The 121,896-nt window shown below is 37.7% G+C and overlaps 1 protein-coding gene across 1 annotated transcript; it reads left to right on the plus strand.

Annotated features, from left to right (window-relative positions):
- The first annotated feature begins 25,245 nt into the window (after nucleotides 1-25,245).
- On the plus strand, nucleotides 25,246-120,316 carry MDFIC2 (MyoD family inhibitor domain containing 2). The gene is made up of 4 exons (XM_068559145.1): nucleotides 25,246-25,333; nucleotides 77,008-77,046; nucleotides 107,740-107,961; nucleotides 120,057-120,316. Exons 1-4 carry the CDS (start codon nucleotides 25,246-25,248, stop codon nucleotides 120,314-120,316), a joined length of 609 nt encoding a protein of 202 aa, XP_068415246.1.
- The last annotated feature ends 1,580 nt before the right edge of the window (nucleotides 120,317-121,896 follow it).

Below are 121,896 nucleotides of genomic sequence, written 5' to 3' on the forward strand. Positions count from 1 at the left end.
CTTCTATCATGGGCTAATATCTCAAGGCATTGTCTTCCCAAGAGGTCATGTCATCATTAATAATACTGCATGTAAATCCACATTTTAAATTGTCTACTTGATAATTCTGAATTTTTTGGTCTAATTCATATTGAATATGTGTATTATTGTTTATTATTATTCATGCCTTACAGTGAGGCTGACAAAGAGCTTGTACCCCAAAAAGCAGAAGGATGCTTACATAACGATACTACCGTCAGGTACTGTGGCTTAGAGATCTCTCGATGTCGCTTTTTATAGTTTAGAAAAAACGAAATTATATAATCTATAAATCTACTTAACAAAACTCCAATATCCTTCAGTAGCTCAAAATATTCTGAAAGCAAGTGAACCAGTGAGGGTGCCTCGTCTATAGACGCCCCCGTGTACAATTCCCACCTTGAGTGATAGCTGACCATCAGATAAATGATCCAGTGCGAAAGCCATTGACAGTTGATATATAAAATATTAGTTATGTTTAATTTCTCATTGATATACAATTTCTAATAGTTTATTCATGTGCTCTACTGGGTTATCCTGCCCACATCCCTCCGTTGGGATACCACTACTATGGAAACTGAAAACTGTTAAAGATGTTTAACAGGATTGAGACATAAAAAAGAAGGGGGGTGGGGCGGGGGAGTGAAGTGCACTATTTAGCAGCAATGTGCAGGATAGTTTGGAAGGATGAAAGAAGAAACAAGCAGACCAGTGAGAAAACCAATTTAGACTGCAGGCTCTATATAAAAGTTTGACAAATAAAAGAAAGTCAACCTCAGTATCCATCAACAGATGAATGGATAAAGAAGATGTGACACATATATACAATGGAATATTACTCCGCCATAAAAAGAAACAAAATTGAGTTATTTGCAGTAAGGTGGATGGACCTAGAGACTGTCATACAGAGTGAAGTAAGTCAGAAAAAGAAACACAAATACCGTATGCTAACACATATATATGGAATCTAGAAAAAAAAGAAAGGCTCTGAAGAACCTAGAGGCAGGACAGGACCAAAGATGCAGATGTAGAGAATGGACTTGAGGACACAGGGAGGGGGAAGGGTAAGCTGGGACGAAGTGAGAAAGTGGCATGGACATACAGACACTACCATATGTAAAACAGATAGCTAGGTTACAGCTATCTGTTTTACAGATAGCTATCTGTAAAACAGATAGCTAGGGAAACAGCTGCATAGCACAGGGAGATCAGCTCGGTGCTTTTTGACCACCTAGAGGGGTGGGATAGGGAGGGTGGGAGGCAGATGCAAGAGGAAGGGGATATGGGGATATATGTGTACACATAGCTGATTCACTTTGTTATACAGCAGAAACTAACACACCGTTGTAAAGCAATTATACTCCAATAAAGATGTTAAAAAAAAAAGTCAAGACCCAGATGGCGTCCATCTATCCCCCAGTCATCCCACATAGTATTTCTTGCCTAGTATCAGGATGACTGTGGCTATTCCGGGAGGACATCAACATAAGTTTTTGTGTGGGCATATACACTGTTGTCATTTCTCTTGGGTAGACACCCAGGAGTGGAATTGCTGGGTTATCGGGTAACTCAATGTTAGCATTTTGAGGAACTTCTAAACTGCTTTCCAAAGTGAAATTTCCAAATTTCACCAAAGTTCTTGGTGAAAATGAAAAATGCGTCTTTTATGTTTACTTAAAAACTGAAGGAACATTTTGGCCAACCCAATAGATATGACAACTTCCAGTGAGAAAAACAATGGAAGTTTCCACTTGTAAGTCTTTTTAATAAAAACTAGGTTTCTACTTACAGGTCTTTTTTAATATAGTTTCTCATGATTCAGGTATTTTACATAATTTTATTTTATTTGTTTTTTATTGTAATTATTTTTAAATTTAATTTTTAAAGAGAAGAATACCTTTCCTAGAAATCTCACGCACATCTCAGAGGCAGGATTGGGTCCCATGACTTCGCTCTAGGCCCAGTGGGAATGTTGAGTACAGGTGGACCTCGTTTTACCATTCTTCACTTTACCACGCTCTGCAGATACTGCATTTTTTTTTCTTTACAGGTTGAAGGTTTGTGACAACCCTGCATCGAGCAAGTCTGTCAGTGCAATTTTTCCAGCAGCATTTGTTCACTTTGTGTCTCTGGGTCACATGTTGGTGACTTTTTCATATTGCAGACTTTTTCATGATTATTATACTTGTTATGGTGATCTGTAATCAGTGATCTTTGACGTTACTCTGATGACTCTCTGAAAGCTCAGATGACGGTTAGCATTTTTTACCAATAAAATATGTTTTAAGGTATGTACAATACATTGTTTTTTTGACATAAGGTTATTGCACACTTAGTAGGCTAGAGTATGCTGTAAACATAACTTTTATATGAACTGGGCAACCAAAAAATTCATGTGACTCGCTTTCATGTGATATTGGCTTTACTGGAGTCGTCTAGAACCAAACATGAAATATCTCCAAGGAATGCCTATGTATGGCATTTCAGTCTCCAAAGTGGGAAACAGGCTCTGTGTACAAGGAAGGAGTGGGAACTATTGGCTGAGCAGTGTCTGAAGCACAGTGACATGAGAAAAGAAATTCCCAAAGGATAGAGTATAGAGAAATTTGTGACCTAGGAGGATAGCCTGAGTGAGGATGACACAGGAAGAAAAATGACTCCCAGTTTCTGAGGCTGAGCAGTCAAGGAAAGATAAACGCATGGATACAATAGAGAACACAGAAGGACCCACCATATCCAAGAATACTATTGCTCATCATAGCAACAACTAGGAACTTACACAGTGCCAAGCACTGTGCTAAAACCCTCGTGGTCTCATTTAATTCTCACTCGAATCCTTGTGATGAAATATTTTATGTAACTTCTTCCCAGAGAAGGCAATGAGCTCAGTTTGGAGGATTCTAGATCTGAGATGATACCCGGACACCCAAGAGGAACATGAAGACAGCAGCTGTGTCACGCTTGTCACCAGGATGAGGACTGCAGGGCAGTGCCTAGGAGTCATTCAGAAGAAGCTTAACCTAGGGAAGGCCAGCTAGCCTGTAGTGCTAAGGAGGGAAATAGAGTCATTTCAGCACCATGGAGACCTTCTACAAGAGTCAGACTATTCATGAGAGAGTTTTAGTGAAGAGAAAACAAAACACCAATCTGAAGTGAGCTTCTGGTCAAAGTCCTTCCCTCCCCAAACACATCTTTTCTCTTTTGAGCGCTGTGTGTTTTGAATTAAAGAAAGCCATCCTAAAATGTCTGTTTAGTTGACTTACATCATTGTGTCCTTCATTTGGAATATTTGTACAGAGAAGAGAAAGCGACTCTCTGAAAAGGTTCACACTGACCTAAACAAAGGAGCTTTGCATTTCTAGATCATTCCTAAGATCTATCAATACTGAATTCACAAGTGCCACACTTCCCTTTGTCTGCACAGACAGTAGTGAAATAGTAATTTAATTGTGAAGTTACTGTACCAAATCTCATGAGATTTTCCCAAAGTCTCATACTAATACCATTTTGTTCCATTAACTTTTATAATCTCCTGGCACTTGATAAATTCTACATTGTGCCATTATCTGAATATGACAGTCTTCTGTGAGTAGAAGCAAATGGAACTTTATTCCGCTAAGTCTTCAATAACAGTAAAGATAAAGGGCAGGGATGCAAATTATCTGACAATTTTTTAGAAACAAAAACAAGGGCGCTTTATTCTACCATTTATATATACAAGCTGCTTAGAAAAGTTTAAGTAAGTGAATTTTATATTTTAAAATAGTTAAAGGCACTTCTCCGGCAAGATGTGTGTGTGCAGACTTTGTTGTTTTACTTTCATCAACAGCACCTTGAATTTTCTACCTTATCTATCATAAAGTCCAGTAAGGCGTCAAGGGCTATGTGGAATGCTTAAGTCTAAAATAGATTGAATAAATTGGATTTGTGGGTGAGGTAAAATCTAGGGTCTGATAGCAGGTGGCCCCAAGTCTCATTCTGATAAGAAGGAAACAGAAAACACACATTTCTCTCCCTGGAGTACCACAATGAGATAAGCTGCACATAAGCTCTAGCCGTCCACAATATTAGATCACCCATCCACCAGGACCAATTACTTCACGGGACGAAGTTTTGATTGGGCCAAGTAGGAGGGTTCACAGTAGCAGAAAATCATGCAATGGAGAGAAAAAAAATATAGAAGAGCAATGGAAATAAACATAATGCTATAGAAGCTATTCCCAACATGTAGGATGAGATATCCTACGTACATTTAAACAATCTTCAGAGTTCATGCTTTGAAGTATCTGTGCTTTGTCTAAGAGGAAAAAAGCTTCAGTTTGGGGATCTTAATTTTCCCAAGTTTCATATCCCCATAGGATAGTTATGCATATTGTTATCAATAGAAATAGAACTAAATTAAGATATGTAAATTTTTAACGCAGCCTAATCTAAAAGGAATTGTTTTATTTTCACTTTCAAGGGTATGAAATCATATATAATGAATTGCCTGTAATTCATTTTCTATCACTCCAATCATTCAGATTCTATACAATAAATGTCTTTTTATAGAATTTTCGATACAAATTTAAATGATTTAATGTTTAAATCATAATGTTTAATTATCATAATGTTTAATTTAATGTAATGTACATTACAAATTTTAATGTATTTGGAATGTTTTATTGAGATGTGAGAAAATTACAGCATTAAATCAACCACTCACTATAATCTACTATTATTTTTATATTTAATTAAAAACCCAAAACATCCTTCATTTATAATTGACCTAGTTTTAAACAAGCAGTACTGACTCAAATAGCGTAGTATCAGTCATAATTATCAAGTACAGCACATAAACAACTGTTTTTAAATGGTATGAAAATATTATACATGAAATAATGATTGCATTAATAAATAAACAAATGGTGTAATACAGAAAAACAATGAATACTGGGTTTTTCCCCTCCTTTGATTATTTTCTGGTATTCTCTCTTACCTATAAGAGACCTTAGGAAATCTAAATGCTGTACTCAATGGTATTATATAAAGACAAATATAGATATACCACGAAGATAAAGATAGCTTGTCTGAATATGCTATTTAATGTTAATTGTTCATTTCACTTTTCATGTACATCAGATTACTGATAAGTTCTCAAAGTTCTATAACTAATTATAGAAAAAGGCATGTGGGTTTTGAAAGATTTAGATTAGTTCATCATTAAGATTTTAAAATGATTTGACTTTTTAAAATATAAAAACACATTTATACATGTTAATATTATTAGTTATTCCTTGGATCACTTTTTAAGTTTCTCTTAAAGTTTATATATTCTTTCTGAATGAGGGTTATGATCAGTTATTATTAAGAAATTTATATAGTTATTTACAGGTTACTCATTCTGTTTCAACAGAGTTAGCAGTCCTTTTTCACCTTGGAATCAAGTATTATAGCTGTCTTCTTATGTAAACTTAGACTATGTTTTTCCTGAATTTTTAAAATGTAAATATCTAGTAACTTTATATTGCATATAAAATTATTTCAGGTTCCACCAATACTTCATAGCTGTATGAAGTATATCTAGGTGTTTTTTGATAATTTACAAAATACAAAGATGAAAGTCTCTACTCAAAATATGTCTTGTTATTCAATTAAACCTTTTATTCCAATGAATTTTTGAGAACCTTCAAGTAAGCAAATAACCTTACTTGTTCCTTCAAAATTTTAAATAAAGTAAAATCTTTAGGATTCTTTCAATCATGTGATTTTCCTTTTATGTCAGATAATACATCTACAAATGAGTTTTATGAAACATGCTAAATTTCATATTATCATTTTTTTTCTCATAGACAGTGTTTTCTAGTTTCGCCAGCATATCAGAATCACTCGAAAATTTGTCATTAAAACAGAAAACTTTTCGCATGGAAGTTACATTTTCAGTGATATAAGCCCATGGCTTTTTTCTATGATGTAATACTTCAACAATAATTTTGCACAAACCTTTACCGAGATTCAGTGTGTAGAATCAAGTTACTACCAGTTGATTAATACAGCCAGACATAAATTGAGTTAGAAATCTCAAGTACTCCCAATTCAATAGTCTTTAGAAAAATTGAGCAAAATAACAATAAAACAGCGTAACCATTAACTTGCTCACAAATAGCATTTTTAGAATTTTTTGAATGAAAAAAATAAAGGCAAATGTTAATAGAGCCTTTAAAATTTAATAACTTATCAAAGATATAAGGTTAATCCTTCACTTTTATTAAGCTACTGAAAAGCTTAAGGACTTTTATAAGTCTTTTTCTTCTTTAATTCTAATTACTTCAGAAAGTTTACTGCTATTATTATTAAAGTAAGATGAATGACTATGATTGAATATATGAAGTAATTGATTATGTAAAATTTTGTGTGTGTTGCCTAAAATTTGCACTGGACCTTTACTGTCTAAAATATAACTAAGAACGTAATTTCTTAAAATTTTTCTTGTAACAAAACATCATTAGTAAGTGTGATCCCTGTTTAAAATGATAAAAACATTAATAGCTTAGTTGTCAAAAATATTTCTTGGACACACGATTTCAATTGAGACAGTCCCACCTCCTTCCAAATGCCAAAAAACACTATTCCCTAGCTATAGACTGGGACTTAGCCTAGTGAAACAAATACAAAGAAATTTTTTAGAGCAGGTTTAGGTTCACATTAAAACTGAGGAGGGGACTTCCTTGGTGGTGCAGTGGTTGGGAATCCACCAATGCAGGGGACACGGGTTCAATCCCTGGTCCGGGAAGATCCCACACGCTGCAGAGCAACTAAGCCCATGCACCACAACTACTGAGCCTGCGCTCTAGAGCCTGCGAGCCACAACTACTGAGGCCACATGCCCCAACTGCTGAAGCCCGCGCCCTCTGGGGCCTGCATGTCACAACTACTGAGCCCGCGTGCTGCTACTGAAGCCCGCGTGCCTAGAGCCCATGCTCCACAACAAGAGAGGCCACCGCAATGAGAAGCCCGCACACCACAACGAAGAGTAGCCCCTGCTCACCGCAACTGGAGAAAGCCCACGTGCGGGAACGAAGACCCAACGCAGCCAAAAAATTAAATTAAAAAAAAATATATATATATATGTGTGTGTGTGTGTGTATATATATATATATAAAAGTGAGGAGAACGTACAGATATTTCCTATATAATCTCTGCCCCCATACATGCATAGCCTTCCTTATTACCAACATCCCACTCCAGAGTGGTATATCTGTTGCAAATGATGAACCTACACTGACACATAATCATCCAAAATCTGTAGTTTACATTAGGGTTCACTCTCAGTGTTGTACATTCTATGACTTTGGACAAATATATAAGAACATGTATTTATCATTATAGTATAATACAGAGTACTTTCACTGACCTAAAAATCCTCTGTGGTCTACCTGTTGATGTTTCCCACCCCATCCCCTTACAACTGCTGATCTTTTTACTGTCTCTATAGTTTTGCCTTTTCAAGAATGTCATATAGTTGGAATCATACAACATATAGCCTTTTCATATTGGCTTAAAGTACATTATTGCAAGCTCTATAGTCTGGCTATACCATGGCTGTGTTTCTTTGAGATCTCACAAGCTTAATTCCCTACTCCATGAAGTAAGGATGTCAATAGTATATATCTTTAAGTTTTGGAAAAGTATTAGATGAGGAAAAGCACATAAAATGCTTAGCACATTGCTGCTTTGCATATTTGTAATGATGGTCTGCCAGTCTTGAATTCTCTCAGCTTTTTATGCCTGAAAAAACTCTTTATATCACCTTTATTTTTGAAAGAGATTTTTGCTAGGAATAGAATTTGAGGTTGAATTTTCCCCTCTCAATATTTAAAAAAGTTGCACCACTGTTTTTCCTCTTGCATTATTTTAGATGAGATGCCTGTTGTCTGCTGTCATTTATCTATTGTACCCTATTTGTCATGTGTCTTTTCTCCCAGACACTTTTTTTTTTTTTGAAGATTTATTGATTTATTGATTGATTGATTGCTATGTTGGGTCTTCGTTTCTGTGCGAGGGCTTTCTCTAGCTGCGGCAAGTGGGGGCCACTCCTCATCGCGGTGCGCGGGCCTCTCACCATCGCGGCCTCTCTCGTTGCGGAGCACAGGCTCCAGACGCGCAGGCTCAGCAGTTGTGGCTCACGGGCCTAGTTGCTCCACGGCATGTGGGATCCTCCCAGACCAGGGCTCGAACCCACGTCCCCCGCATTAGCAGGCAGACTCTCAACCACTGCGCCACCAGGGAAGCCCCCTCTCCCAGACACTTTTAAGATTTTTCTCTTAACACTAGTTTTAAGTAATTTGATGTGCTTTGGTGTACTTTTCTTTCTGTTTCTTGTGCTTGAAATTCACTGAACTTCTTCAGAGTATGGGTTTATACTTTTCATCAAATTTGGAAATTCAATTTCCAAAAAATTGGATTTCTAGCCATATTTCTTCAAATATATATTTTCGTCTGTCTCCCTACTTTTTCAACTTTTTCTGAGCCTCAGTTCTACATAAATTATACTGATTAAATTGTTCCACAACTCAAATGATGCTCTGTTGTTTTTTCCCCAGTTATTTTTTTCTCTGTGTTTTATTTTTGATAATATCTATTGCTATGTCTTCAGGGTCATTCACCTTTTCTTCTTCAGCGTTTAATATACTTTTAATCCCATTCAGTATAATATTTTTCATCTCTAAAAGTTCAAATTGGTTCTTTTTTTAGACCTTCCCTGTCTCTTTTTATGTGCATGCTTTCCTCTACCTTTTAGAACAAAAGAGTATAGATTTACTAGCTGTCTTGATGTTCTTGTCTACTAATTCTATTATTTGTGGCAATTCTGGGTCTATTTCTAATGACTGATTTTTTCCTATTTATTATCAATTGTCTTTTCTTGCTCCTTTGTGTGCCTGATAATTTTTTATTGGATGTCAGACATTGTCTTTTACATTGTTGAGTGCTGGAGGATTCTCTATTCCTAGAAATATTTTTCATTTTTGTTCTCGGACACAACTAAGTTATTTGGAAACAACTTGATTCTCTTTTGGCTTGCCTCTACACTTTGTTATGCTGAAGATTTACTCGACGCTCAGTGTTTTAGGTCTTTTTACTCTGGCTGGTGGGAACATAAACTCTTTGTGGCCCTGTGTGAGCTCCAGGTATTGTTCTGCCTGTTTCTTTCTGATAATTCTTCCTGGACTCTGATGGTTTTCTCACAGGTAGGCGCTGAGCCATATTTAGCTGAATTCTTGACAGGAATCGTTCACTCTGTGTGTAGCTCTCTTCTCCCCAGGACTCTACCATAGGCATTCTATCCGTTTTGGCTTTCTTCATCTCTGAACTCTGTCTCCTAAACTCTGAGAGACTTCCAGGCTCTGTTTAGGTTTCCTCACCCTGCAATGAACTTTTAAAATCCTTCTAAGAAGCAAGCTAGGACAATCATTTGGCTCATCTTGTTTGTTTTCCTTCTGTCAAGGATCACTGTCCTGCACTTCCTGTTGTTCAGTGTCTAATTGTTGTTCCTTATGTTTGTCTACATTTTTTTTCAGCTGTTTAAAGTGGAAGGGTAAATCTGGTTCTTCTTATTCCATTACGGCTAGAAGCAGAAGTCCTTTATAATATACTTGATGGGGTAATACTAGTATTAGTGGTAATCATCATCATCAGATATGTACAATGATGCCAAAAATTAGTAAAACAGCTTTCATCCTAACTGTCTTGCCATCATGACATAAACTACATGTACATGAAATACACATTTATGGGGTAACTGAATAATGAGAATAAAGGAAAGATAATATATATCAAATGGAAAAAATGTTCAAAATTTGATAAGACATGGAGGAAGAAGGAATGGAAGGATAAAAACTCTGGTACAACTGTTTAGACCTTCCAAGTGTCTCCTCAGAACATGAGAGACAACAACTGCACTGAACTTCGTGCCTAAGTGCCATGAACGTCTGTACTGTCAAATAAAAAGGAAGTTTCTTGCCCCACAAGGAGAAAGAGAAGTTTACATAACAATAACAATAGCCAACAACATTTATATAGTATTTACTAAGTTCTAGTAATTGTTCTAAGCACTTAACATTTAATAATCATTTAACCCACAAGGACACTGTGAGATAGATACTGTTATTAATCCTCAGTTAAAAGATGAGGAAGAGTGCAAAACAGAGTGGTTGAATAACTTACCCGAAGTCAGATAACTAATAAGTGGCACAGCTGGGATGTGAAACTCATCATTTGGGGGCTATATTAAGAATCCCACTAATTTGCAAATGTTCCACTCTGAGGGTAGATAAGAAACACAGAATGACAGAAAAAAACAACAGAAGGTATGGAAGGGAGGGAGGGAGATGGAAAAGAAGAAAGAGGGAGGGAGGAGAGAGAGCACACATTAGAAATAAGATTAGAAATTCAGAGAATTCAGAAATGCTCTGCAACTGTACTGATCCCAAGAATATCAGGGTTGTGCTGAAATCAAATCAATTTTGCTAGGATACGGAGAAAGTTACCAGGAAAGTAACAGCGAAAAGGTGATATACAAAAAGAAAAAAGAAAAAAAATGTGCTACAATCAACTGGAATGTAAATAGGTGAGGGAAAACAATTCAACAGAAGGGAAGATCTCTATATAGACCTAGAAGAAAGTAAACCAAAGTGATTGATCCCATAATTTAGGCCTATCCAGGCTATGACAAAGCAGCAATGGTAGCCTGGTCTTTTTGTGGAGACAGGACCTGAAAGCTAGAGTAGATGGTTACATGCTCTTGGTGGACCTTCCGTTATTTTTGCTAAAGTTATATGCTCACCATTCACTCATCCACCCCGTCCTCTAGAGTCTGACTACTCAAAAGTATGGTTTGTAGAGCAGCAGCGTGTCCATTACCTGGGACCTTGCTAGAAATACAGAATCTCAGGTCTATTCCAGACCTCCTGAATCAAAAATTACATTTCAACAGGATGCCCAGGTGATTCTGTAGGCATAAGAAATGTTGGGGCCTGGAGAGAAAGGGGTCACAAGACAGGCAAGGTCTCTTTCCACCCCTTTCATCACTGTATTCCCAGAGCCTAGTTCAGGTCTACACATAATAAATGCTCATCACACTTTTTTTAATGAATACATTATGGCTATTATTAGTAACACTTCAGGTCTGAAAACCAGCCTTGTTTTCTGCCTTGACTACCTCAACTCAGTGAGATGAACGTGTTAACTACTACACTATGGAAACACGATTATCTCAGTTCCTAGTGAGCTCTTCCCTGCTAAAATCCTACAGCTACTGAATGCGCATCTCAGCTGGCACTAATTAACATCATGCCATGTTTTAGTCTCTATCTTTCCGTATGTATGTGTCACTGTACATGTGACATCCCTCCAACTAGAGCGAAACCTCCCTGATGGCAGGGATTACATGTACTTCCCTTAGATTACATATCCTTCCCTTAAATTACATATCCTTCCCTTAAATAACTGGTTATATTGAAAGCTATCTAGAACATACATACTCATGTAGGACAGCCTATAAGGCAAACTAAAAATACCTGTACACTGTAGGGTATAGTAATAAAGTATAAGTTTAAATACTAAGCTGACCTGGGGTCAATTCTGACTTCCACTAGTTCTCAGCATTAAACGCAATAGATATTTAAGCCTTCTGAGCCTCAGGTTTTATCTTTAGGGTGGAGATAATGGCACATTTCAGAGTGCAGAGCTTCCTTAGATACATACGGCTAGTGCTATAACTCATCAGCTACTCCTATTCTTCTACCTTTGGAGCTCTTAGTCCAAGATATAAAATAATAATGCATAAAGGGACTATTACACCAATAACCAAGCAAGAACATGAAATATTTTTGTTTTGGTCATGTGTAGGCAAGAAGGAAAAATCAGAAACTGCCACTTTGTCTCATTACCTATTTTTCATAGAGAGTTTAACAGTTCAGACAAGACTTCCTTTACTTTGACAGAGACATGATTTACAATCTGATACACCTACCAGTTCTCTCCAAGTACTGGCTGTTTGTTTTTATAAACATGTATTTACAAAGGTTAAAGGTTGATGTCGTGCAGGTGCAATATCAGCCACTCACAAACGATTTCTTGGAAAGGGAGTATTGTGAATAGAAGGATAAAGAGAGAGAGTAGAGTTTGAAATGAGCAAATTGCAAAGGAAGGAAGTGTCTCAAAATTTCTCTCCATATAAGAGGACTACATTACGATTCTAATAAAATATTGTAATATATTTTTCCCCTCTCACAGCATCAATTAGTTAGAGACGCTTTGTAGTTGATGATTTCCTCTTTTGAAATGTAAATGAACACTTGAAAGTTGAGTCTTATTCAATCTTCCTGCAATAACTTTTATCAGCTAATCAGCTAGGTGTGGATCTCCACACCTAGTTGAGATACGCACATAGTGAAATCACTGAAATAGGAAAGGAAATAGACCCAGATGAAGTACTTTCCATGTATCTCAACAGAGAGGCAACTCATTTTGGGGAGGTCATTTCTTTATTGTGCGGGATCCTCCTTGCATAACAGGATGTTCAGTACCCAAGGTTCCTGTCCTTGATATGCCAGCGATGTTCCCTAGTCATTACGGCCACCCAAAGGACTCCTTTTGAGAACCACTGCTTGCTTCACCGAGAGAAAACAAGTGCATCAAAAACTAACCTTGTCTATTTTACAGTTTTGCCTTCCTGGCCTTGCAGCAACTAGTGTGCCATGGAAATGTCTCATCTACATGTAAACAGCTGAGCTAAGATACAAATGAAGTGTGTGGTCTGCTCTGAGCCTGACTTTCCTCCGTTTCACTCAAGGCTAACCTGGTCCCAGCTTTCAATATTCGATGCCTTCTGTTCATTATCTCATTGCCTTTTTTGCCATTCACATATTCATCTTCTAACTCAACACTAAGAGGGAAAAAGAATGGAGAGAGGAGAAGAAGTATTCCCTCTATGACCTCTTTTCGTTGTCATGGTGCAGTGCACTGTGCCTTTCCTACACCAGCATGCATTTTCTGCCACCAGCCTTTCTCCTGTGGTTCAAGATCTCCTGAAAAGGGCTGGAAGGAGTTACACTGCATATCAGCAAGCATTGTTCTTCGTTGCATTCTTTTTTTTTTTTTTTTTTTTAATTAATTATTTATTTATTTATTTATTTTTGGCTGTGTTGGGTCTTCGTTTCTGTCCGAGGGCTTTCTCTAGTTGTGGCAAGCGGGGGCCACTCTTCATCGCGGTGCGCAGGCCTCTCACTATCGTGGCCTCTTTTGTTGCGGAGCACAGGCTCCAGATGCAAAGGCTCAGTAGTTGTGGCTCACGGGCCTAGTTGCTCCGCGGCATATAGGATCTTCCCAGACCAGGGCTCGAACCCGTGTCCCCTGCATTAGCAGGCAGATTCTCAACCACTGCGCCACCAGGGAAGCCCTCGTTGCATTCTTATGATCACATCCCCTGGATGCATTTAATTTTGACTGCCTAAGTGGGATTTTAAGTTACATTAATTCTGTTCTTAGATAGCACTTAGAAATGATGAGAGTCAAATGTTAAATGACTGAGCTTATCAGAATGTATTCCAATATTTCTCAAAGTGTGTTTCGTAACCACTGGTTGCAGGGTTATGTTAACAGGAGCTACTTGGAAAATGATTCCATGGTCAAATAAGTTTGGAGAAGGATGGACTGAACAAATTACTTTAGTGCGTGGATTTACAGAGCCTTTACTGTGTGAAGGTGGTAGGATCTCAGTACAGTGGTGAGGAATGAGTTCAGGGTTTTTCAAACGTATTTGGCTACGAAGTCAATTTTCCCACCTATTACTGGAGCAATAAACGAGAAACAAGTGATTCTAGTCTTTAAGCCACTTAAGCTATGGGAATACAGACTTTCAGAGCTGCTGATTCGGCCCCTAGGCAGTGCACTACGGGACTATAGCAGTTGGCGTCCTTTACATGGTGCAATGTGAATGGAGCACTTTTATCAGTCAGAGTTCAATCAGAGAAGCTGAACCACTAGGAGGTTTATATAGTAAGGGATCTGTTACAGGGATTTGATCTTACACAACTTGCAAAGTCAATCAGTCTCTATAAAGTTGTTGTTTTGCTTCTGATGCTGGAGTTTCAAGTGGGTGGAGCAGGTTATCAGGAAGACAAGAAGGTATGTAAAGCAGAGGATAAAAAGGATAAACTGACACCCATGAGCTTGTGCTGGAAGCCATGAGTTTGGATTGGAAACTGCGTTGGTTGTCACTACCTCCAACTCTGAGGAAGTAGATACCCTGCAGAGAAGCTGGATAAATTCCATCTAATTTGTGGAAGGAGAATTTCCCCTTTTATTATCTGTACCCTACTCCTTTCCCTTTTTCAATCATTCCTTTTTTTTAATCTCTGTCCACTAAAACTTTCTCATCTCTTCTCCAAGAAAACTCATTTTTTCCCCCTTAGAACTTGTAGAACATTAACAATTGTGTATTCTTAGATCACTGTGGCTTACCTATGTAGGTCCTGTGTGGTTTTAACTTTATTAAGTTCATAATTTAGGGATATACTGCTATTCTTTTCCAATTAGTCTCAACAGCTCTTCAAAGAATTATTTTATCTCAGATAACATCAAATAAAACAGCTTACAACTTTTTATTTGCTTTATAGTTCTTTAAAGGATACAAAGACATCATTTGTGAATAGCTGATCAAATGTTAGAATTTCTCTTTGAATCCAAAAGCCCTATTAAACTGGGATTGTATTTGAAGTTCAATTTATTTAAATGTCCTGCTTTAAGACTGACCCATGAGAGGCGGTCTGGAGAAAAGACTGATCAAGATAACATATTTTTTTTCTTTCTCTCCAGGGATTAAAAAAAAAAAAACAGTATTCCTCACTAATGTAGGTAGAAAACCAAGTACTGTATGAAAGAAATCACGGTTGTCCATCCTACTTGGCAAAGGAGATCTTGGAACTAAAGAAGCCAAGACACGGCCAAGAAGATGACAAAGAACTTGACAATGACGAGATTCAAATAGGAGGGAAATAACTACATGTAGTCAAGAAATGTCTCTCCCCCAAAGAGACAGACATTTCCAGATGTTAACATTTCAAGAGTACATTTGAATGACATAATGTACTGATTACAGAGGACTTTGTTTTAAGCATTATCATACCACCACCAATAATATCCACTAGTTTACATAATTATTTAAAATAATTATTAAGAATTTAGCAAAAGGTACTATAATGTAAGAATCCAATAAATCAATCCCTTCTCATTAATAAATAATTTTTAAGTAATTTCTAATACAAACTCAGTAAGCAACATTCTATATGGCTGTAATGGCTAGCATCCAAATATTTCAAAATATCTAGGTTTCCAGTGAGAAAGCAAAGTTGCTATTTCTCCAATTTATTTTTTAAATAAATTGCACTAAATGTTCTAACTGTATGAAAAGTTCAATTATCTTTTAAAAAAACAATAGTGCACCTTTCTGGGAAGACAATATGCCTCTTCATTTCTACAATACAATTTTGAGAGGTTAAGGGGCAGTATCTGGTCTTATTGTCTTGAATTTTATAAGCCACCTTTTTCCTCTTTAGAAGGTTTTCTAGGAGATAGTAGTTCAACAAAGACCTCACAGTAGTCAGATATAAAGATGAGACAGTTGTAAACTCCACTTGGATGTCAACTAGTCTCTTAAAAGTAAAGTTGTATATTCTAGGGTGAAATTAATTTGCAAGCTAATGAACGCTATTTTTAAAACTGTATTTTCTAATCACAATTTTATTTATTGGGGGGGTTCTTCTCATTTTCCCCTTAAAATTTTTTAATTTGATAAATACTAAAACCAAACAAAAAGTAAAACCACAGACTTGTATTGATACGTAAGTGTTTACAACAGTTTTATTTGTAATAGCTGTAACAGGAAACTACTCAAACACCCATCAACAGGTGAATAGATAAACAAATTGTGGTATGCCCATACAATGGAATGCAATAAAAGTGCACTACTGACACAACAATATAGATGAATCTCAAGACCACTGTGCTGAATTTAAAAATCTAGCAAAACAAACCAAAAAAAAACCAAACAAACCATAGTATATGATTCCATTTAGATTTAATTCTAGAAAATGCAAAACTAATCTATAGAGAATAACAAAAAGAGGATTTGTATTTGTCTGAGAATGGGGGTGGAGAGAAGGTTGGATTACCAAGGGATGAGGAGACTTTTGGAGTGATGGGGATGCTTGTTATCTTGATTACAGTGATTGTATGGGTTCATACACATGTCAAATCTGACCAAACCACATGCTTTAAATATGTGTCACTTTTTGTGTTTCAACTATACCTCAATGGAGTTGAAAAATAATTCACTCATAATAAACATAATTTCTAAGTCTTTACTGAGTGTTTACTGTATGTTCAGGCTCTTTTCCAAGCTCTTTACATTCACTAATATTTAACCACCACCCCCAACAACTTCAAAGTAGATACCATAATTATTATATCTCCTTTAAAGATGAAGAAACTGGAACAAATAAGTTGTCCACTTTGCTCTCCTGATTGCCCAATTTTTCCACTTTCTCACAACCCAAACAGGCCATCCTGTGTTAAACCCTAATGATTGGATCCCAATTCCAAATTTTGGGAGAGAGGATATTGGATTGGCCAGCTTGAACCACCTATTTCTGATACCACCTGTTATGGCCAAGGAATAGGGTGCTGGACCCACCTCTGTGAGTGATGGTGGTCATTATCTAAGAAGGAAGCCATTCTAAATAGACTCCTAAAAAGCACTTCTAAATGTTGCCTACATTGGTGAACTCATCTTTAGAGATCTCAGGAGAGTGGTGGGAATGGAAGTATAGAGCAAGGCTATGTCTTCAGATCAACAAAACATATGGTGTTTTTATTTCTCTTTAACTGATATTAACTTAGCATTTGTGCCAACATTCCTACTGATGGTTGAAAACAAACTTACAAATTCAAGCTAATTCAATCTCTTCCAGCTTCAAAGAGAGGCTTTCAGGCTATATACAATCCCCCCTTAACTTCCCCTGGGATAGCAAATCTAATACATGATAATCCTCTGTCATTGCTGGTTTTCACTTAGAGAGAACACTTCCTGATAGCCTTTGGGGATCATCTCTTTCCCCACAATTTCTTCTCCCCAAATCCATAACCCTTCCATTGCCACTAGCTTGGATTGTCTACTATGCAGCACCCACGAATGGCATCTCTTATTGGGACCAAGAGCCTTGTTTCTGCTTACTGGCCCTCAGCACTTCTCTCAAACTTGGACGAAGTTTGGAATTCTCCCCAGGTGTTCTCAGAATACACTGTATTATGGAAGTACTCAAATCTTTTCACCTAGTCTTTCCATCTGCTATTGATATTTAGATGTCATGTTGGATGCAAAGATGTCTCTCTAAGTCTTGAAAACTACTAAGGTACTTCTAGGAAACTGGGCAAAGAACTATTCTGCCCTAGTAATACCCAGATTATCCAGGGATCCTACTGTCCCAATCTTTCAAGAATTAACTAAAACAATAATGCACCAAATTCCTATTTAACGAACATCCAGCATCTAAACCACCGTCACACATCCCCTTCAAATTCCCTTCCTACTCACTTGTCAAAATTTAATTCGGTGGGGTGATTAGCTCAAACACTACTTTGAAGCAATTTTTTAGTCTTACCTAACATATGATTTATGGTTTAAATGTGATCTCAGTTCTTTGGTACTTCTCATAAAAAGGACTTGCTTTCAAAACTACTGATTCTTCTATGAACTTAAAATAAAATGAAATTTGAATCTCAAAAAGGAGCCACCCTTTGTTCTAGACTCATCTGCCCCACACCAGGGGATGTTGAAACCTGTCTCTGATGTCTGATTGACTGGAAGGATAGGGATAAAGGAATGTGCAAAATTTCTTTAACTTTTGGTCTCAATGGAATAAATGATACTGGACTTGCATGTCTTCATTTATAGTTATAAAACCTGACAAAATAAATGAAGAAGCTATTTTTAAGCATCAGACAACAAGCAGAACAGTAGTATAATTCTTGAGAGTAGGTAAAAACAAAAGACGAGCTACATATTTGCTCTAGCTCTTGACTTGGTAACCTTTTCCCTACCAAAGTGCAAGTACTGAATAGATGGGGCCAAAGTAGAGTAGCAAAGTTGTTGAAGTGAAGAGGCAGAGACCGGAGTTTGGGCTATTGAAGTGACTAGAATGTTCAGTGCAGGGTTCTGGAGAAGAGGGAGCTGCACGAAGTAGGTAAGGGGCAGAGTTCACCCTAGCATTCCTGGCTAGGGGCTGGGTTGTGCATGCATAGGATGAGACTTGAAGTATCTTGCAAAAATTAGCTTCTGTGGGACTGAGCAATGAATGCATGTATGAGGGTTAATACAGTGTTAGAGCACACTCTGGTCCAACTAGACTAGAGATATCTCACTGAGCACCTGGGAATTTAACTGAGCCCTGAAAAAGGACATGCCTCAGCCATAATAACCAGATATTTTAGCCTGAACTACTTCGTAAGACTAAGAAAAAAACTGAAATTGGGGCTTCCCTGGTGGCGCAGTGGTTGAGAGTCTGCCTGCTAATGCAGGGAACACGGGTTCGAGCCCTGGTCTGGGAAGATCCCACATGCCGCGGAGCGGCTAGGCCCGTGAGCCACAACTACTGAGCCTGCGCGTCTGGAGCCTGTGCTCCGCAACAAGAGAGGCCGCCATAGTGAGAGACCCGCGCACCGCGATGAAGAGTGGCCCCCGCTCACCGCAACTAGAGAAAGCCCTCGCACAGAAACGATGACCCAACACAGCCATAAATAAATATAAATAAAAATAAATTTAAAAAAAAAAAAACTGAAATTGACTCAACCCTAATAAAACATAAAACCAAGCCCGACAGGATCCAAAGGATATACCAGTAGTTTAACTGTTTGCTAAAACAAAATTCATTACCCTTTAAAAGAATGCAGTGTTGTCCAGAATCTCCATAATGTATCATCCAAAATATTTAATATACAATAAAAGATTATTAGCCATTTGAATAACCAAGAAAGCAAGCAGTCAATAGAAGATCCAAATGTTGGGGTTACCAAATGCTGACTTTAAGCTAGCTATAATAATATGATCAAGAAATTAAAGGAAAAAATGGTGATAATAAATGAGCATTATCAGCAAAAAAGTAGGAACTATTAGAAAGAACCAAATGTAATGTGAATTCTAGAACTGAAAGTATGTTTAAAATGAAAAATATACAAGATTGCTTTAGTAGTAGTAGATTGGGGAGTACAGAAGAAAAGGCTAGTGACATCAAAAGCAATTCTACAAAGATTATTCAATCTGAAGAAGAGAGACAAGAGGCTGGGGAAAAAAATAAGTAGAGCCTCTGTGACCTTTGTGAAAATATTAAGTGGTCTAACACATGTGTAATTGGAATGCTGTTGGAAGAGAAGACAGAGAAGGGAAGAGAAAAGATATTTGAAGAAATCATGGCCCCAAATGCCTTGAACTTGGAGAAAAACATCAACTTGCAGAATCTAGAATCTCAGCAAAATTTAAGCAGAAAAAACTTTGTTTAAAAACTACTTCTAAACACATCATAGACAAGCTGCTGAAAACCAAAGATTAAAAAAAAATTAAAGTGATCAGAGAGGGGAAAAGGCATGTTAGATATAGGGGTACAATAACAGGAAGGATGTCAAAATTAAAATGAAGGAAGGAAGGGAGGGAGAGATGGAGGGAGGGAGGGAGGGAGGGAAGAAGGGAGGAAAGGAGGAGGGAAGGAGGGAAGGAAACTAGCAAACAAGAATTCTACACTCAGGGTAAATATCCTTTACTAAGGAGAATGAACTCAAGACATTTTTAGATAAACAAAAGCTGAAAGAGTTTGTCACCAGCAGACCTGAACTTCAATAAATGGTAAAGAAAATTCTTTAGGCTGAAGAGGAATGAAATCAAATGAAAATTCAGGTCTACTAGAAGGAATTGAAGAAAACCAGAAATGGCAACTGTGTGGGTAAACATTTTTTAAAATATCTATTTTTTCTTTTCCTAATTTATTTAAAAGACAGTTGACTATTTAAATACACACACTCACACACACATGCACACACATACACACAGGAACACTGCCCATCAGATTATAACATTTGTAAATGTACAGCATATAAAAATAATAGTACAAAGGGGAGAGTGTGTTAATTGCATTATATAGTTATAAAGTTACTACTTTTAACATGAAGTGGAACAATATTTACACGGGACAGTAGTAAATTAAAGGATTTATACTGTAATCCTGAGGAAACAAAAATCTTCATAACCCACTAGCAAGTGTCATTCACATGTTTATTCTTGTATCTTTTCTCAGTGCCAACCAAGGTCTATGTCAGTAACAGAAACTCTGTAAGGCATAAAAATAATTTGGTCAAGGTGAACAGCTTTTTTAATGGTTTGGCATGAAACACGGATAAAATTTAATGCATTTTATATCCCTGAGTGTTATTTCTTAAACCTAAACTTTTGATGAGATCTAACATCTAATAAATCCTTGAATTGGTATGCCTTGTGGTGTTAGCTGTAACTTTCCGCTGGGAGAGCCTGTGTTACAAATAAGGAATTTTCTTCTTGTTTTATCTGTCTTTACCACTGATACTTTAGACCAATGTTTATTTACTCCATGTGTATTTTTGTATCAAGGTCACATAATCTCAAAGAGAATTTTAAAATGTAAAACGTGATGGCATACATTGGTCATTAGAACGGCTACTGAAAACTTTTTCATTAACTATACTAAATAATATAGGATTCCATTCTGTAGCAGAAAACATACTTTCGAAGGGTAAGCACTCATCCTATACCGTTTCCATCTGGACCCAATCCACCAATCCTTCAGAAAGATGTACTCTACAAGAGTCCTCAAATCCAATAATCTAAGTTGGTGACTTCTCTACACACTGATTAATATCATTTTGCGCATTATACATATAATGTCACTGTTATACAAACAATGGCAAGGGACAATGCAATGATTTTGAAGACAATCACAAAAGACTAATATGATAGCACATAATTATTTGTTAAAGAAGGCTCTAGCTTCACACATTCAATTTTATTTTAAAAGAAACAAGAAGATGAAACATATGACGATCTTGCAGGGATTTTTTTTTTTTTTTTTTTGGCAAAGATAGCTTTATGCTGGATAGTGTGCCCTTAAAGATTCTATTTCTGGATCGGATTTTGATTAGGAACTAGAAATACTGCTGCATGAGTCAAAATAAAGGGAATGGAATTATTACTGCTGCATGAGTCAAAATAAAGGGAAATGGATAATTCAAATTATCTGCTTTTAGAAAAGAAAACAAAAAAAGAATTTAACAAGAAAACTTGAGCCTGGAGACCACATTCCTGGGTCTGAATTATTTAGATCATTATTTGAAATGAGCACAACAAACATAATTTGGACAGGGGATGCTTTCAATAACATGTTTATTCTCCTTGGAGCTTAGTCAGACCAGTCTGACCTCTGAGGCTGGCCAGTCACTTTTGGGCTTCATTTTGGACCATCTATCTCCAAGTCTGCTCTATCTGGGACCCACTGGACTTAACTCCTTTTTCCTTCCTATCATCCACTGTGGTTTATCTTATTCATCCCAAGGCCCAGTCTAGCTCAAGAGACTAAAACCCAGTCCAAATCAGACTCCATCACCCATATGGAGAATTCTGTGACCCAAGTACACCTCTAGGTGGGTGAATGAATGATTTAAAGGTTGGCATCAGTATGGAATACCCTTAATGCAATGTCCAACCAACAGGGACACTAGTGATACACAACTGGTTCAGGATAAAATACTTGATGCTTGCTTTTATCATCTTTCCTGATGAAGTAGATGAAAAAAATCAAATACCATGCTTATTAATGTCTACAGTTCTCATTTTAAATGACTGCTAAAACAAAGAGAGGACAGGAATTTAAAATGAGTTGTCTAACTTCAAAAAATGGCGTCTTCAAAATGAAAAAAAAAAAATTCCATATAGAAAATTCAAATAACGTCACCCACTCTTGAAGACAAAAGCCAATTCAAAGAGCAAAAGTGAAATCAAAGGGCAGTGAAAGTCTAAGCAGAGAAAAATGATAAAATAGAACAACAGAAAAATTTTAACTGTTAGGACATGTTTAAAATATATCAGTCAAAACTGGATAATATTTCCAAATTAGAAATGAATTTTATCTTCATAAAAATTCCCTCCTCAGAACTATTCTTCCAAAGGATTTTAAAGTTTGCAATTTACTTAACAAATACAAATAAATGTATCACAGTTATTGCAAAAGTAAAACAAGTAGAAAAATATGTATAAAACAAGTGGAAAAACATGTATAAATCAAGAAAAATCAAAGCATAAATCAAGAAAAATCAAAGCATAAACCACGATCAAGAGTAAACCATAACCTCCAAAGTAAGAAATGTGGACAGGATTTGAGTTATAGGTTGCTCTGGGGACAGATAATTAGAAACTAGCTTAGTTGAACATAAATAAAATATGGAAACATAATTACAGAATCCAAGGAGAGGCTTCATCATCACACACTCAAGGTAGGAATGGATTCTCTGCCTTAGAAATTGCAAGGAAGAAGAGGTTATACAATTTGTAGACTTACAGAGATCTAAAACCATTTGGAATGTTAAAAAAAATAGTTTCTGTTGAGGAATAACGTGGATAATCACATGGTCTATGATTAAAATACAACTGGAAATAAACTAGGAGGAATAGCATGATCAGCAGTGTTTCGGCTCACTCATTCTCGCCTGAACACTTGACTATTTCTTCTCATCTGGACAGTGTTTGCATCTTAGGTTTCTTTAGCTCCGATGATGTCTCTTATCGTTTTAAGATCACTGTGATTGTCATTTACCAAACATCTTTCTGACCCCACGAATACATAAAATTTAGATAACTTGCTTTTCCAAAGGACAACGCCCAAACTATTAAGGGCATTAGATTAAGTCTCCAATTTATGATGAAGGGACATAAAGTGCTATAACTAGAGAAAAGAGACAACCTAAAGAAACATCGTAATCAGGTGTTTCCTGTGACTTTGGGACAAGGAAAACACCACTGGTTTTTGATATGCTGGTTTTGTTTATCCAACCATTGTTCATCTAGAGATGATCCTGTCGTACACTGAGCAAGATGCATAAGACTTAGAGACAGAGGTCGAGCCCTGGGGGGTTGGGGTGGAGGTGGTTCTAACCTTGTCAGGAAGATAAGACAGGTTTACACAAGACCACAATGGAGATGATGATGCCACAAGTCCCAAGGGGGATCAGAGAAGGGAATGATCATTTCTAGACATCAAGAAGGCTTCAAGATGGGGGTGGAGGTGGGATTTTGAGGCAACATTCTGAAATGTTCATAACAAAAGCAGGTGAGTTCAAGGAACAGCAGTATTGCATTAGCTTAAAGGGAAAGAAAGGATAGGCACCTCTGAGAAATCTTAAAACTTTAAGCCACAGTTTGAAAATGATGTTATCGATTCTGACCAGTCAAGGTCTTCCTTGGCTATTTAAGGAATCCGAAATTTATCTTTTGCTCCCAGTTTTATTGTTTTTAAAAACCACGTTGATCAGTCAATTTTCACGTGAAACTGGGAGCAAAGTAGAAGAAGAAATGAAGTTGGGAAAAGAGGTGAAATGGATACAAGTCGATCAGATAACAGACAGTTTCCAGGTAAAGACACTGGAGGAGGCAAACCACTTTGGGTTAAAAAATAAAGATTATTTTTTATGATGAAAAGAGGGGATATGTGTATACGTATAGCTGATTCACTTGGCTGTACAGCAGAAACTAACACAACATCGTAAAGCAACCGTACTCCAATAAAAATAAAAATTAAAAAAAACCCAACAACAACATTTAGGAACGTTGGACTATTTATTATCACGCATTCCGAAGGGTTATGCTCACTGCTGTTAACCTCCTGTTGAAAACAGTACTATCTTTGCCTAAGAATCTAATGACAAATTCTCTTTGGAATGTGATTCCAAATTCTTTTGGGAATACCTGCAGACTCTCAAAAGAACGTGAAATGTTTTCTTGTTGTCTGTAAGACGTTAGAAAAACTTGCCTTTAGAAACAGCAGCTGCAGGGTGAACTTCTAGAAAATAAACCCTGAGAGGTTTCTCTTCCTTTTCTTTTAACCCAAATAGCCTACGTATATTTTTCAATCTCTTCTTTCTACATCCTTAATATTAACTGTAAGTGATGAATGGCGGGTGTGGAAAGAAGGAGACTGGAGAAACTCCGTCCATTTGAAAAGAGTTCATTCTTTTCACCCTATTTTGCAGAGTGTCATTTTAAATAAGTGCTGGCCTGGAGAAGCTTTTTATTGTTTTGAACCACAGGCTTTACATTACCTTAAAAAAAAAACCCTCTCAGCCGCAAGTTGGATGCTTCTGGCAGCAATACCAATCTAGCACCACCCAGGGAGGGAGCGTATTTGCTTCTTCGCTCACTTCTGGCAGGGCAGAGGAATGCTGGACATCGAGAGACGAGAAGGGAGGCTGCCCAGAGCATCGGCACGCTGCTCCCCCGTCCCACGCCTTGGGCCTCCTCCCTTAGGAATAAACAGGTAAGTACATCGAGGTGCTGATGCAAGTGGGGCGTCCTAGCTCACTGCGACCAAGCCATGGAGGAAGTCAAGTGCAATGTACTGAGAATGCCTAATAGGTCTCAACACCTTCAGGAAGCTCAGCGTGGCCTGGCTGAGGTCATAAGGTTCTCATTCTACCCAGCACGTTGCTGAAAAGTCCTTTGGTGTTTATTAGTCTTTCTAGCTTTGCACATCACTTTGCAGCATGCTTTTCTCTAGGCTATTAAGAAATGCATTAAAACAGCCACTGAATGTTTGGGTTTTGACAAATTTGGGGCTACTTGTTCATCTGTTTTTCTTTCGTATTCAGAAATCAGAGCTTAACAGAGCTTACAAATTTTGACTGCTGAAAAGTAAAATATCATCTAAAGTATCGTTCTCAATGTCAGTGTTGTAAAATACTACACATGGATAAAATGTAAGACTTAACATTAGACAGGGAGCTGAAAAACTACAGAGATAAAATGTTCCTATAATATGATAGTCGTCTCTAAATATAAGGCTCCATGTTATAAATTTGGGTTCTTAATGAATTTTTTATATAACCAATTCTGTTTCCACTTAGATGTCAGAAACTGAGCTGGAAAAGATAAAAGTCAGAACAGCTGAGCATTTTGAAAATGACAAAAATAACATTTCTTGGTTGAAGGAAGGTAAGTCCTCTTGCTGTTGATTTTCTATCAATGTGAGAATTGTGCTTTTGCTTATAAGCAAAAAAGAGTGTGGAAGAAAGAAGAAAAATGTCCCAGCATTTCAAATGACATTAATACTTCTGATTTTCTTTCTTTCTTTCTTTCTTTTTTTTTTTTGGCCTAAGTAGTAGTTTGAGGGTGTTCAGTATTGAAATGTTTTTTGTATTCCTTAGACTGCAGAGGTCACTCAGATGATTTTATGGGTAAGAGGATATACATTTTCAATTCAGATACATGCTACCTGTGAGGTTCTTGTTGTGCTGGAGAATTTTCTCCCTGGTAGCCAGGAAGATGAAATAATTTGAGGACAAGTATTTTTTAAATAATAATCACAGAAAGGAGTGCAGGCTGTAGGAAGTCATGTCTACAAATAGAATTGCCATTCACTGCAATTACAGAAGCCACCTTCCCCCGGGAGAGCAGTGTCAGCTACAAGCACGACGTGCGTTAAGATGCTTGCTTGAAATACACACACAAATCGATATGTCCTCCTAGGAGAAGTACAAATATGTGCACTTTTGAAAATACGTATCAACTCATGATTATTTACTAGAAGGTTTGGTTTCATAATCTTTTCTTTTTATGAACATCTTTAATGTCTTTAATCTTTTTATGAACATCTTTAAAAGGAAACCAACTTGATATTCTATCTAAATAGATAAGTTGTGTCTTTTACCTCATTTCCTGAATCTATTCCGTTGTTAAAAGACGGCTCTTAAGTAGTTGCCATGCCTCAAAATTGTTTTCTAAGGTCACAGGAGACTTTAATATATATGTCAAGTAAGTTCTACAACACCAGTAATAATAATAATAATCATGACATCAAACACGGTGACAATGTGCATTAGTGATTATGCTGAATCATCACAACAACCGTAGGAAGCATTAATCGCTCCTAATATTCAGGTAAGAAAATAGAGTCTCAAAGAGTTTAAGTAAATTGCCTAAAATTACAAAATTAGGAAGTAACAGAGCGGGGATTTGATCCCAGACTGTGTGACTCCATAGCATATAAATTGAACTACCACCTTACACAGTGTTTCATAGAAAAGATGTTTAAGTTACTTGTCAGGACATGATCTGTGCTCAGAAAGTTTTCCTAAAGTGTTTAAATCAACACCTCCACCTTCACACGTACTCTTCCATCCACTCTTATTCTTAATCCTGCTTTCCCCCCATCCTCATTTTTTAACTGTTCACTTTTTTAAAAAAAGATTATCCTTCTGCCCCAGGGCCCCATAATCAAATTTAATAGCTGGAACTCATCTCCAGTGAAGACTTTATTTCAGGATAAAAGTGGGTACAGACATGTATTCTCAGAATCATTCCCTTCAAAAAGCCACAGAGCTAAGAAATTCTCTAACCTTTAAAAAAATATATAGAAGTAAAAAAACTGAACTCAGGCCAAAGATCCCTCTGTGTTTTTCTTGCGAAGACCAAGCCCACAACGACAGAGAAGTTCTTCTGTGACTTATAGTGACGTTTATCTTATTTCTTTTGCTTCATTTGCCCATGCTATAGATGTCTCATAGAGAAATAATGACAAAAATTGATATACCGGTCATTTGCTTCCTGAAGAATTTCCATTTCAAAAAATTGTCTCCATTAAGTACAATTTAGGACTAAATTCTTATAATCTACAAAATCTAACTTCCTAGGTGATTATTCTTATAATCTACAAAATCTAACTTCCTAACTTCTTATAATCTACAAAATCTAACACCCTAAATGGGTGTTTTAGCCCATTTGGACACTTCACTTAAGCTACACTCAAATTACGTTTACTGTATCATAAAAGGGATTCGAGCCAGATGCAAGATGACAACATCTTAATTGGGAATTACCAGGATGAGTTAGTTTTTGAACATAAACGTCTTTTTTTTTTTTTTTTTTTAATGTTAAGAAAAAGGATCTATGTTGGCTTTTTTTTTCTTTTTAAAGCAAACTGGTGCAATGGAAAGAGCAGAGGATTTAAAGTCAGGCAGGTGAAGGTTTAAAATTTCACCTCGGCTGTTTACTAGCTGTTTGGCTGTGCCATGTTGCTTAACCTCTCTGAGCTTCAGATTCCTTAGCCAAGGACTATAACACCTACTTTGTGAAATTACGGGGGAGAGATCTCATTACTTTTGTGTCTTTTTTTCCTCTTTAAAGCATGATTCAAAATAATATAATGTTTTTTTGAGATCCTGGTTCACACTTTGAACAATCTGCACTAGTACCAGCGCTGTATATTTTAATAGCTTTGTCAACAGAAAGGACCTCTATAAAGATGCAAAGAGGCAGTTTATTTGGGATCTTCGAATTGCAATTTAGGGAATCACAGATTCCGGAGGAACCCAGAATACTGTCTCAACAGAGGAAAACGGGCAGGGGGTTTTATGGAATAAAGGAGGAAGTTCATGCAGGCTTACATAAGTTGTTTACCAAAGATTTGGACTGGAGGGTAAATTTGTTCCATATATACAACTGGGTTATCAAGCACATCTCATCCCTTACTAGGGAAAGGTAGGGTTTACTTAGTCCAAAAAAAAGTCCAGTTCTCAGCATTATTGTTTCCTTTTGGCAATTCAGCAACTATTCAGCAGCTTTATTTTTGAGTGTTCAGCCAAAGTTCAGCATGGACAGCAAACATGGAGGTCTTTCTTGACACTTCAGTCATTCCCGCCATTGTTTCTCTCACAGCATTTTATACAAATTCCTTCCCGTGGTCCCTACAACCATTTGGTGTGCAGTAGTATTGTCCCATTTTACAGATTAAAAGACCAAGGCTCAGAGAAACTAGGTCTTGCTCAAACTCACAGAGCTGTTAAGTGGCAAACTGAATCTTGAACCCAAATCTTCCAAATTCTGTTCTTTGCCTTAAACCTCTTTGTCACAATGCCTTCTCCAACAGTTATCAGTATTTGAAATTTATCAAACCCCTTCCCCCTTAAAAAAGAAAAAGAAATATAGTCATCCCTCGGTATCTGCAGGAGGATTGGTTCCAGGACCTTTTGCAGATACCAAAAACCAAGGATGCTCAAGTCTCTTACACAAAATGGCATGGTAGAGTCAGCCCTCTGTATCCACAGTTGCAGACACAGATAGGGAGGACTGACTGAAGAGACTTGAAAGTAGTTCAAAAGTTTTTTTCATGAATTACAAAAGGAATTGCTTCTCCCATCACAGTGCCTCTTGCCTCCCTCTGCAATTCCAGCTGAATACTGGCCACGTTTAAAACATAGGGAATCACAGCACTGCCCTATTAGGGTTGCAGCAAGCACTCACTGGCATAATCTACATAAAGCACTGAGCACAGCACCTGACCTCATAGTGAGCATGGGACCAACAGGAGTTAGCACCATCACTGCCAACCTGAGTACTGATACTCTAACTTCTCATCTTCAAACATTCAGTCAATTTATCCAATTCAAGTCAACATTTATTAACAGCGGTATCACTGGAGACAAGGCATGAGCATAACAGAGAACAATTTTAAAAAATGAAAGAAGGAAAGAAACACAGTCCTGCACTCAAGAATTTTATCTAATTGTCCTGCTTTCCCCTGAAGAGGTTCTTATTTGCCTTCTACTTTCTCTCCTACGGACCATGGGCCTGATGGCCTTGGCAATGGTGTCAAAGAGCTGCTTAAAGCAACATCCAGAGCTTTTATTAACAATTAGGGTAAATAGTGCTTAAGAAACACATCAATAAACCTGAAAATGCACTTGGAGTCAAGTTAACTGAATCCTATTTTACCTTCTATCAAACTACCTGGCAATCTTGTACCATTATTCGTCATCTTGCCTTTAAATTCTTGACTTCTCAAATTTTAGATTGATCAGATTCCTGGGTCCTAACTTAAGGAATTCAGGAGGATACAGGTGGAGCCCAGAAATAAATGCTTAAGAGCAAGTAACATGAAGTAACATGTTCAGGGACCATACTTGGGGAAACCCTGTTTTAAGACAATCAGAGAAACAAAATATGATTGTGAAATATGCACCAGGCAAGATGAACTGTACTGTGTAACTGTGGACCAAAGTGGTCTAGAAAGGCCAGTCTTGAAGGTGGTGATCCTCTATTTGCACAGGTGAAGAGGAGTAATGCTGGGAGCAAATCACAGGCTGCATGATGCCCGCTTTGGCGCTAGGGAAATGGGCATTTGGGCTAGTTACCTGTGTATGGATTAACACAAAACAAGGAGGACAGAAAGACTGAGTTCCAACTATAGGTCAAGTAGCTGGACATGGGTTCTAAGTTGTCACTGCAGGTCTGAGGTCAGGGACTAATATACTGAAGCGTCATTTAAATCTGTAACTGGAGTGCAAAGTGGGATGGGGCAGGCAGAGGAAACATTAAGGCAAGGGGGATGTTGGTGGCTAAGACAGCAATGCATTCAGTAGCCCTGAAGTGAGGACAACACGACCAGCATAAAAGTCATAACAAGGAGAAGAAGAAAATAGGCCCAAACGTGAAAAACGTTACAAAGGAAAAATTGATATAACATAGAAAGTGGGGGGGAAATTACAGGTGGAATAAGATGGCATGTAATACCCCATTAAACCAGGGAGCATTCTGGGCAAGCATTTCAGTGCTTGCTTCTTACACTATTTGACAGGGAAGAGAAACAGCAGAATGAAGGGATGGAAGCCTTTAAATTGTTGCCATTTGCAGTTTAAAATCACAGCATCACCAGTGTTTGAACGGCACACAATTTCTTAGAGTGTCTCCTGATTTTTCAGGAGAAAGTGGATTTCTATATGAAATCTCCTGATTTCTGAAGGTTAAGTAATAACAATTAACAACAACAAACAACAATTACAAGAAAGGGCCATGCAGAACAAATGAAACCAGGTTCTGTGAGTCTATTTCAGCCCAGGGGCTACCAGTGTGTAACTTCTGTTCTAAGAGCTTGTATCTCTTTAACAAAATCTAGTACAATTTCCTAAAAACTGATTTTCCATAAATATATATATATATATACACACAAAGTCAAAACAATGGTTTGACCTAAAAAATGCGAAGTTAAGAAGATCGAAATAAAACTGTCCTTCAGAAGACTAGCTCTCTGTAACGGTTTTAGTGAAGCAGTCTCTTTATGAGTGTAATAAATAGAGGGAAGAATAAAATTATCCCAAGTTACAAGTGTGCCCTCAATGTACAAAGCACAGTTTTATAATCTTCTAACCTGATGCTGACTCGGTCCCATACCTGCTACATTGGGTGGAGCCCCAGAGGGAAAATTCATATTATAGAAAATACTTGATTTTTTAAAAATGGCCGGGGGATGGGGGCAGGGAGAGGGCAATGAATAAGCTTTCTCTCACTTTCCAAAAATGCCAGGAAGAAAAGAGCCTGGGAGATGAGAATTCTGTAGTAACTCTGAACAAACTATAGATCCTTTTCTATAAGCAGTCACATGGTGACTACAGTCTTCGGTGATTTCAAAATTACTATTTAGAGACATTTTAAAGGAAACTCCCCTAAACTTTATTTAGTATTGATGTAGAGGAGTCAAGTCACCAATGAGTTGGCGTCTTGAATACAGTGGTTATTATTTAATCAAAATTCAGGAGTATTAGAGACTAATATTCCAAGATACTGGAAAACATCCGAGAGGTCCAAAAAGCCATGTTACACAAATTTCCTTCTCAATATAATGCAAAACCTCAAATCCATACCACAAAAATCCCAGCTCATTCTTGATTAAGGTTTGTTTGCAAATGAGATAGAGAAAGTATAAATCTTACATTTATTGACATTCATAAATTCACTCAACTTCCCTTAATTCTAAGTGAAGACAGTTCACTTCATTTGCTCAAAAAATAATTTCAGATCATGAGCATTAAGACAATTCCAAAATGCATACTTTATACAATTCCACAAGCATTTGATGAGGCTCTTCTTGAACTCACAGATAACATATTAGGCGAAGAAATAAAGATGTCAAAAAAATGAAAACGCCACAGGTTTTGCCCTCAAGGAACTCATGTATTTCAGTGCTTTATTATAATGACTAAATATTAATCCATGCTAATTCGCTCATTCAGATAATTTTCATTTTTAAAAGGGCTACATTTTTGTGTCTAGCTTAAAAACTAAGCCACACTAACGCCTATTTTAAATTGTTAATTTCCACCAATAGCATATCTTGGTTTCCTTTTACTATGTACACACAGGAAACAGAATCATTAGCTCTTGTTTCTGAGGTCTCCATGAACTTGTGAAAACGTGTTACCTAATAACCAAAATACAGGTAAGGAGAAGGTAATAGTCAAATAAAATGTTGTGCTGTTTTTAACCAGAGCTGAAAGGAGAAATTATATGTGAAAATATGTCCTTGCAAGTCATATAAAGAAGTAAAATAAGCACAAGATAATTTCACAGGGTAATTGTTTTGAAGCTTTAAAACAAGATGCTATGATAGAAATTGGTGTGGGGAACTGTCCTTGAGAATCAGTGGTCAGAGAAGTTCTGAAGGAGAGATATTTGAGTGGAGACTTAAATGACAAGAAGAAGCCAGCTGTGCAAAAATCTGGGAAGAGCATTCCAACAGGAAAAAGAGCCTGTTTAAAGATAGTATGGCTCAGAATGGCTGGATGAGAAGGAAGGAAGGAGGAAGAAAGGGAAGGAAGAAAAAAAGGAAATGAGGGAGGGAGGGAGTAAGGAAGGGAAAGGGGAAAAAAAGGGCTCAAGTTGCAAATAATGTAGAACCTTGCTGGTCACAGTCAGGAATTTAGGGGTTTTTCCTTAATTTGAATTAGAAGCCACTGCAGATTCTAAGCAGGGGAATAAAAGGACTCATTTATATTGGATGTGGTAAAGAGTGTACACAGAAATAAAACAGAAGACACTGCAGTTAACCAAGCAAAAGATGGTAAGTGGGATAGGATAAAACTGTGAAGGTAAAAGAGGTAGAATAGGATTCGGGACCTATTTTGGAGGTAGAGCCAACTGAACTGGCTGGTGCCCTGGTGTGGGCCAACAGAAAGAAAGGAGGCAAGGCTGACTCGTGGCTTGAGACACTGCATTATGGCAATGCTGCATGAAGAATAAGAGAAAAACTGGCTGGAGATGGGAGAATCAGAAGATCTGGGTGGGTCAGGTTAAGTGTGAAATGCTGAAGATAATCCCCATGAAGATTATCAATTGGGCAAGAGGATATATGAGATCAGTTCCCACTTTAAGTAATGCTGACAGGGAAAGCTGGCTAGAGATTCTGCTTTAGACTCGAAGATTGAGAAAGCATCTGCTGATGGGAGAGCACAGGAAATGAAATACAATTTCAAGTAGAAATACAATTTCTTTCAAGGCGGGAAAGAACATGTCATGTTCCATGAAGTGAACAAAAACAAGAAGGGCTGGAACATCTTGACCCAAAGGAAGGTTGGCGTTTGATGAGTGTGGGGAGTTTGCCCAGGAACCGAGCCTCAAGCCTTTCAGAGACCTTGATCAGTCAGCATCTTGGATTCCAATAAACTCTCTACCCTGGAAATGCCTACTAGAGATATATTTTATCTTGTCGTAAAATATAACCCACTGCATTTTATTCTCAAAAGAAAATTAGGTAAAGGACTATGAAAGGATAACATACTACTTTCAAGATCTAACAATGATAAAATGAAGCTTTAATAGTTTGTATTAGTTCTCCAGAGAATCAGAACCAATAGGATAGATAGGTAGATAGATAGAAGATAGATGAATGGATGAATAGATAGATAGATAGATAATAAAGGATTTATTATGAGGCACTTGTTTATACAATTATGGAGGCTGAACAGTCCCATGATCTGCTGTCTGGAAGCTGGAGGCTCAGGAAAGCAGGTGGAGTAGTTCCAGGCCAAGCCCCAAGTTCTGAGAGCCAGTGGTGTAAATCCTGGTCCAAGTAACAAGTTCTGAGAACTGGGAGTGCTGATGTCCAAGGGCAGGACATGGATGTCCTAGCTCCAGTGGAGACAGAAAATATGCCCTTCCTCTTTCTTTTTGTTCTATTTATCCCTTAACCCACTCTGGAAAGAGATTTTCTCTAATCAGACTATCAATTCAAGTGCCAATCTGTTCCCTGAAATAACTTCATGTTCACACCCAGAAATAATGTTTTACCAGCTCCCTGGGTATCCCTTAGCCCAGCCAAGTTGATACACAAAATTAATCATCACATAGTTTTTGAGAGGAAAGTAACAGACACTTTTTCTAGTTAAATTAATGAAAAGCGGTATTTATTGGAAGGCTGGGAGTCGGTTTGCAGTCTACAAGGAAAATTCAGGTCCAGGATGGGCAGGAAGTAACCTAGCTCTGGTGATCCAGATAGCAAGATTTAACAATATATTCAGGTCACCATTCCTAAAACATGAGCTCCACACACTTTTTCTGTCCTCTCATCCCCCTGTACTCAAGACTCCAAATCTCAAGGAAGAAAGCTCAACAGATTTGTCCATGAGTCCCCATCCTGGCTAGGCAGGGCAGGAAACCGTGACTGACAGCACCACAAGGCTAGGCATAATGGGGGAGAGATGCTTCTTCAGATGAAATTCAGTATGCTAGCACCAGAATGAAAGGAGAACAGATGCTGTGTAGCTTCCAAATAATGTCTACTCTAAGAGCCAGTACCCACGATTTTCAGTGCTCTGCTCCACAAGGGATAATATTTTCTTAAGAACCTGACATGTGCTGTTGATGGAACACTGAACATTTCAGGAAGTAGAGTATTTACTTGAAATGTATTGGCCTTCTACCGAAGTTCAAATGTCAGAATCATTTTGTTTCTCTGATAACCTTATTTTATGTTGAGAAAGTCCAGTAAAAGATGAGATCTGTGTTCTCATAGGTCAACAAATTAAATTCACACGGCACATCCTACAGCTGACGGTTGAAATTTCTTTCCAACTAAGCCTATAAAGTGGTAAGTTCATTTCTTATAAAGTGATGATGTTGATCCCAATGGAATGGAAGGCGTAGAAGATGCCATGTCAGCCTTGAGACTATGACCAGATGAATTAATCAGTGCAAAGTCCCTGTAAGTTGTTAAAACAGCAGATTGAACGACTCTCTTTCAATGATGATAGGGCAGTACATCAAATCCAGAATGATCTTAGCTCACCATTATTAACTGCAATTTTATGAACTAGGAGTGAAGCCATCTGTAGAAACTGGGAACCAATCTGTCCTGTCTCAACAGGAAAATGAAAGTTGTAGCTAACTAGAAACTTCAAGAGATTTACTCGTTTCAACTGAGATTTTTCAGGAGACTCATTTGCCTCTATGTCACAACAGCTGTTGGTGTGATTCACTTAATCAACATTAGTATAAAGAGCAATCTTACAGGGAGAGAAAAAGTCCCCTATGTTCTATGGCTCAGGAATAAGGACATTCCATTTCTTGTAAATTCCACAAAGAGATACTTTATTTTTATATGATTATGGCCCATTTCTTTCAGCTTAGGAACAGCATTTAGAGGGAATTTACTCTCTAATAAAACGTACCTGTGCTAGGTGTGCACCAGACCGTTAGTAAAAAAAGGAATGTGAAGAGAGCAAATGAAGACATCAGTCTACAGACATAAATCACTTCAAGCATTTTAGCCATTATTTAAGCCTGTCGAAATGTAAATGTGCAGCAAAGACAAAAAGCAAGGGCAATGACAGTAGTTTTGCCAGTGTATAACTTCAAGAAAAAAGAGAAGGGATAACTCCTAGAGGCGTAGTATTAAATAAGACATCAGGCAATTTCTCCCCTTGAGCTGAATTTCCACACTAGTATGGATTTGAAAAGAAACAGCTACCTTGCAGAAGGTAAGAAAGGTGCTTCATGATGTCTAATCTCAAACAACTGACAATAGGAGAGGAAAATCTGCATTTTAGCTCCTTCATTTGCTGATTTTATTTTCTTTCTTTAGAATATTCAGAATTATAGATTGGAAACCAAATTTCTCCCAGAGCTGACAAAAGATATATGTTAACACTAAAACATCCTGAATGTAAATTTCATTAAAATATGTAAAGTTTCTATAAATAAACTCTTCTGAAGAAAAAATTCATCAAAAGTTATATTCCGTCTACATTCAATAAAAAAAAGAAAGATTCCACTCTGTACACGTGTCTTAAAACTAATTTCTTAGACCACTACATGAAAACTCAGACTGATAAGACAAAGTACTCATACCATAAAAGAGGCATTTGTTTTACAAAATAATATACAATTAAGTAAACCAAATCAACGAATGTTTTGATTTCCTGCAACGCAAAGACAACACAAATAATATGTCATGATTCTTGTGCCCAAGGAACTTATAATTCAGTTGGAGAAACAAAATATCAACAACACATCCTGTGTGCCAGAGGATTCAGACAAGAGCAAGCTTTTCAACTTTATATGAAATATAGTACAATGTGCACAACCAATTTGGATGGAACTTTTCAGTATCAATCTCTCACACACCAAACCATACGGGTATACCTAATTCCTTAGATAAAGATTTCTCTTAAGATTAAAACAGAGCTTGTTGGTTTGCTGTATTTTTTAATGGATTTAGCAGATTTCGGCTAAAACAACTGCACTAAAGATTCCCTTGAAAACAGGATTCATTTAAAAATATTAACTTAGATTTCTTACATAGTCTCTTAAGAGAAAAGAACTTTTTGTAAATATTCTTTAATTTATTACCCAGCCTTTTTTCTTAAAAGAAAAAAGAAAAGAAAAACAACTGATGTCCACATTTTAAAATGAGGAAAAATTATAACATGAAGAGATAAAGATACTTAATAAATAGTAAGGGAGTTCACTTTTCCAAGGGAAATTCTAACGTGAATGACTTATTTAGTGAAGAGGGAAAACTGCATTAAGGACTTTTTTTAAAAAAATAACAACACAACTTGGAGGCAAAATATATTCATAGGTCATGAATACACTGGGGTGTCCAATATACTGTTAAACCTCTAAATTCTATAGGCCAACAACCATTAATTAAGAAGCTACCCTCAGGCCTCTGGATTCTAGGACAAATTACCAAGTCTGAGTTCTAAACTCAATTCATCACTTCCTCTCTAATAGAAGAATGTACTCGTTGCTTCAGTTTTACTTAAGGACATCAGTCTTGTCTCGCAGTCCCCTAGCAGCTAGGAGAAATAACTTGTTCTCATCACTTCACAGGTTAACAATGCTAATTGGAAATCGAATTTAATTTGTAAAAACCCTGAACAGGGAAAAGTTACATGGTTAAAAATTATATATATAATTATATATTATATACACATAATATACATAGTTATATATAATACATATGTATATGGAACAAAATATTTTATTCCATCCTCTCTGGCCTTCTAACAATACATTTATTGACTATCTTCTCTTTGTAAGACAATATAGTAGTTTCTTAGGAGAGAATCAGACATAAATAACACTCTAGGTGCCCACAGTCAGTGTATATGTGATATTGCAGAGGCCGGTAGTAGTTAAGGAAACTTCACCATAAGCCAACAGATTTAATAAAGCAGAAATGTTAAGTATTAGATTGCTAATTGCTCAAGGGCATGGGTGTATCCAGCTTACTTACTTCTATATTTGAGCATCCAGATAGCCCCTGGAACAGAGCAGATGCTCAAAAATGATATGAATAAATGAAAGACTACATAAGTAAATTCCAAAGGTGATATGATATTCAGAAGTGATATATGATATATGATATAAGAAAGAACACATCTACAATTCAGAAAAATCGGGGATGTGGCTGGGCTATAAATCATAAGTAGAGTAGGCAGTAGCATTACATACTGATGGAATACTATGGTCTAAAGTGGAGACAGAAAAGTCTGGCGTGTTCAGAGAACAGTAGTTATGTTTTCCTGGGTAAAGGGTATGTGTGTGACAGTAGGAAATAAACATTGGCTCTATCATGAACGACTTTTAATACTAGGCTGAAGAGCATATTTGGAAAGTTCTAGGACAAAGAGAAGCTATCAAATGTATCTGGGCTTGGGGTTGGGAAGGCGGACAGGACCTAAAGATGGCAGAAAACTCTGTGCTTTAGAAAACATTTGTGATTTAAGCATCTTTATTTAAATGGATTAGAAGCATATAAATTGAGGGGAAGGGTAGAAACAGAGTGCTGCATCCACAGATGAGAAAGAATGACTTCTGAACTGGGCTACTGGTTGCCAGGACAATGAGAACAAAGTGGTTGGCACCCAAGAGAGTGCTGGCCCCAACGCCTTGGTCACGGACTACATGTTAGAGGGTAAGAGAGGGAGGAGTTGTCAGAGATTCTAGAAAACCTCAGGGTTGAAAGTGGAATGCCTCTGTGTGTGTGTGTGTGTGTGTGTGTGTGTGTGTGTGTGTGTGTGTGTCCCCTTATGTAAGTAATCTGTTGGTTTCAGAAAAATTAGAAAACGCAAATGGCAAAAAATTACTCCAAATCTTAACACCTAGGGGTAGCCACTGTACATCTTTCCTTATATGTTTTATATGTGTACCAAAGTGTATATACACACACTAGTAAATTTAATGAAACCTGATTAGGCAATATAATTAATAATGTGCTTTTCTTACTCATAAATGAATGTCAATACCTTTTCAGGTTAACAAATACAGATTTACAGCACCATGTCAATGGCTATACACATAGTACTCCACTACTGAAGTCATAAAATATATGTCAACATTTCCTTACTTTCGGATATTTAGGTTGTTTCCAATTTCTTGCTTTGAAATCTCAAAAGAATACACTACAGCATCTATTGCGATTTCCTTTTAAACGGATTAACCAGAAGCACCTTGTGCATCCTCACACCTTATCTTTGGTTGCCAGGGAACCGTATGCAATGTACTGCACATCAGTGCTTCACTTTATGTTCGTAACAGCCATGCTCAGGAAGAAAGTAAAGGTCAGAGAAATTTTAAAAATGAGGTCTGAAGTCACACAGGAAACAGATCACAGAACCAGATCTCAAGCCAGGCATGCTGATCCTAAATCCAGTGCCTGCTCACCATAGACTCTGCTCTGAAATATACTTGAAAGTAGATAACCAATAACCCCTCACCTGCACTCATTATGACAAATAAAATTAAAGGAAACTGAAAAAGTTTGGGGAAGTCTTGTGGATAATGCATCTTTAGACCTCTAATTCATTTAGTTGGATTCTCTAAACACCTGTCTTCAGCAAAGACATGGTGATTTAAGTGGGAAAGAGGACTTAGTTGTGACATTAGGCAAAGATTCAGAAGCCAACTTACCTACAGATTGTAGTGATTAAATAGTTCAGAATGAATTACAACGTTGTAATATTGCTGCATTCATATTTAAGAGATAAAAGTTGGAGTTCAGTTCCCATAATATCCAGTCATTTAAGACACAAGAGAGTTAATCATGTTAATATCTTCCCATTGATGTTGGCTAACTAAACAAAAAATATGGCTGATGGAGGAGGGAAGTGGAAATCTTATTTTGTTTGCTGATCTTTCTGAAACGAGCACTTGAAAATAAAACATATCACATCAAAGTGTGGGGGAAAAATAACTCCAGTGGCAGAATCAACCATGATCAGATTAAGAAACAGCAATATATTTTTGCATGGCTAATAAACAGATCAAAAACCTGCAGACCTAAGGATATTTGGATGCCAAATCTAACTTTAATTTTCAAATATCCTTATCTGGTCTTACCATCTCTCCAGCAAGAAAATTACATTACACATAGCCCTGCTTTCTCATATTCAGCAAGTAGCAGCCCACGGTCAACCCTTAGACGTGACCTTAATTTTCCTTGTTATATTCAGAATTTTAAAAAATTTGTCCCCTTAAATCTTTAAACAGTAGGATTTAGCAAAGAATAAAAGACACCATTCTGTAAAAGCTTGAAGCCAGAAACAAACACAATGTATTGCAGACATGATGGATACTTCATCCATTGTATTTTTCAACCATAAATTAAATTCAATCGTACTTTGGTGATCAGAAGCCTGCTAGTTTACAATAATAATATTTTTAGTTGAAATTATAAATAAAGCTATTTTTTTAGGTAATCAAATGACACTTAACAAATTACCTGAATTCTTACCATCTGCCCCACCAACGGAAAACAACAATAACAAAATGCTTAGGGGAGAATTTTAATTTCTCATTTCACATAATGGAGGAAAGTGAGTCAAATATTTTTCCACCCTCTAAGAAGTTTAATGCAACTCAAAGAATTCTGATTACACAAATACACTTACTGCTCCACAAGGCACCCAGACATACGCAATGAAAAGCATTCTTATTTCTGTCTAACCAATTGAAACTACAGTGATTATATGAAATTGGCGTTAATAATAAGAGAAGCTAACTGAATAACTTGAGGGTTAAACAGAAGTAGAGTCTAATTACAGCCCTCTAGTGGCTCAAATATCTAAACTGTTCATTTTCACCAAGACATCTAGTCTCTGTGGTCTGAAGCAATTTTCTTACAACCTTTATCTAAACTTTGCCTAGCATATTCAAGTAAACAGGTTGGCTCTTTGGTTCTTTTGCTTTGTTTCTGTAAGGACTCATTTTACAATAACCAATTACTCAGAGTCAGACAAAATAATTTGCACAATTATTAAAATTGTCCAATATTAAATTCAACAAGGAGAGAATTGTGCTTAAATGTAAATTTTATTTGTTCTCTTTTTTAAAATAAGCAGAGATCAGAGAGAAATAGGTTTGTATCATTTCAGATTTCCATAAGGAATAATATATACACTAATTAGTCAATCAAAAATCACTGGCAAAACCATAATATACTTGGGGTAGGGGTTGGAGAGGAGGGTATTGGACCAAAGCCTGGCAATAGGCTAGACCAGAGAGGCAGATCATAGCGTACTTACTAACTATGTGAAAGAAGTTACTTGAAGGGCAATGGAAGATATTAAATGGCCTTAAACACAGAGAGACCATTATTAGATTTGCCTTTTTTAAAGACCACTCTGGCAGCAGTGTGGATGGGAGAGGCAGAAAGCAGATAGAAGGGTTCTGCCGTAGCCGAAGTAGAAATTTTTTAAATGACAATATGAATGAGAAGAGAAAATTTGAGGATTCTTTGAAAATTACAATTGTCAGGACTTCCTGGTAACTTGGTTCTGGGGATGAAGGAGACAGACCTCAAAGGTGGAATGCAAGTTGCTGGGTCAATTACCAAGCTCTTTGCTCAGTTGGAAACACAGGAACTGTAGTGTATCCTTCACTTGCTGTGAGTTACATAACTAAATGGGTTTGTTTTTTCTTTAATTACCTTAATTGAAGAAGTATGTCAACTAATGTCCAGGTGTTAGAAGTGTTGGGTTTTAGAAATTGGAGTTGAGTATTTCTTGGACTTCAGTTAGCTAACATGAATTCCATCATATTTTCTGGTGGGCTCTGGGTGCGGAAGTTAATAGGGAGGAAGCAGCATGTTTAGAGTTCTTTCAGTCTCTTAGGGAGACAATAAGCTGACGATCTGGAGAGGGAAAACAAGCATAGGGTTTAAATGAAGCTTCATGGCCTTTTATGTTTTAAATTTCAAGTTGTTTGGGGGCTTATGGGAAAAGGAAATCTAAGGTTCGTAGTAGGTATAAACTACTCATTCATTTTCTCTTCACCTTATTACAAAGTAAAGAAAATGTCTTGATAAACAAGGCTTTCACCCTTTCCGCATCAGTAAAAATACCGCTGCTTGGAATGAAGTTTAAGATGTAAAACAGATCTAGAATTCTGTTGATGTCTTTAACAAGGTGATTCACACATTAAACACAGTCTTAAATGGGGTACACAGAGGCTGGGAGGTTTGCAAATCAAGCTTGTTTCTATTTTTACACATAATTTACCTTTGTTGTTTCCATAAAGATGAAAGAACATAAGGAGCAGGTATGAGAAGCAAAGAGAAAATAAATAGGGGGCATGTGTTTTTTTATCAAACCATACTTAGTTTCATTAAGTAAGGCCCGTATCAACAACAAAAATGCAACAACTGAGATATTCAACAAGAATCAAGAGGTATCATGGATCAAAAATACAGCACTTTAAAATATTTCCATTGCAGTATTTATACCATCGGGAACGATGCTGTCAAGAGCCGAGTCTCTGGAACCACACTGACCTGTATTTAAAATCTGGTTCTACTCCTAATTAAACAGTGATCTTAGTCAAATCACTTAACATCCTTGAGCTTCAGTTTCCAAAGCTATAAATCAAAAATAATAAAGGCTGCATATACAGTGGATTGCCTACCCGAAATCCGTTTTCCCCTTGTTCTTAAGGAACCTCAGTTTTGTTCAGAAACCCACCTATTTCATTACAGCCACGCATTTCCAGGGAGGCTGGCTCCATCAACAGTCCCAGGAGTGAAATGAATTCTGATTGGTTTAACCCAATCATAGTGGTCCCAATTGCCCTTACCGGTAATCGTTTTAGACAAGTTTGTGAAATAATTCAGGACAATGAGACGTGAATCTGCTGGAGACTTCTGGTACAGGTTTTTGTTTTGTTTTATTTTGTATAAGGAAAGGTGAGTCGATTGCTTTATTTATTTGTTTGTTTATTTATTTATTCATTTTTAGTTAGGGTTTAGGTTTTGGGGGATCCTAAGGAAGTTTACAAGAGAAGTTCTTTCCACTTTTGGATGCTGTCGAGTCTTTATGTGACGCCGGAAAGTGGGAAGCCACCTTATGGTCCTAAAGGGAAGTCAGCCTAATAATAAAGTCATGCGTCTGACCTAAATTAACACAGGGGAAAAAAAGGAAACAAAAATCTTATGAGTGTTGTCAAGCAGTTGATTTAATCAACCCTTGAGCCAACCTACCTCTGAAATTGACATGTGAGAAATAAATTACCTTTTTTTTAAGGCAAGTTTTAGTTGGAATTTTCTGTTATTTGCGGCTGAAGGCTACTTTGCAGAATGAATAATAATGAATGAAAAGTACTGAGCACCCAATAATAACTACTGTCATTATTACTTTCACCTTTTTTTCTCATAGTCACTTTTTAGGTCTTTTTCTCCCTTTTCTTGACCCTATGGAAACCATCAGGGAATGTGTGGTTTCTTATTCTTTTCTATATTCCCCTACATACCTACAACAGTGTTTATCAACAGTAAGTGCTTACAAATATTGTCAAAATGAAATAGAATTGAATCAAAGCATTTTCACACATTGTACTGTAGGGTCTATTAATGAACTAGAGTAGACAGATTTCATTAGCAAAAGAGGGTGTATTTTATAAAGAATAGTATGAGAAAAATCAATGTACTTTTTATTCTAAAGAATGATATATTTTTCATTCTTAAGAGAAATATAAATTTCCATGAACCAAGTTTCAAATGCTAGAGCAATACTATTTTGAACAAGTGACATTTCTAAAGCACCGGGAAAAAGAAACTCAGATGAGAAAACTTAAAACATGACAATGTCTTTGTAAAACCAAGCCGTACTCTTAATAAAAATTGATAAATATTAAAAATTCATTCAACTGTTGCCCAGAGTACCATCCTTGATCTTATATTCGTATTCCTGAGTGATAGCTTGTGCTTTTTATGTTTTTATGCTCCGTCTTTCATCAGATAACTCCACTCTTTCTTTCTGGCTCCAAGAGTCTCTTTAGGCCTCGATGTGTAACACAAAAGTAAATAAAGTGACGAAATAGAAAACGGCACAGTTAATTTTACCAATTAGCAAATATAAGCAAGCTCATAAGGAGGCCTTTTTTCCCTCTCTTTTCAGTAAGAGTCAGATATTCATTCATCTCTTTTTCTTTCTTAAGACTTTCTGGATGAATATTAATGTCATAAAAAAAAAAAAATCCTGTTAACTTCTAGTGAAGTCTAGTGTTGTGCTGAAAAGAGAAAATGGGAAGAAAAGGATCAAGCCTACCAAAAAAATCTTATCTGGGGACAAATCCCAAGCTAACACAGTTTTATATCACTGTAACATCCAACTAAAGCAGAAGTGTTTTGTTTTCACTAACCTCTAACTAAACTTTAGAATTCCCTTCAATCATAAAGGCAACATCACAATAATTGCCAACAATCACAATAATTGAACAACAGAAATCATGGACATTTTCACATCACCTTACAATTGTAACTGATATCTCAAAATGTTGTTTATTTTTATCCCATCATTAGTCATTCGATTTCTGTACTTATTGAATTTATGTGATAAAGATGCACATCTATTACTATATCAACAATTTTTAAATATTTTGATAACTATATGTAATTGGTTTCCTTATAATCCTATGGATTTTATTTTTATGCATTTACATGACTCTGAGAAGTGGTTTATAGCCTTCACCGGACTTCCATGGCTCAAAAAAAAATGTTTAGGACCCCTGAACTAAGGAAATGCAAATGAGCAGAACACTTCCAGAAATCTAAAAAGTAAAGGGGGTGGAAGCAGAATCGGCTAAGACTGAACCTCTGCCCCTCCCATCATACAATATGCTACTTATTTCTTCTCAAACAACAAAAATCAAAGTCGATTACACTTTCCACAAACAGCTTTTACTTCTTTCAAAAAGATAAATTCTTAAATTTTCAGAAATCAATTGTGCATTTGTTTCTCCTGCATATGTTTGACAATTTTGAATCAAAAATATTCTAAGCTTATTTTGGAAAAGTTAATTATATCAGACTTATACCCACCAGGGTAATTCTACCTTCAAAAGAAAATTTTTGAACAAAACTTCTATTTTTAAATTACAATTCCAATGTGTAACCAGGGAAAGGAAAGTAATTGTTTTTTACCTGCAAATTATAGATAGATAACACATATATCTATATGTAGATATATATGTAGTATATACATCATCAAATATGTACTTTTAAACGTTTGCACATCATTAAAGAGGACATTTCACAGGCGAAAATACTGGAAATGAATTTTGATTTTGTCAAATTTTAAGGTGATTTAAAAGTGCTATTGCTCAAAGAGAAGAAAATTCATCCCAATACAAGATATTCCTACATAAAAAATACATTAAAATACATAACAGATATGAAAGACTCCTACATACAAAAGAAATCACAAGTTTGTGAACTTTCTTTTCTCAACATTTCTCAAATTAAAGGAGCCAGACAAACATAGCTTGAACTCCATCTCTGCAATTGCTTCCAGATTCACCGTTATTATGGTTGATAGTGATTAACAGTAAAGTGAGAGTAATTGCATTTACAAGGTGTCAGGCACACTAGTTGAAACTGTAGCTATAAAAGGAAACAAGGCAGGCACGGTAACTACACTGAGAGACTCTGGTTTAGTCAGGCAGATATTATATAATGTAAACAATCGGTTAAATACAATTGTTAATATTATGAAGGAAAATCATATTGTGTATTATCTCACTTAATTCTTACAACAACTCTGTGAGATAGGTTATTATTATCTTCGTTTCATGAAAAGAAGCTTAAATTCAGAGACGTGGAGTAACTTTCCCCATGTCAAAAGGGAGCCACAGAGATACAAGTGTAACAGGAGAGGTTGAAACACACAAATTTAATTGTAGAGTAATAGCTCTATATTACAGTGGTGTTTAGCTTTCTGAGGGAAGACAGTGATTATTTATTCAGCTTTGAAACCATCATGTCTTGTATGTGATAGGTAAAACTTAAGTGAATGACAATAAACATAAATCACTGGACAAAATTTAAGAGGTAAAGAATGGGAGAACACAAAGTATTACACTCCTACATTCTGCCAGGAAGCCAAAGACAAGATCTGCCGACTGTACATTTTGGAAGAAGGTTACGTTCACCTTCGGTTAAAAAACAGAAAAAAGGTACTATTCTAGTGAGTGAGGTTTGTAACGGAGCAAGCTATGCATGCGGAGGGACAGGGGTAGGCGGGAAATCTCTGTGCGCCCTCTCAATTTTGTTGTAAACCTAAAACTGCTCTAAAAAATTCTCTTTACATTTTTTTTCCACAATAAACAATGAATAAATAGACAAGGGAAATATTACGTATTATTTAATATCTGATGAGCATCTACTATACGGGTAACAAATACATTGATCTTGAACTCTTTGGTTCTAATCGGCTGTCAGTAACTCCTAGGAGGGCTGTACTGAAGAGCATTCTGAGTCGGGTAAGGGTAGCAACGCTGTGCTGAGTACCGGAGGGGAGAATGACAGGATGCTTGCCAACGATTTGCCATTTCTGGCTACTGATGTTGTGATGCTGTGCTAAGGGAACTGTCCTTCCTCAGGAGAATCTCAGAGTGTAGCGGGAGATAAGCTCAAAGAAAGAGAAAAAGCACAGGACACTGTGACAAGTGCAGGAACAGATCTATGTTCAAGATTCTAGGTCAGTTCAGAGAAGGGAGACAGGAGTTCTGCCTGTAGTTATTAGTAACTTGATTTATTAGTTATAATAACAATAACAGTGTAATATATTGCAAGCTAACAATCTGTCCAGCACTGTACTAATTACTTACATGTCTTAAGTCACCAAATTCTCTCAAAATTCATGTGAGATGGCTGCTATTATTATCCGTAAAAAACTGAGAAACAGTTGAGAAAACTGAACTCTAGATAATATAATTAACTTGCCCAAGATCAACACATGGTAGGTGGGGAACCGGAGTGCAAACCTCACATGGTCCAGAGCCCAAGACATTACCCATTAAAATATGTGAAAACTACTTTTTTTTTTTTTTTTTTTTGCACTGGGTGTGTTTCCTCCAGAGATAAGTAAAATTACTTTAAGAATATTCTTTTCCTTAGTAAGAAGCAAGTAATTTGGAACCACAGTGATTTAAGTTTAACCCACATAACATTGTCAATGAAACTTCAAAAATATGGATCAGCTATACCAATTCATTAACTCTTGATGTTTGTCACTCTTCAAGGAATTCTTTTTTTGTTTGTTTTTGCTTTTGTTTTCACATAGGTTAACAGAGTTTTGCAAGGAAACATACAAAGACTCACATACCGATTCTGATAGTTTACCAACTGGAATTGCAAATTCCAAATACAATTCTATAAAACTGTAGGGCAGGATTACGGAAATAAATCACAGGGATTAACAAGTACAGATATCCTGGCCTTGTCACTTTTCCTGCTGCGTAATGTTCATTAAGCCTGTCTAATGAGATAAAAACTATAAATGAAGCACAACATGACTCTAGCTTTCGTGGAACTTTAACAAGAACAAGGTAACAGTTTTAAGAGTCAGACTCATGAAAACCAGTCTAATCGGGATTTAAATCCAAGTTTTATTCAGGATTTGAAAAAGCCACTAGCCAGTATCACTGCCACCCAAAAACATGTAAAGGCCTTTTGTATGAGGGTAGGAAGGCTACAGATCAGGGATCAGAAGCGGAGTTGTTAATCTTGGAATCATCGTGTAAGATTATTAACAGCACGTATATTAACTACTTGATTTTTGACATTTTACACATTCTTTTAAAAAGATATTATTTACTCACCACCCAGATTGAACAGATGTTAACATATGGCCATCTTTGCCTCAGATCCTTTTTCTTTTTTCTTTTAAAAACTCAGTACCACATACTCTTTAATCTCTCTTACTCTGTATGAAATCAGGATTCTACCTTGAATCCCCCTGGAGATTCAGACATTCAAACCCTAAGTTTTATTATGATCATAGCTACGAAAGGTCTAACCCAAGCATCAATCCCGTGCAAACACCACGGAGTTGGGTGACACAATCATGTCCGTCGTACAGAAGAGGTAACCAGCAATAGGAGAGACTGAGATTTGCTAGCTAGTAAGTGACACATGTGGGATTTGAACTGAGCTCTGACTGTCTTCAAGGTCCCCATTCTTTGCATGTGTCTACAGTTCCCAGGAATAATAATGATATCCATCAGTCTCAACAGTAACCATTCCGTCCCAGCTTCTGCCAAATCTAGGCCTATTTATACTATCGTTATTGAGCATTTACTATGCTCCAGGCACAGTGGATTAAAAACGCAGGCCAACCAAAAAAGAATCAATCAGAGCACTGCTGATTTTACAAGACTTCTGTAAATCTATTCCAGTGTCTTCCTTCCTTGGTAAAGCTGGGATTGACGGGCATCTCCTGCCACAGGATCACTTATGCTCCAAGCCATAGTGCTACTCTCTGCGCCAAGAGAAATGGATTCTATTGCTTGATTATGAATCACCCCAAAAGACACTGGTGGAGAGAATTCGACCGAGGTTCCCAAGCCATGAACCTCAAAAGCTTTGATGATCAGGATATATTCAACTGCTTCTTCCATCTCTTGCTCTATTCTGTCTTGTTACCAGAATTAGTCTTGTCAACAGGCCTGTCCTGAATACCCAATTGTTATAAGACTCGTCTTCTAATTCCCCCTTTCCCTATTTTGTACTGGTGAGACAATGTTGGCAGGTTCATTTATTTTACAAATATTTACTGAACGCCTCCATTTCCCTGACACTATTCTAGGCACTGTGGAAGGAACAAACAAAATAGTCATGATGTTTGTATTTTAGTGGAGAATGGCAGACAATAAGCAAACAAGTATATGGTATTTCTGGTGATAAAACGGTTAAGGAGTAGAAGCAGGTAGGGTATAAATAGAGTAGTCAAGGAAGGACTCTCTGATTAGGTAACACCCCAGCAGGGACCAGAATGAAATGAGGGCAAGAGCCACATTTGTATCTGGAGGAAAAGAATTTCCATCATGGTAAATAACAAGTGCAAAGTCTCTGAGTCAAGAGAATTCTCAACGTGTTCAAGGCCAGTGAAGTAGGATGAGCCAGGCTGAGTGCTAAGAGCTAAGGTCAGAGAGGATCAGAGGTCAGATCATAGCAGCCTTTAAATTTTAGCTCAAAAGGAATGAGTAATCATTAGTATGTATAAGTATCATGATCTGACTTATAAAACTTCGGTTGTCAGGATAGGACGTGGGCATTTCGGAATTTGGTGGGAGAACATAACAGATTCCACGGGGTCGGACACATCTTCTTGAATGGCGTGTCTGTCCAAGAGGGCTTCCACGCAAGCTGGGACTCGCCATGTGTGGTACACAGGGTGTTAAAGTAGGTCAAGGGGCCACACGTGGTGAAATCAACCAAAGTGCTTTATAAAATTGAAGATTCCATGAGGCTAGCTCAGATATGATGAACCAGAATTTCTGTGGCCAGGGCTAAAGAACCTGCATTTCAAACAAGGTACCCTAGTGGCTTACATATACGAGAATTTTGGAAAGCTAATGGGAAAGCTTGGCAGAGAAGATGATTCTTGAACTGAGTTCCAAAAACAAGAAAGAGTTAACTTATGGGGGAAGGGCAGAGAGCAATGGTGGTGAGGATCCCTCAGGGAGAGAAACCATTATGAATAAATACCTAGATACATAAAATATTATCTGACTTTTAGATTCCCACATGCAGTATGACATAACCAAAGCAACTTTTTTTCAACATTTATCCTGTGCCAGGCATATATGTGATCTCATTTTATGACCCCAATCACCATGAAAGGAACTTTAAGGAAAGTGAGAACCAGAGAAACGAACGGACCTATTCAAGATTACTCAGTTAGTGAATGGTAAAGGCAGAATTGAGGCAAATGATGTTTAACTGAAGCATGTGATCTTAGCCATTAGACTGGGGAGAGTCAAATAACAAAGTATGAGAGATAATAGAACAGATCAGGAGGTCCTTGAATGCCTTTGTATAAGCCAAAGTGTTTGCATGTTGTCACAAAATCCATGGGGGGTTGCCTTGAAGAAATTTATGCAAGGGAATGATGTAATCAGATGTGAGTTTTGGCATGTGATTTTTGGCAGCAAGAATACAGGCAAGAAGTAGTGATGGCTGGAATCAAGTTAATGGCAAAGATAATGCCTTCACTCAACTGCTCTAGGAATCAGAGCTTGAGGCAAGGGTAAAGTGCTGATGGCTTACTTGAGAGGGGCATACCTATGGTGGTGAAGGTGAAGAAATAAGGTAAGTGTAGGAGACTGAATAATGACCACCCAAAGATATCAGATCCTAATCCCTGAAACCTTTTAAATGTTACCTTGTAAGGAAAAAAGGATATTTTCAGATGTGATTAAGTTAAGGATATTAACCAGTGGAGATTATCTTGGATTACCTGAGTGGGCCCTAAACTCAATCATAGGTGTCTTTATAAGAGACAGGCAGAGGGAGATGTGACACATGCAGAAGAGAAGGAGGGGATGCAACCACGGAGACAGAGATGGGAGTGAAGCAGCCACAAGTTAAGGGCTACAGTCAGCCACCAGAAGCTGAAAGAGGCAATAAACTGATGCTCCCCTAGAGCCTCCAGACGGAGTGAAACCATGCTGACCCAACTCTGTTGCAGTGAAACTGATTTCAGACTTCTGACCTCAAGAACTAGGAGGGAATAAATTTCTGTGGTTTTAAGCCACCAAGGTTGTAATTCGTTATAGCAGCCCCAAGAAACTAATCCAGTAAGCAAGGAAAGAAAGGATGCAAGGCAATGTGATGTATTACGATGCCTTACTATGCTGGCCACCACTTCACAAACAACCACATCATGTCATAACAGCTGGGTTGCCATGCAGCCCACAGGACTTCTGGAGAAGGTATACAAGGAGAAACAATACTCCAGAGCAGCCCATTAAAGGACAAAGGGTGAGGAATTTACCTGCCTGTGTGCATAATCCAGCCCGTTGACAACAATTTGGAAAAACCCATTCCACACCTCATGGTGTGCATTTCCTGTAAATGAAGAAACAGAAGAGCTGCTTAATGTAAATAGGACTCAGCATGCGGTGCAAGAGACCCATGCAAATCTCAGCCTTCAACTCTGATTCTGTCTGAATTGGGAGCTCAGCAGGCGGTGCCAGTGAAGGTGCCGGCACGGTGCCACATTTGGCAAGAAGAACATTGTCAAGGGAAGCTGAGAATGTGTACAAAATTTGCACGTGACAAGGGGTATAAAGATGAAATTATATATTCGGGGATGTATTGTAGATACAGTCAAGAGGACTTTCTAACTAGTTTGCTATATTGAATCGTAGTTAATCACATGAGCATCTGAGTCGAGGAGATATGGTTTCAAATCTTAGTTCTACCACCTACTCAAATTATTAAGGATAATTTGATCTTTCAAACTCTCAGTTTCTTCCCATCTGTGAAATGGAAAGAATAGTATGCACTATGCAAGGTTCTAATGAAGCAATATGTGTGTCAAGCATTTATCCCAGGGTTTGGCACAAAGCACTTGGTAAATTAAAAAGTGGAATGATACTCGTTGTCATTATTGCACGGAGTGAGGGGTGTTCTTACCCCACCTCCCCCGTGGCCCATGATATTCCGCACACATGCTCAAGTATACTTAGAAAACATATTCCCAAGCCAAGTATATTTTTTCTTGAATTTTCTACACATGCAGCATATAAAGGCATTCACATCTATTAAAATATTGCAACTGACAATATCAAGTACTGACGACAACACAGAGCAACTAGCGTTCTCGTATGCCGCTGACGGATGTACAAACTGGAACTACTTTAGGAAAACTGCTAAGCTTTATTTACCTAAAGCTAAAAATATGCCCATTCTACAACGTAGCAACTCTACTCCTAGGTTTATAACCAGTAGAACTGAGTGTTTACGTCCACCAAAATAATATACAAGAGTGTTCAAAGCAGCTTTATTCAAAACAACCAATCACTTGCAATAGCCTCCAAGTCCCCCAACCATAAAATGGGTAAATAAATTCTGGTGTAGTCCTGCAATGGAACACTACAAGTCAGCAAAAAGAATGAACCACTTGTACACGTAAAAACATGAATGAATCTTACCAAACAGGATGGTGAGCAAATAAAGCTAGGTATAGAAGAATATACATCACATAACCCCATTTATAGGTAGAACAGGCACAAGTAATCTATGGTGACAGAAGTCAGGATAACAGTTACTCTTGGGGGCAAAGGTGCCAACTGGGAGTGGGTCACATGGGAACTGTCTAGGGTGCTGAAAGTGTTCTTTATCTTGATGGACAGTGGTTACATGGGTGTACATAAAAACTTAAAACAATCTGTACACTTAAGATTTGTGTACTTTGTATAAGTTATATCTCAATGAAAATTTAATTTAAAACATTAAGGAGGCCAGTGAAACTAGGCAGCAGGCCCTCAATCATCAACCTCTGATCAAAACCAGTTCTATATTAATCAGATCTGTCTCACCCTTTCATCCCCTATACCTGGCACACAGTAGGAGAACTCAACAAGCATTTATGTAACAAATGATCACATGCCTAGGGCAATAGGCAAGTTCCCACCCACCATTAAGTACATCCCTCTCCGTTCCTCAGGTAAACCACAGACTGTGGTGGCATCAGGCTCTGCAGCTCAGGAGGTGGTGGGACCAATCCCCAAACCTGGCCATACCTTCATTAGAAGAAATAAACCATAAAACCAAGCAGCAGTTTTGCAGTATGACACAGCAGTATTGCTTGCATTAGGCCAATTTTCCACTTACGACAGCAGTAATAGCACTAAAAGCTGATAAAAGCGGTCTGTTCGTTCCGAGATCAGCTCTTATGGCTTATTCTAAATATTATCAAGTGAATCAAGAGCCGCCATTACAGTGTCTAAAAAGCCTTCATACCATGTAAGCAATCTGACAAATAATCGTCAGCGTGCTTGTGTGAGGCCAGGACTGAGGGAAAAAAGTCAAATAACTGATATTCCCATTTACATAAGTCATTCAGGTAATTTTGGTTAGTTTCGGAATAAACAAAATGGATTTCATATGTAAAGTCATATCTTACTTCTTTCAACAATTCCAGTATTTTTAAAAATCTTATTTCCAGGCAGCTGAAGATACGGGCTACTTAAGTTGTTGAAGCCTTCTCAGGCCTTATGAGGACAGAAGGAAAGTTCAATAAAACTGCTGAGGGCTCAGTCAGTCACACTGGCTCAGCCAATATTTCTCGTGTCTCATTTAAAGTAAATTTCAATATTTCTGATTCCACTAAATTTCAGATTTGGTGATTATTCATGCATGCTATGCTCAAAATGACTTGCTTCGAAGGAGTTTCTTAAGAAAAAAATAAATAAGTCCAGTAAAAACCAAGCTATGTTTAGCTTGTTAATGTGAGAACTTCTGGATTACAGTTGAGGACATAAACTTTCTGGAGGATAATTTGACAAAATTACCATCTACCAGATCAGGGGTTGGTGAAATTTTTCTGTAATGGGCCAGACAGTCAATATTTTCAAATTTGCAAACCATATAGTCTATGTCACAGCTATCCAACTCTGCCATTATAGTGTGACAGCATAAACAATATATAAATTAGTGTCATCATGTTCCAATAAAACTTTATTAAAAAAAAAAAGAGAGGCTGCATTTGACCCCGGGTCCATAGTTTACCAACCTCTGCACTAGACTGTAAGATCCCTGTCATAGGGCTAAACCTGCTTTATTTACCATAGTATCTCCAAGTGGGTGTCGAGAAGCGCACAAATTAGATATTTGGTAAATATTTACTAAATAAATATTGAATTAATCATAAGCCTTAAAATTCCATATAATTCATTCACCAGCCACTTCTAGACATTACCCTAAGAAAATAATCAGAGGTGAGTACAAGTATTTTGCTATGAGTACTTGTCACAATATTTGTTTACAATAACAAGATAACAGAAGTAATAACACAAATAACCAATAATTGGGGAGTGGATGGAAAAATATGTATAAGATGGAATGTTAATTACTCATTAAAAATGATGATATGTAATATTGAAAGAACAATATTTAACATTTTAAAAATATCTTCAAATGCATGAAGTAAAAAAATGTATTAGAAAAAAGTATTTTTCATTAAATAAATATTTATTGAACACCTACTATATACCAAACACTATTCTAGACACTGAAATAGAGGAGGAACAAAACCAGCAAAAATCCTGTCCACATAGAGGACATATTATCTTAAATAAGTATGGTTGTACTATCAAAAAAAAAGTACATATAATATTTTTAAGTTTTAAATGTTCTTCATCAAAATATTTTTAAAAATTAATTGTGGGGGAGTAAACTCCTGAGTAATTTTATCTATGACATTTTGATTAAGAATATTAAACAAAGTTGATCACTTAACATGAATTGGATCAATAATAAATAATCTGATTTTAAGTAATTATTGCCTAATTAAACACTCATGGGGTAAGACATGACTTTTAGAATTTTTTAGCAGAAAAGTACCTATTTTGAATGAAATTTATTCACCAAGCCCTGATATAGCGTGTATATATATGTATATATATGTATGTATACACACATATACATACATACATATCTTATGCTAGACACTGCTCTAAGTACTTCACAAATATAAACTTATTTAATCCCTGTAACAACGCCATGAGGTAAGTATTATTATTATCTCTAATTGACAGATGAGGATACTGAGGTATGGGAGGTGGGGTAAGCGACTTACCCAAGGTCACAAAGCTAACCAATGGCAAGGCCAGGGTTTAAATGCAGGCTGTACCATTCCAAGGCCTGTAGTTTTAATCATCATGAATACTATTTGGAAACGCAATATATAAAATAGGTAATAATTTTTCTAATATCAACTTTCTTCATAAGTTAAAATTTCTAACATTGATATAATTATAAGATCAGTTAGAATGATGAGGAGGCATTTCTGTTAACTATGGGAATTTCTGTTTGGAAGTTATGAGTGACAGCTGCAGACTTATATCACCCTGAAGAGGCAGCTTATTTTTGCAGTTTGCTTTGGAAGACAAAGTACTGAGAATCTTCCTCTTTACAGACAAATGGTAATAGATTTTATTCTCCCTTTTTATATAACTTATATTGCAAAACAGGCAAAAATCTTGAACAAAACTAACCCAGAGCTTACAGGAGGAATAGTAAAAAATAATTGGGTTTTAAAGTTAAATCACTAGCAACATCTAATAATTTTTATAACATTCCTCAATGCATATTCAATTTGGAAGCTCCTAAGTTCTTAACTCAGTTTAACATTATTTCCAGAAAATACTTTGCAAATGTATCTTATAACACCAAGCTGATGGATAATGTCATTGAAAAATTATATATCAATGCTCACTTCTGTCGGATATTCACTCTGTTTTTCAAAAGTTAAGTTTATTTTGTTGAATATGATGACTCTAAACCTTGTTTCATTTTCATCGATCATAATTTATCTGCAATCAAAAGCACCAAAATATTATAACCTGAATTGCCTAACTGAACTCCCTGAGATTCAAATAATCAGCTCTCTCTCTCTCTCTCACTACACACATACACACACTCCACAGGCATCTATTTCTTCATTTTAATTATAATATTTATACCAACCTCTTGCTCTGAAAAGGCCAATAAATTTTGGTATCAAAAAGCAAATTCTGGACCTCTCTGTAAATGTGACTACTAAACAACTCTGAAAAAGCTACCCTTTAAAAAACTATGATCAATTCGTAACGCCTGCCATTGGCACAATAGATGGAGAATGGCAACATACGTGTGCCAAGTATTTCTAAGGCTTGCCTTTTTCCCCCTCTGACACTAGCAAAATGCTCTTATAACCAAAAACAAGACACCGCACTTCTTTTTAAAAAAAAGATCCTCATAACACAGACTTTACACAAGGATTGACTTTTTCCCAATTAGATGATACTATCGTATTATCTGGAGTTTACTGTTTTAGGGAGGATTTTTCTGGAGCATCTCCTGGGTGATGGCAATCATCCTAAAATACTCCTGGAGAGAAACAATTCTGTGATCTCATCCTGAAGCTTTTAAGACTTCCCTTCGGATTAAAGGTCTTAGCATCTCATCTTTAAGACGAAAAGAGAGGTGATGAGTACTATATAAACACGTATTTTCTTGAGAGTAATCTTCAGAGAAATTGTGGAGTCGAGTAAGTTTTAATGAACTCGCTGGGTTTAGCACACTTGTTATTCTACCTCTGGGACGAGCATTGACATCTGCATGAAACCTCATGCATACCTTTCATGTCTCCCTGATCACTGGGGTAAATCTTAGATTTGGCAGTCCTCTTAGGATCTTACTCATCTTCCTTTTACAGATAACCTTTCTCAGACAAAACTCAGGCTGGACTCCCTTTGGTAAAAGGTAGTCAGGAGTGTGACAAAGAATCTGTGAAGCTAAATGAGGAGGGACGTTATTCTGTGACCTGGACGGAGGCCTTAATGGCACCAATTAGAAGGCACGTGACCAGGAAGGGCTCTTTGGAGAGCTATTGCAGAATGTTACCTGCTGGCTGTCTCTTTTAGTTATTTATTTCAGTGATCTCCTCTGATCTCTTTTCCATTTCCTTGCCTTCCCAAAATCTTGCTGAAAGAAAATTCTAACCCAGTGACCCAGGAAACATTCATTTGTGCTTTTCAGTGAAAACTTGGAGGAAAGCATGGAAGAATTTAGAGGAAGGATAATAGGGTTTTGGTATTTCAGCATTGCTACATAGTCTATCTAAACTCACAATGTGCTGAGAAGTTTTTTACAAAGTTGAACATAAACTTACCATACAACCCAGCAATTCCACCCCTAGGTATTTACCCAAGAGAAAAAATGAAGATATATGCCCACAGAAAGGCCTGCACATGAGTGTTCACAGTAACTTTCTTCATATTAGCTCCAAACAGGAAACATTCAAGTGACCATCAGAGTAGAAGAGATAAATGAATTGTGGTTTATTCATACAATGGACTACACACCTCAGCATTACAAATGAATGAACTCAGCAAAGTGGATCAATCTCAGAAACATTATACTGAGCAAAAGAAAACAGACACAAAAGAGTACACACGGTATGGCTCCACTTACACTAAGTTCAGGAAAAGGCAGATTTAATCTAGAGGGACAGAAAACAGATTAGTGGTTTTCTGGGGCTGGCTGGTGGGGGGCATGTAACTACAAGGGGGAATGGGGGAGCTTTTGGGGAGATGCAAATGTTCTGCATCTTGATCATGGCAGTGTTTTCATGTGCCAAGATCCCACCATACACATAGAAGAGGTACATTTATTATATGTAAATTATACTTAAACAAACTTGACCAAAATAAATGTGCTGAGCAACCCTTGGCTTGTGATGGGGATTGCCATTACTCCTTTAAAAAATGTGATGGAACCATCACAATTTTAACTAATGTCATGCAGAGGTAGCATGGCACTCTTTTGTGCCTTTCGATAGGATTTTCACTACAACACAGCTTTGGCGAGTGTGAGTCAAGAGGCTGAGATGCAAGGGTCACCCCTGCCCCCAACTCTCTGTGAGGCCTCCTTGGATGGGTCAGTTACTTACACAGGTCTCAGTTTTCTCGTATGTAAAATGAAGGTAATGGACTACGCCAGAATTTGCAAAATGATGGGCTATGGGCCACATTCGATCAAATTTGCAAGTCCAGTGCAATGTAATTTTTGCAGTGTAATTCTTGTAAAATATTTGAATTAATTGCCAATATTTAAACATCAGAAACTTTTCATAGACATTTCAGACTTCTGGCTTCTTTGAAAAGCAAATATCTGATGACACTTAATCTGCACCCCAAATGGCACCACTTAGTTGGAAAGGATTAACCACAACTCCATCTAGCCAGGCATAATACTCTCCAGTTCGCCTTGCTTTCTCCCAGGCCCTTTTCATGTCCCCTGGTCATGTTGAGTTTGGAAATCCTAAGCTAATGATGAATAACTGGTGTCCTCGAGGTGTGAACAACTTCCCAGCTCTGAGAAGTGACCTATGATCTAATTTTAGGAATAAAATTGCAAAGTATTAAAAATTGGCCCTGCAAAGCCACTCACTCAGGTATACACAAAGAGAAAACACTCACAAGCTGTGAAATTCCAGGCAACCTTTTGCAAACACTGGAGTAGGACTAATGTAGCAGCCTACATGTACCAGAGAAAGTTTCAATAATTAAAATAGCCCAAGACCTACACTATGATAATCAGCCACTGATCTACTAGTGACTAAAACAAACATTTAGCCCTGAAACAGATCCTGCATTTATATGGGACTGCTCTGTGTTTTTCTTTTTTTTGGTTTGTTTGTTCCTTTAATTTATCATTTGGGGCTCAGAACTATATATTCTTTATAAAATTATTGGAAGCTGTTCTTATTTATTTTCCCTGCTTTAAATATTTTATAAAGCGCTGGAATTAATAGTTGTACCTTAGAAATTTGAAAGGAATCATCCTTAAAATCAACTAATAGTTGAGACTTCAACCACTTTTTCCAAAGCTCTTAGTCTGTTTCTCTACGTTTTCCAAATTTTAAAATAATCTAAAATTTCTAATTTATTTGTATAACTGTGTGGTTTGCATTACTATATTTCTCAGAACTTTGTGTTCTCAGTGTCTTTCCTTCCCTGGAGGAAAAATAAACTCTCTGATTCATTTATCCTTGCATTCTTGTCCAATTCTTATTTCTCATTCAACCTGTTCCCCCTTTCTTCTCTTTCCCTTAGGATCCTTTCCTTTTTAAATTTTCTTGAGTTGAATACTTACATAAGTAATTGTCACTTAAGAGCAGTAATTTTCCATAAGTTTATATTTGACTCATGCTTTAAACTTGGATATTTAGTATCACTGCCTTTGTTTCTAAACACAGTATAATTGTATTTTGATTTCTTCTTTGTCCTAATAACAATTTGGAGAATAATATTCAAACTTCCAATTGGCTAGGCATATCTTTTTTAAATTGTCATTAATTTCTAATTTTATTTCACTATAGTAAAATATGACCTGTACATTTTCTACTTGAGGAATTTATTGGTATTTTCTTTTTTTTTTTTTAATTTATTCATTTAATTTATTTCTTTTTGGCTGCGTTGGGTCTTCATTGCTGCGCGCAGGCTTTCTCTAGTTGCGGTGAGCGGGGGCCACTCTTCGTTGCGGTGCGCAGCCTTCTCATTGCTGGGGCTTCTCTTGTTGCGGAGCACGGGCTCCAGGTGCACGGGCTTCAGTAGTTGTGGCACGCGGGCTCAGTAGTTGTGGCTCGCGGGCTCTAGAGCGCAGGCTCAGTAGTTGTGGCGCATGGGCTTAGTTGCTCCGTGGCATGTGGGATCTTCCCGGACCAGGGCTCGAACCCATGTCCCCTGCATTGGCAGGCAGATTCTTCACCACTGCGCCACCAGGGAAGTCCAGTATCCTATCTTAAAAAAACCTTAGAGATTAGTGTATACACTGGATCATTGTAGGGAGGGTTAATAAGAAGGCCAGACCATGTCTCTCAAATGACGAGCACACTTCTATATGACTCAGAGAACCTGTAACAGAGATACATGTTATCCTTTTTTTTTTTTTGAATTTCATTTATTTATTTTTTTATACAGCAGGTTCTTATTAATTATCTATTTTATACACATTAGTGTATATATGTCAATCCTAATCTCCCAATTCATCCCACCACCACTCCCATCCCCCTCCTGCTGCTTTCCCCCCTTGGTGTCCATACATTTGTTCTCTGCATCTGTGTCTCTATTTCTGCCTTGCAAACCAGTTCCTCTGTACCATTTTTCTAGATTCCACATATATGCATTAATATACGATATTTGTTTTTCTCTTTCTGACTTCACTCTGTATGACAGTCTCTAGGTCCATCCACGTTTCTACAAAGGACCCAATTTCGTTCCTTTTTATGGCTGAGTAATATTCCATTGTATATATGTACTACATCTTCTTTATCCATTCGTCTGTCGACGGGCATTTAGGTTGCTTCCATGACCTGGCTATTGTAAACAGTGCTGCAATGAACATTGGGGTGCATGTGTCTTTTTGAATTATGGTTTTCTCTGGGTATATGCCCAATAGTGGGATTGCTGGGTCATATCATAATTCTATTTTTAGTTTTTTAAGGAACCTCCATACTGTTCTCCACAGTGGCTGTATCAACTTACATTCTCACCAACAGTGCGAGAGGGTTCCCTTTTCTCCACACCCTCTCCAGCATTTGTTGTTTGTAGATTTTCTGATGATGCCCATTCTAACTGGTGTGAGGTGATACCGCATTGTAGTTTTGATTTGCATTTGTCTAATAATTAGTGATGTTGAGCAGCTTTTCATGTGCTTCTTGGCCATCTGTATGTCTTCTTTGGAGAAATGTCTATTTAGGTCTTCTGCCCATCTTTGGATTGGGTTGTTTGTTTCTTTAATATTGAGCTGCATGAGCTGTTTATATATTTTGGAGATTAATCCTGTGTCCGTTGATTCGTTTGCAAATATTGTCTCCCATTCTGAGGGTTGTCTTTTCGTCTTGTTTATGGTTTCCTTTGCTGTGCAAAAGCTTTTAAGTTTCATTAGGTCCCATTTGTTTATTTTTGTTTTTATTTCCATGACTCTAGGAGGTGGGTCAAAAAAGATCTTGCTGTGATTTATGTCAAAGAGCATTCTTCCTGTGTTTTCCTCTAAGAGTTTTATAGTGTCCACTCTTACATTTAGGTCTTGAATCCATTTTGAGTTTATTTTTGTGTATGGTGTTAGGGAGTGTTCTAATTTCATTCCTTTACATGTAGCTGTCCAGTTTTCCCAGTACCACTTATGGAAGAGACTGTCTTTTCTCCATTGTATATCCTTGCCTCCTTGACACATGTTATCTTGATTCCCAGAAAGTGGCTTTATTTTTACCAGCAGCAAACAGTTTATAATATAATTGCTTTAACATTGCCATCTGAATTACAAGGACCCGCCTCAAAAAGTTGTTCCTTACACTAGGGGAAACTAATAGATAAAATTCTTTGACCTTGTTGGTTCTTGCCCCATCACCAAGACAGAGGCTTCCGTCAGTTGGTGTGTGTTTGTCCCAGTTCCCAGTGTTCAGAGGGTAGCTAAGGCAAGTTGAGGAACAGGCCTGCTTATTTAGTCCTGAATCACAGAACCAACACACTTGTTCCATATCTGCTTATTATGAACCAAATGTCAAGAACAGCTTAGACTCATCTATGGCCCTTTTATTTGTGTGCCTGGTGACACCCATAAAATCACAAAGTATTATTCATAGTTTTGTTTTATAAAAAAAAGTATCAGTCATTAGTACAATCTACTCTTTATCCTGTAGTTTACTAAAATTTTTTAATTTCTTTTACTTTTCTTGTAATGACATATCTCAAAGTAACTTCCTTGATACCAAAGACGCAGCATGGTTTAAGAACCAGTTTACTATTTTGTTAATTGAACTATTTACCTTTAATTGGTCCATTACTTTCATCTGCACTTCTTTCTTCTTCAAGCTGGTTCCCCAATCATTCCAAAAATTATTACAGTCCTCCCTCAGTATTCACAGGGGATTGGTTTCACGGACCTGGCAGACACCAAAATCTGCCAATGCTAACGTCCCTTACATAAAATGGCATAGTATTTGCATATAACCTGTGTACATCCTCCCATATACTTTAAATCGTGTCTAGATTACTTATAATACCTAACACAATGTAAATGCTATGTAAATAGTTGTAAATACAGTGTAAATTCTACATAATTCAAGTTTGGTTTTTGAAAAGTTCTGGAATTTCTTATTCCAAATATTTCCGACTCACGGCTGTTTGAGTCCGAAGATGCGAAACTCATAAATACAGAGGGCTGACTGTATTATAAAACTATAGGAAACAAGCTAAATGCCATATTACTGGTCAAGTGCAGAGGAATATTATAAAATCATTAAAGAAAATGGGTAGTAGAAAAAGGGTAAAATAAATACCACTGTATACAATAAGCTCTCATTTTTAAAATAAAAATGAGGGCTTCCCTGGTGGCACAGTGGTTGAGAATCCGCCTGCCTATGCAGGGCACACGGGTTTGAGCCCTGTTCCAGGCAGATCCCACATGCCGCGGAGCAACTAAGCCTGTGTGCCACAACTACTGAGCCTGCACTCTAGAGCCCGCGAGCCACAACTACTGAAGCCTGCGTGCTCCAACTACTGAAGCCCGCGCACCTAGAGCCCGTGCTCCGCAACAAGAGAAGCCACCACAACAAGAAGTCCGTGCACTGCAACGAAGAGTAGCCCCCGCTTGCCGCAACTAGAGAAAAGCCCGCGCACAGCAACAAAGACCCAACACAGCCAAAAATAAATAAGTAAATTTAATAAAAATAAATAAAAAATAAAATAAAAATGGGAAGTGCTATATATGCAGAAATCATGTAAAGAAAAACACAAGAAACTGCCCACAATTTAACTACTATGGGGCGGGAAGTGACTGAACATCTCCATTGGGGTAGAGTGATTGAGTGATGATAGGACTTCTAATTTTCACTTTGTAATCTCAAGAAAAAGACTATCTTTTTCTGTCACTGTGATAAACTTACGTAATGAACTTCTTCGTAATTACTGATTTCATAGAAGAAAATTGCTTTCCACATTTTGGTTTTTAAGTGCAACTGCCTTTGCCACTTCACCACTGGGGAATATAGACTTGTATTTATTGTTCCAAAGACTTCTATGTGAAATTAATTTTCTCCAATGTTTAGCAGAAGGAAAGCCCCAAAAGAGTTTATTTTTGTTCTATATCCTTTGTATCTAAGATGGATTATATTATTTCAGATCATACTCACATCTGTTTATAATAATGTAAAACTTGTATAAAAAAAATAATAATTGAGAGTAATTGCACAGACTGAATAAAAATAAGCAATTTTAGAATGTTTGGGGTTGAGCATTTTTTTAAAAAATTCTTTTAAGTAGTCTTAAAATATGACTTTAATTTATCCATTAAATCCAAGAGAATTCAAAAACAGGCATTACAGCTGTTAAAATCATGCAATTGACACTAATGTTTTATCATTACTATTTAGCATACAATTTTTTTTGTGTAATTGGAACTAGGTTTTGTTATGTACAATTACCAAAAAATTTTAATGTTCTGAAAGGAATATTAAAAATATAAACATGCCTACTAAATTCCTGCTATTTGAATCAAACTATACAGATTCATAATTAATCTTACCTCTGTATTTGTTAACCCTCTTCTTTAATTCTACTGAACTAGCTCAATTTTACCAATGAGCAAAACAGAAAAGCTTCTGGATTTTGTTTTGTTTTTAGATGTGATTGTGCATTTTAATATATTTAAATATTTTCATCTCATGGAACAGAATGTTTCCTTTTAGGTTTATTTGATGCGAGAATTTCAAACTTCTCTAAAATGGGTTATGGCATAGTGTTGTTGGATGTTTTATGTTACCTCACTCTTCTGCTGGTTTTTTTTTCTCCTTAGCACTTATACCCATCTAAAATATTTTTCATTTTACTTATTTAATTTTTTATGGTCTGTTTCATGAACCAGAATATTAATCCCATGATGATTTCTGTTTGTTTTGTTTACTGTTGTATCTGTAGAATCTAGAATAGTTTTGGACACATAGTAGGTGTTCAAAGACAGTGCAGTGCCTGCATGACAAAACTAGTTAGAGCCAAATACCCACCTCCTATAAATGGGGTACATGTTCTTCAGTTTACCAGGCATGTCCCATTCCTATCACCTGGCCCACTTTACTGATTTATGTTCTTTGCCTGTCTTTGCTTAAGTTTTGAGATTGAAACACTTGAATTATACTTCTAACCTATTACTCTCTAATCTACCTTAAGTGAACTACTTAGTTCAATAATCCATTTGCCAGCTATTACTATAATAGCTTATACCCTCAGTTAAGACTTGTCCCCTCCTCTACCACCCATTAAAAAAAAAGGTCATACATTGATGCAAATGAAGTAACAGCACCTGTGAAAGGCTTATGGACCACTGGTACATGCCACCATACTCCAGTGGACAATTACAGCATATACTTTAAACCTACGCGATATACTGGGTAAGAATTACACCCAGACTGTGTGTAGCTCCATTTCAAAAATTATTTCAAGTTTGTAAAAATCTTCTATTTTGTTCTATTTCACCAAGAAAGAGGTTTGGGCATTGATCACTTACACACAACTCATAAATTTATTGAAATGTTTCAAATCTGTATGGAGCTGAAGTCAAACAGCTTTAAAGGTAGCACAGAACCAAAAGACTTAAGAAAAGAGTAGATGTCTTCCTTCACCTGCTCACCTATGCAGAATGTTGTTCTGAAGACACAGGTGAAGGAACTATCATCGGACATAGTGTCTCAGTCAGACACTGCCATAATAATACTATGTAACAAACTACCCCACATATCAGTGACAAATGTCAATGAGCATTTATTTCTTGCTTGTGTATCTATGAGTCAGCTACAGTTTGGCTAATGTAGGCTGGGTACAGTAGGGCTTAGCTCAAAGCTGTAGGCTGGGTCCAGTTTTGCCCCACATGTCTCTCATCGTTCGTGGACCAGCAACTTTTAGGCATGTTATTCTCAATGCAAAAGGCAGGAGCCCACGTTTGCAAGCACGCTGCTCACATCTCATTCCCTATCTTTGCCAAGTCAAGTCACAGTACTAAACTCTCAATGTACACTCCACCACCCACCATGAGCCAGAGCAAGGTTCTGCAGGTAAAATACTATTTTAGGGGAGTGAAAATTTTAGACCAATAAATCAATCTAATATACACCCACTATTATATGAAATTAGAGACACGGTATATCTATAATCTGAGACCTCAGTATACATAGATAAAATAAAATTTCAGATGGTGCCCTTATTACGGCAAAGATGAGCTACCAACATAGAATATGAAGGCTGAAGACTGTGGTAAATGACTTTACCTTCTGGACATTAAGTTCTAAGAACTCAGATGTTAGAACTGAAACTACAAAGGGCTGGCATCTCAAAATCCTGAGACAGCAATAACCACAGAACCTGAGGAGTCACTCCGTCTCCAAAGATGTGGGCAGAAACCACCTTTCTGCAATTTCTCTAATGGAATTACAATTAACCACAGGCTTGTTGTGGAATAAGGCTCCACTGGGTATCAGAAGTTCGGCTTAATGAATACAATTCCACAGTATACAACACAGTTTCTAGGTCTCTCTGGAAACGCATGAAAATGGTGATTTCACAAAATATTACTTTTAATCAAATCACATCGGGATGAGTCACTATTTTATAGCTTATCTTTCTCTAAATAGATTAAATTTTATCGAAGATCACTTTTCCAGCCAAACGTGCTATGTAGTTTTGGTGAATCCTTATTTGACAATCTGCCCATTAAACCTGGCTTCCCCTGAAAAGAACTGTGTGCTGAAGAGGAAATACATATGTTTATGTCTATAAATCCAAAGGGAACACAGTATTTTCTTGGTCCCAAATTGCAAGATGCTTCCAGGACAAACAAAGGATTGCCAGTGGAAACTCTGGATATTAGCATTTGAAGTGTTCTGGGGAAGCTGGAAATTTTTGTGAAATAAAAACATATAGTAATTTGAAATTACACACATTCATAGAATAAACTGTGCCAAACTGGCTTCTCTGAGACTATTTTTCCACCCAAATAGTTTAATGGTTTTTCTTTTAAGGATTAGTTGAAAATATTTACCTAGAAGCTTAGAGGAACGTCCCAGGATTGACTGAATTCAGTTGGAAAACATTCTGAGTTTTTAAAAAAATTATTCATTATGAAGAAAAACACAGAATGCTTTCTTGTCAATAATGATTAAATCTGAAACATAGGGTGTGGTAGCTTCTCAATTACCTAAATAATGTCATTGACAACAATAAAGCCACAAGCGACTTATAAATTATGTACTATGAGAGTAGAATTAATAAATACAATAAGAGAGATTTAGGGCGTTAGCTACACGAGATGAGAAGAATTAAGGGGCCCAACTCAAGAAGTTGCGAGAAAATGTTGAAACTTCAAATCCCTCAAAATACTTCTTGAACAGAGAAGAATAACTAGCAACAGACTGAAAAAGAAATCCCTTGGCTTAAACCACTAAACAGAAGAGGGGACACGAAATGTGCACAACCTGACCATTCCTTTGTTTAAAAACAATAACTTAATAAACAACTCGAAGGCAGAAGTTCTCTGTTGATTTCTGACTGAAATAGCTCAACATCAGCTGGACCAGCAGATCTAATTTTATGTGCTAAAACTTAGGCCACTTGGCATACTGCTCACTTTTTTGCCAGAAAACTCCTTCGCCCCCTCAAGAATGTTTTTTATTAGGCTTAGCAAATAAAGGAATTTTAGTTCTTTATCTTACGACCACTGGCATCAGCAGTTACAATTTGAAATGACTACCGTATCTTAGCAACTCTAATCTTAACAAAATAAATACAGCAAGGAGCAAACAGGCTTCATGCCACACGAGTGTCTCATCACCATCCAAAAAAGGCAAAGGGGGAAATCAACAGAGGATGGCTCTCACCGTGCTGGTACTCTGGACTTGGCAACGCTCCCATGGCCAAAAACACTACATTTCTTTCCGTTTTCACAGCAGGGGCACCTACAATGCTATATTTTAGGGGAAAATTCACTAAGACCTAAAGGGGCAGTCATGAAAGAGGGAGGGGAAAAGGATGATTCATCCGAAAAGAAAGATACAAAGGGAAAATTTGAAATGTAATTATTTTCTGTTCCCTTTTCTCCTGGAACTTGGGGGTCACAACAATGGTGGCATCTCCTCAACTGTATCCAAACCAATGCTCATATTTGCACAGTATGAGCAGTTCCTTCCCTTAGACACTAAAGCCTGAGGTAGCTCCAAATTACGACTAAAAATAAGAAAGAAGGCACTCAATAAATATTGAGTGAAAGAATGAATGAATCCATTTCTGGCCTCTCAAACTGGGTAGGAAATAGTAAAGACACAAAGCTCTTGAAACCACTTCAAACTCCTGCAGAGATTACTTAAAGTGTCTCTGATGTAGAATTAAATCCTTGTTCAACGTGGTCCAAACACACGCATCACTCTGAGGGTGTGCAATTTAAAGGAGAGATCAGGGACTTTGTGATTCGATGGACTTGAGTAGGGAGCTCCACACCATCATTTCCTAGCTCTGTGAATTTACAGTATTACATCTAACACCTCTGAGCTTCGGGTTCTTCTTCAGCCAAATGGGATAAAACTCCATAGGGGGAAAAAAAAGATGGCTGTGAAGTTGTCACTTAGAATAATGCATGTAAAGCTACCTATCCCATTTCCTTTAAAGGTGACTGATTTTACCATCAACAAAGTAGACTCACTTTCCTTCTCTTGGTATCCTTTCCTCTGAGTCATATAGGCCACCATCAGCAAACTTATCACATATGGCAGCCTACTCAATGTAATCCTGTTTGATGCTGACCAGGGTTATCACCGCTCCTCAGAATGTGCAGCTCTTTAGTTCTTTGGCTTGTTACATCTTGTGCATCTCCAGTTAGAAACTGACATCTTGTTTAAGCTTTCATTACCTCTCACCTGAACTACTGACTGCAAGAGCTCAGACACTGCTCTTCTAACCTAACCTTGTCTCTTCCAATCTGCGGCCAGCATTCTCTTTCTAAATTTGACCATATTAAACTTTATGGGGCCTCCAAGTTCTGAGTTATGCCTATTTCTTAAGTCTCATTTCCTGGAATTACTTCTATACTCCAGTGAAACCAGTCTGCTTCTAATGCTGCTTCAGACTCAACACTTCGGCAACTGTTGTGCCCTCTACATAAAATGTCTTCTCACTTTTTTTGGCCAGTTGCTAATTCTTCAGAACCCATCTCAAGCATTATCTCCCCAGTGAAGACATTCCTGCAATTGCTTTAGAAGGTTGATAAGGTTCTACACGGGACCATGTCTGTACAATATACTCTGTCTTTATAGCACTTAATTACAGTGCATTGCAATCATTCACTTCCTTGGCTATCTCTCCCACTAGATCATGAGTCAAAGAGTCCTGAGGTCAGAGATTATGGTTTAGCATTCCCACTGCCTGACACAGTGCCTGCATGCAGTAGATGTTAGTAAATGTTAGCCTATGTCCTCTAGCACTCTCCTCCCTACCCTTCAAATAGTAGAAAGATGGATTAAACTGGCTTGTTTGGACTTTTATTTTGATGAAGTTAACTGAAAATTCTACTTTATTTGTTAATGTAATGTCTAACCTAATCTAAAAGAGAAGTAAGCATCTCTTTATCACAGAAAATAGATGGAAACTTATATTTAAGAAAAAAAAAAATGTTGATGTTATTTTTGTTCTTGATGAACTTCCAGTTTCTGCTTTCTTGATGACCATAATTCCATTTCGCATGCTTGTAACCTTGAATGTTTCTTAAGGCTCTAACTCATTCTACTTCTTCCTCCCTCACCCCACACCTCTCTCACTTTATACTTCCTTGGCAAGAGCCCATAGCGTGTATATAATAGGGACAAAACCAATGATAATGATAATGGGGATAAAAAGATTTACCTTTTGCTATTAAAGAGTCACAAAATTCTGAGTTTTAAAAGAGACATAATGTTATATATCAAGATTCTAATACAATGGAGTTGCTGCTTGGGTCTGTGGTTCAGAACTTGGTACAGTGCCTAAGATAAAAATTCTATATACTTAAAGTCCCCTAAGAGGGACTTCCCTGGAGGTCCAGTGGTTAAGCCTTCGCTTTCCAATGCAGGGGGTGTAGGTTCCATCCCTGGTCGGGGAGCTAAGATACTTTCGGCCAAAAAGACAAAACACACCAAACAGAAGCAATATTGTAACAAATTCAATAAAGACTTTAAAAACGGTCCACATCAAAAAAAATCTTTAAAAAAGTCCTCTAAGGAAATTCTTCATTCATTCATTCATACAATAGATAATATACGTTACGTAATAAAGAATACATATGAAATGCTCAAGAGTATAGTTCAATATCTGAAATTAAATGTTTCTATAATACAACTTTCCTGGTGGCCTTAAAAAATTACTTCACTAAGTCTCCCCATCACCATGAAAGTCACCCTCAACCTTCCAGATCTAATCTAGTTCCATCCTTGTAAGAAATATCGCCTATACCCTACTTCTAAGACGGTATGACATTTCACCCTATGCAGGCTAAAGGATATCTTAAAATGGAAATTCAACTATAGAGGAAATATTATCATTATGTCTGAAAAAGGAGGGAAATGACAAAAAGTTAGAAGGAAAGAGAAAATCAATTCAATGGTGAGGGAATAAATTCATTCAAGCAGTGCGGATTAAACTCCTACCATTTGCTTGACTCCATATTTGGTACCCAGGAAAACACATTTTAAAAAAACTATCTATCCTTCAATGGCAGTTAGGGAGACAGACAGACACCAATTATTATGATAGGACCTGAGCCTTACATTGTTCAAGAATATTCTGTCCAGGACCTATAATTATAAATTTTTGAGCGGAGAGTCACATCTAAACATAATATTGTGCATTACTATTCTGTGAGGAGGAAAGAGGTTTACAATCTTTAAGATGGTAAGGCTGTTGTAGGGATAAGAAAAAGTTAAAGTTCTACTGGTTTTTCTCTAAAACCTTCTTTCCCCAATTATAATCTACTTTCTAAACAGTACACGAAGCCTTGCTTTTACGGTGAAGATAGCCAGATTAAATGCAGGATGCCTAGTTAAATTTAAATTTCAGCTAAATGATGCATAAGTTTTTAGTATTAAGTATGTCCCACATATTGCGTGGGACCTCCTTCTCCTAAAACTTTTGCATCATCTATCAGAAATGCAAGTTTCACTGACCATCCTGTATTTTTATTTGGTATTTTTTTATTTAACATGGTAACCCTATTTATAGGGGTGCCCATCCAGTCCTCAGACTCCCCACTTTGAGTTCACTGTATGTGGTCTTAACGAATGCAATGGATCACACGGTGACTGAGATGCAAAGCAGTCTACTCAGCCTTGTGTTTACCACAACATTGTTTCTCAAGCCTGCAGACTTGGACAGCTGAGTTCCCAGCTCACTTTCCTAAACTATTTCTGGTTTATCACCAAGTAACAACATGTGACCTTTATCCTTCTCTTCTCCTGAAGAAAACAGAAATTTTCTAAAGGGGTAAAAATAGCCAAAATTTAAAAAGACTATGAACTACTCCAGAATCTTGAGGCTGTCAATACTTTATGCTTTTAAATAGTTGCCATGGTTCACCCCAGAAGCATCGGCATATTTCTGTGGTTTTCTTCATGGTGTGTAGTGAACTTTGATATCTTGGGGGAATAAAAGAACTCTCTATCTGTCTATCTACACATATATATTTAACAATGCAAGTTATTGTTATATAAATGTAGGCTGTTGTCAATTTCAGTTCCCTGCCATATCAAAAGAACAAAGCAGGCAGGAACAGCAAGAGGATGATCTAATATGCCTACGCTAATAACAAAGCCAGTGTCCTAAATTGGCAGTGGCAGCCCTCTTCTGCAGAGATTGTTTTTTACACCATCAGTAGACATTTTACAAAATTGGATGGTGACAGGAAGAGTACATTTTAAATTGTCAACCTTCATGATGTCCTTTTGAAGAATAGCAATTACATAACTCAGGGAGCTTTATTTTGCATTTGAAAAAATATGTATCTAAAGGAGTTTGCAGGGTTATGCAAGACTCCACATTCTGAATTCTTTGTAGAAATTAAAGTCCCTTATTTTTTCCTGTAATCTCATATCCTTTTTTTTATCCACTTCCTAGTTAAGGTGGGAATCAATATTAAGTAAGTAGTACAGAATTAAAACTGTTTTTGACTTAAATTAACAAATTCATTTAAAGATGCCATCAACCATATGCCATTTCTTAACCATATTTAAAGTCCAGTTTGTAAGTTTCCAAGGATCACACACCTTTTTTTCATCTCTATGGCATTAAAAAGTTTGCTTATAATATTCTAATATTTTGTTAAGTTTTAAGTTGTTTCCTCTTAGGCAATGAGAGAGGGAAATATTATGCAAAAGTAATTTTATATCACCCAAAAGTCATTCGGTCTTTTTCTTCTAATTATCATCTTTTTTTGAAATAATTTTAGAAAAAAAAAAAAAAAAACTCTTTAAAAAATGCAGACAATGCCAAGAGAAACGCATTGCAAGTACCCTAAATAGTTAATGTATTTTCTAAATGAATGATTTAAAATAGCTATTAAAGGAGAGGAAATGAGCTTAGGTTTCTAGTAATGACTTCTCCTCTTCAAAATGAAATCTGTAAATCCCTGATTGCAATTCCAAATCCCCAAAGGACCAGCAGTTCTGGGACCAGGGCTCACTGGCTTTATGTCTAATAGCACCAGATAAGTAGCATGATTTTTATATATGTAATTCGGGAGAATATTCAGAATTTATAGTCCCGGAGACAATTTATGAATGAATTTCCTTTTTAAAGTACATTATTCTAAAAATCAACTTTTCCACCCAAATTGTAAGCAGAGCACATAGGAATGTGAGAGGCATGGATATATACGTAGAGAGACATATGTATATATATTTATATATGCATGCACACACATGCACGAAATATAAGTACCATTTTATTCATAAGAGCATAATGATTCAGCCTGTGATTGTTAATAAAAATGCATTTCTAACCATCAAATTTGAGTCTATTATTCTAAGTTAATTGCATTTGCCCTAAAGAGACTTACAGCTGGCTGTCAGCCTGTTTGTGTCAGTTTCGTTTTATTCATCAGTCAATCTTGTCTCCTCTTCTTTTTTACATCCCATATATTGATCAAATAGATATGTTAGCATCCCTCCACAGCTTTCACAGCATTTAAAAAAATAAAAAATAACCTCGATATTATCATCAGATACATCTGATGACTTCATTCGTTTGTGTGTTATCTTCAGTACTATTTCAGTAGCAAATAGATGCCCTTTGGACAAGCCCATAAGATTGCCATTAAATATAACAGATGTAACTCACTCAAAGCGGCATTGAGAAAAAGTTAAACGGGAGAAAGTGAACAACGGCAGTGGTCGGCGGCATCTCCGCTTTTCAGTTGGAATAGAGGGTACTCATCGCGGTAAACATGAGTTCTTTACTGGAGTGTATTATGGAGTAAAAAAGCATCTTGTTAAAATTCATCCTCAGAAGAGAATGTACTATTAGGCGGTGAAGTGGATTTAAAGAAATAAATGGGCACCATGTTCCCACTGGAGCCAAAGAAAACCAGTGGGGGAAACAGAAGAGCAGGGAGGTTAGGGTAGAAAAGTAGTTAAGGTGAAAATCTGCAAAGAATTAGAATCTTCCTTATGTGAGTCAAGTTGCTTAGAGAGGAGATAAAAGGCATCACAGGGTGAGGAGATAATTAGCAGATCAGAAGCAAAGCAGTTTAAAAGGTGACCCTTACCTCCTCTGTTACTCAGTCTAAGAAACTATAGACAATTATTACAGTATTTTCTCCAGGGACGTGTGATACAGTTTCTCCACATATCCTCCAAGACACAAAGCTCCCTCAGCATTGTCATTGCGTTGCCTGAGTTCAGTGCTTTTTATGGAAATGCCTTTACATCACGCCAGCCTTGTCTTTCAACCTTGCTTTAGATCAGTGATTCTCAAATGGGGTGATTTCACGCCCCCCAGGGGACATCAGGAATACCTGCAGACACTGGGGGAACGTGTTCCTAACACCTGGTGAGTAGAGGCCAGCGCTGCTGCTACACACCCCACCGTGCACAAGACACCCTCCGCGACAAAGAGCTACCCACCCCAAACGACAACAGTGCCGAAGTTAAGAAACCCGGCTTCCGGTGGCCGAGTGAAATACACGTAAAGCTAAAAAACAAAAACTACATCACAGCTCTGCGGCAGTGCAGAGAGGAGGATTTTAGCAACTCTGAGAGGCAGAGGGCAGTCCAGCGACTGCACACAGGATTTCGCACTCGCCTATTAAATAATACAATTCATTTACCTAGACCCCAGGAACGGCGGAGCAAAATACAACCCCAATTTTGAGGGGAACAAAGAAAAATGAAAATCATGGCTTGAGAGAAGACATTTCAAAGACCTCCAAGACAAACCAACTGAAAAATCTCCAATCAAAAGACTCCGCAAGAAAATTGTATCACAGCCCCTAATCCTCAACAGACCTTAACAAGATGTTCATGAGCCAAAGACTCATGTCTGCGGAAGACAAAAGACATAGGAAACAATAGAGTCTAGAGAAGGATTATTGTTAAGAGGCAGGAGAAAGATAAAACATTCCTCCACCTTACAATTAGAACACCTAAAAAGAATAACCAGAAATATGCTCAAAACCATGTTACAGTAACTGTTATATCTTTCTGCTCTTGGGAAATTAATATTTAGGTTAGACCTGGGGCAATATTTTTAAAACCTTTTTTGATGAGTGCTTTTACCCCACCTGACTAGACACCCCTGCCTGGCACAGATGGCCAAGACATTTGCTTTTTTAAATACTCCATATTTCCACAGCCACCCACCAGACAAAAATTAGATTACCAATGCTTGTGTAAACTTTCCAAGCTCTGACACAATAAGATTCCAGGAAATGTACATGCGCAGCTAAAAGCAGCATTATACATAATGCACTGTAATTCCAACAGACAAGTTGCTATCTTCGATAGATATACACACTTTCCATGCCAAACACATGAACGTCAATACATTTTTCTCAAGTTAAAATGGAAACCATTTAACAGATATAATGGGCACAATGAATTTCATTTTGCATTACTAATGCAGCAGAGGAGAAGGGAAGCTTTGGCAAGGATTGCAGTAAGACCAAGAAAAACAGGAAACAACTTAGAAGCTATCATGGCTGTGCAAGCTATTGCCCTAAAGCATGGTCATGAACCCAAGGGCCACTGAGACTTCATATTCTCAAAACTCTAATTCCACATAAACAAATTTTTGACTCATGGGAAAAAAGTAAAAAATGGACAAAAGAGTGGTTGCATTTTTCGCAAAAAGGTCAAGAGAACATCACCATCTTTTTTTCCCACAGTTCCTGAAGAGTTGTTATCATGACCAACTTGATTTTAGGGGAGATAAATTGGAGGCAAATGAATTAAATGATGTGTCAATGTGAAAGGGAATTAGGAAGATAACCCAGGAGCCCAAATCCCCAGCCTCTGCTTTTACCACCGGAAATACGTATCCCCCAAGACTCCTTTTCATCACTGTTAAAAAAAAAAAAAAATAAAAAACAGCAATTACTTCATTGGCCCTTACCTTTACCTTAAACTCTTTCTGGCACCTAAAATAGTTTACCTCAATCATTGCACACCAAAGAATTTTTTGGTGCTTTCTACTAGATTTAGATAGTAAACTCTGAAGCCCTAGATAAACGTTATTATGCAATTTAGAATAAAGGTTTTGAGCACAGGCTTATTGCAATCAGGCAGACCTCACTTCCAAGCTGATCTCGCCTACTTAGTGAGATGGGCAAACTGAGTGACTTTGAGCAAATTCCGTTATCAGAGTTTCAGTTTCTCTATCCATAAAATGGGTGTATAATAGTCCTTATATTAATGGTTTTGGGGAAGGATTAAATGGGGCCATGTGTGTAAAACATTAGGTAAATTAATAGTAGTAAAGTCTAGCAGCAGCAGGAACCCTTCCTGGGTTCAAATCCCTGCTTCCACAGTTTCCTGCCTCTGTGAACTTGGATAAAATCTCAGTTTCCTCACCTCTAAAATGAGGATAGTAATAAGAATACCTTATAGGATTGTTACGAGAATGAAAGTGACATAATAATAATAATGGCTTAACAATGCCTAACCTAAAGCACATTACATTTTAACCATAATCATTCTTTCCATCATATTTACAAAGGGGATTTAACATCTTTATTATTAGGCTCCAAAATAATTGGTGAAAGTATCTCAAAATGTAAATGCATATATAGAGATAAACTTGGAAAGAAACCAACTGGAGGAACAACATAAGACTTTCTTCATTACGTTTATCATGAGTTCCAGCAAGGATCTGTCTTTCTTTGATCTTATTTTTTGCCCTTAGAAAAATAAAAACACATCTCAACATAGTGAAGCTTTCAAAGTGGAAATATGACAATATTCAGAAAGCTCAGACCTAGCAATTCTTCAAAAATGCTCTCACGTCCAGCAACTGATGACTTTTTTGGCTAATGTGCCATACATGGTACCTCATCTAAGTGAAAGGTCAAGATGAGTTAGTAAGCTATTAACTTGGCTCATTTTTCAAATGATGAGTCAGTTTTTACGAGAAACATTCAGTGTTTTCAAACTGCTTATCAAGCTCCTAATTCTGTCATCTTAGAGGCCTATATTACTCAAAATTTTAGAACGCCACTTAACATCTTAGTTGTCACAGTGATGTGACCTGGAATATGAAAATAACTCAAACTTTTAGCTTGTTTTTGTCTTCCCATGCAGAATAAACTTTTCAAAATGAGGGGCTTCTAAGGTGTACCATGTTTAGCCAGATAAAAAATAAACCAGATTGGTATGATAGTCAGCAGTAGAAAGAGAAACAAATTAAGTACTTATAATTAAAGCTTGAGGAATGAAAGAATTCACACTTTCTTAGAGCTATTATTTCAGACAGTCTGGTGTCAGAATTAAAAGCCAACCGGTGCATCTGTTTACATTGCCAAGGATTTTCACAGTAAGAAGGGCTAGGAAACACATATTTTTTAATTAGGGTCCAAATCCCAAAGAACACCTAAAAAAATAGGATGTCAAAAATAAATGTTCTTGTGATTTGTATTGTCCAATGTCTAAACAAAGACGAAAAATTATGTTTCTTACTTCTCCTTTATAAACACAAGTGAAAGGAAAAAAAAAAAAAGAGAGAGAAAAGAAAAGTAATTCTGTTGCTTTGGCCACAGACTCCTTTTTTTGTTCTCCTGCTTGTTTCTGGCTTAGCTACTGCTTTTCTTTCCCAGGATGAAATAATATAGGAAAAGCCGATTAAGGAAAACTTCACTCACACAGAAGGTTCACCAAGATGGCTCAGTTACCAAGCCTTAAAAGCTGAATTACAATGGCCACCTAAAATGACCATTCTATACTTTAAAGTACATCTCCTATTTGAAAAATTTCAGTTAACTCTTTGCTTATCTTGTGCTTTGCATTAAAGGAAAGTCCTCTTTAAAATCCACACTGATGGATCGAACGTTGTAGTACTCAAATCTACCATTAGCTTATTTTTACTTCTCACCAGCAAAATTAGAGGTATTTTCTGCAATTTCAAAGATCACTCTTCTGGTCAGTTGAAAAAAATATATAAAAAGTAGTATTCTGTACACAAAAGTGAATAGACTTCTTTCCCTCATCTATTTATTCAACAGGTATTTATTGATCATCTATTATTTGCCATACGCTGGGCTCGTTGCTGGGAAATACTGAACTAAACAAGACATCACTGCATATAGCATATAATCATAACACAACGTGTTACCATCTCTAATATTGGAGGTATAGGGTTCTGGGAAGCGCTTACCAGTAGAAGAGGACTAGGATAGACTTGAGAGATGATCAGCCCTCATATCTTTTATTTGACAGAGGAGGAAACTAAGATCTAAAAAGATTGAGTTGCATAATCCCAGAGCTATTTAGTGGAAAAAAATCACAGGACTAGAATTCATGTCTCCAAATTCAAATCTCAAACTCCCTATATAGCAATATACTTCTCCCCAGAATATAATTTTCCCGAAAACAATAATGCCAAGCCATGAATGTCAAAGCAGTTGATTTGTTGGAAATATGCTTTGAGATCAAAGAGTCAACATTCTTCCTAATTGTATGGCATTCCGGATGGTGGAGAGGGAGGGCTCAGAGGTCAGACCCAACTGGATCCTAACCTTAAATCAACCATACCTAACTAACTAGTGACCTTGGAGAAGAATGAAACTCTGAAAAGCATCTGGATTTTTAAAAAATCTTCCAAGTCAGGATCACAATATCTACACGAAAGGGGTAAATTTCATGAAAGAGTTGAATTGAGTAGAAACTAAATACACATAAATTTTGTCCCCTCTTCTCACTCATGTAAATTGAACAGAGCTGATTGAAAGACCAGGTTAGCAGAAACCACACCTCAGTTTCTTTATTTCTTACCAATTATTTTAGCATAAGATCCAGCCTCCAATTTTAATCCATTTTTGTAGGTCATTTTTGGCATACCTCCACATAATTTAACATTTCTACTCTGTGAACGTTTTGGGAGTTAGAAAGCAGAGATTAAACAATTGAATTTAGAGAATTTCATCAGCATACATCCTCTAAAGAGAGATGGGAAGGAAACAAGAGTCAGAAGAAATATTTAAAATGAATAAAACCTCCTATTTAATGTCGTGGGCCTCTTTCCATTATAGAACACAGAAAGCCAACTAGCATAGGTAAAGGGAATTTGTAGATTCACGTTATCTAGGATGTCCAGGAGTAGATGAGCTTCAGATGTAAGTGAATCCAGGGACCCAAATGATGAATTCAGTACCTTGTCTTTACTTTTTCTTGGCCGTTTGGCTCCCTGTTTGGGCTTTATTCTCAGGCTTTTTACACAAGGCAGGAAAGATGGCTTTTGTCAGTCACAGGCCTACATTATCTTTCTACCTCACAAAGGAGGAGAGAACCCTCACTTCCAGCAGGCTAATCTCAAGTCTCAGGGAGCAACCTGATTGGTACTACCTGGTCTTAGAGCCATCCCACAACAAACCGCTATGGCTGGGAAACAGAGGACATGCGTTACCATGTCTCTGTACAGGGAGCACTGATGGACAAGACCATTCCACTCAAGCTACATGGAATAGGTCCTCCGCTGGAAAGTGGGTTTCTCTTTCCTGAAAAAGGGAGTAAAGGGATCCTGGAAAGGCAAAAATACGGATATCCACGCAAATAATTATTTTTAATTTCCCTTCTTTTAAGGACCATCCAGCTCAATTCAAAGTCCTCTGGAAGACCCTGGTAGGTTCATTTTATTTCTTTGTAATAGCTTCCTATACTGGCTAATGGGCACTTTTGGTGCCATATGATAAGGGAAGGACTCCATCTTTGTCCACATCCACAGTATAGTGGCCACAGCACTGGCACACACATCATCACACATCTGCATTATTCAAGGCATACTGCAATCAGTTTTTACCTTGAAGGTGCTTACACCCTATCTCTGTATACATGTTAGGTCACAAAAGTTTAAAAATCATGTACTCATTTATACAATACATGGATTCAGAGTCTATGTTTAGGACCCTATGTTCAGCTTTGAGGGATGACAAAAACCTCAGTCTCTGTCCTCCAAGGACTGAGGAATCTCTCAAAGATATCACTTGAAGCTGGAATTTGCAAAGAGGACTCCATGTATAATTAACATCTGAGCTGGGTTTGGGGGCATAAGTAGAAGTCTCACTGTTAGGCATGTACAAAGAGGCCAAGACAGAAAAGTTGAAAGGTGCTTTCTCACTTAGTGAAAAGATGACACAGAGGAATGGGGAATAAATAGCAAGGTAGCTTTTAAGCATTCAGCAATGAAAGTCTGCCTAAATATGTCATGGTTCTCCAGTAGGAGGCAATACTGTGTCCCAGTTCTTCAGGAAGAGGCAGGGCTAAATGAGCAAGACGTATTAATGAGGGAAAAAAAAATAAATCCAGTGCCACATTGACAAATACAGTACGGCCCATTTACATTAAGTAAAAATCAGACATCCATATGTTCGTTAATGTAGATAAAAGGTCTAGAAATGAGTTATCCCAAACTGAAAATAGGAACCACCTCCATAAAGGGTAGTAAGAATGAAGCAAGCAGCAGGACTGAGGTGGGAATTTTCCTTTGTTTTTACACTTCCATATCACTTAAGCTCTTTTTTTTTCCACGATAAAATTTTATCTACATGTTGCTTGCCTAATAAATAAATATTGTTTACATAGAAGGAAGTTTTTGATCAAAATAAGGACCAAAATAACACTGGCAGGATAAGGAGTGTGAACTTTTAAAAATTAATGTTCTTGTTATTTTTGGTTGTCAGTGGGGTAGATAGCCAATACCCTGAGCAAGACATTAGGAAGAATAACATTTTGCAGGTGGGATTATCTTCGAGCCAATAAACAAATAGGCAGGTAGAACTCTTTGGAGGTAAATACAGATAAATACATATATTTTGTAGGTGTATATGTATATATAAATTAAACAAATATATAGCCTAAATAAATATACTTTATATAGGAGGTTATTCCAAATACATATAATGAACATATATAATAATGAATATATATAAATGAATAATAAGAGTTAGGGAGAGAGAAGAAAGACAAGTTCTTTTCTGAGTATGAGGGATTTTAAGATATCAAAGAAATGTCTTTAGGGATGTTTGCTTGCAAAGTGTCTTAAAGACAACACATCTGGATATGGAGATCACAACAAGCAGAGTCGGATTTCAGGTTAGATGTGGCAGTCATCTACATGAAGACGAGAAGTGAAGTAATGAATGAGGTCAAAAGGTCATCAGGGAATAAATGAGGTCAGCAAGGGAAAGAGTGAGGAGAGCCTAAGGCAAAGCTTTGAGAAGGATCATCCATTAAGAGAAGAGAAGCAATGCATTGGCTCATTCATTCACAACTAATTTTTTTCAAGGACCCTGAGCCAAACACTGTAGGTTTTGAGGACAGAATAGAGTGGTGGAGAAAATGGCATGGTGTCTGCCCACAGGGACTTATAACCACTGGAATGAGAACACCCACTAACATTAACTGAGCGCTTCGTGACTTTGCAATGGCATTGAAGTATCCCATCAACCTTAAAACAATGTTATTATCATCTCCTCTCTATGGATGAAGACATGAGGCTTAGTGAGGTGGGCAATGTGTCCCAAGTCATACAGCTATGAAGTGGCAGGGGCTTGATGTGAACGCCAAGTTTATCTACCACCACAACCCATAAGCCTGTGTAATGCTGCAAAGTGGCCAACCAAGGGGTCATAGAAGAAACATCAGAATAGAAAAAAAACAAAACAAAACAGCATTCTATGCTAAAGAAGACACGGACAGAGTCATGGGCCTGCTAAGCCATGTTATCGAGGAGGAGGGAAACTGATGCAAGATCACTGATTTGATGATTAGAAAGTCATATATTCATTCATTTATTCACTCAACCAATATGTATTAAGCAGCCAGCATGTATTACCGCATGGGCTTTGAAAGATCAGTTTTACTTGTGTGGGGAAAGAAGCCAATTGTGAAGGATTAAGGAATGAGTAGATGGTACAATCGCTTGTGTTAAGGACTCCTCTGAAGAATTGGGTGATGGGAAAATTAGCTTAAGAAGGATTTTCAGGCTATGGTGTACCTAAGCAAGCATGCAGAGGCAGGATGGAGTCAGTAGAGAGAGTGAAAATACAGGGAAAGAGGATGATGGTGAATATAGATGCTTCCTATGGATGGAGAAAGAGAAGGAGACTCAAACTCCTGAGGCAGAAGGTTATCTTTAAAAGGAGGAGGGTCCCTTTTCCTCTGATAGGGGAAAGAAGAAAATATAAAGGAACTGAGAAATGCTGCTGCAAAATGCAATCATAGGAAACTGTACCAATAAGATTTTATGTGCACACTTCTGGACATTGGTTCTCGATCCTGGCTACACACTAGAATCATCTTGGCAGTTGTTACAAACTGTGATGCTCAGACTGAACTCCAGACCAATTAAATCAGAAAAATGTGAGGTTTCTTCAGGCTGAGGATATCCAAGGCTGTAAAGAGGACTTGGCGAGGTGTGACTAGGGGGGAGGTTACATGTGATAACAACTCGAGTAAAATCTGAAAAACTAGGATCCAATAAAGAAATGAATTTGCCTAAAATAAAGGAAGAAAGGAAGAAGTGGGCAAGAAAATAGAAACACTAGTATGTGGGCAGATGACAAAGGATCGTTATAAATGTCCAAATTGCTACAAAGTAGATACACATGCATCCCATTACTTACGACCATAAACTGTACTAAGCACGGGTCTTAACAGTACTACTCTCTTTTGTATTCCCAATCAATCTGCATCAGAGTCCCTGGCATACAGTGGATACTCAATAAACAGGAGTTGAATGAATAACTTAATAAAAAAACAAATGTATAACTCAGGTGGCAGCCCAGCCCTCTCTTCAAGTGTCTAGAATCCTTGAGAAAGGCGGAATCGTCTCATACGCAATCCCAAGTCACTCACTGCAAATACTTCTCACGTCTCAGATCTACATGGGGCCTCAGCTGGTTTCAGGGGATATGATTTCAACCTCTTTATTCTTAATGCCATCAACAATAGGTTATGTGGGTAACTGATTTTTACTAAAGTTTTACAAAAGTGAGAAAACAATGGGGAGGAGGGCTTTATCAGCAAAACACCAGCCAGCAAGCGATTTAAAATTAGCTATTAGACAGCCATAGTGTTAACTATGTCACTTGGCCATTCTCATTGGCCATTATTCCATGCTGAGTCCTTGCCTCCTGCCATCTTGCTGCACTCTTATTTCCGTCAAGCTTCACCAGTACCACCCAAACCACAAATTTCACCTTGTCTTATGCAGAGCAGTTTCACTATGACTATCTCCTACACCGAGGCTTGGGGGGATCTCAGTTTTAGTACCTAAACTTTCCCAGAAGTGCTTTTGCCAAACCAAAGGTTAGATATTAACCCCAACCTTTTTAGGGCCCCAAACTTTCATAGCCAATTATGATTTTAAATGGCCATTTTTTCCCTTCCTTCCATACAAAAGAATGAATCATCCTGGGAAGACAAATGGAAAATCTCCAACCCAATAATAAATGAGGCCCCGTGAGGGAATAAACATTCGTCATTGGAAGTCCACGGAATATGTATACACATTACTGTTGAGAATAATCCTTACCTTCCTTACTGGGGCGTCTCAAAATTAGTGTCTTTGTCTGTGAATGTCATCATCGTATCCAGTCACATGAGCAGTGATGTGACTACACCGGGCACTCAACACAGACGCACTAATCATGAGGATAAAGGGTAAAGATGAGATACTCTCTGAGATTTTATACCTTATAATAATAGTGGTAATAATAGCTGCTTTGTATGTCCAAAACCGTTTAAAAGCATTAACATTTCACATGGCCACACATCCTCGGAAAGCAGATCAATATTTATTCTTCCAAGTGTGTCGAGTATACAGTTGCGGCACCTCGAGGTGAAAGTGTCGCCCTGCCAGTGTCAGCCTCAGAACTTGGAAATCACATCCCCAGTTCATTATGTCAGAATAATAAAGTGACCCTGGCTGGCTGAATGTATTCATTAATGGCTGGGGTGGGGGGGGAGCAGGGCGGAAGGAGCAGACAATAAGGCTTTGGGAACTCACAGCGCTAAATAGCCGGCAAGGAAACACTATTATTTGGTGTTGCATCAGTTCTGGAAGGGAAAAAGATATACACACACACACACATACACACACACACACACACACACACACATCACAGCAGTCCTGTTTAGTCCTTTCCAATGAGAATTTATTTTTGTAACTCCTGGTCCAAGTAATTTTATTGCCACTGATTGGAAGGGAGAGGAGGGGGATGGTAGTAACTTCCTTCTGGAGTCTCTCTCTCTCCCCGCTTAGTGTGTGTTTTGCTGATTAAGCAAATCGACCTTAATTAGGAACTAAGTAGAAAAGAACTCTGCAAGGTTTCCTTAAGCAGCGTCAAAACGACCACAGCCCATTCTCAGAGCCCATTAAGAGGTAATCAACCAACGCAACTAACAAGTCACTCAGACCAGACTTTTGGAATTTGGCTCTTTTGTTCTGTCAGTTTGAAGAGCGCTGGGCGAGCGATGCAATTTAGAAGGGAGCTCTTTCAGAGCTTTCACTCAGGAAGGCATCGGGAGCTCTGGGGGTAGAGCTTACTTAGCTCAGAAAAAGGGAAAGAATGCAAGTTTGCATTGACAGCTTGATCCCAGAGAGAGGCTTCGGGGCTGCTTGTCTGGCGGGTCCTCTGGGTGTGGATGAGGCACGGGCAGGAGCCCTCGTCTTAAGTGAACGTGCGCCTCCAATATTAAAAGAACAATTACCTTCCTGTGCACTGCTCGCTGTTTGCTACTGCTGTTTCCTTCAATAAAACCTCTTTTCACTTGCCAATGGGAACCTGTCAGGCAATAGTATTTTTCAGGCATGATACACATACTAAAATGCCCTTGTGAGCTTCTAATACATTTACAGTTGATAACAATAGGGCTGTTTTGTCAGGAAAGGTAAAAGAAAAGTATTTGTTACAAATGCAGAGCAATGGCAAGACAGGATGGACCAGTGTTGCTGTGCTTCGTGGCTACCGGTCCCTCCTAAGTGTCAATCCAGCTGCCGGAGAGCAGGGAAAAGGAGCAAAATGTGATCAGGGTGTGGTCTTTTTATTCAAATTGAAATTCACCTTTTTTTTTTTCTAACATAAATACATTTTACAGACAATATATTGTTTCAGGGAGTAGAACAGATATTCTTCTTTGGTGATTACTTATTGACTTTCTTTTGTCTATAACAATTTAAAGTACTTTATTGCTTACATTTAAATAAATGCTAAATCAATAGTAAGTTATACAACTATATAGTAGATATATGTATAGAGACATTATCCAGAATACATGCCCTGGTCAGAATGGAGACTTGTAGAAATACTCACTTTAGATGACTCTTACAAGAGCAGAAATGTGAAGAAATAAAAAGATCTTACATTTCATCCTCAATGCTCAATTTTTTTTAACATCTTTATTAGAGTATAATTGCTTTACAAGGTGTGTTAGTTTCTGCTTTACAACAAAGTGAATCAGCTATACATATACATATATCCCCATATCTCCTCCCTCTTGTGTCTCCCTCCCACCCCTCTACGTGGTCACAAAGCACGGAGCTGATCTCCCTGTGCTATGCGGCTGCTTCCCACTAGCTATCCATTTTACATCTGGTAGTGTATATATGTCAATGCCACTCTCTCACTTCGTCCCAGCTTACCCTTCCCCCTCCCCGTGTCCTCAAGTCTACTCTCTAAGTCTGTGTCTTTATTCCTGTCCTGCCCCTAGCTTCCTCAGGCCCCTTTTTTTTTTTTAGATTCCATATACATGTGTTGGCATACAGTATTTGTTTTTCTCTTTCTGACTTACTTCACTCTGTATGACAGACTCTAGGTCCATCCACCTCACTACAAATAACTCAATTTCGTTCCTTTTTATGGCTGAGTAATATTCCATTGTATATATGTGCCACATCTCTACCCATTCATCTGTCGATGGACACTTAGGTTGCTTCCATGTCCTGGCTATTGTAAATAGAGCTGCAATGAACATTGTGGTACATGACTCTTTTTGAGTTGTGGTTTTCTCAGGGTATATGCCCAGTAGTGGGATTGCTGGGACGTATGGCAGTTCTATTTTTAGTTTTTTAAGGAACCTCCATACTGTTCTCCATAGTGAAGTTCACCTTTTTAATAAAGACCTTTGTTTGTTCAGATCCTCTTGGATGATAACACAAGCCAGGTAGGTGGTGGGCGTGTATCATCCTTATACATATATTTTTTTTGTGTGTGTGTGTGTATGGTGTTAGGGAGTATTCTAATTTCATTCTTTTACATGTAGCTGTCCAGTTTTCCCAGCACCACTTATTGAAACATCCTTATATTTGAATATACATTTGGCCCTTGGATTCACCACAGAGCACTGTCTTTAAAACTCAAGCAAGATGAATTGTTCCATAGATAAACCTCCACTTAAAAGAGATTTCCACCCAAAAACTAGAATCCTCGAGTTATAAACTATAGTTTGCTGTGATCACAGCTCAGGTTTGTTTCGTTAAATGAAACCAGATATTAAATAATAAATAATCAATAGAGAACGTCTATCAGCCAATTTCTAGAGAGATTTCTGTTGTCATTCAAACATCCATTTGGCTAGAGTTTAAAATATATATATATGAGTCAGCTATTATTTGCATAACGGTAACAAGTTGACAGAGATTTTGAGAACCAAATAATAGTTCTAGTGGTCAAAAATAAAGATTTTGATACTAGCCCACAAATAAATACATATTTTTATGAAGGGACATACTGGTGAAAAGAATTTCTGTTGTCATCCTAAGGGTGAAATGGATCTTCTACATTATTCTGCAGGATAAAGGGAACTGGGTGTCATTAAACTATGTTCCCCTTCAGGAAAGAAAGAATACGTGATATTAGTTGCTCAACATGTATTACGGTATCTACCAATGGGAGACAATATACAGTTAAGAGGACAGCTCCCATACCTGACAGTATGGATTCAAATCCTGGCCACGATATTGTTAATTCTATGATCTTAAGTAAAATGTCTCCAACTCTCTGAGCCTCAGTTTCTTAGCCATTATTATGTGATGGCAGTAATAGTACCTACTATTATACAACTACATAGTACTACTGTTACAGTATCTACTAAGTACATTTCTTATAGGAGAAAAGTAATAAATATATTGTATTTTGTATCAATCCTGTAACCCTATAAATAGTAAATCGTTATTATTCTATAATAATTACTGAAACATATTTATTGATTACTTATGAGTTGTATTCCAAATTAACACGTTATTAACCAGATTGATTAACAGTAGCTGCTGTAAACAACCCCCAAGTTTCCATGGCCTAACTTAATAAACGTTCACTCGTGGCCACCCAAAGTTCAATGCAGATAAACACTTCTCAGTTGTCTCCTACCACATGGTGACTCAGGGATCCAAGCATTTTTTCTCTTGTGGCTCTGCCATCCCTAGAAGCCCCCTCAGAGTTTTCTACTGTATGCTTTGCTTGTATCTGTCCAAGAAGTAAAGAACAAAATGTGGAGAATCACAGGGCGTATTTTAGGGGACAAACTGGAAGTGAGGCACATTATTTCTGGCCACATCCCTTTGCACAGAACTATGTACATGATCCCACCTAGATGCAAGGAGGCCAAAAAACGTACTTTTACTGTGTATCCAGAAAGAAGAAGATTTGGCTCAGTAGACAGCCAGTCTCTGTCACCAACATAAATCTTTATTAGCTAAAGTCAGTATAATTGAGAGTAGTTTCCTTAGCCATATTTGAAGCGCTGTGTATGCCAATTTATGCAAATTAGGAGCTTTCTGAATATATAATGTCCTTCTTAGACGCACTGGCGCTGTTGACCACTAAATTCTTTTACACACTCACCTTCCTTGGCTGTCTCTGGGTTTTTCTTCTACCCTCTGACTATTCCTCCTCACTCTTCTTTGCTGATTCCCTGTCTAACATATGTACCAGAATGCTGATAACTGAACTCTTTTTTCATAAGAAGTTTTACATTTTTTTTTTTTTTCTTTTTTTAACAAAAGAAAATGTGCATTCTTCCTACTCTTCCTCAGATTCCACTCTTGACTCATCTTCTCTGGGAAGACCTCTTCTATGATGGAGACCGAGCTGGGTGCCCCTCACCAGTATCTCTGTAACCTCTGTCTGAGCATTTGTTACATGGAATTCTCAGTGTCTCCTTAGCGGAGTCTGCTCTTTGGAAGTGATTTGAAAACGGACTTATGTCTTTTATCTGAGTTTCTCCTCCCCTAGTATAATAGTATCTACCACATAGCAGACAATACCATTCACTGAATGATTTAAGGAATTTCGAGGTAAATCCAGCTGTACATCTTAGTCAATAAAGAAAACCAAAATACAAATGGAACTTTAGTGCTATCAAAGAATAAATGACTCATGAAAAAAATAAACGGGAGGAATATACATTTACCTTTATAAAAGTATAAAACTCTTTTTTTTTCAATTTTCAACATTTAACACCATACCTTTTAAAAAGTAAACAATCTTGAATGTTGCACCAGTTTCCAGTAAATTGACTTTGGAAATAATTTTCTTTCCTTCATGTATTCATATACTATCACTTGAAGAGAAAATACAACTTAGAACAAGCCTATCAAAGATCCTTCTCCCAAAACTTGCATGCTGTGTTTAAAAAAAAAAAAAAAAAAGAGGCCATCTCTGAATCTCTATTAGTGAAACTTTTCTTTTGGCAGCCTAATATAGTTACAAGACAAATAGTTCCTTCTAAGATACAAGAAAAATACTTACGCTAAAGGTGGGTGACTTTTCAAATTAAACTTTGATTACAAGATTTTTTATCAAGGTTTTTCCATTCATTCACTGTGAAAATATATAGTGTTAAATTTTCTTCAGTATTTTGGCATTATTGTCTATTTTACATCTTATTATAAATATTCACCTCTAAAAAATGTCTTTCTTTATAACAAAACTTCTTAAACTTAAGGGTAGTAAAGACTACTGTTAGCACCTTATGCAGTTCCAAATATTAAAATATTTCACACTAAATCCTAATAATTGTGGTGACCTATTCAAACTGATATCATTCAAGTTTCTCCTTTGCATTTAATGTATACTGCATATTCTATTACCATTATAATACCACTATATTATCAATATTACTTATTATATTATATGTACTAAGAATGTTATTTCTTGCCTATTACGTCTACTTTATCATAGGCAGGGCACCATGATAATTAAAAGCTCATCTTCTTTTCTGGAACCAGACTTCCTGAGTATAAATCCCAGCTCTGCCATTCACCATCTGCAATTACAATTCATAACTTATATTACCTACCTGTGCCTCAGCCTCGTCATATATAAAATGTGGATAGTAACAGTCCTTAGCCCGTAGGGTTGTGGTGAGGATCAGATAAGCTTACACATGAAAAGTCTTAGAACATCTTCTGGCACACCAAAAGCCTCTAGAAATATTTAGCTATTATTACTTACTGAGAGAGTACTGTATGTTCCATTTTTCTAAATTTCTTATTTCTGTTTTCCCCCATTCATCCTACTTTAATCTGTCTTCTAGCTTCACCCACCTATTGAAATTCCTCTAGCAAATTGTCACCAAATTACCAAACTCAGCGGTTTGTTTTCCATCCTGAAGTATCCTTGCCTTCTTTACAACATTTGGCCTTTTAATCACACATTTTTGGGAAATGTTCTCATCTCTTGGGCAAGAAGAGGCACAGAAAAATTCAGAGAGACTGATATTATAGTTTTGGCCCCGGAAAAAATCGTGTAAGGAAAAGGTTGTAATTGGTTTACAGGTAATGTGATGGAAAGTAGCCGAATAAGAATAGCTAGAATCCTGGACACCGGTTTACTTTCTCTATAGTTCACCCTCCATATTGGACTTTCTAAGACAAATATATGATCTTGTTTTATTTCTGCTTAAAACATTTCTTTCAGGCTCTTAAACAGGAGTTGAGGGAACTTGGATATAGTTTGCATGTTTGGGGGGCGAGGGGTCAGGAATCTGTATTATATGTTTGGGTATGGTGCATTTTTCCAAGGAAAGAGTTCATATACTTCCTTGGGGTCCACTCCCCCTAAATCAAGAACCACTGCCCCAATGGCTAAAGTCTAAAATCCACAGATATACATAAAAAACTCCACCTTAACTCTCACAGTCCTTCTTCTCTCTTTTCCCTTTTCCCCCCATGCTCTTACCATGCTCTACTAAGTACTGTTTTTCACACTGCCATGTTTTACAAACTTTTTCTTCTTTCTTGAGTATCAGTGGCCACCTGGCAGCTGAATACTAATTTTTTGAGATCCAGTGAAAACGTCGTCTCTTTTTAGACATCTATCTGCTGCAATACACCAAGCATTACTAGAAATTCCTGAATTTCACACCCAGAGAACTATGTACCACCTAACCTTATTATCCATTTATCATATGCTATTGAAGTCATCTGAGTGCCTATCACCACACTGAAGGGTAAACTCAGAAGACAGGGACCAGGTCTTATTCACCTTTGTGTATCTACCAGCAGTGGGCATACTGCTAAGTATGACGTAAAGAATCCATAAATGTTTCACAGATGAATGAGTGAATCACTGATTGTTGTCTTGCTTCAAATTCATCTGTTAGGTGGATACTGCATGATATTTTCTGAGGGATCTTTTTTTTTTATCAGTGTGGTTAATCCACATGAATACCATACTTCTGAATTCAGGAATAAGGTGCTATGTTTCACACTCCCTAAATTGTTTTAAATCGCGTTAAGTATCATATCAAAAAAAAACTTGATAGTTGGTGATGAAACAAAGATTTGATAGCATGATTTTTTTTTTTTTTAAAGTCTTTATTGAATTTGTTACAATATTGCTTCTGTTTTTTTATGTTTTGGTTTTTTGGCCATGAGGCATATGGGATCTTAGCTCCCTGACCAGGGATTGAACCCACACCCCCTGCATTGGAAGGCAAAGTCTTAACCTCTGGACAGCCAGGGAAGTCCCAATAGCATGATTTTTAAGTCCTAGGAGGCCAACACTCTTTCCACTAGTAACTTCTGTCTAAAAGGGACAGTTTGAAGTTATTTCAATAAAAGCACCACCATACATCTTGAACTGAACACAGCAGTGCTGCAGTAAAAGCCACATACATAGCTCCAAAGGGAGACGCTGAGATAGAAGCAAATGACATTATTTTTAAAAGACATACATCTAAAGTACTTTTTTCTTTCTATGATAAATATATTTTCCTTCCATTGTTTCATCTTCATGGATTACAGAAACACCAAACTTCTTTTGATCCACAAGAGAAAGTTTTCTTACAAACATGTATAAAGAAGTTAGAATTAGGCATGCTTCTGGCATCTTCCCTTTTTATGGAGAACAGGATTTTGAAGCAGGAAGAACATAAACAGTACACATTGACTCCTGACACACCATTGCTCTCTTCAACTAGAATAATACAAATTTGCAAGTGAACAAAAGAGTGGGAGGTAGATATCTGATTTACAATGTTTCTGAGATAAAGAACACTGTAAAAAAAAAAAGATCCTTGTGAATAATAAAGCATTGTTAACTGAGTCGTGACATTTCTATTCTAGTGACGACGGCAGAACTGCATACGGGCGCCTTGTGCCACTTTGAAAGTGGGAGGAAGACATATAATTATAATTCGTACAATGACGAGAATTCAAGAAAATCTGGGGGAAAATTTATTGAAACACATATTGACATATCAGTATTATAAATTACTTTCCCTTATTGACCTCCCCCCAAAAATTCTTTTGCTGGCTAGTTCATCATGGCACAAAAGGCATCTCATGAAAAGACAGACCTGCCTTGAAAATTTTCTTCTTACGTTGAAAACTATCTACCATGTATTTATTCTGTGACTTGCTCAACATGCGAGATATATTAGAGAAACATATTTTCAAAACAGTTTTAACCTCCATTGTCTTGAGCCCACGTATCAACTCTGTCATGTCACTTATCGAAAATCCTCATGGAAACCTTACATTTAGGCAAAACTAATGAATCTGTTTTAACACCCTTTGCGAAAGTCAAAGAAGATATAATATTATGTTTTCACTTAACATACATTTTCATCCATCTCCTTTCTTTGTTGGATGGTTAAGAGGGGAAAAAAATACTACAAAAATTACAGTGATGTTATCAACCGCGGTGTTTTAATAGAGAACAGAATTGGAAATGGCATTTTGCTGAGTGAACCTCTAAATGAATGGAAAAAAAACCCCACAGGGATGAATTTTCTCCTGGTGTTTATCTCCACTGAAGTCTCAGAGGGAAGACTCCCAAGTGTTGAAGAAAGCTCTCTAACTGACCCCATTACTTACTGCCTTGGGCACTGGGAAGGCAAAGGGGCAGTTGTAAAGTCAGACCCTGAGTGAGCATCGTGGAAATTATAGCGTTGCGTTAAATGCATCCTCTGCAGGGTGCTTTCCTATCTTCAGAGAACACTCATGAAACACTGCCAATGAGAAAACTAAGCGTTTGTCTTTAGAAAAAGAGCCACCTTTTATGAAACATCTGGAGCCCATCCAAAGGGCCTCCAGAATAGATGGAAGAACGTAATAAAGCAAAACACCTCAGCCATTGAGGGCTAGAGTCATTTCTGCACACGTACCAGGGTTATTCATCCACCATCATAAATACTCGTGAGACCAAGGAAGAACGCAGGGTGTCTGGTCCGTGTAGAATTCAACTCAAGGGACACTGAACCAGTAAGCAAAAAGCCCACTTACAAACTTAGAAGAAAACATATTTTGGTTATTTCTTGTAGTTTACTAATCCCATTTCATCCACACTCAATATTTTCCCTCTGCTTGTTAGTGACAAGGATACACATGAGGATTTGCCTTTTACATGAACCTGGTGTTTTCTACAATGCCTGTTGTGGTAAAGAATAAAGATTAAGATACATGAGGAAATATATAACGACTAGAGATATTGCACTCTTGTACATATCCAACGCAGAGAGCATATCAGCTAAGTCAAGAAAGAAAGAAAACCACAAGGACTGGGGAGGGGGCCTGGGGGGAGAAGTTACAAAAGTCAGATTGAGTAACGGGTACCACAGAAAGAGCACAGTAAAAGAGGGTCAAAGACTGGGTCCCAAAAAGTGATACAAGTAAATTCACCTCTGAGAAGAAAAAAAAAAAAAAAGAAACACCAAAAGAACCCAAAGAAGCCCAGCGTCATTTGCTCATTTGTATGTGAATTAAATTGACTGCCTGTAACCATGTTGACCTGGTTCTGTCCTAGAATGCTCTTAAAATTGGGTAGTAGGTTGGGAAAAGAAATATCTCAGAGCTAAGTTCTGGTGATGAACCTAGGACAGGGCACCAGCCTTTAAGTCTCATTCTGACAGTACGAGAATTTAATAGATTACTCATTTTCTAGAAGAGAATTTCAATCTTTCCTAATTGATGCATGGCAACTAGTCTCTTTGAAATCTAGAAAAGTAACTTTTGCTCGGAAAGGAAAAGAGAGAATCATTTCTAATTCTAACTCAAACATCTTCTTAAACATATGTGTGCCCGAAGTATTGGATGCGAGTGTTTATTATCGGCACTCTGCACTCATCTCAGCTGATTTGAAGGAATCTGTGCAGAGATAGATGGTAACAAGAGAGAGGACTTTGGAATCAGAACAAACTGGGTTTGAGCCTTGGCTGTGTGACCTTGGACAAGCTGCTTCATCTCTCTGAATTTCAGTTGCCTTGGGGCTCATAATGGCTACACAAAAATTTTGGGGACCACTCTCCTAGGTATTAGAAAACAAGATCTAGGTGGGCTCATGCTAACATGATGTATAAACTATTGCACAGTTACCAGCTGGACTCAACAAGCTGACCACCTACAAAGGTATTCCTTTCAGAGCAACCTTGACAAGAGCAAAGGTACTTCCTTTAAAACATCAGCAGTATCTTCTGATGACTTACAGAGCTCTCCTAGAGAAACAAAAAATCCTCGTTCCAGTCTGCCACAATTTTTTTTTTTTTTTAAATATTGGTACATTTATTTATTTATTTTGAAAGGGAACGTTATTTATTTATTTATCTTCGGCTGTGTTGGGTCTTCGTTTCTGTGCGAGGGCTTTCTCTAGTTGCGGCAAGTGGGGGCCACTCTTCATCGCAGTGCGCGGGCCTCTCACCGTCGCGGCCTCTCTTGTCGCGGAGCACAGGCTCCAGACGCGCAGGCTCAGCAGTTGTGGTTCGCGGGCCCAGTTGCTCCGCGGCATGTGGGATCTTCCCAGACCAGGGCACGAACCTGTGTCCCCTGCATTGGCAGGCAGATTCTCAACCACTGCACCACCAGGGAAGCCCCACAATTTTTGAATTGGAAACACCTTGTACATTTATACCTGTTTGTGTATCACCAAGGGACAACTTCAAACAAAGTATGGCTGGCTCATTTCAGGTTTAAATATCCCATTAGCTAAGTTGTAAGGAAGTTCACGTAACCCAGGAGGCCCTGTGGTTCCACCTTAAGTATTATTCCTTTAGAGTTTCTGTTACTGTTTTCAACCTTTTGAGCTCTTGCAAATGTATTTGGCATTCAATTAAAGAGAGATTAATCCAAAGCAGATGTAGTAGTAGTAGTAGTAGTAGTAGTAGTAGTCGTAGTAGTAGTAGTAGTCGTAGTAGTAAAGAATCGCTTTGTTGAAAGCCTACCCATCCAAAATATTAAATTAGAAGCACATAGACACAAACAAATCCACAAATATCAATTCTTTAAAGTGATTTAAAATGCATAGTTTCATATAACTCATTTGACAAAAATACAAATGCCAATGCGCTCTTAACAAAGAGCTAAAATGACTAGTTTTATCTTTATGGAAACATAAAAGCATTTCAGATGCTGAGGACCTAGAATCTCAAAGAGTCTTCATCTCCAATTACCAAGAACAACTCAAATTTTACCCAAACCTCCAACTCTCCATGGCTATGACTGTTCTCCTACTTGAGTTCTTAGATTTCCAAAGAAAGAGACCAGCAGTGCTTCTCTGTCCTATAAACTTGGGGGAGAGTGTGTGGACCATAAAAGCACCTACAGCAATCTAAAGCATAAAGGGTGGATGACATCATGGTTAATACTATTGTTATTTTCTAAGTGAGAGTCAGAGCACTCACCTGCTAGACACAAAGGATTTCAGCCAGGCTCAGGGGTTCTTTTTCTATGACAACCTAATTGATAGAGGCTCTTAAAGAGAATCGGGAGATTAATCTACCCAACTGATAGGATGAGGACCAACACTCATCATCTGATTTCGTAATGCCCTGTAAATATGGAAGATCTCCTGAACAATGATAGCCTAACATGATCATATGCCTCAGAGTCCCAGGGAGTGGGACGAGAGCCAAACTGCCTTATCTTCCATCATACATTGTCCTTTCTGCCCCTTCATTTGAACCTTGGCCTCACTGGGGATTTCTGATCAGCTATTAGTCATTAAGGGGAATTTCATTGGTACAAAAATCAGGTTACAGATGGCAGAGAAGGGATACCTGTGGGCAATCTATCTGTTGACAAGTTTGCCTCCTATAAATAGACCATAAAGACCCCAAAGGCACAGCCACGCCACATTCATCTTTGTACCTCCTGCATCTTTGTTAAGAGGAAGGACCGTAGCTTCCAAATGCCTGAATTCAAATTCCTACTCCACTCTTTACTAGCTTAGGAACACACCAATGAATAAAGCACAGCCCCCTTCCCCTCTAAACTGCATTTTCCTCGCTAGGAAAACTGTGCTTATAATAACCTCCTCGTTGGGTTATTGTGAGGATTAAAGGAGAATTCATTTAAAGCACTTAGACAAAGCTTCTCACAATGTGGAGCGACTGTTAGGTATCCTTATCTTCATTATGACAGCAGGTGCTAAGTGAATGAATGGATGGATGAATTGGTGTCTGGAAGATGAAACTGACATCTATGATTTATCCAACATCTAAAATTCTATAATTCCACTCAGTTTCCAAAGAACTTCATATCTGAAAACTTACCTGAAAATATGTCACCTGTCCTGGCTATTATTGTACCTGTTTTGGATGCAATATAATATAGCGGAAAGAGAAAGAGACTAGAGGCCAGGGGAACCAGAATTTAAACATTTCATTGCCTACCACTTAGTAAGCAGACACCTATCTACACTCATTCAACCTTTATGCCAAATGCTCTGCTAAGGTCAGGAATACCAAGGCATGGACCCCTTTCCTCACAGAAAAGAAAGACACACGCATAACAGAATGTCTTGGAAGCACAGAAAGAACCTTTGTCACAAGTCAAGGAAGGCTTCAGAGAAGGTGAAATGCCCATGAGGATGGGAAATGGGTTTCATTAATCCCCATATTCCCTGTATCTGGCAGGGTTTCTAAGTACAGGAGCAGATGACAGATAGCTGTTAAATAAATAAAGTACCATCTCCTCCAGGTTTGAGGGATGAGGAGGAGTTGAGTAAGGTGGGGAAGGAGGAAGGGAACTCCAAGCAGAGAGAATGGCACTTGTAAAGGGCATTCACAAAATTGGGAGTCACAAATGTCTATGTGTGGAGAGGATGCTGTTGGGAGGAAAGGATTTGCAGATCAAAAGAGACAGTGGCTCTGAACACACTGTGTGAACTGAAAGCCCCGATGGCTTTATTACTACTGTGCTGCTCGCTGCCCTGATTCTGACCTTTTTGGCATCCCATATGGTTCCGAGATGGGTTCCTCATCTAAACATTCACTAGCTCTAGGACCTTCTCCAAAATGCCTGAATTCTCTCTTCTGCCTTTCTTTATAAAAATATTTTAGAGAATCACTAAAGAATAAAGACATACAATACTTGCCTTCATCATTCCTTTCATTAAACAAAGGAAATACTTATACTAATACTTTCCAAAGAATAAAATTATTGACGTGTACACGCTGACCACTCCAGACACTGACGTTTCTAATTGACTATCTTGGTTTCTAATCCATATCGTTGCATCAGTATTTTACAGCATTCATTTTAAAGTTCCCCATTTTTTTTTTAAAGGAATTCCTTTATTTTTATTATTTATTTATTTATTTATTTATTTATTTATTTATTTATTTATTTATTTTTGGCTGTGTTGGGTCTTCGTTTCTGTGCGAGGGCTTTCTCTAGTTGTGGCAAGCAGGGGCCACTCTTCATCGCGGTGCGCGGGCCTCTCACTATGGCGGCCTCTCTTGTTGCGGAGCACAGGCTCCAGACGCGCAGGCTCAGTAGTTGTGGCTCACGGGCCTAGTTGCTCTGCGGCATGTGGGATCTTCCCGGACCAGGGATCGAACCCGTGTCCCCTGCATCGGCAGGAAGATTCTCAACCACTGCGCCACCAGGGAAGCCCTAAAGCTCCCCATTTTTAATTGGTCATTTTGAAAAGGAATTTTTTTTCAATGAAGAAATATATTTTTCTTAGTGTTTACAAAGGTCTTTTGTGTCAAAATGCTCATTTAAGAAAACGTGAAAGATTCTGAAAATTTGGAAGACTCATGCTGGTTACAGGCATTTGGAAAATTCAGAAAACACTTTTGTGAGTGGAGGTTTTATCTGAGAATCTTTCTTACGTATAATTTCCAGGTAACTGCCATAATGAAGAATAAAAATGAATCCTGCAAAGGTTGCTTTATAATTACACCCAGAAACCATCTGATAAGGAGACCAAAGAGTTCTACCCACTCCCTGGTTTCTGGCTCTGTCACCTCCAATCAGTGTTAGTTCTGAATAACGACATTCACCTCAATGTTTTCATTGTAATTTTAAATTTGCAATAACCATTGATCGTTCCTCAAGACAACTGTCATTCTTTCCTTGCCTCAGCATCTCAAAACCTGAGTTCCTACCTTTGCTTTTACTTTCTCTGGAAGTGAAAATATAACTTTAAATAATGTTTTCAAAAAAGGTTTTGTTAGTTTTCTTTAGAGTAGAATATTTTCTTCGGATAATGTATTATGAGAATACCTTAGTATACCTTCCCACAGAAAAGACAAATTGATTGAGGATAAAATTGTCAAGGCCTAATCTTTCCTCAAAATTTAAGAAATGTTGCACCACTGTTTTTTGGCACTTAGCTTTGGCAAAAATGATTTGGGGACAACCTCAGAACAATTGTTTCTTATATGATCTAGTTTTCTTGTCTGGGTGCTTGAAAAATATCTTTATTTTTATAATTTAAAATACTTTGTAGGATCATTGGTCTCTTTTTTACTAAATTTTAGACAGTGAGGTACATACTCATAAACTGTTTCTACTGAAGACATACACATCAAGATTATCTTTAAACAAAGCTCAAATTTTAAATGTTTTGGTTTCTTCTTTAGGAAACTATTAACTCTTGGGTGAGATCTATGTGCTCTGACCTCTGTATCTAACACCATTTTTATCATCATAAGCTCAGTCCTTTGTCCTTTACTTTTAAACTATGGGAAAGTTGTTCATATTTACTCTCCACATGACTATTGATATTTTCTGTAGGGTCAATTCTCTGTTTTACTGCCCGGAATGCAGATTTTAATTCTGTCATTATAATTTTGACTTCTTCAGAATCTCTTAATTCACTGTGTCCCTCTGGATCTATCCTGCAGGCTTTTCACCTCCAGTTGTTTGCTCCTTAAGATTTTCTTCTCTTTTCTTCACAGATTTCTTCAGGCAATCTAATCAGAATCTCAATTTTTGAAAATTTTCTGTTTATTGCAAAAAATCATACCTGGATTGGTTAGAGTGACAAAGAACTACAGCTCGCTGGTCAGATCAAAAAGCACAGCTCTTCAAAGAAGAGGGCAGCTCAATTTTCCAAATGATACAGAATATTCATTACTGGACCAGGCAAGGTGTTGGGGCACGGTGGGGAGACAGAGGTTGTTCATTGCCCTCTCAGCTGAGCTAGCCGAAGCGCCAGACTGATTGGATTCTTTAGTTCAATTCTAATGAGTAGATATGTTGTATTAATTCTTCCCAGAACAAGCAAGCCCATATTTTGTGGACGTGAGCATTTTTCTTTTTCTATATTGTCAGAGGTGTTTAAGAAGGAAGCTAGGAGAAATTCTATCAAGGATTGCTACAAAGACAATATTTTAAACTTGGAAGCTGTGACTACAGTGACTATTTGGCCTGTGGAAATAATTTTTTAAAACCTATCATGATTAATACATGGAATAAGTGGATACTTTTTTAAAGGAGACTTGTGTTTTTTCCTTGAAATGGTCCAAACACTTCATAGAATTGTTCTGTTACTTTTAAGCCCTGAAAATGTAACCTAACTTTGTGCTAGCCTGCTTTAAGTATTCTAAAATATATTCAGAATAGTCTACCTTCACATGCTGGAATACTGAATATTTTACGCTTGGACAAGGAGCAAACCGTAGGTCTTTCGCCAAGCACCGTCAGTGCACTTGAGTATGGGTTACCAAAAACTCTGGAGAATTTTTTTTCTATTTATTGTTATAGCTGAAATCCTTGTGTCTCTGGTAGGCTTTAAGTGACATAAATATGCATCTCCATCTGCACGTCCTTGTCAGGAATAGTTCTGCTGGGAGGTGTTATGCCACCCAAGTACTTCCAGAATAGAGTCTGTTAATCCTGTTACCACTATAGAAACTCAGAGGAAAAGTCTACTCAGGCCACTACTGCAGCTGCTGTGGCTGTCAGTCTTCCAGTGTGCCACACCCTCGGTACCAAAAGGAAGCCCCAAAAAATGGATTTTCCTTCAGGTGGAGAGGGATGTAGAGGGCTGACCTCAGTCTAGTACTTAGACCAGCGGGTCTCCAAAGTTTTTCTTGTAAACCTTTATTAGTAAAAAAGGGGGGAAAAGAGCAAGGCCCACCTTAGGTAGGCATGCATACACATACACACATACACACACACACACACACACACACACACACACATGCACGCATGCAATGGATATATAAGTTGCCACATTAACTTCTATGTATGTTATAAAATACACCAAAATAACTATTATATGATAATTTTCTTAAAAAAACAACGTCAGTAGCTGCTCTAGCCCGCATTGGATAGACTTTTACCTCCCCTAGGAGGGACACCATTGGACTAAACTCCCACCAGATGGGCCACCAGGAAAATAGATCATAAACCCCAGTTAGGCTTCTGATAGATGCCATAATACACTGGGCACATACAATGGGCCAAAGGAGTTGTACATGAGCATGTGCTTTGCTTCTCTACTTACTCCCTCTTGTTACCTCTTGCCCTTCCTCCTAGTGTGGCTTGACTTCTAGCCTGCAGGCTCTCTGTATAGATCTCATCCCTATCCTACATTTATATAGGCATGTTATGAATGGGTATGAACCTGTCAAGACCTACAAGCCAACAGGGATCCTGCACAGTCTGTCAACAGGCATGTCACCTCAGAGCCCTCAGGACACAAAAGCAAGAACCAGCTAAATAAATGAAATCCAAACGTCAATCAGCCAATAAATATTTTTGAACAAAAACGTATAGATCTATAAACCCAAAATGAATGTCTTTCACTGACTAATTCCATATAATGCAGCAGAGCTCAGAATTACCCATGAATCTAGCTGTGGAACAAAAATTCTTCAGAAAGGCAGTGGATATGAAAAAAAACCTCGCACTTCTCATGATAGTGAAAGACTGTCTTTTCAGATATAGAAAACCGAAGATTTGGCTCAAAGTTCTGTTTGAATTGATAAAAATAAATTATTTTATTGGTAAAACCTAGAGTCAGCCAGAAAAGAGTATGCAAACTTCCCCCAATCACTACTGGTGTGGGTATAAATTGACATGATCCTTTTGGAAGGCAATTAGTAAATTATACGAAAAGCTTTAGAAATTTGGCCATTAATCCAATTAAGTCCTTACTTAGGAATTAAACCTGCATAAATGAATAGATATATGAAAAGATTCATGAAAATAGCATTTAAGAATATTTATAATAGCAAAAATTGGCAACAATTTACATTTTTATTGAATGGTGGAATGTTAAATAATTTATGATATGTCATGCAAGAAATGTTATGCATTATTTGACTTCTTATTTATGAAGTGCCTATTATGTTCCAGGCACCCTTCTAGGAGATTGCAATTAATTAATATAGACAAAGCTTTCATAAAGGTGATATTTTAGTCAAGGGTAGAAGAGACATATACTCCATAATCAAGTAAACAAGTACATAAACAAAACATTTTCAGAATAATGGAAAGCACTACAAAGACAATGAAATTGTGATGTAGTAGAAATGGCTGGTGGTGAGGGCTTGAGGTGAGTTTATATAAGGATTTCTCAGATTCAGAGGAAACCATATTCTCTGTGTAGGCTTTTTTTTTGAGGGGGGGGGCCGGGGGGAGAGGCAGGGAGGATTCCTGTGCATTGCAGGGTGTTTAGCAGCGTCGCTGGCCATTAGTCACTAAAAACACTCATCCCAATCATGACAGTAAAACACGTCTCCAACCATTGCCAAACGTCCCCTGGGTGGCAAAATCTGTCCCAATTGAGAACCATTGCTTTAGACTTAGTGTAGGGAAGGCTTCTTTGAGGAGGCAAATTTGAGCTGAGATGTATGTTTTTAAATAATCTTTCGGATATAGGGAAACATTCATGAAATAATTGTAACATATATAATACAATATATTCAATAAAATCGCAATATTGATTTTCTTTTTAAACCTCTATCTAGACAGACAATACAGCATGATGGTTAGAAGCACAGACCTGTAGCCAGGCTGCCTTAATTATAATCCCAACTCCATCACTTTTTAGTTGGGTGACCTTGGGTAAGTTACTTTATATCCCTGTGCTCTTGGGTCCTCATCCAAAAAATGGGGATGATACTAGCAGCACTTAACACATAAGGTTTCTGGGAGTATTAAATGAGTTAATACATGCAAAGTTCCTAGAAGAGTGAGTGGCACATCTTGGAAACACTATATATAATATATACATATATACTGTATATATAATATATTAAAATTAGATAAATATAGATTCTAATTTTAATACATATTTTATATATTATAAATCTGACATATATGTAGATATATATGCTATATATACACCAGATTTTTCCATTGTCTTTTTGTGAAACAAATGAAATAATGTGTTAATAATGGTAGAATTACAGGGGATTTTATTTTCTTTGTGTCTTTTTGTATTCTTCACAGTTTTATAGATACAAATGCAAATGTTGCTTTCACATCAAAATAAAAATCAATATATATTTTAGCACAAAAGAGAGAATTTTTAGACTTTCACCAGGATCAACTGGCATAGCGAGAGTGGGAGAGGAAGACCAATGGAAGATGTGCTCAGAAAAACCTGTCCCAGGGAAAATGAGTCAATTGTCAACTGAAAGCTGAGACACCCCACGTTCAATCTGTCAGTCAGTTCATCAGTCATCTGAAATTTACTTAACGCTTGCTTCCTGCCAGACACTGTGCTAGGTGCTGGAAAATCAAAGATGAATGGAGGTCACATTTCTTCAAGGAGCTCACAACAGAAAAGGGAAGAGAAATACATCCACAATTAGCCACAGTACAATAAATGGAAGTATAGGCTATAATGAGGACCAACCCAGGTCTCTGGGGGCTCCCAAAGGTAACAATTTCAGTTGGAGTGGGGGGCAGTGTAGGAAGCTTCACCTAGGAGATGACACTTGCAATGGTCTTTGAGGGATAAGTTTGGAAAATGCAATCATTTGTAAGAATTCTGGTTTTGAGCAAACACATAGCGTGCTTCCTAATCAAACACCAGCAAAATCGCTTAGCCTAGAGAAAGGAAAATCAGAAAGGACAAAGGAGTTATACTTCAGAAAAGTGTCTTGATCTCATATCAGAGTGCCTGGTTCCATAAAGCAATCTGTGAAAGTTTGACTGTCACAGGAATTAGAAGGCATAAGTTCAAGTACTAGCCCTGCCCCTTACCAGCCGGGTAATCTTGGGCAAACCATTAAAATCTCTGACACTCCATCTACTTCCTCATTCATATAATGGTGATAATAATACTTTGCAATACTGTTGTGAGCGTCAAATGAGATAATGCAAGTAAGAGACTTTCAGTGACATTCAAATAGTTGGGATGATAAATTGTGATGGTTTTAACATAATAGAGACGATCGTGAATAATTATAATTTTTAACATTTATATTTAAACATAACAGTAAAAAAAGAAATCAAATGTATACACAACACCAATTATACATGAGTTTATAGCCTGATTGGCTTCATTTATTTTTTTCAGAGCTCTTAACCTATTACTAATCCAAGTGCATCAAGCTATAAAAACTGCTAACCAATTATTTTTTTCCTAAGATAACATAATCTCTATTTCTTGAGATACTTTATACTAACGTTAAACTGAAGCTAACTGCATGAAAATGAAATGGAGACTCATAACTGGAAACTGTTTTCATGTCTAAAGAAGATTCAACCACTTCCTAGGACTGAATTGCTCCTTGTTAAAGTTTAGGATCAAGCTATAAAAGTATATCACTTAGCCTATGTCTGCCTACCGGTGCAAAGTATAGTGGCAAGCAGAAAACGGAGGTAATTATCTAGAAACATTAGGCCAAAAATCCCACTTTGGTCCCAAAAGACTGAAGTTGCTTTGCAGGTATCAGGGAAGCCTGAGGAGGGGGCCATGTTCAACTTTCTCTTAGAACTTTCTTCCCCATGAATCCTTTTTACCTTGAACACTCATTGCTATGACATCTGGAGGAATAATATTCTTTTGCTTTTTCTCTCTATAAAAAAAAAAAAAGATTTACTAAGGCTGACTGAAAAGGCTTAAAATGTCCTCTTGTCACGGCCCTTGATAAACATTTTATCTAATGTTTTTTGAAGCAGAGTTTCAGTTGAAGTGCTGCAGAAGACAAAGCAAAACAATGATATGTAAAACTGCTGCTTTAACCTGACTGTCTTAAAAAATAAAACAAACAAACAAACAAAAAACCTGAAAGTCTTTAAAGGACATCTAACCAGAGCTGGCATTTGAAAAATTAAAGAAAAAGAAGGTCCAGTATAATATTCTTAGTTCATTTATCCCTTCCCCATCAAAAAATAGATGTAATGAACCCAAGATTTTGTTTTGTCCAATCTAACTAACAGGATATAACAACGGAACACTCCATGAATTACTTACTGCCATTCATTTCAAAAGGTGAGAACATTTTAGGAAGCCTTCAACCCTCACCTTGAGAAAATTACCCCACTCAGCTTCCAAAAAAGAAAATGTGGTTTTTTTTAAAAAAAAAAAAAACCTTCTTTGAGTATCAGTTACCTTTTATTATGCTTTTGTGACTACTAGGGAATCCTTATCTTCCTCATTTTTGTTCTGTCTTTAGCCATAGTATCAAATCTCAAATTTAACTCAATGTAAGAAAAATAATGCTCTATACATCAAGAAAATGATTCTATCTCGTTCTAATAATTTTCACCATGTGTGATCATGTTGTATGCTTTTCTCTACTTTGTGTATTGTCATTACCTACCAAGCTGTGGAGAAGAAAGACCATATAGTCTAACAATAACAACAAAATACCATTTCTGACATTTGTGTGAATTTTACAAACTTTACATACAAAGGAAAAAACTTTTTTTTACCTCTACCATGTCAGCTTACTAACCATACTTACTTATTAATGGTTTAGTAGCTTACACTTTGAAATGTCACTTGTATGTTTCGATCTGATTTCAACCACGGATAATCACAGTACTAAATTCTACGCTAGAGTATAGTTTAAATCCAAAGGAAAATATAATTCACCATTACAGCTTTAAAAATGGTCCAAACATTTGAAATACACACTCACCTTAAACGTTTTCGTCTAGAATTAAAATTAAAATCACCCTGCCTTAACATCTTATCTAGTAATTTTCATAGAGGCTTCTGGAGTTTAGCGTTCACAAGAAAAACTTAACAACAAGCAACTTATGTCAAAGGCAATCTGTCAATAGAATGGATAAGCTAATTGAGAATAAGAGAATGGGAAAGAAAGAGCTACTGACATTTTGTGTGTATGCATGATGTGCGTCTGCTTTGTTTTGTTTTGCTTTTTCATGAGTAATATGATCAGAAGAGTACTGCTCACGACATCATTTTGATTACAGTGTGTAAGATGTCTTAGGAGAGTTGTTATTATAGTTGAGATCAATGATTACTGAAACACAGGCTGACCTTGTTTCATTTTGCTTTGCTGTATAGTGCTTCACAGATATTGTGTTTTTTATAAATTGATGGTTTGTGGCAACCCTGCATCAAACAAGTCTATCCGAGTCATCTCTTCCAACAGCATTTTCTCACTTCGTGTCTCTGTGCCACATTCTCATAATTCTTACAATATTCCAACTTTTTCATTATTACTGTATTTGTCATGGTGATCTGGGATCAATGATCTTTGCTATGACTATGGCAAAAAGACAACTCACTGACAGTTAGCATTTTTCAGCAGTGAAGCATTTTTAAGTAACGTATGTACCTTGTGTTTTTAGACATAATGCTGTTGCACACTTAATAGACTACACTATAGTGTAAACAGAATTTTTATATGCACTGGGAGAGCAAAAACTTCGTGTGACTTGCTTTATCGCAGTATTTCCTTTATTATGGCCGTCTGCAACAGAACCAACAATATCTCCGAGGTATGCCTTGGAGTCCAGATTTGAGGGCACAGAAGATTAAACCTGAGTGGTAGTATTTCAAATGAAAAAAACAGAGATGGACTTGTGAGATATTTAGAAGGAATAATAAAGAAAAACTGGAAGGTCATTGAATGGAGAGATGGGGCAAATCAAATATTTTTAAGCTCATGAAACTGGCAAAATGACAATACTATGAAAAGAAATTGAACTGTGAATTCTCCAGGGACATCCAGGATTACCAAGTTTGGGGAGGAGAATGAGGGGCCAATAGAAAGAGACACAGTAATTGTAAGGATTTGGCCAGTAATTCAAATAAAACATCCAACAGTCAGTTGCAAGTTTGAGACTGCAATTGACTCCGGGTCCCCTGAGGACTATTTGCTCTTAGTCTTTGAATTCCCAAGCACCTAGTACAGCTAGGCACATAGTTTTTGTGGCTGGCTGGCTAACTGCATAGAGATTTGGGGCCCAAGTGCACAAAGAAAATAAGTTGTGAGTGTGAACGAATACAGACTTTAAGACCAAGGAACAAAGAAAGGAACCAAGAGAACAAAGTTTGAGGAAAAAATATATTGAGGGAATGGGAGGGAAAGAAGAAACCAATAATCGAGATAGGAAAGGTCAAAGAAGTAAACCCAGACAGAGAAATGGGAAGGGAAGGGAGGGGGAAAACAAGAATAGGATCGGAGGAGCGCGGGGGAGAAGAGATGCTACTTATTCATGATTTGAATTCATATATATAGAGACTCAGAAGACGCACCAATGCTAAAATTCTAAAGTCACACTTACTGAGCAAAACTGAAAATCATTAAAATGTTTCATTAATGACTTAAAGTAAATAAATTAATAGCTCCTGTCACATTGATTCATCCATTGCATGTGGGCACTCAATAAATGTTAATTGAATTAAATTAATAACATTTGCTCAGTGGTAATAAAAAATTAATTTACTGTCTGTCGTCTCTGTTACTTAAGTTTATGCCCATTGCTTCTGCAATTACTTCTAGCCCAAACAGAAATTTTCTATTTCCCTGACTTTCAGTACACACTTTAATTTCTTTCCCAAGAAATACAGTTGAACTTCTAATTTTTGTCCTAATTTTAGTGGTTTTTTCCTGTTGAAAAAAATTATTTTCTCTAAGTTAATGTCAAGAACTATGTATAACATCCCAAATTTAGTTTCACGAGTTACTTATTTAATTCCAAAATAGTTTTCTCTGCAGAAGATGTGATACCACTTTTTATGTGTTTCTCCTTTTAGCTTATGCTACTTTATAATACTTCGGGTACAAAGTCAAATAACACCGCAAAAGAAGGAATCTGGGGAAATTACTGTTAGCATTCCATCTATAAAAGATGGAAGATGTCAGTAACATTCACCCAAAAATTGTGACTCATTTCAGATGTCAGAATTCTGGGTTGAACAGACTGGGTTCTGAAATGTGTGTTTGTCAGATGATTTTCTAATGAGTAACAGATAGTTCCCAGTGGGGAATGAAAAAAATAAAATAAAAATATAAACAGAGATTATAGAATTAAAATAACTTTATGAATGGCAGTTTAACTTCTCCATAAAATTCTCTCAGTACAAGCCCAGTGTCTCCAAATGGTTGCTTAATGTAGCACACCACTTAGATTCAAAATGCTATACTTAAAAGTGTCGAGAAATTAAAAAGAGAATCATATACCACTTGGCTGTATACTGTATTCTCCGCATGTTCTTATATTCCAGTAACCTCTATCCAACTTTTTTTTTGTTACTGAATTACTTTGTGCAAAAGCCATTTACATTGCATGCAGCCTGACTAGGTGTGATAATTTGAACTGATTGTCAATTAATTCTGTAGTAAATAGCTGCTGTAATCTCTATATTCATCAAAGTTTTGTTATCTATCAGCTCTGCCTGAAATGCTCTTTAATGTAGGGGATACGGCAGCTGTAACTAAAGAGGCAGGATTCCCTAAGTGTGCAAGAAGGTAGTCTTGCTTTGCAGAGACTGCTTAGGTATGTCTGTAAAGCGATGTTATTTGCGAGGCTTGATTTCAGGTAGGTGACACATCACGGGATTTAGAGTGAAGAGGGTTTTGCTGATGTGCAGTCCCCATACTGAGGAAGCAGAGATAAAAGCTAAGAACAAAGTGGAGAAAATGTTGAATAATATAAAGAGACAGGGACAAGAGCAAAGCTTTTGGAGTCCAAACGGCCTGGGTTCAAATCCCAGCTCTCTACCATTTACTAACAAGGAAGCCTCAGGGAACGTATCTAAATAAACTACGCCTTGGTTACACTCATTCATCTGTTAACTTGGGGTACCAATTTATACATTTCCCATCTGTCCTGGGAGGCTGACAGTATCTACCTCCTAGAGTCTTTGTGATGCTTAAATTAAATAAGGTACATAGTGGTAACACAGAACTTGACATACAAGGTATACAACTCTTGTGTGCTGTGTGTGTGTGTGTGTGTGTATGCATGTATAAAGCAGTGGTTTGATATTCAAAATTGGTGATTTTGCCCCATGGAGGAAATGTGGCAATATCCACAGACCTTTTTGTTTGTCATGTCCTAGGGCAACTGGTGTTACTGGCATCAAGTAGGTAGAGGACATGCATGCTGCTAAACACCCTACAATCTCCCTGTGACAAAGAATTATCTGGCCCAAAATACCAGTTCTTCTCTAAGTACTGAAGGCATAATTTGAATGACTATTTGCGATTAAAGCTGGTTACTTGACACTTTGATATCCAAGCAAGAAAAATAAACTATTATTTTTGTCATCATCATCATCATCATCATCATCATTATCATCACTATACCATTAATTCGGTGAATCTCTCTTGGGTTAAAGGAACCCAAGAGTTTCCCAATCTGTTGAACTAATTCTATCTATTCAATATTACATTAACTGCTATCAACAATAGATGTTTTTCTGAACCCCTATTTCTGCCAATCCCTTTTAAGGTGAATCAAACTGCAACCAAGAGATTTAAAGCTAGCAGCCTAAGAGGTAGGGAATAAAAATTAAACACTGTTGAAAGCCGAGGCTGTTTGGAGGCTCAGAAAGCAACAAAAACGGCCTGAGACAGTACAATTGTGCGTGCAATACTGTCAGCTCCCGTGCCAGGCAGGAGCCTTTGGAGAGCAACTGTCTCATGATTAGCTTCTGAAAATCACTGATGTATGTATCAGTGGGCTGTCCTCCCCTTTCTCCACTCTCAAAAGCAGAAGGCCTCTGTGGCAGTGGTTCCCAAACTTTTCTGCATGTTGGAATCACTGCGGGAGCTTCAAAAATCCCTCAGGGGCTGTGATCTAATCTGTTGAGGGGGAGGAGGGATTGCCTGAGCTTTAAACAAATTCCAAATTTTTAGAAGGTTTCCGAGATGATTCTACTCTGTAGACACGTCTACCACTGTCCTAGGAGGCAGGATCAAGCAGAGATTTCCATCTACCTCAAACTAAGAAGCAATTTCTGGAAGGACAATGAAAATGGACTTGGCAAGAATGTATTTCTTGCACGGAGCTGCCTAAGCGCAGTAAAATTAAACCAGGTTGCCAACTGTTTTGTTGATTTCAGTCACTCAGTGAGCGTCACTGAGTCAGGCACTGGGCTAGTGATGGAAAAGGCAATTCTCCAGAAGGCATCTTCACTATCCCCCAATAGTGCCGCCAAATCACCAGGACTGATGCTTGTTTAGGGCTGAAGAAGTCCCTGGGCATCATCCTGGATGCAGGTTTGAGAATACCTTCTGTTAACTCTTCTCTCCATCTTAGGACGATTTAATTGGTGTAGGTAAGCTATACAGTGCCTGCATCACTACTCCGTCTGGATGTTTCTGAAAGCCAGGGACCATGCCTGTCTTCGTCAGCACTCAATCCCCAGTTTCCAGACCAGTGCTTGTTATATAACAGACCCTCAATTATTCTGCAGGAACCAGTAAATGAGTATGGGAGTTCTGAAATACACGAAGCACCTAGGTCTTTTCAGCCTTCTCTGTGCCTCTCCAAACCAGAATCTCAGTCAAGGACTTTGCTCTAGGTTCCCTGCCAGGTGGTTATAAGGAAATAAAAGCCTGTTCCCAAGGAGTACACCCCCAAAGCCACAAAGACTATCACCTTCATAGACACCTAACAAATGGCAAGGCAGAGAGAAGACTGACAAAGTAAGAGTCTTTAAGGGCAGATGTAGAAATGAGCTTATAGGATGGTTATGTGTGACCACTTTTCTTATACAGGGGAGGAAACTAAGGTTTGTAGACACGAAGAAATAAAACAACTTGATTGAGATCATATACATTACTGAACATTACTGTCCAGCATTTAAGACCCTTCTACTACTTCTGAGATCCATAAAACATTATGACAATAAGCTGACAACATTCTATGAGATTTTGTTAATCCTAGTGAATGAATGCCTTGATTCTCCCCACCCATCACTATAAAAACCACTGTGTTTTTGAAATAAGTGGTACAAATGACTGTGATAGGTGAAACTTGAAATATGGGTAAAATTTTATAATTATTGAACTTTTATTCTTACATATAGTTTCATTCAAGATAATCCTGTCCCATAATGCTTCATGCTTCTAAATAAGATTTTAATCTTATAAAAGTCTAGAATGTGAATTTTTCTGCAAACGTCCCTTCTTGGATCGCGAGGTCATGTCAACTATAAGCGGGTCTGTGTATGTGTGTTTTCTTTTTTCATCTAGATACGCAACTCACAAACGAAAAGCAGGCAGACGAGAAAGCCATTAATACCATCGTTATAAATTCAGTATCCGAATTCAAAATCACAGATGGACCAGCCAAGGAAACCCCCAGTGAGAAAAAACTGTCAGAATCCAGCATATCACTGTCCTCCCTCGAAGAATGCCAAACGAAATTTTCCTACCTCCAAACTCATCCTTCAGTTCATCCAAGAGACACTGATGGTATGTTTCTCACAATCAACCCATCTCTAAATAAAGCTCCCCAAACCCCAGCCCCTGGAAAACCATCATATATGCTGTTAGAAAAAAAAGTCTTTATGAATATTAACCAGGAAGGCTTCAATTTGAAAACTCTGATGAATGACACATGTCAAGGTCACCTTGCAATTATGAGGTGCTTGGCAGGTTGTTTGCTCTCAAAGCTGGGAGTTTGAGGCAAAGTGTTTTAAATAGCCGGAGTGAGGTAAAATCATTCTTGCTATGGAGCTATGAAGTAGACTAAAAAATAGCCAAGTTTTTTCTCTTCTTGCATCTGGGACTATTCAACCCGCGACTCTAGGCTGAGAGGAGAAGAAGACAGGGTGGAATAGCATTGCAAAGCTGGAAAAGTACAAATATAGACTGCAGTAAAATACAAGGATGCTTACACCAGCAGCCTGTGGAAAAGGGTTGGTTCCTCTAGGTAACATCACCTTCTAGGCATTCGAATCAGTGCAAAGCTACACCAAACCACCTCTATATATGACATAAGAGGCATGTTGCACTTGCAAAACCAATTTCAAATTGAATTGATGCTAAATGATCAGCACAGTCAAGTTCAAGGCCATAGACTCCACACCAAGACATATGGAATTTTACTCATGTTAACTTTTGCACTGACCTTCATAGGAGACATAAACCATTCAGGAATTGTGTAATGTTCCATACTGACATTTGCATTTAAAGAAACCTTGAAGTTTCTCACAGGAAAACATAAAAAGGTACAGTTTCTGGTCTATATTTAAATTCATATTTACTTTTTCAAAGTAAGATAAAAAAGTGAAATAAACTTTGTATAACAGGAACTTTGAAATCACATCAGTTTAATTCCTGGCTCTGAAATTTATTCACTGTATAAGACTGGATTAAGTTTTTTACCATCTCTAAATCTCAGACTCAGTTATATAATGGAGCTAGTAACACGCAATTGGGTGTTTTGAAGATCAAATGAAATAACATGGGTAAAACATCCAGTACAGAACCTGTCACAGAACAGATGTTCGACTTTTGCTTTTATTATGATTATGGTTTTAAAAAGTAAGGGGAGAGATTTCTAACACACGTTATATATGATCCCGTGAAAACATTGCCATGGAGGCTTTAGACTAGAAGACACAATTGCCTGCAGTTGCCAGGAGACAATGCGAATAAGGAAGTACCTCCAGATGTATGATAGGGATGGGTGAGGACTGTGGCAAGGAGAAGAACACTGCCTCTACTCCGCTCCAGCTAATTGTTGCCAGAAGGAAAAAGAGGTTCAGACCTGCCAGAGCTAGAGTGTTATAGGAAATCTCCCAATTTTTAAGTGTTGGCAATAGTTCTATTTCTTTTATGAAGCCCCAGACACTCCCGACAATACACAGCTTTCAGCTAACTTTGGCCGATAGGCTGCCAGGTATGACCTTGAGTCCAAGATGATGTCCAAGTTTCTGGTTTTGTTAGAGCTTGATGCTAATCAAGAAAACAGGCAACAGAGGAGAGTTCTCTGCATTTTGGCAATAGAGAATTTTATCAGATCGTGTCAGGGATGCATGGATTTTACTTGTAATGGATCTTGGTTGTAATGATCCCAGAATTACGAATTACCATTATATGTATCCACACAATACAGGACAGTGGTGCCCCTCCGGAACCACTCTCATCTGTCTTATCAGGTATCTTGGCAGAATGAGAAGGACCAATGCAGCTAGCATGATACCTGAACCCTTGTATTCTCAGGGAAGACCAAAATGACTACTCCATTAAAGTGGAAACACATACTCAGGAGCCTCATGTAGGAAAAGAACCAACTACACTTTCTTCAAAAGAGCAAAGGAGATTCATGAAGACCACTGAATTAGACTGTTTTCTTAGGGCCTGGACAGAGGCTACTATGACCCAGAAAATTCCAGTATTAAGCTGACAGCACAGGTAATAGCTCATCCTTCATTTCCCACATCGTAATAAAAAAAAAAAATACCCCCACTGAGGTAAGAGTTTTTGGTACCTGGTTAAAAAGGAGAGTAAAACACCTAGACTAGGGCCCACAGATAGTGCTAAGAACCTCTCATTATCCTAGATAGCAAACATCAAGGAAATAAAGAGTTAAGTCAGACTCATTGCATTTTAGGAAAATTTTGATAGTAATTAATTTAAGGATGCAGAAATTGAGACCTGGGGTCACTGTTCATACTGAGATAAATACAAAAATATCTTTCAGGAACAGCAGGGGAAACAGAAGGGAAAAGAGAAGATTGCATCCACTTTTATGTAGTTTGTGGTTAATTTATTTTCAAATATATAAATGAGTGCATAGGAATGGATGCTTAATTGCTAATATCTATTATTTATATACATTGCCCCACTTAAAACAGGATGGAGAAGGCTCACACATGCAGATTTTGTAAAATGTGTTACATCCATTAGCACAGTTCATGGTGTGTGCTCTGATGGGAATTTAAAATGATCTTTACTGCACATCACACACTGTGTGCTGCGACATTACTTTATTATTAAATTGTGCCTCATCCTGTGTGGTCCCTTTCCTGAAGAAAATGGAAAAAGTCCAGAGCACTATCTGTGTCTCTGCTTCTGCTTCTATGTTCGGATTGCAAAAGCATCCCCGTGGATGATAAAACCAGGGATACACATGATATGAGAAAACAGCCTCTTTAAAAAGAATCCTGAGAATATACCTAATTGATGTATAATTTTGAATTTGAGATGTCTCATCCAGGTGGAAGGGGAAAATCATAAATACAAGATACCTCAAAAGAACAGTCTTAATTACACCACGGACTACTGAATAAAATGATTACATTTTCTACGCTGTAAATTTCATACAATTAAATGCAATAGTGTCATCTTATAAAATGTTTCAATTTTATAATTATTTCAGTTCATTTGCTCAGAAAAAAACATAAGCAAAAATTTACTAAGTATCACCCAAATCTAGTCATTCTAGTTCTAAAGAACTGACTTGAATGTTAGTTGTGCTTGTCTGAACTTAAATAGATCTTGACATATTTAAGTAGCTATTAAAATTGATAACATCAGGGATGATACCCCAGCTAGAGAAAGGCAGTCACACTTTATTTATTCCTATTCTGTATTACAGACATTTTTTTAAAGAACTAAATGTTGGGGGAGTGGGAAACAATTTTTATACATTTTTGGTTTATTTATTTATTTATTTATTTATTTATTTATTTATTTATTTATTTATTTGGCTGTGTTGGGACTTTGTTGCTGGGCGCAGGCTTTCTCTAGTTGCGGAGAGCGGGGCTACTCTTGGTTGCGGTGCGCGGGCTTCTCATTGTGGCAGCTTCTCTTGTTGCGGAGCACAGGCTCTAGGTGCGCAGGCTTCAGTAGTTGCAGAATGCGGGCTCAGTAGTTGCGGCTCACGGGCTCTAGAGCGCAGGCTCAGTAGTTGTGGCGCCCGGGCTTAGTTGCTCCGCATCATGTGGGATCTTCCCAGACCAGGGCTCAAACCCGTGTCCCCTGCATTGGCAGGCGGATTCTTAATCACTGCACCACCAGGGAAGTCCCAATTTTTATACTCTTTGACCAAAAACTTTTAGTGATCAGTTGGAGCCAGTGTGTCATGAATCTTATTATGCCAAATTCTCTCAGGGACAGCACATTAACCATTAACGTATGAGAATACTGGGGGTGGACCAGGTTCATCTTGTCTTTTTTTTTCTTACTTTGTTTTGGGGGGAGAGGAAGGGAGACTGCTGTTTATCTGGGGTCACTTCTGGAAGAACCATGTTCTTGCCACTTTGGAAAACGATTCCCAAAGATGCAGGAAGCATGTTTCTGGAGTTGAGGAATGTGCCAGGGACCAGAGAGGGCAGCTACAGCTACCTCTTGTTCCTCCCTCCTCCTGATCCCAGGGAATCATGGTGGCAAGAACACTGAAAGCTGGAAAGACAAACTCAGGGATTACAGGACCGTGAACATGGGGCCAACCTCAGGTATATTAGTGGAAACTCCTTCGCACTGTTACCTTTTCCACTATAATTAAACATGATCCATTCTTATGAGGCAGATTCTTCTTCTCTCTATTACCCCCTTTTTTGTTCTTTTTTAAATTGAAGTATACTTGATTTACAATATTGTGTTAGTTTCAGGTATACAGCATAGTGATTCAGTATTTTTGTAGATTATATCCCATTATAGGTTATTACAAGTTAATGGGTATAATTCCCTATGCTGTACATTATATTCTTGTTGCTTATCTATTTTATACATAGTAGTTTTATCTGTGAAGCCCATACCTCTAATTTGTGGCCCCCTTCCATCTCCCCTTTGGTAACCACATTAAGATGAGGTATACATATACAATGGAATATTACTCAGCCATAAAAAAGAATGAAATACTGCCACTTGCAGCAACGTGGATGATACTAGAGAATATTCTGCTTAGTGAAGTAAATCAGACAGAGAAAGACAAACACTATATGATAGAATTCATGTGTGGAATCTAAAAATAATACAAATGAATGTATATACAAAACAGAAACAGATTCTCCCTCTTAAGTAGCCACTATCCAGTTAACATTTAGCACCTTTAGAAGCTGCAGTGGTCCTTCAGGGTCGTAAGGATATCACTTAGCATGTTATAGCCTCCACATCCTCAATGTACCCTAGGCGTGTAAAGAGGAAATGTAACCAACTTAAGAGAGGGTTTTTATCATGGCTTCTTGCTCAAAGGCAAATACCACTTCCAGCTGAATGGCCTGCAGGTCTTGGATACATCTTAAACCTCCTTTAATCCAGGTTTAAGGAAGGAAGAAGTAGGAAATGAGATGGGTACTCTGACAGCAGCAACTAGAGCCTATGCCATGATGCCAGGCAGTCCAGTAAAAAATTTAATACTTGGGAATGTGTTACAAAGGTATAGGGAGAGGTGAAAAGCTGCGTGAGGAAATTACCGACAACAGGAAAGCTCTGCCACCTCTTCCCTTGGTCTCTCTAGGGCACTAGTAAATCACTACTACTGGCATTAGCTCATCGGCCACTAGTAACTAACTATTAGTAGACAGACCACTAGTAAGTGGCATTAGCAGAAGTCACAAAGAGAAGGGCATTCGGAAAAAGATAAAACCAAAGGGAAGATACAAAGCAGAGAGAAGGAAGGAGATATACCCCAGGCTTTCCTTTCTCCCACCCTCCCATTTCCTATAGCTGCCTCCTATTGGCTGGAGCTAGCCAGAAGCCACCTGGCAGACCTGCAAAACACACCTTACCAGTCTTGGGAATACAGAGGGGAGTAGGATGAGAGGGGAATGGAAGGGAAAACAGGTCACCAGGAGGCCTAGAGCATCTGGTGCCAGGCTTGAACATGACAGAAGAAAGCGTGTGTGTTATGAAGGGCAGGTCAGCTTCAGAGTTAAGGGCTCTGGAGGAGACAATCTAGGTTCACATGACAGCCCCACCACTTCCTGTATTTCTTAAATTCTCTGAGCCACAGTTTCCTCATCTATAGAAGAGTAGTAGTACTCAACTGAGAGTTATCTCAAGACCCATGTGAGATGTATGTAAAGTGTACAGGACTGCAAATTTGCTTTACACGAACCAGCTGACACATCTAACAATGAGAAAGAGAGCACAGATTTTGGATCCAGAGTTAGATTAATTCCTTGCTCCACTACCATACAGGTGAAAGTTTTAGGACAGTCAGTGACAATCCCTAAGCCTTAGTCCTTACATCTAAAAAGTGGGGACCATGTTGTTTATCTCTTACTGTTCACTTATTCATTCACTCAACAAGAGATAAGCCATTCTTGTAACTTAGGTTTTAGTCGGGGGGGGGGGCGGGGAACTAATCAATAAACTAATTAGTTTACTATCCTGCGGTCAGTGCTATGAAGAAAAAAACAAAGCAGGGTGCTATGAGAGTTTCTGCAAGGATGTGATTTACAGGGAAGGTGTTTTAAGCTAAAGACCCAAAGGTTGAGTAGGAGTTAGGTAAAGTTGTGAGGGGAGAGTATGCAACACGGGCCAGAGACAGAGCATGTACAAAGGCCCTGAGCTAGGTGCATCCCGGGAACTGAAATTTAACCGGTTTGGCTGGAGTGCAGTGAGTAAGGAGGCCACTAGAACTGGAAGGCAGAGAAATAGGCAGGAACCTGATCACACAGGAGCTTGCAGGCTATGGCAAGGATTTAGGGCTTGACTCTAGAGGGAGAGTGAGATGTTCTAATTAATGATTAACAGTATCGCAGGGGCTGATGAGTTTGAGGTGGGCTCATGTGGAAGCAGTGTCAGGACAGGAGGCTGTTTCTGTTGACCTGAGGATGGCTGATGGTGGCTACAGCTAGGATGGTGGATAGCAGCTGATGGGTTTCAAATAGGAATTTGAGAGAGAATCAGCAGAACTCAGGAAAGAACTGGCTGGGAAGGGTATGATGAGGAAAAGGAAAATGACAAGAATGAGTCCCAGATTTGTGCCAATTCATCTGCGTGTTCAGGAGCCACTCACAAGAGAAAACGAGGGAAGAGACAGGTTTGTGGGATGCGGGAAAGAGGGACACCCATGACGTAATGCGGCCTTGGTAAGTGTGAGATGTTCTGAGCACTCAGCAGAAGAGATGGGAAGCAGGCAGCTGGATGCAGGGATGATGCTTTGGATGGGCCGAGAGGAGTACTAATCATAGGCTATGACTCTGAACATCAAGTTTATTAAACATTAAAGTCCCAAGGAATACTGCAGGCAAAGGAAAATATACCCATTCAGGAGAATGGAAAGTCCAACTCTCTTTTCAAACAGTGCGTCAATTTTCCTCTGAACTGCTTACGTTACTTTTGTGCAAACATAAACTGGCCATATGCAAAACAGTTTAGCCTGCTCATGTAGAATTATTTAATGTGTCTTTTAGGAACAGTGTGGAACACACTTGAAAGTGGGGAAAAATCTGTTTTCAATTCATTAATGTTGCCGTGTTTCTCTAGGCAAGAGGCTCTGCCTTTTACAACCAAATAAAAAGGTTTGACTTATAAACAGAAAAAAATGGGCTCTATTCTCAAGCGCAAAACAGAGAGATGGAAGGAACCAAATGCCAACTTGACCAAAGGATTAGGCCAACATATATATTTTTTTATAAATAAAATCTATAGTATACATCAGTAGCGGAGACCTCCGGAGTCTGCCAACTTGAGGAGACGTTGGCAAGAGGATTTGAACCAAACGGTTATATGCCCACAGGAAATTATAAGGCCATTTTACAAACAGGTTTTCACACTCTGATAGGAAACACCAGCTCCCATCCCCACAGAATACCCGACACCCAACCTGACTTACTTCCAAGCCAAACTTTCAGTCTCGCACCTACAAAGGACAGTACCTAGTGGGAAAATCATTTTTATATGGTCATGGACCTGAGTAAGTCTCTGAGTCTCTAGCCTAAAAGATCAGGGAGCATTTGCTTGGAATATTTTCTCCTGAGAACTTCTTCTTTGCCAGGGGCTGCTGTAGCAGCAGTCTTGGAATTGCAAAAAACGTGACGAGGTTTTATGCCTGAAATCTTTGACCACCAACACGCCCTCTTCAGAAATGCATACGCAGAATAGAGTCTATGTATGGCACTCACTCACTCCTGAGTTTCTGTGGGAGATTTATAGTGATTTATGAGATACGGGTGAGTTGGCCACATGCTAGAAACTGGCTCTGAGTGAACAAAAATACACCCAGTCTGGCAAAGAGATGAGTACACACACCACAGACATATTATGGAATAGTCCACCTAAACTACAAACACTGAGTAATGGCCACAGCACCTGCAACAATATATGGCAATTAAAGTGGTCATAAAAGTCATGGTGTGGTTCTTTACCACTGTCTTATGGGGAAGAAAGAAATGGAGGGTGAGAGGCAGGGGGAGGGGGAGGAACACAGGGATGAAGGGAGATTTCTGTTTACCTATATGCAGAACTCACTTTAGACCTTTATAGATGTTTTTAAAAGAAATAAGAATGGTTTTCTTTAAAATATTTGTTCCCTTTCAGAGCAAGTTTCCACGTTCTCCCTTCTCTTAAACACTAAGAAGTATATGAATAAGAAAAGAAAAATGTTTTCTGGAAAACATTGTTTGAAATCAATGAAGGGAGCTCTAAGAACACTTAGCTCGCTCTGACAGATGAGACAAAGAGCGAAATCTCTCCTACAGGCTTGTACAGTTACAGTCAACTGAAGTCTGAAAACCAAAGGTTATTAACATCCTTAATGGGGGAAAAATAGATTACAAAAAGTCTAATGTTAATTGATTGATAAGCCCATCAGGAGGAAGGAATTTTTCTCCAATTCATGCTAGAATGTTACTTTCAGCCATCAAGTCTTCAGGATGCTGATTTTAATTAATTAGATGCTATATCACGTGAACACTTACCTACCCTTTTTCAAAACCCTCACATGTTTTTGAGACTTTCTTAACTAAAAAAAGAAAGAAAGAAAGGAAGGAAGGATGGAAGGAAGGAAGAAAGGAAGGGAGGGAGGGAGGAAGGAAGGGAGAGAAAGAAAGAAAGGAGGGAGGGAGGAAGGGAAGGAAGGAAAAAGAAAGAAAAAGAAAGGAAGGAAACAGAAACTAGCAAACAGAATCCAGCAGCACATTAAAAGGATCATACACCAGGATCAAGTGGGATTTATCCCAGAATGCAAGGATTCTTCCATAAACGCAAATCAATCAATGTGATAAACCATATTAACAAATTGAAGGAGAAAAACCATATGATCATCTCAACAGATGCAAAAAAAGCTTTTGACAAAATTCAACACCCATTTATGATAAAAACTCTCCAGAAAGTAGGCATAGAGGAAACTTACCTCAACATAATAAAGGCCATATATGACAAACCCACAGCCAACATCGTCCTCAATGGTGATAAACTGAAACCATTTCCACTAAGATCAGGAACAAGACAAGGTTGTCCAATCTCACCACTGTTATTCAACATAGTTTTGCAAGTTTTAGCCACAGCAATCAGAGACGAAAAAGAAATAAAAGGAATCCAAATTGGAAAAGAAGAAGCAAAGCTGTCACTGTTTGCAGATGACGTGATACCATACACCGAGACTCCTAAAGATGCTACCAGAAAACTGCTAGAGCTAATCAATGAATCTGGTAAAGTAGCAGGATACAAAATTAATGCACAGAAATCTCTTGCATTCCTATACACTTCTGGATGAAAAATGTGAAAGAGAAATTAAGGAAACACTCCCATTTACCACTGCAACAAAAAGAATAAAATACCTAGGAATAAACCTACCTAAGGAGACAAAGGACCTGTATGCAGAAAACTATAAGACACTGATGAAAGAAATTAAAGATGATACAAACAAATGGAGAGATATATGATGTTCTGGGATTGGAAGAATCAACACTGTAAAAATGACTATACTACCCAAAGCAATCTACAGATTCAATGCAATCCTTATCAAACTACCAATGGCATTTTTCACAGAACTAGAACAAAAAATTTCACAATTTGTATGGAGACACAAAAGGCCCCTAATAGCCAAAGCAATCTTGAGAAAGAAAAATGGAGCTGGAGGAATCAGGCTCCCTGACTTCAGACTATACTACAAAGCTACAGTAATCAAGACAGTATGGTACTGGCACAAAAACAGAAGTACAGATCAATGCAACAGGATAGAAAGCCCAGAGATAAACCCACGCACCTATGGTCACCTCATCTTTGATAAACGAGGCAAGAGTATACAGACAGCCTCTTCAATAAGTGGTGCTGGGAAAACTGGACAGCTACATGTAAAAGAATGAAATTAGAACACTCCCTAACACCATACACCAAAATAAACTCAAAATGGATTAAAGACCTAAATGTAAGGCCAGACACTATCAAACTCCTAGAGGAAAACATAGGCAGAACACTCTATGACATAAATCACAGCAAGATCCTTTTTGACCCACCTCCTAGAGAAATGGAACTAAAAACAAAAATAAACAAATGGGACCTAATGAAACTTAAAATCTTTTGCACAGCAAAGGAAACTATAAACAAGACCAAAAGACAACCCTCAGTATGGGAGAAAATATTTGCAAACAAAGCAACTGACATAGGATTAATCTCCAAAATATACAAGCAGCTCATGCAGCTCAATATCTAAAAAACAAACAATCCAATCCAAAAATGGGCAAAAGACCTAAATAGACATTTCTCCAAAGAAGATATACAGATTGCCAACAAACACATGAAAGGATGCTCAACATCACTAATCATTAGAGAAATGCAAATCTAAACTACAATGAGGTATCACCTCACACCAGTCAGAATGGCCATCATCGAAAGGTCTACAGACAATAAATGCTGGAGAGGGCGCGGAGAAAAGGGAACCCTCTTGCACTGTTGGCGGGAATGTAAATTGATACAGCCACTATGGAGAACAGTATGGAGGCTCCCTAAAAAACTAAAAATAGAACTACCATATGACCCAGCAATCTCACTACTGGGCATATACCCTGAGAAAACCGTAATTCAAGAAGAGTCACGTACCACAATGTTCATTGCAGCACTATTTACAATAGACAGGACGTGGAAGCAACCTAAGTGTCCATCGACAGATGAATGGATAAAGAAGATGTGGCACATATATACAATGGAATATTACTCAGCCGTACAAGGAAACCAAAACTGAGTTATTTGTAGTCAGGTGGATGGACCTAGAATCTGTCATACATGGTGAAGTAAGTCCGAAGGAGAAAAACAAATACCGTAGGCTAACACATATATATGGAATCTAAAAGAAAAGAAAAAAAAAAAGTCCTGAAGAACCTAGTGGCAGGAGAGGAATAAAGACACAGATATAGAGAATGGACTTGAGGACACGGGGAGGGGGAAGGGTAAGCTGGGACGAAGTGAGAGAGTGGCATGGACATATATACACTACCAAACGTAAAATAGATAGCTAGTGGGAAGTAGCCACATAGCACAGGGAGATCAGCTCGGTGCTTTGTGACCACCTAGAGGGGTGGGATAGGGAGGGTGGGGGGGAGACGCAAGAGGGAGGGGATATGGGGATATATGTATATGTACAGCTGATTCATTTTGTTATACAGCAGAAACTAACACCACAATGTAAAGCAATTATACTCCAATAAAGATGTTAAAAATAAGAAAGGGAGGGAGGGAGGGAGGGAGGGAGGGAGGGAGGGAGGAAGGAAGGAAGGAAGGAAGATGTTAAGAAGTTATAATTTTAACAAGAGAACTGCTACATCTTCTAACTAATTCCCTTTATGGAAACAAAAAATACAATAATCTATAACCCATCACAGCTGTTTGGCTAGAATTACCAATTACCTTCAATGCCTTAGAGATACTTTTCAGATTTTTACAAGTCTGCATAGTAAATTTTTAAACCAATTTTCTTAAAGAGGACTGATAAGATTTATACCATTTTAGGTGTACACGATGCCATATTTCATTTAACTTGATATAAAATCAAGGCTTTACATAACTGGAGGAAAAAGAAGACAGGGATTAAAAATAAAATACAACCCGAAACAACTATGATTATTTAAAAAATCATTTATGTTAGGTTTTGAAATGTGCTTTTCACTCACATTTGAATATGGGTGTGGCAGATTTACTGGAATCCACATCAAACAAATAAGAAAGCCTTGTGACGAGAAGCCAGAAATGTGTATGATCTCTCATTGTCCCCAAATCTAATTGCTGCTGCAAGCTCCCTGCACTTGGGGAGGACGCTCTGTTTTTCAGACCATTGCAAGGTTTCCAGATAGGCAGCTAATTGTGCGGCTTCCCAGCACCTCCGCAGGCAACGTAAATAAAGGAGTTTAGAAAAGTGACAGCACTTTAAATAACCAGATTACGTGGAATCAATAGGAAATGCTCAGGAAGTTAATGAAACAATTAATTAAGTAGAGTGAGTACTGGATGGGGGAGGGGGAGCTTGAGAGAATAACTGGTGTACATCGCCCCTAATACGGATAAATAATTAAGAGTTGGCTATAAAGTTATCAAGCACACCACTGCACATGCCTCCTCTTCATATGTGCCCCCCGATGGGCCACCTGTAATTGTCTTTCTTCTTCTTTAAACAGAGGACTGTGCCTCCCTCATCCTCACCTGTCTGTTTTGCCAGTTTTTGGATTGTCTCCTGATGCTCCCGGATACGTGTGAAACGGTGTGTACCAATTTGTGCTGCCCCTCTCACAGGTATCGCCACGCCTCAGATGAAAGCCACTCCCGGAATGACTGCGACTGCAACTGTGACATAGACTTCAGCCTTTTTGAATCTTGCCAGGAGACCAGTGAGTGTCTGGAGCTGGCCATGGAGATTTCAGAAATCTGTTACCACTAGTGCGACAAAGGAAACACGTTCTGGCAGACCCTTTGGCCCCCGGGGGAAACTCCATTACAATGAGACTGTGATTTCTATGCGCTGAAATGTAAAGACTGTATACATTTCTTGGATGCTCCAGACCATTTTATTCTGCACCTGTTTGGGAAAAAGCTAGTATTGTCAACTCAATGGCCTTATTCCAAATTTCCCAACCGCATGGCTCACTGAAAATTCAGATCTTGATCACATGTGATGAACAAATCTTAAATACCTCTTAAATGCCATAGGTACAAGATGTTTCTTAACTGTAAAACAGCATGTGAAACCATTCTGTTATTGCACTCATTGGCTTGCATCATGGATTCAACTTCATTCACAAATTCAGGACAAATTAGCACATTCTTTTAGAACTGACATACATTAGCTTGTCCTTCTAATGGACTCACGTATAAACATTATGCATTGTTGGTTATTATTAATAATGCATTGTTTAACATCATTTTGTAATTAAAAATTTATTTGTACAGTCTCTTAAAATTCACTTATATGTTCAGTTTAGGTAGGAAAGGGAATTAAATGAATTAGAAACCATGTTCCTGTAATTACTACACATGTCTCCAAGACATATCCAGTGAATTTTGAATATGATGTACTTCGAGAGAGTACTGTAATTCTAGACTGTATTATTATATGTCTATGACTATATCATAACAGGTTATGCATGTTCTTAATTTGTTACAGAAAGGCTTTTCTTTATTCTAATGAGCAGAAGTGGGAATTATGTGCAAGTTTCAAGAAAATGACCCCAGATCATCCATTTGTCATTTTCCTCATTTCTGTTTGTCAGGTACAATAGGCAGCAGGATATTAAAACAGAACCAGTTCATTTTACTGAACGACGAGTTGTGTAGGCACCTGAAAGAAATACATGTGCAGGTACTTATTCAGCACTAAGTTTCCTAATACAGCATGTGCTTCAGAAGCCATATATTTTTTTCTATTTCTGATAACTCAAGTGATTCATAATTATGTTGAGCACTTCCTCACACTTACAAAAAATTTTTTAAAGATGTGATACAAACGTAGAAAGTGACTTCCAACTCAAACGAATTAAAACAATTTGGGCAGGTTGAAGTGACTTTGGAATTTTCTTTACTTTCTGTAGGCATGACGTTACTCACAAACATGTGCTTAAATATTCCCATGGACATCTTCACTGAATATAAAAAAGCACACTATATCAATAACCGAACAAAGAACACAAAAGTAAAATGGAGAGGGAACGTTTTATGATTTAGGCAAACAACAACAACAAATTCCAAAATACCTGTCTTTGCCTGACTAAGGTAATTTTGGACAAAAGCTACACTTGTTTTGTTTCTCTAGTCAACTAGCACATTCTTCTACTCTGCAGTAACTTCCTCAAAACGCTGAAAACTCTTAATCTTTTGCAAATATTTTTAAGCTTCCCATCAAAAGGCATTGAGCTGCTCTTGTCTTGTTCCTGATAGCACAGAGCGTCCACGGTTAATGCAGGCTTCATCCCTGTTTGACTGTCATGTTCTCCACAAAGTACAGAGCACGTGATTGCCCACCCC

This window comes from Eschrichtius robustus, chromosome 12 (assembly GCF_028021215.1).
Source record: "Eschrichtius robustus isolate mEscRob2 chromosome 12, mEscRob2.pri, whole genome shotgun sequence".
Classification (NCBI taxonomy): Eukaryota; Metazoa; Chordata; class Mammalia; order Artiodactyla; family Eschrichtiidae; genus Eschrichtius; species Eschrichtius robustus.

Excerpts from the sequence above, each read along its gene's own strand:
- MDFIC2 (XM_068559145.1), top strand. The coding sequence starts at position 25,246 with ATGTCAGAAACTGAGCTGGAAAAGATAAAAGTCAGAACAGCTGAGCAT. Across the intron at positions 77,047-107,739 it reads AAGTCCTCTGGAAGACCCTG|ATACGCAACTCACAAACGAA; the intron begins GTAGGTTCATTT and ends TTTTTCATCTAG. Across the intron at positions 107,962-120,056 it reads TCATCCAAGAGACACTGATG|AGGACTGTGCCTCCCTCATC; the intron begins GTATGTTTCTCA and ends TTCTTTAAACAG.